The sequence below is a fragment of the Mytilus trossulus genome, chromosome 5 (genome assembly GCF_036588685.1).
Source record: "Mytilus trossulus isolate FHL-02 chromosome 5, PNRI_Mtr1.1.1.hap1, whole genome shotgun sequence".
NCBI classification, from domain to species: Eukaryota; Metazoa; Mollusca; class Bivalvia; order Mytilida; family Mytilidae; genus Mytilus; species Mytilus trossulus.
The window spans coordinates 62,148,156-62,292,334 of NC_086377.1; the positions used below are offsets into that span (position 1 = coordinate 62,148,156).

The 144,179-nt window shown below is 32.3% G+C and overlaps 5 protein-coding genes across 5 annotated transcripts in view; 2 read left to right on the top strand and 3 right to left on the bottom strand.

The window, feature by feature from the left end:
* Positions 1–4,140: 4,140 nt before the first annotated feature.
* On the bottom strand, positions 4,141–42,588 carry LOC134719018 (sodium-coupled monocarboxylate transporter 1-like). The gene is made up of 18 exons (XM_063581928.1): positions 42,478–42,588; positions 34,230–34,501; positions 32,226–32,359; positions 30,966–31,034; positions 30,343–30,394; positions 29,943–30,010; positions 27,632–27,712; positions 26,450–26,523; positions 25,409–25,549; positions 23,485–23,620; positions 21,709–21,794; positions 16,241–16,356; positions 14,372–14,442; positions 12,338–12,424; positions 8,825–9,090; positions 8,280–8,380; positions 7,300–7,424; positions 4,141–5,366 (listed from the first exon to the last, which is right to left on the bottom strand). Exons 2-18 carry the CDS (start codon positions 34,429–34,431, stop codon positions 5,229–5,231), a joined length of 1,947 nt encoding a protein of 648 aa, XP_063437998.1. The 5' UTR covers positions 34,432–34,501; positions 42,478–42,588; the 3' UTR covers positions 4,141–5,228.
* A 7,344-nt stretch (positions 42,589–49,932) lies between these two features.
* LOC134719019 (uncharacterized) lies at positions 49,933–84,395 on the bottom strand. The gene is made up of 11 exons (XM_063581929.1): positions 84,139–84,395; positions 82,518–82,879; positions 81,416–81,631; positions 80,469–80,602; positions 79,141–79,315; positions 77,840–78,486; positions 76,593–77,022; positions 75,435–75,521; positions 71,094–71,135; positions 70,500–70,607; positions 49,933–58,141 (listed from the first exon to the last, which is right to left on the bottom strand). Exons 2-11 carry the CDS (start codon positions 82,864–82,866, stop codon positions 55,770–55,772), a joined length of 4,560 nt encoding a protein of 1,519 aa, XP_063437999.1. The 5' UTR covers positions 82,867–82,879; positions 84,139–84,395; the 3' UTR covers positions 49,933–55,769.
* Positions 84,396–97,266: 12,871 nt separating this feature from the next.
* Positions 97,267–102,750, top strand: LOC134719020 (uncharacterized). The gene is made up of 4 exons (XM_063581931.1): positions 97,267–97,404; positions 99,176–99,337; positions 99,848–100,033; positions 102,222–102,750. The coding sequence occupies exons 1-4, from the start codon at positions 97,293–97,295 to the stop codon at positions 102,509–102,511; spliced, it is 750 nt and encodes a 249-aa protein (XP_063438001.1). The 5' UTR covers positions 97,267–97,292; the 3' UTR covers positions 102,512–102,750.
* A 6,316-nt stretch (positions 102,751–109,066) lies between these two features.
* Positions 109,067–118,815, bottom strand: LOC134718164 (fibrinogen-like protein 1). The gene is made up of 7 exons (XM_063580654.1): positions 118,519–118,815; positions 116,732–116,822; positions 115,927–116,115; positions 115,180–115,301; positions 114,057–114,153; positions 112,770–112,937; positions 109,067–109,323 (listed from the first exon to the last, which is right to left on the bottom strand). The coding sequence occupies exons 1-7, from the start codon at positions 118,711–118,713 to the stop codon at positions 109,067–109,069; spliced, it is 1,119 nt and encodes a 372-aa protein (XP_063436724.1). The 5' UTR covers positions 118,714–118,815.
* A 23,290-nt stretch (positions 118,816–142,105) lies between these two features.
* The window catches only part of LOC134718166 (GTPase IMAP family member 7-like), a 7,214-nt gene continuing 5,140 nt past the window's right edge, over positions 142,106–144,179 (top strand). The window contains exons 1-2 of the mRNA XM_063580655.1: positions 142,106–142,139; positions 144,055–144,135. Of these exons, the coding sequence (XP_063436725.1) occupies positions 142,106–142,139; positions 144,055–144,135 (115 nt within the window). The remainder of the gene's footprint in view (positions 142,140–144,054; positions 144,136–144,179) is intronic.

Here is a 144,179-nt window from a genome sequence, read left to right on the forward strand (position 1 = left end):
TAGATAAGTTTTGCAACAATGGTAATATTAAAAGATTATCCAAAAGAATTCGGATGTTGCATTAATTTATCTCTTTAAAAGTAGTCTGTGATAGAAATATTCATTATGTATTATATTTCACATTTGTCATTCTGTTTATTCGTATGATAAGAATAAAGTTATTATTACTATTATTTTATTTATATGTTTGTTTTCATTTATTTCTATTATATCTTAAATTCAAGGTCCACCTTGGTAGTGATTGCATTGATCTAAGTCAATTCTTTCCCGGTTATAAAACTTATATAACAAAAATACTGAACTTTAAGGAAAATTTAGAATAGAAGATCCCTTATCAAGTGGCGAAATCAAAAGCTCAAATATATCAAACGAATGAAAACAACTGTCATATTCCAGAGTTGGTACGAGCATTTCTTAATGTAGAAAAGGGCTTTAGATTACACAACTTTTTGGAATTATTTGTTTTAAATGGTAGTCAACGTCGTAATTGAGTCGGTGGATTCAATCGCCACAGGGAATCCAAGAAAGTCTTAAACGCAGGTCTGTCATGTTAAATTTAATGCCTGGTACCTTAATTAGCATTGCATCTGGCGTATATATAAAATTTCAATCCCGGTATCTATGGTGAGTTTAATTACAACCATTGGATCGATGCCACTACTTGTGGAGTTTTAATTCCCCGAGGGTATCACCAGCCAAGTAGTAGTCAGCACTTCTGTGTTGACTTGAGTTATTATTGATATGTTAATTATTATAAATTGAATGTTATTAAAACTTTTTTTTTATATATTTTTGAAAAACTACGGACTTTTTTATACCTCAGGAAAAGATTACCTTTAAGTTGGTTGTCTTTGACAAAACGTTAATGAATGTTTGTTCCTCAATGCTCTTCTACTTCGTACGTTATTTGGGCTTCTGAAAATGTTTCGATTCAAACATAACTGAAGAGTTTTTTTCGTGACGTAACGCACGCCTGGCGTAAATATGAAATTTCACTCCTGGTATCGATGATGAGTTTATTTGCAACATCTTTCCTTTATTACTATATTCATTGATAATTTTGGTTAGGATTTACTTTTGTATGGACTCAACCAGGTACATTTTGAATATTATAGGGATCGATACAGCTGCGTACGTTTGAGCTATAAATCCCCAAGGGTATCATCAGCAGAATAAACATTACTTCAGTACTGACATGATTAAAAACAAAACTTTTCTAAAATTATCCGTCTATAAAATTAAGAAATTATGAGAAAATAAGGTTTCGACTCACTCTTGCAAGAGTAATACTATTTCTACACGGAAGAAAATTATATGAGAACGTGTGACGTACTATCGTTAATCCGCTGAATGTACTTCATTATAAATACTTCAGCCCTAAATTATAATTGAAAGGACAGGGACGTCATTTACTGCTTGAAACATTCATGATTGTATCATAATGCTGCAACCTAATCTGTGATACATAAATAAGTGTCTGGCTGTTTCATCTGTCACTATAACGGCAAAAATATGTTTTGGTTGGTTTCTATAGCCAAATATCAAATATAAAATAATACAAAACAAATCCCACCCCTTTCCCCTTATAAGACATACCAAATTACACTCATGACCTAGTTTGTACTTTATTCATTAATATGACGGGTGTCACATATGGAGAAGGATCTAATAATGGCCATTCCTAAGAACCTGAGATCACCCACAGTTTTTGGTGGTGTTATTGTCAAGCTAACTTTTATTTTAATCTTTCAGCGTTGTGCTGTGTGTACTGTTGTTTGTCTTTTTCCGTCTTGGCAATGGTATTTTAAGTTTATTTTCTACTTGCAGCTTTAAATGTTCCTTTGATGTCATATCCTTTCTTTTAACGGCATGGAATGGGTATTTTTTTCTAAAATATCTTCAATGATGCCTCTAATGACCCCATTAAAGACATTCCAATTTCTGCATGTTCAACATAATCTGGGCAAAAATGTTTTAACGCTTAGGTGGCCTGTATTTATTGACAATTAAAATATTGGTAATTTATGAACGCAAATATTATGGTTGCTGTTCAAAGATTGAAGATGATCTATGGCATTAAAAAAAAAATATATCAAGTACTGTGACCTTGGCCGTTGACCAATGTATAAATTAGGTTTCAGTTTGCAGCAAAGTTTGGTCAAAGAGGGGCAAAAGATGACAAAGCAATATTCAAACTGTAAAGTCGAAAATAAGCTGACAACACCATGGTAAATATGGGCCAAAACAATAGCTGGAAATCCAAAATTCTGCCTAAATGCCTTAAAATTCGCGACAAACAAACATAATGGGACTTACAATTATAATGAACATATTGTACATTATTTGTTTTTGGCCTTTTAACTTTTTTTATGTGAGCATTAAATCAATGATAAGTTTTTGTTCATGTGTCTGGCTAACAAAATTATAGAACTGATAGCTTTAATGAGGATTTTTATGCCCCACTTACCATAGTAGAGGGGCATTATGTTTTCTGGTGTGTGCATCCTTTTGATTGTGTATTCGTTCGTTTGTCCGTCTGTTCGTCTGTCCGTCCATCCGTTCATCCGTACGTCCTTTTATCCCACTTCAGGTTAAAGTTTTTGGTCAAGGTAGTTTTTGATGAAGTTGAAGTCCAATCGACTTCAAACTTAGTACATATGTTCCCTATGATATGATCTTTCCAATTGTAATGCAAAATTAGAGTTTTTAACCTAAGTCACAGTCCACTTCACATAGCAAATGATAGTGCGAGTGGGGCATTCGTGTACTGGAGACACACTCTTGTTATATCATATATTGAGGTATCGAGGAAAATAAGAACAAATATCATTTATATAAACAAAATTTTAATCATGAGCTCCCACAATAACAATTCACAATATATTTTATTCAAAACTACATTCATCCTCACAGAATTTTCAATATTCAATGAACACAGAAATGTTTGTTGTTTTAGTTGACATGGCATTAATTTTCCAGAGACGTTTTGAAAAGTAAAATAAAATATTTCATTTCAAACCGACCACACATAAACCCAAATAAAATGTGTTCATCTCAACAACTTGTTATGAGACAGACTTGTTGACAAAAAGATGCACAAATTGATAAACATAATGATTCCTCTCTCATGTCTCTTGCTAGGGCTTTTCCATTTCAAATGAATGTGGGAGGGAAAAAAGAGACTTTCAAAATATCCCTACAACCAATAAACATTTTTTAGATAATGGTGCATAATGGTAATAGAGGCATACTGAAAAAATAGCCATGACTCACATTCAATAATTACACTTTCCACCCTACTCTCTTACATACATTTTATTGGAATAAAGGGAATAAACAAAAACATTGATCAATTACATTCATAGGACATACCTGTGAAGACCAAGGCTTCCAAAACAGTCATATATTCCGGACAATTGTATAATGTCCGGTAAAAGTCCGGCTGGGAAAAGCATGAAACGGTCTTTTATTTTTTAGATATTAAGGCTATTTCGGTCATTTTTACACAATTCACGATCTTTTTGACCTAATATTTTGCCTTTAACAGCCACACATTCCGGTCATAAAAGTGACATGATGATTAATTACTATCAAAACAATCCCTACTTCAATACTTTCTAATTTTAATCAAGGCTAATTAGTGTTGGACAGCTGAAATCGGTGAACCCTGAAGAAATCTACCTGGTGAAGACATTGAAATAGTGTAACAGTTATAAATGATATGCCAGTGTATGAAAGACAATACTTTGGATTAATTATTTTTTGTCAGTAAAATGATTGTGGATTCATGAAAAAAAAAGATTTTCATGGTATTTGATATGGTGGCTTTCAAAAATTATACAAACAATTCTCTCATAATGATATAATAACATTACATGTATGTTTCATTATAATATGTTTGTCTGATTGGGTAACAGCAATCATTCGTAAATAAAAAAATCACTTAATAGTTATCATGATCATAGCGAAAAATGTAATTATAAGTTTTGAATGCTTCTTTTAGTAATTTCATAAGGTTGTCAAAGCATTGACAGTGTGCACATTTTTAGAATGAAGTGCTTCCACATTTCATACACAACGTACTTTGGTCAACACTTTTACAACCCAATAAATTTACAAACAACAGCATTCAATTCTTAATGATAACAAAACAACATAAAAAATAATATCAATATTTCTCAACTATACTTTTAATGTAAACCCTGAATCATCTGAAATATCAATATTTTATCATGATTTCTTGTTATATGCACAATTACAATATATAAATATATAATTTGAAAATATCTTAAAAGAAAAATTGTAGTAACTCCATGCATTTCAGTTAATTGCAACCCTCTTTATTTAGATACAAATAGTGAATCATACATCACAATATTGCTGGGGTATAAGAAGTAGAGAAATGTAGGCAAGAAGTGCAGGATACATGGGAAAAGTTAATGAATGGTCTAGATAAAAACCAAAGAAATAAGTGCACCTCCCCCATCTCATTTTAAGGGTGTTGAAGAAATGATCAGTGCTGTTAATGTTTGGAAGGGAAAAACTAAATATCTTCATAATAATTTTCCTGGCATTTGACAAAATAACATTTTATAACTACTTTAAACAAAACAAAAACAGGGAAAAAAACAGAAAATTTAATAGCTATGATATCATTGTAATAACATATATGTTTACATGTATCAATCATTAAATGACATGACAAAATTTTTATTCTCATGAATATCAGTAAAATGAAAACAGTAAATCCCTAGAACAAAATTGCAAATATAAATTAAAATGTACTTAAAATACTAAATGGCTGATTTAATTTTTAAAGGTATTGATGTTCCCTGCTTTGTGGATAAGTGGGTTAATATTTTACATCCATCAAAACCAGAGAATTCCATATATCTGAGCATGAAATCCTATGACATTAATGATAATGGGGAGCTACTTCTGTAACTTGCTTTCTTTCTAACCAAAATTTATCTAGAAATTACACAAATTACATGAAGCGCAGAAAAAAAGACCTACCATTTCTAACTCAGGATAAAGGTAACTATGAAATATAAATTGTCTCAAATTGAAAGACTGTTACTCAAACCGACATGCATATACAAAATATAACAGTATAAATACAAAAATATCTTCCACAGCACCCACAGATGGCCTCAAAATCAAGAGATCATGATGTACCCTCAAATGGCTTCAAAATCAAGAGATCGTGATCATGATAAACACTGTCGTCACGATTCCATATATTTATGAGACAAGAGTTGTAGTTCCTTAGATTGATGACTGGTGTCCTCACTGTCGACTCGCGTCACACTATTGAAACTTTTAAATGTTGTCTCTGTAATACCACTGTCATTATCAGCTGTATTCTACAAATAGATATGGGGTTAATCTTTATATACTACTGTTCAAATAAAAATATTATTTAAAATTCAACAGCTAGGCAAAAGGTAAAGAAAAGAAGCATTTTCAAAATATGTTTCTGTATACTGTGGATTCATTTATTTTGTGGGTTTCAATTTTTGTGGACTGAGGAAAACTGAGGATATTTAATTTTATAATTTGCCATTCTCTGCCTACACTGCTACTTTTGCATACTAGGTACTATTTCTGCACTTAAAATCTGTAGTCCTGGAAATTTACTTTTGATTTTTAGTACTATTTCTTTACTTTCAAATTATTGTACTAAAAGTTTTGGTACAGAAATAATACCAAAAGCGATCAAAATATTCCATGTTTGAAAATCATAGTTTTTAGATATTTGATATTACTAAGCCTTTAGAAATTCTGTAATTCATTGAAAATTTTAATTCCTGGAAACCACCAAATTTGGTATCCAACAAATAATAATGAATCCACAGTAGTTCATGAAAATAATAGAAGTATTATCTTTTATCTTACCTCCTATACATTTCTAGGAATGTGATTGATTAAAAGCCGTGTATATTTGATATTAGGTTAGTAGGGAGACGGGGCTTATCTCATACATGGTTAGTAGTGGAGTTACATCCCTTTATATTCCATATACGGTAGTAGGGAGGTAGAGCTTATTTCATACACCCTTAGTAGTGGTGTTACGTCCCTTTATAAAAACAAAACGGTACTGAGAAAAAAATCGTAAAGGTTTCAACAGACGAAGAAATTGATGATTAAGATTAAAATAAATTTGTATAACACATTTAACCCTCACAAGTTGTTATTGTTGGTATCTGTTTTTGTAGGATCAATGGAAGTAGTTTCTTAATGCTAACAGTATTGAGGACTTGCTCATTTTTATAGGTCTAAATTTCACACGTTAAGATAGTCGGTAAGATAAATTTGTTACATAGTGTGCTCTCACCTCATATGGAATTTACTGACCCCATATATACCGTATTAGGTCACTAGCACACTATGTAACTAATAATATCTTACAAACAAATCATGTATCTTGATATCTGGATGTTTTTTGTTTTTTGTTTTCTGTATCTATATCATATAGTTATAATACTAAAAATTGTGTTCATTTCATATTTGCATTATTTATTTGTGATTTTCATTTTTGTTGAGATATTTGAAATTAAAATTAACTATTATAAATGGTAACAGTGCTGGATTTAACACTTAATTGAGACTTATAAATGTAATTTTTCAATTTTTATCAAATGGGAAAACTTCAAATTAGTTGAATTGTTCAAGCATTGAGATGAACTTTCAAAGAAAAATAAAATCATAAGCCAAAGATTTAAAATAACTTGTTAGACTGCAACTGCAGAAATTTTGTGTTCTTTTTTATTGCAACTGTTGGACAAACATGTTAGGGGGAGGGTTGGGATCCCACTAACATGTTTAACCCTGCCACATTGTTTATGTATGTGCCTGTCCCAAGTCAGGAGCCTGTAAATTCAGTGGTTGTCATTTGTTTATGTGTTACATATTTGTTTTTCGTTCATTATTTTACATAAATAAGGCCGTTAGTTTTCTCGTTTGAATTGTTTTAAATTGTCTTATGGTGCCTTTTATAGCTGACTATGCGGTATGGGCTTTGCTCATTGTTGAAGGCCATACGGTTACCTATAGTTGTTAATGTCTGTGTCATTTTGGTCTTTTGTGGATAGTTGTCTCATTGGCAATCATACCACATCTTCTTTTTTATATATGAGTTCAATAATTGGTAATTTCGGAAATGCTGTTTGAATTAATGCAAAATTTAAAATGTATTGTTTTTTATGCATCACCTATCAAATTGCAACTTCCGTAATAATAAAATTTCTGATATTTCAGTACACTGATTTGAACACGAAAAGTTTTGATTTTACTCACATCTGTTTCGTAATCTACACCACAGCGTAAGAACTTTAAAACTTTCTTTGGCAGACAAAACCAGAAGAGTCTGTCAAAGATTGGAATCATGAGATCAGGGTTCACATCCTCTGGTTTAGTTGGACCTGAAAGTAGAATATTATGACCATATGTAGTGTCTACAGACAGACAAATAATGTTAGCTCTTTTTTATTTTTTACATATTTTAGCCTATTTCACTGCAAATTACATTCATAATTTTTCTAAGTTTGTTCGTGTTTGAAGAACCATTTGTGGCCGGTTGTGTTTTTCTGTTCTTTGGTCCAGATTATTGTCTCATTGACATATTACCAGTCTTCATTCCCAATTCCATTTCATAAAAGAGAAGATGTTCTCTTGACATTTTGCAACTATCTATATTCTGGTTAAAATTCTACTCACAAACGGAGAAAGACTACTTTTTTTTTAAATTTAGAAATCATATTTTTTCCAAATAATTCAAGAATTCAAACTACCCCTGTATTTGGAATAAAGCATTCAGACATGTGTTTGATCCAGAAAAAAGCAGCTATTTGGGGAAACAAAAGAATGTGATGGAGAACACATATGCCACTGCTCAATCAAAAATGGGACAGAAGGAAAGAATAGTAGACTGACAGAGGGAAGGATGGAAGGTCAAAGGTTACCCTTAAGGTGGTACCCAACACTTCAACTAAAATTAATTTGGCTCATTTAATTTTCTTAAAATTTTGACAAAGTATATATTTTGAGCCTTTGACAAAAATATAAAAATATTAAAAAGTTTGAACCAACCGTTTTATCAGAAAAATTACACTGGTTATATAGCAGTTTGACAAACACTTATTTTGATCATTAAGAAGCTTAATATTCCCTTAACAACACAACATAATTAAAACGTTTAGCTGATTTTACAGAGTTATCTCCCTGAAGTGTTATGTACCACCTTAATGCCACCTTGTGGTGGGGGCATAACAACATACCTGTAATAAAGCTGACTAGAAGCCCAACCACAAAGGTTATTAACATCCCAAATGTTGAATACCAGAGGTAGGATAAACTGTAAAAACTATCTAAACCTGTTCTGAAATGAGGAAAGAAATCCAAAGTTTTAATGAATGAAGGCATAGTTTTGTCAATATGTTTTGTTTATTATTTTGTATGCTTTTTGCTTTTGAATGCCACATTTAAAGTTAGCCCACAAATTTAAATTCTTTATGTTTTTTTCTAATATTTGAGAATTATCTTCTTGAAAGTTGGAAACATTGTCTTACCAAAAATGCTTAATTTTATAAACATTTGTGACTTAGACTATTTGATACCTTAATTTGACCATAAGTAATATAAAAAAGAAAATGTGGTATGATTGCCAATAAGACAACTATCCACAAAAGACCAAAATGACACAAACATTAACAACTATAGGTCACGGTACGGCCTCCAACAACGAGCAAAGCCCACACCACATAGTCAGCTATAAAAGGCCCTGATAAGACAATGTAAAACAATTCAAACGATAAATACTGACTGTTCTGGTATGACACTGTTGGCAGTAGTGGTGACTGGATTTGATATAAACATACTATAGTTTGCCAACAGACCACTAGTATTATACATGTAAGTAGACATCGTTGTCATAGTAACATTTGTTGTTGCTATGGTTACATCATCCATATAAACACTACAGTTATACACAGGTGAAGGAAGGGTTTCCTTGACCCCTACAACTGTATATTTTCCTATACTTATCCACATGGTGGCGACGTAAGCTGTAATGGTCCCAACAATAGCTCCCTTAAAAAAATAAAAAATGTACGTTTAATAATATTTGGTATTTTACTCTTTCAAATTTAACTAAAATTATACAATTTATTTTCAAGTTAAATTAATATCAAGCATAATTCCACCTTATGTGATAATGCTGTATTTTGATTGGATGAGTAACATGGTATTTTTCACCAATTTCTATATATTGAGATTGTCTTTTCTCTGCCGGGGTATTTGCCATTAGGGAATTCCATGTTCCGGGGTATTTGCTAGCAAATACCATGGCAGATGGGAAATACCCTAGCAAATACCATGGCAGATGGGGAATACCATGTCTAAAAATAACTCAATGAATTATTTTTATTCTTATATGACACATTCATGGTCATTCTAAATATATGTTTTCAGATGAAATATTTCGGATAAAAAGCATCATTATTGAATTTGGACCGAATGACGTAAACATTCCGAGAATGACGTCATAAATAAAACTCAACGGAAAGGAATTGTCAACCGGTCACATAAAACTGGTATCCACTTGTATTACACTTCACTGAAACTGATAAACAAAATGAAGTAGTCAGCTGAGAAGCAGCTTATTATCATAAAAAGGGAGATATAAATACAGTCAGTGACTGTACATAAAAAAAAATGATTAGAAATGATTACTAGTATACGGTCAATGCAATTTGACTGCGCATTTAGCACAGCTGCAGTGAATGCACAAATTATACATTCAAGTCGAACTTTCATATGGTACCTGATTATAATAAACTTTCTGAGTTGGAACATTCGGTGGAATTAAACAATTATATCATGCTTACAAGGGGTAACCTCTCAACCGGTATTTTTGGCAAATACCCCTTGTAAGCATGATATATTTGTATAAAATATCATATTTTTTGGTGAAAAGTTTCTATGTTATTTACGTGAAAAAATTAGCGTTGAAATCACAAGTTTCTCAGATCATATAAAACTTCACCAAAAAAAATTCTAGCAGAATTCACATACTGTGAAAGTACTTTAATTCGTGGGTATCAATTTTCGTGGTTTGAGCAATATGTACATGTTCGTGGGTTTTTAAATTCATGGATTTTATTTTTCTGGAAAAAAAAATGAAAAATTAAAGCCTTAAAGCATCGGTCACACCTTACCGAATAGCTCGAACGGACGCCTAACGGATAAAAAAAAAAGTTATCCGTTGACAAAATTTTTATCCGTTGGGAGTCCGTTGGTGTACTAACGGACATGTAACGAATGCCTAACGGACACACAACGGACATTGAACGTACGTGAAACGGATACGTACCGGACAGAACGGACGTCGAACGTACATCCAACAGACGAGTACCGGATAAAACGGACACCTAACGGAAGCGTAACGGATAAAACGGATGAAAAAAATATTCTGAAAATTAAAGGCAATAAACCATCTAAAAATTAAAGGCAATAAACCATGAGAAATTTCAATTGGCATTTGTCCGTTTTCATCCGGTAGGCATCCGTTTTATCCGTTATCCTTCTGTTAATGTCCGTTTCACATCCGTTTTATCCGTTAGGCGTCCCTTGGGCGTCCGGTAGACGTCAGTTGGTGAATTGGTCTACCGGATCTCCAACGGATGCATAATTATTTCCAATATGTACAAGAACTATGATATAAAATGAACACTTAATCATACTAGAATATCAATACCGAAAATCTGACTTTCATTATGAGAATTAAACGATCAAAAGTTGAATAGTTAACAGTCAGGGGACTTACTGAAATAAGTGATTTTTAAATCACTTATTTGAGTAGCAAATTCGAGGTTTTATCACAAATTGGGATTTTGGAGTTTTTTCAAAATTTTAAACACATAGGTTTAAACAATATCTTTTAATTAGTAAAATTAAAAAATATGAACTTTTTGCTTCTTTTAGGTAGCAAGGTTCATGCCTTTAATGCTATCATTTAGCTGAAAATTCCATTTTAGTTGAAAAAAAGCTATAATAATGGCTTTGAATAATGAGCTAATACTTTCTAAAAAGATTTTTCACAGCAGTGGGAGTATTTTTCCTGTGAAGTTCAAGGTTTCATCTTTCAGATTATGTAATAAAATTCTACTGTTCGCAATAAAAATTTCACTGTTCGGGGGTGTTGAAATTAGTGTGGGTTATTAACAGAATGATACTTAAAGAAGTGATTTTTGGGAAGGAAATTGAGGTCTGATACGTAAACAAGTGATTTTTATGTCATTATCCTAGATTCAGTACAAGGTCATCACCTGAAATGACCTGGTCATCCTAGACAACAGAGATGTTGGTTCTGATAAGTTTAGAAAAACATATTTAGTCCCTGGATCATTAGTATTCTATATTTAAAGCTACATTAAATATAGATCACTTCTTCTAGTGATTAATTTGTACTACTTAAACAGGTGATTATTAAAGAAAGACAACTCTAACTTCCAACCTTTATGGAAATAATGTTACTGAATCAGTGATTTAGAAAATCACTTGTTTAAGTAAGTCCCCTGACTGGTTAAGGTTTTTAAAGATTAAATGGGTATAATCATTCATGCAGTTGTCCAACGAAATAAAACAACCATTGTCCAAATCAAGACATGGAAATATACCCATCGGTAGGTTTGACTTCTGATATGATCTAGAGAATATATTGAATAACGCCAAATCTAAGCATACTTTAATAGCAGTCACAGAACTACAACAGCATGCAGGATTATACCCATTTTATCTTTAATAACCTCAACTGTACGACTTTGATCTTTTAATTCTCTTAAAAAATATTTTTGATCGATGAAAGTCAGATTTCGGGTATTAATATGGTAGTATGATAAAGTGTCCATTTAATATCCTCTTAGTTCTCATACATATGGGAAGTTATAATTTCATGCTGGGCTTGATTTTGATAAGAATTATTTGACAATTCAAGAAACGTTGTTTATAGTATTTGATTATGTTACTGTTTTCTTAAGGTGACATGTGTATGGCCTAATTTACACCTTTGATGGTCTTTAATCTGTTGATCTCTTTATCATGGGTCAATTAGTGTTGACTACGGGTCAATGTTTACTTTGCAATTTCCTCAATCCAGACTATTTGTAACCTTTGTTTCTAAATGCTTTAATTTTTCTTTTTTTTTTTAGAAAACTAAAATCCACGAATTTTAAAAACCCAGGAACAAGTAAATATTGCTCAAACCACGAAAAATTGATACCAACGAATTAAAGTAATTTTTTACCAGGTCAGCAATTTTTTAGGCTTTGAATATTACCTTTGAGTTAGCCCAAGGGAAGAAAGCTCCCAACATAATAAGTCCATTCAGAGCGCCACCTGCAGCGCCCATAAAGCTTAAGGAAGCCTGAAAAGAAACAAATTGATGTCCGTATATGGACCAGTTTTCAATTAAGGTGGTACCTAACACTCTCACTAAAATTAATTTGGCTTGTTTAATTTTCATAAAATTTTGACAAAGTATTTACTTTGACCCTTTTACAAAAATATAAAAAATTCAAAAATTTGAACCAAGCGTTTTGTCAGAAAAATTACACTGGTTATATAGCAGTTTGACAAACACTTATTTTGATCATTGAGAAGCTTTATATTGCCTTCACAACGCAACGTAATTAAAACATTTAGCTGATATTACAGAGTTATCTCCCTGTAGTGTTAGGTACCACCTTAATATTAAAAATCAGTGATTCAATTTATTATAAAATGTATTTTGATTAATATGCACACTACAAAAAGATGATTGATTGTTAGTTGATGAATGTCCAGTGGCAAATATTTTATGCATGCTGCTTGGTTGTTTTAAAATTCTCTTTAACCATTTCTAGTTCACGATAAAACTAGGAGGATGTTATTGCCAATAGGATAACTATCCATCAGAGACTAAATAATGTGGGATTAAGCAAACTAAAGGTCACCGTATGGCCTTGATTAATGTGGGTTTAAGCAAACTATAGGTCACCGTATGGCCTTGATTAATGTGGGTTTAAGCAAACTATAGGTCACCATATGGCCTTGATTAATGTGGGTTTAAGCAAACTATAGGTCACCGTATGGCCCTGATTAATGTGGGTTTAAGCAAACTATAGGTCACTGTATGGCCTTGATTAATGTGGGTTTAAGCAAACTATAGGTCACCGTATGGCCGTGATTAATGAGCAATATAAAAGCTTTAAAAATTACTTTATAGCTTGCTGTTTGGTGTTAGCTATAGTGTTAAAGGCCTTACTTTGACTTTTACAAATTGTGACTTGGATGGAGAGTTGTCGTGTTTGCCCTCATACCACATCTTCTTATATATAGTTAACCAGGAACATTTCTACAACCTGATTTATGTCAATGTATTAGTGAGATTTTATTCTTTTGTTTTTGTATCCTGATTCTATTCAAGACAAATTTTTGGTGTGAGATCTAATATTTTTTTTTATCTTAATTGTGTAATATCCTTCCCATGAAAGGTGTTAAATTTGGACTGCCACTGTACAAGAAGGAAATGTTGGATAGAAGTACAGATTTTACCGTTAGTTTTCTCGTTTGAATTGTTTTACATTGCCTTATCCGGGCCTTTTATAGCTGACTATGCGGTATGGGCTTTGCTCATTGTTGAAGGCCGTACGGTGACCTATAGTTGTTAATGTTTGTGTCATTTTGGTCTTTTGTGGATAGTTGTCTCATTGGCAATCATACCACATCTTCTTTTTTATATTAGCCTTGAACAATACATACCCCTTTAAATACAGATTTGTTGAAAAATTATTCAAAAATATGAGCTATAAAAGAGACGTCAGTTCTAGTCTGATAACTAATATAAAGTATAAACAAAGGTGGTTAGAGGTAATTTCCTTATGATTGTAGTTCTCTAGAGCAAGACTCTGATTGGCTTGCTTGCTTTGTTTGTATAAAAACATTTGCTCAAGCATTGTAAATAGAATTAACATTTGCAAACGATATATATATATAGATAGGGATATTTAAACCTGTATATCATGTATATATCATATTTAGATTTTATTGGACATTTATTGGATGTTATCCCAAAAACAATTTTACAATTTACAAACAAAGTAAACAAGCTAAGTCCAACTCTGGGTGCCAGATTTTCTACCAGTGTTGAAGACCTATTGGTGGTCTTCAGCTAATAGGTGGTCTTCAGCTGTTTTCTTTAACTCTTTGGTTGAGGTGTTGTCTCTTTGACACATTCCCTATTTCCATTTTCTACTTTCATCAAAATCTTACCCTACATGCATTAGGAATTTAGGTCTAACTGTATGTCCTTTCAAGTAAACATCACACATACCTGTAATACAGTCCCTTTTAAATTTCTGAACAAAAAAGTCACTAATATTCCTAATACTCCATATATAAGAACTGAAATGACATAAGGTATAAAACAATATTAGAAATAGTAAAAAATTATGTTTGTTTTAAAGGCAAAGCAAATGTTTGTTGGCAAATAGCCAAAGTCAGGAATCTGATGTACAGTAGTTGTCGTTTGTTTATGTAATATATACGTGTTTCTCGTTTCTCGTTTTGTTTATATAGATTAGACCGTTGGTTTTCCCGTTTGAATGGTTTTACACTATTAATTTTGGGGCCCTTTATAGCTTGTTGTTTGGTGTGAGCCAAGGCTCCGTGTTGAAGGCCGTACTTTAACCTGTAATGGTTTACTTTTTAAATTGTTATTTGGATGGAGAGTTGTCTCATTGGCACTCACACCACATCTTCCTATATCTATTTATGAAGAGTTTTACTCATTGTTGACGGCTGTACTGTGACCTTAAGTCTAAAAGACCTTAATTAATGTGTCATTTGGTCTCAAGTGAAGAGTTGTCTCCTTTGAAATCATACCACATCTTCTTATTTTCATAGTCAATGAATAACATTTTTGGGAGAGAAAAAAACAGCCTGATATGCAGATAAATTAATTTGCTGATAATTACTGCTATTTTCTTTTATACATATATATTCTCTTAATTCTATGTCATTTCTATGTTGCTTGTTAAGAATTGTCTCATTGGCAGTAATATCATCTTCTAATGCTTATAAATGATAGCATATCAGAGTTCAAATAATTTCAAACATTCATTTCCCATACCAACATTTTGGTATGTTATTTTGGTATGTTAATTGTGAATTAAATGCTTCCCAATTAGTTGACTTAAATTGGCTACTAAGTTTTTCAAAAGAAGATACTGTAAACCATCTAATTTTTAGCTTGGATTTATTTTCGCGACTTTTTTTAGTGTAAAAATAACACCAATTTAAATCGTTGCAAATATGTAAAACTTGGATGTTTCTGTATTTAACTACATCAAGTTAATTAGAAAATCGCGAAATTAAATTGGCGCAAAATGGACTCGAATTTGCTAAACGCGAAATAAAGTATCCGTGAAAATAAGTTGGTTTACAGTATTTTTGGGGGTACCATTGAATATTATGCTAGGGAAATCCTAATTGATGCCAGTCAAAGAAAATGAATGCAAATTTGACAATAAATCAATTAATGAACATTAATATTCCAATAAAAGGTGTGTCTATTTTTTAATTGTGAAATATAGGTATGAATATATAGAATGTACATTAAAAAATAAACATAAAAATGAATGCTTGAAAGTCATATGAAATGAGTGAGTGGTGAAAAATAATATTTATCCAATTCTTGAACCAATGCATGTATATATCATAAACTTAGTCGTCTGTGAACGATTTTTTCATTTTTACGCAAATATATTGTATAATCGTCGTTTTTTTTCTCTCTGTCTATTATGATTTAACAAATATGGCTGCTCATTAAACATCTTATTTTAATGCCAAAGTTTACCGATTGTCGCCTTATAGCAAACAAATTACAAAAAGCATGGGCATTGAGCACGTGTTTAACATGAATAGTCAGATAATTGTTTATTTTAATAACAGATGCGTATTGCGATCACCGGATGTTTACGAGGAGGGTTACGCTCAGGTCACTATGCATACGGGAAATATGTCGGCGAATTGCTACCTGGAAGCAAGCAATTAAAAATAAATAAACTTCTTCTAAATGTAGACAAAATGAAGAATTTTCCTCATATATGTACATAAGTTGTAAAGTGAAAACTATCCATTTAGTTATAAAAAACATGTGCATATTTTTTTGATTTGAGGTTTCTTATGACTTTGAACATACCTAATAACTTTGTGATTCTCATTCTAACAATTTCTGGTCTGGATGGCTTGATGCATGGCTTTATCATGTCTTCATATGTTACAGCTACCATAGAACTAAGATTGGATGACAACGTGCTGGAATAATTAGAAAACATGATTGTTGTCAATTCTTTGGAATTTAATGTTACTGTTATACAAGTGAGAGGTTTAGCTAGCTATAAAACCAGGTTTAATCTACCATTTTCTACATAAGAAAATGTCTGTGCCAAGTCAGGAATATGACAGTTGTTATCCATTCTTTCATGTGTTTCAGTTTTTGACTTAACCATGCATTTGATTTGGACCTTTCCATTTAGAATTTTCCTTGGAGTTATTTGGCTGGTGGCCTCCATAAGAATTTTCAGTTTGTGACAAATTTTTAATGGGATTGACATGCAGATCTTTTCTATACGGTGGTACCCTACACTTTGAGTAAAACTAATTTAGCTCGGTTAAATTTTATAAAATATTAACAGAATATGTAATCTTACCCTTTGACAAACATATACAAATTTAAAAAAATTGAAACACATAATTTATCTTAAAATTTGTTTGGATATATAGTAGTTTGAGAAATCTTATTTTAGTCATTGTAAAGCTTAAAATTTCTTTAACACAAGAATGTGTTTAAAACATTCACCTGATTTTTACAGAGTTATTTCCCTGTAATTTTTATGTAGCACCATAAGTCAACAATAACATATAACATATTACACTATGTCTAAACCACACCGGCAGAATTTGATCGGACTCGATGGTATCTAACGTCCGGCACAATGACGGAACATCAATAGACAGAAGAAAGATAGGTTTCTCCTTATTTTCTTATTTTTTTAATGATATCGAAGAATATATAAACATATACAACTATTTTCTATTGTGAGATGCAATATTTTCTACAACCGTTCTATATTAACGGAGAAATAAGTCAAAATCCATGTCAAAATGACGAATTGAATGAACCTTGCCTCGAAATTGTTCAATTTCTCTTTAAATTGTTCACATTGTACGGAAAGAAAGGTACGGGAAGATAGATATTGACACGGAGATTGCAAATTTAGTTATTATGAGCATCTCAATAATTGTAACTCTGTGTATGGAACGAAAGAAATGGGTCATGTCAAATAAAAATACACCGGTTTCGTCATTGTTGTTTACTACACAACACCAGGTTTCGTCTATATATATCACCCGGTTTTTTATATTTTTTCAAAACCAACAATTTATGAAAAGCAACGTTAACACGGATCTGAACATTGTCTTTCGAAAGAATTTAATATAATACCCATAAAGTAAACTTGGCGTGTTTACATTTATTTACATAGGTAATTATAGTACTACACATTTTCCTAATGAAAGTGGTATCCGTTATTTCACTGATCTTCAAACTAATTTTAAATGGAATATAAATACTCAATAGCAAACACTGATATCTAATTATTTTTTTAACATTAACATTAAGATATTATTTTTATATAGGTTTTAAGATACATCGCAGTATGTGACCCCCATTTTTTTTACAAAGAAAACCTAATTAACGCTTAAAAACAAAATTTAAAACATCACCTTAAAACATCAGCAGAAGTTAAGATTTATATTACTAAGAAGTGTGTAAAGTTTGATGCTATAATGATTAACCATTTTGAGATATGGCGCGACATGTTAAAAAAAACACACTCCTGTTTTACTTACAAAGTTCTGTAACTCAAAAAGATTTAATTTGATTTTCACTAAAAGGTTTACAAATCGTTTGACCATTTCAAGAAATAACTTTGTTAAGTTTCATGAAAACTAGATAAGCTGTTCTCAAGTTACGGTGCGACATGTTTACGCTGGACAGAAAGATGGACGGATCGCTAGACGGACGGACGGACTGACGGACCGAATGACTAATAGATGAAGGAACGGACGGATGGAAGGACAGATGGACAGACGGGTGTATACAATAATACGTCCTGTCAAAATTGGAATGGGCGTGTAAAAACGCAAAAAAATGAAAAAAAAATTGTAATTAAAGGTCAATAAGTTTTATTAGGATATCGGTCAAGTCGATTTATTTGTATATTTGTCTGCCTTATCATTTTCCTATATAACTTTTATATATATTAGAGAAAAATGTATAGAAATCGATAAAAAGAACTTTATATTTGGCATTTATTATAATAAACATAATCCAACTCACATAATCCGATTTCCCGGGTGTCCCTGTTTTCTCATTTCTTACAATATTTTAATTCGTTATATACTTTATAAGATAAGTGGCGAATTTAGATGACGTATAGGTTGCACGCCCCAACCCCACCTTCGGTTGCCAAAACTATATTGATTCCTGTATTTAACGATTTTGTAAAAAAAAAAAATCAAAATATTGTTCGACTCGCTATGCTCGGCGGTATGTACAAGTTGTTTGAAATACGCCCACTTTGAAATAAACTGAATCCGTCTGTCCGTATATATTGCCAAAATATATTGACCAACGTCAGTGTACGATCATCATAACACAATGGCGACAGTACAGACTCGTTTTTATTTTTAATAATGTTAACAAAATAATTATTATTGAATTTTATCGATGACCTAAAACTATTTTTATACTAATTTGTACATAGCAGTATAGTTACAATTAGTGATAAATAAATTTTATTTTAATGCATGGTAGTTGTAATCCTACATTCTATGTCGATTATGCATGCATATACATTTGTCTTATCATCAACCTTTATCCTTAAGAAGATTTATTTTTAACGATGGTAGAAAAGATTACACACATGGAATGATTAGATTACTAATAAAGGTGTCCATTCTTTTGTGCGAGAAAATCACATATCAGTTGTGTGTTTCGATTTTTAAGACCGTAAACTTTAATTTCAAGTTTAAACATGTTCAACATACCGGGTATTTTCCGATAACTCATATAGAAAACGTATATTTAAAGAGCTTTAATCTCAATATGCTGTTAAAAAAGTTCGGAATGCAAAGTAAAATTAAAATATTTGAGTTCTATAAGAGTAGGAATTTGCTTATTATTTATTTGAATCTGAGACTCATATAAATAATAAGCCGCTGTCCGGTGAACGAACTTGTTTTCGAACGACCCACAAAACTCCTTTTGAACAATGAAATTAAATAATCAATTATAATGTTATGCGATTATGATTTTTTTTATTTGACCAAACCGGGTTATGCATTTTGAAATCTATGACGAAACCGGGTTGTATACATGGACGAAACCGGCCAGTTCCATTTTGACATGACCCATTTCTTTCGTTCCATACACAGAGTTACAATTATTGAGATGCTCATAATAACTAAATTTGCAATCTCCGTGTCAATATCTATCTTCCCGTACCTTTTCGAGGCAAGGTTCACTCAATTCGTCATTTTGACATGCATTTTGACTTATTTCTCCGTTAATATAGAACGGTTGTAGAAAATATTGCATCTCACAATAGAAAATAGTTGTATATGTTTATATATTCTTCGATATCATTAAAACTAGAGGCTCTAAAGAGCCTGTGTCGCTCACCTTGGTCTATGTGCATATTAAACAAAGGACACAAATGGATTCATGACAAAATTGTATTTTGGTGATGGTGATGTGTTTGAAGTTCTTACTTTACTGAACGATTTTGCTTCTTACAATTATATCTATAATGAACTTTGCCCATTAGTAACAGAAGACTATATTTGGTAAAAATTTACATAAATTTACCAAATTAATGAAAATTGTTAAAAATTGACTATAAAGGGCAATAACTCCTTAAGGGGTCAATTGACCATTTAGGTCATGTTGACTTATTTGTAGATCTTACTTTGCTGAACATTATTGCTGTTTACAGTTTATCGCTATCTATAATAGTATTCAAGATAACCAAAAACGGCAAAACTTCTTTAAAAATTACCAATTGGAGGGCAGCAACCCAACAACCAGTTGTCCAATTCATCTGAAAAATTCAGGGCAGATAGATATTGACTTGATTAACAATTTAACTTCTTGTCAGATTTGCTCTAGATGCTTTGGTTTCATAGTTATAAGCCAAAAACTGCATTTTACCCCTATGTTCTATTTTTAGCCGTGGCGGCCATCTTGGTTGAATGGCCAGGTCATCGGACACATTTTTCAAACTAGATACCCCAAAGATGATTGTGGCCTAGTAGTTTCAGTGGAGATTTTGTAAAAGATTACTTAGATTTATGAAAAATGGTTAAAGATTGACTATAAAGGGCAATAACTCCTAAAGGGGTCAACTGACCATTTTGGTCATGTTGACTTATTTGTAGATCTTACTTTGCTGAACATTATTGCTGTTTACAATTTATCTCTATCTATAATAATATTCAAGATAATAACCAAAAACAGCAAAATTTCCTCAAAATTACCAATTCAGGGGCAGCAACCCAACAACCGATTGACCGATTCATCTGAAAATTTCAGGGCAGATAGATCTTGACCTGATAAACATTTTTATCCCATGTCAGATTTCCTCAAAATGCTTTGGTTTTTGAGTTATAAGCCAAAAACTGCATTTTACCCCTATGTTCTATTTTTAGCGGTGGCGGCCATCTTGGTTGGTTGACCAGGTCACGCCACACATTTTTTAAACTAGATACCCCAAAGATGATTGTGGCCAAGTTTGAATTAATTTGGCCCAGTAGTTTCAGAGGAGAAGATTTTTGTAAAAGATTACTTTAATTTACGAAAAATGGTTAAAAATTGACTATAAAGGGCAATAACTCCTAAACGGGTCAACTGACCATTTTGGTCATGTTGACTTATTTGTAGATCTTACTTTGCTGAACATTATTGCTGTTTACAGTTTATCTCTATCTATAATAATATTCAAGATAATAACCAAAAACAGCAAAATTTCCTCAAAATTACCAATTCAGGGGCAGCAACCCAACAACCGATTGACTGATTCATCTGAAAATTTCAGGGCAGATAGATCTTGACCTGATAAACATTTTTACCCCATGTCAGATTTGCTCTAAATGCTTTGGTTTCTGAGTTATAAGCCAAAAACTGCATTTTACCCCTATGTTCTATTTTTAGCCGTGGCGGCCATCTTGGTTGGTTGACCGGGTCACGCCACACATTTTTTAAACTAGATACCCCAATGATGATTGTGGCCAAGTTTGGTTTGATTTGGCCCAGTAGTTTCAGAGGAGAAGATTTTTGTAAAAGTTAACGACGACGGACGACGACGGACGACGACGGACGACGGACGCCGACGACGGACGCCGGACGCAAAGTGATGGGAATAGCTCACTTGGCCCTTCGGGCCAGGTGAGCTAAAAATAAGAAAATAAGGAGAAACCTATCTTTCTTCTGCCTATTGATGTTCCGTCATTGTGCCGGACGTTAGATACCATCGAGTCCGATCAAATTCTGCCGGTGTGGTTTAGACACAGTGTATTAGCTTCTCTCAAATCCATAATTAACCCTACCTTAAAGCACCACAGAATAGACCAGCTATAAATAGACCAGGAATCCCAGGAAATCCCAGCATCTCTGATACAAAATATGGAATGATCTACAACCAAATGAAAAGGTATAACATTGTATTGTAGAAACCTGCTTTAAAGTCACATACAAGAATGTTAATATGCCTTTCCTAAGCCAACAGCCTGTAGTTCAGTTGTTGTTATTTGTTCATGTCTGTCTGTGGTTTTTTTTCATAAATTGTTTTGTTATAACTTAAGTCATTAGTTTTTATAATAGATGTATTTACACTTGTATGCAAATTTGTCCGCCATTACATAAAATCGCACATGGTTCCCTTAAACTTTGACATCATAATTCAAAACATTTGACGTCACAACTAAAAAGTGATTGTTGCTTGTCGTCAAAAGGTTATTCCGAGGTGATATAAGGTCATTCGGCGGCAAAATACAGCTAAAGATCAAAAGTGAAAATACTTTTATTGATTTGTCTTTTTTTTATGTTGAGCTTTTTATATAAAGCCAACACTATGGTTCATGTTTTTTTCATTGTTAATAGTGTACAGTTGCCTATAAATGCTGACATCCACTTCATTAAAACTCCTCATCAGGTTTTTGCTTATATAACTACTTTGCAGATTTACAGTGAATACTTCATTACTAGACCAAATATTTTATGATTCAATGAATAATTTGTAATCTAAGAATGTTGATTTTTCCGACATAGTCGGTATAGTTTCGGTTTGTGCCCTTTGAACTTAAGGACGCTCAACTATGGCAACAGAATATGCATGCTCGAAAATCCTTTCTGTGATTGGACAAAATGCTATCATGGTGGGTGATTTGGTTGTGTTTGAAAAAACGTCTCATTAGTTATATCGTGATGAAAAGCAAGTGAAAAACTATAAATATTTGAACTAGATCTTACAAAGATTCATAATTTTAATAAAACAATTGTTTCTCCAATAGCTCTTTGCGTCCATGACATCTGTTTATTCGGGACAATTATATAATTTTTAATGTAAACTTTGTAGTACATGACTTTTAGAACGCACCTACGCATGTGAGATTTCAGCTGGGTTTTGGTGAATGTAAACAGAAAGATACGAGGACCTTAAGTCATTGTGCTTCTGAAGGTTATCGAAATGATAGTTTTAAACATATACTCAAATTTAAATACGTCGGATATCTTTTTTAAAGATAGTTCTTGTTTATTCTTTGATTATCTTGTTGAAAAAAATAATAAATGGTTATTGTGAAGTCATTATTATTTGTTGAATACCAATTTTTGTGGGATTCATGGGTACAGGAGAATCACTAATTCAAATGTTCAACAAATAACATATTTTTAAAAGGCTTTGTATACAACTACATACCAAATATCATTGACCTACGACTTCAGGTTCACCACAAACTGACCTAATCACAAACTAATACATGTAAAATAAGCAAAAGTTTTGAGGTCAATAGACCATGACTGAGGGGGCGGAGTCAAATTATCTGCATAGAAACAAGATGTGCCAATGCTTATACAACTGCATACCAAACATGATTGACCTACCACTTGCCGTTCACCATTAACTAGACCTAATCACAAACTAATACATTGTTGACTCCGCTGCGGTTGCCGCTGGCACTGGAAACAATATACCTATGTCTCGCTTTTTGACTCTGACAAGGCGAGAAAAAAATTGTAGTTATGTGATTGCTTGGAAACTCATAGTTGTCTCATTGGAAATTATACCACATCCCCTTATTTCTATATTACACTGCAATACCCACCTGATTGGAATTTTTAATATCATTATTGGCAAGAGGATCACAGCCTTTAACTGCGTAGTAGGCAAAGACAGAAACACCCGCTACACATGACATGGTTATCATTATAAATACACCAACAATATTCATCATCACAGCTCTGAAAATTGAAAAAAAAACACATTACAATATTTATTACATCATACCTGTAGCCAGGAGGGGTTCGGGGGGGGTTCTTATCTGTTTGAATTGTGACTGTTAAAGTTGAGTTCGTGAGTCCAATAACCCCCATTTGGAAATTCCTGACTTCCGGCATGAGACTAGTCTACTCTGAAAGGAATGGTAGTTTACCTAATCTAATGATGACTTCATGGTTCAGCTAGCAAGCAAGCAAACCAAAGATATCACTTTTATCTACACACTCATTGAAGTTGGCTGTAAACTATAAATACAATTTGAACAATATTTTATCAAAATCAATCTTTCAAACTTTAAAAGTCAGCATAAATTAGGATGTTTGTTTTCTATTTTGAAATGTATTTTATTTGACGTGTCAGGGTCTTTTATAGCAAATTACATAATTTTGGTTTTGCTTATTTTTGAAGGTTGTGACCTATAGTTCTTTACATCTTGTCTAAACATGTCTAATGGTTTTCTTGTTCAATCAATGGCATGAAATGTTAGTTATTTCAACTTAAATGGATTCAGAATTAAAACATGATAATTGTAAACCAACTTATTTTCGTGAATACTTAATTTCATGTTTAGCAATTTTCAGCTGACTTTGCAGCATTTTTTTTGGTTGTTTACTCATTTTCTGGATGTAATTATATAAGAAAAGACCCAACTGGTATATAATCATGATTATCTTTTTTTCATGTTAATTTTCCTCCTGCAGAAAATAAATCACTCAGGAAAAGGAGTAGGTCCAGTAAGACCCCCTTTTGGCCCAAAAATATAGCAGTTTTACAAAATTGTTAAAATGTAAACATTTAGTTATTTATTGGACAGAAGAATGATTCTGCTTCATAAATATGGGCTGTTTTTTACAATACAATGCATATATATCGTGTACTAGCATCATTAACTCTTGCTAAATTACCGAAATCTTCACAGTTCTAGCATGTTAGTTAAATTTTAGACGGTTTCTGTGTAAAACGAAAGTGACCGCATTCATGTTCATCCTTAATATTGAAATATGAGTTGTATTTGATGACAACACATAACATATATAAAGGTTGAGGATGAACACAGATGCGGCCACTTTCATGTTTGACACAAAATCCATCTGAAAAGTGACATTTTTCTGCATATTTGGTAAGTTTTTCATATTAGAGCTAGAATCGGATCATTTTTAATGACTAACTCAGTTAAAATCTTTCACATGAACTAATTGAATCAAATGAAATAGACACTTAAGTGTTTAAAAAGTGGTCAAAATCTTTCGTCAAATGAACATGAAATTTGAGGCCAGAATCGGTCCTTACCGGACCTACTCCTTTGTTAGTTTACAGTTTTCCTATGAATAATTTGGATGATCTATAGACAAAAATTATTAAACACACAGAAATTTGTGGGAAGGTTAAAAAATGAATGAAACTCAGTGAAGTCTGATAATTATTGAAGAAAATTCATTTATAGTTGGTTTTTCCCCAGGAAATTGAACAAAGCATTACAACATGTTAGTTTTTTCGTACAACTGTAAAATTTTAAAATCATCAAAGAGGGTCTAAAGATACCAGAGGTACAGTCAAACTTGTAGATGGAAAATAAACTGTCAATGCCATTGCTAATAAAGAAAAAGACAAACAGACAATTAATAGTACACAAGACATAACATAGGAACCGAAAACCTCAGCAACAGGAACTACACCAAAAACTGGGGGTGATCTCAGGTGCTCCCTAAGGGTAAGCAGATCAAAGATGCTGTGTTTTCTCGATAACTTACTTCCTGGCTTCATTAAGTGAAGATAAGGCACTAAATCTCTGGATACTTGACTGACTGGCTCCGTATGTTCCAGTCCAGTTAATCATTCCTCCAACTACTAAAGCCCAGAAAGTGTGACGAACTGTAGGATCAGGATCGAAGCTTAAAAGGAAAAAATATGACAAATTAATAAAAACAAATTGAATATAAAGGACTTCATCTTTTGATGTAAGGCTATTTAAATCGATAGACAACTTTCAAGTTCCATGCATTTCCATCAAAAACTTTGTTTTTAGTGAACATCATTCGTGTGGGCATTATTACTTCCGTTCCAAGGTTGAGTGAGTGGTTGGAAAACTATGATGCCATATTGCACAAATTATTCTGCAAATTTAATTCTCAAAATTGACAATCAGCAGGCCCATAGCCAGGAATTTCCAAAGGGGGGTTGGTTTGACTCACAAACTCGACTTTAACAGTCACAATTCGAACAGAACATCGACTTTAACAGTGCTTATTTGTTTTCAAGGGGGGGGTTCGTCCAAACCCCCCGAACTCCCCTGGCTACGGGTATGATCAGTACTGCTGCCCTTAGGGAATTTTGATGAAGTATCTACAGAACAACCATTACTTCTAGATTATCATACAGAATGATGATCACTTAGACGCTTGATGAATGTTAATAGTGCAGGGTAACAGGCGATCTCTGGTAAATGACGTCACCTGGGCACACATACAGAGTTTTTTCCAGTGACGGACAAACTCGAAAGTGGTCTTTTGCTATATTATCATTCAATGGTTTTAAAAAATTATTGCTTTACACAAGGGACTGTAATTATTGAATTTGTGATATTTGTCAAACCATTTCCAGGCTCTTAAAACTTTATACTGAATTTTGTTTTCATTCAAGCATCACTGACAAGTCTTTTGTAGACAAAATTCATTTCTGGCGTACAAAATGTACTTCTGTCAATGCTTTTACACCCCAATTAAAAAAAGTTACAATAAAAATCATTTAATTCTTAATTGCAAGTCAACAGCTGTACGTAACTATGAACTTACTTCCAGAAATCTATTCTGTTCCATTTAGAGTTAATTTCCCATACTCTATCAAACCCTCCAACATCAAGTGTGGCCTAAATTAAAAACAAAAAAAACTTAAAAGATCTTAATCACATTTGATTTTTCAGGGAAAAAACTATACTTGAATATTTTACATTTTTTTTATCAACAATATAGATCTTTACACACTGTGGATTCATTATAAATTCCTTATTATTCATAGCATGTCAATTTTTGTTGATTTTGTGGGTTTAGGTGAACCACAAATATTAGTTTAACATATTTATTTATAGTGGATTGGGAAACAAGTTTTGCAACTTATATTAATCCCTAACCACTTTGCGGGTGTGAGTGCTGCCTTGTAGGGGCATTAGCCTTCTCTTTTTCGAATTCTACAAGGGTTTCTTTAACGTGCAAGAGATATGGCTTTCTTTTTACACGGGTCAGCCATTTATCATCCCCTTCTGACCGACTATCATTGTTTCCTTAAGACCATACTCGCAAATGGTGTCAAGGGAGAGCCGAAAATTGAGTTCCTGAAATTTTCATCCCGAAAGGGAATCGAACCAGGAACCTTTGTGTTAAGAGTCTGATGTACTAATCACTACACCAAAGCTCACAAATATCAATATTAACAAAAGTGTCTATGACTTGAATGCAGACCTAATCAAAACAACAAAATCAAATATCCAGGAAAAAACATTTTTTTCCTCAATCAACGGAAATTTGTACCTATGAAATAAATGAATTCACAGAACTGTAAATTCAGAAATTATTGCATGTTTTTATTATTACGAATTGGCCATTTAAGACATTTTTGTGATCCTGTTTAATTCAAATAAAATAAGAACCATAACTCCTGAATGGTAATTGTCAAAATCGCCATTATTGGACTTGACCTTCATTTAGTTGTCAGTAACAATATATTAAAATTTAAAAAGCCTTGGTTAAACGGTTCATGAGTTAATGCAAGGACAACATTTGATTGGCGAAAACTGACTGCTGTACATCCCCAAATTAATAATCACCATTTTTGTCACAAAAATCTGGTAAAAAATTCAAAATATGAGTTTAAATTATTGTGGTTATCACCATGTCCCATTATTCATTACAATGAAAACATTGCAATAATTTCTGAATTTACAGTGATTAACACAACCTGGCAATATAAAGACAACTTACCCTTATGACAATAGCTAATATGCCAGCTACCATAATCAAAGCTTGAAAGACATCCACCCATATTACAGCTTTAAGTCCACCCTGGAAAAGGAGACAAATATTAACTTCTGTAGATTCATTATATATTTGTATACCGGTAATACTAATTTTTGTGTTTTTGGCACAAAATTAAACTTAAGACAAAACCCTGAATTCATGCCTCCTAGAAAATACCAATTAGATATAGGAAGATGTGGTGTGAGTGCCAATGAGACAACTCTCCATCCAAATAACAATTTAAAAATTAAACCATTATAGGTTAAAGTACGGCCTTCAACACGGAGCCTTGGCTCACACCGAACAACAAGCTATAAAGGGCCCCAAAATTACTAGTGTAAAACCATTCAAACGGGAAAACCAACGGTCTAATCTATATAAACAAAACGAGAAACGAGAAACACGTATATATTACATAAACAAACGACAACTACTGTACATCAGATTCCTGACTTAGGACAGGTGCAAACATTTGCAGCGGGATTAAACGTTTTAATGGGCCCAAACCTTCTCCCTTTTTCTGAAACAATAGCATAACATCACAACATATAAAAACATACGATAAAATATCAATTAGCAGACTTAACTCAATCAAAAAACGTATGATTACACAAAGAACGAATAAATTTGATCTGCGATATCTGAATACAAATGCACAGTTAATTAAATATTAGAGACAAACAGTCATGTTCATCAATCAAAGAATTTTGGCATCTCCAAATGATGGTGGTACCAAACAACTTAACTGAAATTAATTTGGAATTTTCATAAAATTTGGACAAAATATCTGTTTTTTTACCCTATGACAAAAATATAAAAATTTCCCAAAAAATTGAACCACAAGTTTTATAAGACAAATTTCATTGCATATATGGCCTTTGAAAAAATCTAATTTTGATCATTGAGAAGCTTTATAATTCCTTAACAATAGAAAACAAATTAACAAAGTTATGAAAATAAATTGTTGCAAAATCTTTATTTTTTCATACATGGACTTTGAAAAACTCTAATTTTTATCATTGAGAAGCTTTATACTTCCTTAACAATAGAAAACAAATTAACAAAGTTATGAAAATAAATCTTTGCAAAATCTTGATTTTGACACAGTATTTGTCAATTTTTCAGGATTCCATCTGACTTCATTTTATCCTCCCACAAGTTTGTCATTAAAAGGTTTTGCTGATTCTTACAGAGTTATCTCCCTGTTGTTTTATGTACCACATTAAATGAATTTGCATGATCTGGACAGATACTGTACAGCTACAGTCCACTTTATATACACAGATCTATAATTCCGTCCTGAGCTTTGTTGTATCATGAGGGATTTCATAATCTACGGACAAAACTTAAAGGATGCTCAGCCACCCGTGGATCTTACATTTCTATGTAAATTTCATTTGAAGATGTAGAAACTTATTATGAAATATCTGGTCTGAGCTCCCAGCATGAAATTCCCCAAGTTTAGTCCCTGTTAAATCACTCTTAAATGCTAAGTTTTTTATTTGAAATCTTATAAAAAATTATCCAAATTCATAAGTTCATGATTATCAAGTATACCCATTTTCCCCTTCACAATTAAAAGCAAATCTTTTTATGGTGATATTTATTTCTAAAAAACTTAAGTTTTGCATTTTTCATATCAAACTTTTTTTGGCTCAATTTTGAAGATTGTACAGTAACTTATAGCTACTATAGTTGTCTTACTGCAGGCAATATAAAAAAGAAGATGTGGTATGATTGCCAATGAGACAACTATCCACAAAAGACCAAAATGACACAAACATTAACAACTACAGGTCACTGTACGGCCTTCAACAATGAGCAAAGCCCATACCACATAGTCAGCTATAAAAGGCCCTGATAAGACAATGTAAAACAATTCAAACGAGAAAACTCACGGCCTTATATATTCAATGAACGAAAAACAAATATGTAACACATAAACAAACGACAACCACTGAATTACAGGTTCCTGTAAGCATACCACATTTTCTTATTCTCAAAATCATTGATAATTGGGAAAAGTGTTTTTCAGTAAAAAAAAAAAAGGATTAATTCTGATTTATTGTTTGTCATCTCAATGATAGATTTTCTTGCTTGAGCCGCCTCGGCAAAAGTGAGAAAAGCAATCCAATTGAGATGCCCAATGATACCATTAATCTGTTTATCACTATTTTACCTATAACAACATTGTCAATTGTGCTCTCTTAGTTTCTTGCGACACTTTTTTTCAATAATAGTGATAATTTAAACAAGTATTTAAAAACTATCTTACCATAAATGTATAAAATGTACAGATGCAACCAATAATAATAAAAGAGGCCCATTGTGGGAAACCACTCACTGAAAAAAGTGAAAACAAATGTTAATATTTTTGTCATCAAGATTTTATATAGTTAAAAACATAAAAATTACTTCTTAAATTTTATTGGAAAATAAATGAAATAAGGTGACTCACTCAGCTGACCATGTTAGACAGGTGACTGCTGAAATGAGTTAAACTATATAAAGAGAAACTTTAAGAGGGTCTGAAATTGACCATTGGAAGCAGGCGACTGATGAACCAAGATGACTTTTTAGGCAGGTTTGTCTGTTTACTATAAATACACAAAAATGGCAGACCTTCATAAATAATACTTTTATAGCATGCTTTAAAAGGTTTGAAATATAAATACCTGCTTGAAGAGCTGTTGATGGAGCGAAGCTGGCTATCCCTGTGTATATTAACTGAAAACAAATACAGCTGCAGTTGAACAAAAATGTATTATCAATAATATACCGTATAGCAGGTTATTTTGGTGGGTGTAAAATATTTTGCGATTTTCATTGAATAAGGTATACATAACAGTTTGGCAGTGATTATTTTGGTGAATACAAAACTTTTATCAATACCTTTGCATGTACACTGTTAAATTGGCACAATCATTTTTGGTGATTTTGTTCCATCTGCGAAAAATAATCGAAAATTTACACCCCATGAAAATAAACCGCTATACAATAATTGTCAAATCCCAACATTGACCCTGTAATTAGCATAATGAGAGATCAGTTTTTTAGTTTTCAAATTGCCTAATTATTTCCATTTTCTTCTAGAATACTATTGCCTTATAAATTTCCTGTTAAATTCAAAAATGCTTTCTTAAGGTTAACTAGAACAAGAGGCTGCCAGAGCAACAACAAACCGAATTTGTTAACATTTATTTTTCATTCCTGGCATTTTTCAATATGTACTTCTGTCAAGACTTTTGCACCACAATCAATTCACAAAGAGAACCCTTCAACACTTAAGTTAGATTACCATAGAGAGATTGTTGATGATTGTTCCCGTTAATCTGGCCGCCCTGGAATTGTATCTCATTTCTAAATACTGCAAATAAAATAATCTCAAAATTAAATCATTCAGAAATTTAGAAAAATAACTATTATTGAATTCAAGAATTGAATGCTTCTTTTTGTACTTCATCGGGGTGTAAAAGCATTGTTCAAAGTACATTTTGTATGAAGTGATTCATTTTAAAAGTGTGTGCAAAGTCAATGCTTTTACACCCCGAAGAAGTTACAAAAAGAAGCATGCAATGCTTATAATTTCAATTTTAGCTAGGATTATGAAAACACAATTTTCATCAAGTTTTTATTTTACCTGTGTACTTTATTGTTGGAACTCTTGTCATCATGAATAATACATTGTATTGTGTAATGTAATTGATTAAGGAATAACTGGAGATTGCAGTGTAGCCAATCAGAATAATGTATTATAATGAAACATACATGGAATGCATGTAGTCAGGAACTTTTCAAATGGTGGTTACTTCTACTTGCAACAAACAAAATATCTGTGTTTAATTGTAAGGTCTACTATCATGACACAAATTGTACTAAAGATTTGAAAAATTTGTTATTCAATTTCTAAGGATGTGAATTAAGCATTAGATCCAATTTGGGTACTCATCATAACCAAATCATGGATCGTTTGGAGGTCTGTTCAAACCAATTTTTCTATGATTCAATATGATTGAAACTAAATTGGTGGATAATTTAGTAATTAAGGATAGGGGAGGGTTGAGATCTCAAAAAACATGTTCAACCCTGCCACATTTTTGCGCCTGTCCCAAGTCAGGAGCCTCTAGCCTTTGTAAGTCTTGTATGATCTTTAATTTTAGTTTCTAACTAATCATTTTCTAATGTACTGTGTATATATACATTTCAGGTATCAGTCATCCTTTTTATTAAAGATATAAACCTAGGATGATGTTGACTCTCATTTATAACTGATACCAATATTGAAATAATTTTAAAATGTTCTCCAACACTGTAAACGATTTTGTTGTCAAACAGTTGTGTATAATTCAGAGTTTATTATGACATCCATTATCACTGAACAAGTATAGGTATTTGTTTAGGTGCCAGCTGAAGGATGCCTCCGGGTACGGGAGTTTTTTGCTGCATGGAAGACCTACATGAATTGGTGACCTTCTGCTGTTGTCTGATCTATGGTCGGGTTGTTGTCTCTTGGACACATTTCCCATTTCTATTATCAATTTTATCTACAAAATATTACCTGATACATGCTTGTCATCTTAAGAGGGTAAAATAATGGTACAAATAAAATGGTTGCCATGACAACTGCCCACATCTGTCCAAACACATATAAAAAATACTGGGTCCCTTTAGTGTACATTTCTGCAGGTGCACCTGTTCAAAAAAATAGAGTAATTGATAGTTAAATGCATATTCAGGGTGGAAACATGCTAATATAATATGAATAATAACCCAGATTTGTCATGTTGTATGAAAGTTGGATTTTAAGAAGTTATTCTACATATCTCGACCTATATCTTAATTTACATCTAGATCATTACTTGTAAACAATTCGAAAATTGACATGTGAGAAGATAGAAATTGTGTATGAAACTTCATTTTCCTATGAACCAGGCTGCAAATTCAAATTTGAATAGGGGACAGAATTCAAGTATCTTAGACATGTTAGAACGTAAAACTAAAAATATTTTGAAAAAGCTTGACTTTATAGCTGACTATGTGGTATGGGCTTAAATCATTGTTGAAGGTGAACAGTGACATATATTTGTTAATTTCTGTGTCATGTGCTCTCTGGAGAGTTGTCCGATTGACTAATATCCTACCACATATTCATTTTTAAATTGAACCTAAACTAGAGGCTCTAAAGAGCCTGTGTCGCTCACCTTGGTCTATGTGAATATTAAACAAAGGAAGCAGATTGAGTTATTGCCCTTTAAAGTCAATTTTTAACCATTTTTTTGGTTTGATGGCCAGGTCACCGGACACATTTTTTAAACAAGAAACCCCAATGATGATTGTGGCCAAGTTTGGATCAATTTGGCACAGCAGTTTCAGAGAAGAAGATTTTAGTAAAAGATATATAAAATTTACGAAAAATGGTTAAAAATTGACTTTAAAGGGCAATAACTCCTAAAGAGGTCAACTGACCAGTTTGGTCATGTTGACTTATTTGTAAATCTGACCTTGCTGAACATAATTGCTGTTTACAGTTTACCTATATCTATAATAATATTCAATATAATAACCAAAAACAGCAAAATTTCCTTAAAATTACCAATTCAGGGGCCGCAACCCAAAAACAGGTTGTCCAATTCATCTGAAAATTTCAGGGCAGATAGATCTTCACCTGATTAACAATTTTACTCTAAATGCTTTGGTTTTTGAGTTTTAAGCCAAAAACTGCATTTTACCCCTATGTTCTATTTATAGCCATGGCGGTCATCTTGGTTAGTTGGCGGGGTCACCGGACACAATTTTTAAACTAGATACCCCAATGATGATTGTGGCCAAGTTTCAAATAATTTGGCCCAGCAGTTTCAGAGGAGAAGATTTTTCTAAAAGATTACTAAGATTTACGAAAAATGGTTAAAAATTGACTATAAAGGGCAATAACTCCTAAAGTGGTCAACTGATCATTTTGGTCATGTTGACTTATTTGTAGATCTTACTTTGCTGAACATTATTGCTTTTTACAGTTTATCTCTATCTAAAATAATATTCAAGATAATAACCAAAAACAACAAAATTTCCTTAAAATTACCAATTCAGGGGCAGCAACCTAACAACGGAATGTCAGATTCATCTGAAAATTTCAGGGCAGATAGATCTTAACCTGATTAACAATATTACCCCATGTCAGATTTGCCCTAAATGCTTTGGTTTTTGAGTTATAAGCCAAAAACTGCATTTTACCCCTATGTTCTATTTATAGCCATGGCGGCCATCTTGGTTAGTTGGCGGGGTCACCGGACACAATTTTTAAACTAGATACCCCAATGATGATTTTGGCCAAGTTTGGTTTAATTTGGCCTAGTAGTTTCAGAGGAGAAGATTTTTGTAAAAGTTAACGCAGGACGACGACGACAGACGACGACGACGGACGCCGGACGCCAAGTGATGAGAAAAGCTCACTTGGCCCTTTGGGCCAGGTGAGCTAAAAAATTAACAATGAAATATCAATGGATGTTGTTACATGTGTTTGATTCGCTTTACAAATAAACAATTCCATGAATATATAATGTACCTAAAATCAAAATGGCCGACTGGAATGAGACAAGGATTGAGACAGCAACAGGTAGACAACTCATTTCTCTGTTCCCCATTAGGAACTCTTTGGTAGTTTTCTGTTTCCCTCCAGTTAAGGCATGATAAATCCCAATGCATGCTGAAATGACCAGTATGCTGACAAACACTGCCCAGTCAGCTACTGAAAACTGGTGTTCCATGGCAATGCTGGAATATTTTTACACCACTCAGCAGTCACGATAAATCACATGATCTTCCATATTTACTTCCCTACAATGTTTAGAAAGTTTACAAAATTATTTCTCATTATCATGTTTAGTTTTTCATCACTGTAACCAACAAAATCAAAGTTAAATCATATGTATCATGCGTATAATATCATAATTTGTATTAATTATTCTGCTCTTTCTGGGTGTCTTGATTTACAAACAAGAGTGCACACACTGAAATGTCTCGCCTTATTTACTTATCATTGATATTATGTTGATAGTCCTAATAATAAAGCTTTATTATACATTGTTATAACTGTCACATAAACTAAACATAAACCAAGGAAACTAAATATTGACCTTTGAACCATGAAAATGAGGTCAAGGTCAGATGAACCATGTCAGGTAGACATGTACAGCTAACAATTCTTCCATACAACAAATAAAATTGACTTATTGCTTGTAGTTTAAGAAAAACAGACCAAAACACAAAAGCTTAACACTGAGCAATGAACCATAAAAAATGAGGTTAAGGTCAAATAAAACCTGCGCGACTGACATGACTAGATCATGAAATATTTCCATACACCAAATATAGAAGACCTATTGCATATAGTATTAAAAAAAAGGCCAAAACTCAAAAACTTAACTTTGACCACTGAACCATGAAAATGAGGTCAAGGTCATATGCCATCTGCCAGGTAGACCTGTACACCTTACAACCATTCCATACACAAAATATAGAAGACCTATTGCATACAGTATAAGAAAAACAGACCAAAACACAAAAATTTAATTATAACCACTGAACCATGAAAATGAGGTCAAGGTCAGATGACACATGCCAGTTGGACATGTACACCTTACAGTGCTTCCATACACCGAATATACTAGACCTATTGCTTATAGTATCTCAGATATGGACTTGACCATCAAAACTTAACATTGTTCACTGATCTATAAAATGAGGTCGAGGTCAAGTGTGCACTGTCTGACGGGCAAGTGGACCTTACGAGATACGCACATACCAAATATAGTTATCCTATTACTTATAATAAGAGAGAATTTATCATTACAAAAAATCTTAACTTTTTTTTCAAGTAGTCACTGAACCATGAAAATGAGGTCAAGGACATTGGACATGTGACTGACGGAAACTTCGTAACATGAGGCATCCATATACAAAGTATGAAGCATCCAGGTCTCCCACTTTCTAAAATATAAAGCTTTTAAGAAGTGAGCTAACACCGCCGCTGCCGCCGTAGGATCACTTTCCCAATGTCGAGCTTTCTGCGACTTTTTTTTCCAGTTATGTCTTAAAAATAGCTAGGGTAGGTATGTAGGTTTTTATTTTAATTTCAATGTTTTGTTTTACATTGATTCTTTGGGAGTAACATTCTGACTTTAACACAGCTTAAATAAAAATAAAAATATTTAGTGTACATTTTTGTGTAAGTATAGTAACTGGAATCACACATGCATGTACATCTTTTTTATTTGGTCTTATGATTTAGCAAATCTGGGATACAAAGGAAATGTATACTATTCAAAAATTGACTTAAATTTATGAAACCTGATTTAATTCAAACATTTTTTTTCTACTACAGTTATCTTTCACCTGGCTTATTTCCTCTAAACAAGAGTAAAACCACTAGTTTAAAAAAACAGATATTCTCTGAACTAAAGTTTTTGCTTATCATGTTTATTGAAAATGAATAAAAAAGCAGTTTAAGCATTTTATGTATGATTAATAACCCTTTGACAACACTAGGGACATAGATACCTGTATATATGGCCCGTGGCAAACGGCATGTCAATTGTTAGAGATAATAAACAATGAATGTTTTTAAAAAACCACTAAATCTGATGTTCATTAGTTGTCATTTGTTGATGTGGTTCATAATTTAGTGTTTCTCGTTTTTTATATAGATTAGACTGTTGGTTTTTCGGCTTGAATGGTTTTACACTAGTATTTTTTTGTGGCCTTTTATAGCTTGCTGTTCGGTGTGAGACAAGGCTACATGTTGAAGGCCGTACTTTAACCTATAATGGTTTACTTTTAAAAATGGTGACTTGAATGGAGAATTCTCTCATTGGCACTACTACCACTATCATAAACAAGCTTCTGTCCAAGTTTGGTACAAATCCAGGAGTAAATGTAATGTTTCCTGGCAGAAAAACTAAGTCCTTTTACAAGTCAAATATTGAAAAAAGGATTTTGTATTTATTAAATTTACTTCTAGATACTATCTTACAGTACATTTTTCGCGAAAGCCATCCCAAACTCCAAAGTCCGAGTTTTTTCCTGGTGTGACACCAGGAAACGCTGACATCACTCCTTTATTTAAGGTTTAAAAACTTGCTTTGTAATGATTGACATAAATTTGTGTGCATTAAGATTGAGGCTCTAGAAGGTCCTTTTACAATTGATAAACCGGAATCTAAATTATATTCCTTTTCTGAATAAACCAACATCAGCCTTTATATTTACGTTTCTCAGTCAACATAGGACATAAAACCGGACATAGTCAACACTATACATTGTGTATATTAATGGTAGATGAAAACAGGATGCATGTTGTTCAGTTCCTGATGGGCGTTGGTAGAGATCCTCTGTGAAAATTTGTCGATTGGAAAAATTCGATCCACATTTTTTTTAACATATTTCTTTCTTGTAGAACACGATATAATTTAATTTTTATATTCTCTTGTATAAATTGTTGAAATACTTCTTTTTATATTTCGCTGAGGACTTTTAACGAGCAGTAAAATACGGATTGCGCCAATCCAGTTTTATTTTAAATAACTAAAGATCAATAACAGATCATAACAGATAAAAAACATTTTTTCTCCATATAATTAAAAAAGGTTGTTATTATTGTGTTGTGTCTGGGCGGGGAATGTATCTCAGTATTTATGAATATAGGGCTGCCACATTGTATACAAAACTAGTTGTCACTTTACAGTTTCCTTTTTAAATTCAAATACATGTAGTCGGTAAAATTTGTGGTGTAAATACACCCCATATTTAACTCTAAGTACAGACTAACCTCTGCATCTGCAACCGGTTTAAGGGATGGCAGGAACTAGATATATAAATTTTAAATGCATTTTATGTTTTAGAAAATTATAAACTTTTCTAGATTTTGCCTTCCAGTTTTTTTCGTTCCTGTAGAAGGTGCAAAAATTAACCAAGTAGTGAAAACGATTGAGAAGCTCCCCTCATATAATCAATGTTGTGAGTAGTATTGATTTAAATGGACAATGGATGGACAATAGACACCTGTAAATAATAGGTGATTAAAACGGTGTAACTGAGTCACTGCCCTTGCGAAAATGGTGCAGGATATCACAAGATATCCCCAGGATATCTCAGGATAATCTTGAGAAAAATCACAGGGCAATCTTGAGATATCCTGATCCTGAGATAGGGTTAAACATGGGACGGTATTGGAACAAGGATATTCCAGGGATATCCAGAGACAGTCCAGACCATAAATATCCTAGTAGAAAATCCTGTGAAAATCCTGTGCTCAGGATTCCTCAGGTCCTGGTCTCAGGAAATTATCCTGATGTCAGGATTTACAGATTTGCTTGCATTGAGTAAGCCCTGGGATAATCCTGGTATATCCTGTGAATATCCTGACAATGTCCTTAGTTTGTCAGGATTAGATTTGCTTGCATTAAGTTGGTCCTGGTATATCCTGAGAATATCCTGTGAATATCCTTAGAATGTCCTTACTTCAGGACCAATAAATGTCTTGCATGAATTCTATTTATCATGTTTATAAGAAATTACAAAATTTGAGTAAAATCCATTTTTAATGCACATTTTTCTTCTATTGCAAATATTTTCTTAAATTAGTTTGAAACCATATTCCTTATTTTAAACAAGGACAGATCCAGCCATTTCAAAAAGGGGTGTTCCCAACCCTGGATAATAAAAGGGGGTTCAACTATATGTCCCTATTCAAATGTATAGATTGTCCACAAAAAAAAACCAGAATCCTCCCCTGAACACAACTGATAAGGTAGGTGTTTATCCTGGTATCATTTTTAAATGCACATTTTTTTCTATTGCAAATATTTTTTTAAATTATTTTAAATCCATATTTACTTATTCTAATCAAGGACAGATCCAGCCATTTCAAAAAGGGGGGTTCAAAACCCATGATAAAAGGGAATCCAGCTATATGTCCCTATCCAAATGCCTTGATTATCAAAAAAAAATTAGAACCCTCCCCTGATTATGCCACTGATAAGATAGATGTTTGCCTTGGTACACAGGGGCTTGTTTAGTGAGTCGAACAAGGTTTTACTGTCAATGGCGGTCACTATCCTATTTAATGCAAGATATCAACCCCAATTGACTGTTTGAATTATGTTACATGTAGTAAATATCAATTTATTTATTTAAAGCAAGAATTGTAGTTGTATGAAAAATAAGTACAAATGAGTATTTGTATTGGCCATGTTAAATAGCTTATCTCAAAGGCTGTTGAAGTTCAGATTAAAAAAAATGCCTTGTATTTAATGATTATTTAACTATTAAATTAGATTCTAGTACTAATAAGCAAACTTGTTGGTCATATTTAATTGCTTAATGCCCATATTGTTATCTTAATTTACCAATAACAAGAATTTGTCCAAAGTACACGGATGCCCCACTCACGCTATCCTTTTGCATGTTCCATGGACCGTGAAATTGGGTAATAATCTAATTTGGCATTAAAATTAGAAAGATTATACTATAGGGAACATATGTACTAAGTTTCAAGTTGATTGGAATTCAATTTCATCAAAAACTACCTTGACCCTAAACTTTAACCTGAAACTTCCACTTTCAATTTCTATGTTCAGTGGACCGTGAAATTGAAGTAAAAAGTCTTAGAAAGATCATATAATTAGTAACATGTGTACTAAGTTTCAAGTTGATTGGACTTCAGCTTCATCAAAAACTACCTTGATCAAAAACTTTAACCTGAACGAACGGACGCACAGACGGACAAACGAACAGAGCCACAGACCAGAAAACATAATGCCCCTCTACTATCGTAGGTGGGGCATAAAAATGGTACGCCAGTGGAGGATCAAGGAGAGGATTCTGGGGGGGGTTGGAACCCACCCTTTTTTAGCAAGATCAATGCATATGAAAGGGTTTATAGTACATAGTTTGAACCCCACCCCTTTTTTAAAATGGCTGGATCTGCACCTGTACCCACCCAATATTAATTAAAACTAAAGTAACTATGCGTCAGACATGTCAGATATAATAATATAAAAGGATACATGTAAAGTTTCTGCTTCTTTCTGTAATATTTTGCTGTCTCTGTTCTTCCAAGTAGAATCGCTGAATAAATGTAACTGAAATCTCCATGGAATCTGTTTTACTATCAAAACTGGCAGCTCTATTTTGATATTTAATCATTCAATCCCCTAAAAGTATAAAAAACAAATCCACAAAGAATCAATTGTTCTAGATGTTTTAAAGCAATAAAATTCAATTGAAATGTTGTTGCCTGTTTATACACTACATCGGAAGCTGTTGAGGAATCAAATTCATTTCAAAACACTCCCCCTTTTTATCCCCTGAAGATTAAAAAAACTGGCTACTTATTATTTTCACAAAAGAACAATTCAAACAATTCAAAAACTTTAAATTTTAGGTAACTACCAATAATCATATGTGGAAACAATTATTCATTTTGTTTATATAATTAAAAATGAATTTTCAAATATGCTTTCAGACTTTCTATAATGTTGCTTGGCTTAAAGAAACCATAAAAAAAATCATAGTTCCTCAACAAATTATATTTTATAATAATATAACGTTACACATGTCTGTCATGTTAAATTAAATTTGTAATGCACTTATCTGAAATCTTTCTGCCTGGAAATGTCTTTTCCGTGTTTCCATCAGCGTAATCTCCATTTTGGTGACGTATTACCCAAGAGTGCACTTACGCTGACGTTGAGACTGTGACAATCTCGCCCCAGATAATATCGGCCAGAAGTTGATCTGTGCCGTAACGGAAGTATGCAAATAAATCAAGGGTGTCGCAAACAAATATTTATTAATATGCAGTTTTATTAAGTATAATAAAAAAATAATCTTTAGTTCAAACGGCACATGGTGCATGTGAATAAACAAGTGGACTCACTTGGAAGGTATTTTTAGGGCCGAACTGTTCAGTACGATTAAAACCACGAGGTCAAGGTTTGTTTACATTGTACATCCGTTGAGAAACGTCTGGCGTTGGGCCTATCAATCATTGATCTGATATTTTTCTAAGTTATTTATATGCCGGACGACAATTAATAGAAAGGCACATATGTGAACTTCGAGAAAATCAGAATTTACATCTTTAGGGAAAGGAAGAGTAAAAAAACCTTCTTGCAGCAAACCAGTAACGGCAGTGACAGTCCCACACGCAGTGTTACCAGTTTTAAAACAATAAAATATACCACCGGTATTGTAAATAAAACCAAACACTTTGCATATATACGGCAATGACTAAATTACTTTTTCAACACTTCCAAAATAGTTCGGAATGTGATTTATTATTGATGTGTCATTTAAATTATAATCTTAACCTGCTTAGGCTAATCAACCAATGATTACTCTGAAGTAAATTGGCTGTTATGATAGACAAGCTTTGGAGTTTCTCGGACACCCTGCTGTTTTATTGCAAAAATCTATTACTTTGGAATACTGTCCTCGTTATGCTTCCATGAACAGGAAGAATAGCAGTAACTGTGTAAATAAGTTAACTGTCAAAATATGTTTAATATCTTTAATTAACACCAATAATCTTTGCACTATGCCATTAATAACTTGTGTATTTCAAAAATGTTTGACAAAATAGTTTTAGTTTCTTCCCACTAATGACTATTCTCTAACCCTAAGTACACAAATCCTGGCTAAAACACTATTTTCATGTGAATATTTACTTTTTTTTTAAAAACAACAGATAATTTTAATCCCAAAGATTTTCTTTCTTATTTAGTTGAATTTGTGATATAGATTATATTATTTCTTAAGTCTCAATACCAGGAATCATCCAGGACTTTTTTTTTGCATTCAGAAAGAATTTGTAAAGTATCTGAAAGTTGGATGAATGTTGAAGGAAAAGTCCTGACATATCCTGGTCTATATTATATTTATTTTTTAAAGTCTTGAGATATCCTGAGAATTACCCTAGTTTAAAGCTGCTTGAATTGAAAGTCCTGACATTTCCTGAAATTCTCCCATGATTTTTTTCCCTAGAAAAAGGGCTAAATGCTTTACAGGATATTTTCAGGATATCCCAGGATAATCTTGAGATATCCTGATTAAAAAAAATGTCAGGATTTATTTCTGCAAGGGTGGACCGTATCAAATGAAACTCGGTGTTTGTTTATTTTGCTATCTTCTGCAGACTGAAAAAAACTGGACATGGAAATCCAGGTAAGTTTTTAATTTTTTGAAACATAGACTTCATATAACTTTTATATATCTAGTTCCTGCCATGCCTTAAAACTTTCCTGGATGTACCTGTTTGTCTGTACTTATAGTATTTTTTTAGGTGTAAACAGGGCCATATTTTTCAATTCCTTATGATGAACCTTAAAATATCTATGTCAAAGGGTTATTCTTCAATTAATTCATTTTTGCTGAATTACAAGACTTCCTTTTTTGCAGAAACTAAAGCTTTAATTTCATACCCTGTCAAAAAATGTAAAGTTTTCTGATGAAAATAATCATTGCATCATTGTCATTGGCAGTTTGTTACACTTACATGTACAGTACTACCACATGAAAACAAGTCAATGAATGTCAGATTTAAATTACAACGGCAACTATTAAATATAAATTAAATATGTTTTATACTATTTCCAAATTTTAGTATCATATATGTGAACACGTGCAAAACAAAAACAAAGAGGATTATCAGATTATGTAAACACGTGTTTCATAACAATTCATAAATGATAAAGTCAATAAAAACGCTTCTATGGGTCAGGTCACGGATTGACCCTCTGTTTGTATTCACTTACAATTTAAAAATGAAACAAAGACAATCAGCATTGGAATATTTCTTATCATTTCTGAGGTCGACAAATCGACAAGGGTCCCATTTAGAAAGGGGAGAAAGACGTGTAAATGATGTTTTTATCGAAATTGCTCTTGTTGTCTGTATCATCTTCCAATGTAGGAGCACACCTGTATAATATTGATGTTACTATTTTTATCATTAAATATATCAGTGACGGATCCAGGTGGGGGGACCCCTTTTTTTGACGATCAATAATGCATTTGATAGGGAGCATATAGTTGGAACCCTCCCCTTTACTCCGGCTGGGTTGGGACCCCCCTTTCAAAATGGCTGGATCAGTCTATATCTACATTCACTTGAAAAGGGTACTTCGACCCATCACTCAAGTATAGTTTAACTTTTGACGTTCTCCAATATGACAATAAACTTTCTATATTTACAACCAATGGTTCCAAAATTGTGCTAAAAATTTATATACAGGTGCAGGTTAAAAACATTTTCTACCAGTATCGATTGTCTGTGTTGCTAGCCACTACAGAGGAGCTTGGTGAGTTTGGTCTTGAATTCCTCACTGCTCTCGATCTCTAATAGTTCATCTGGTAGTTTATTCCAGTCTCTGATGGTCCTAGGGAAAAAGCTGTATTTGTAGATATCTTTGTTTGGCCTGATTTGTACATATCTTTTAGTGTTCGGTTGATGGAGTCTCGACGTTCTTCTTGGTTTTATAATGTGCGTTGGAATAGGTATAGCAACTCTTTCGTGGATGGTTTTATGAAAGAGTGTTATACGTGCTACTTTTCTTCTTATTTCTAGTGGTGTTAGATTTAATTCTTCTAGAAGAGTTGTTACTGTTACAGGCTCTCTTGAGTAATTGCTTTTGATAAAGCGTGCTGCACGGCGTTGGACCATCTCAATCTGATAAATATGTTTTTGTAGGTGAGGGTCCCATGCGCTGCAAGCGTATTCAAGATACGGTCGGACAAGGGCAAGATATGCTTGTTTTTTAACTTCCTCTGGACATGATCCAACATTTCTTCGTATGAAGCCTAGTGCTTTATTTCCTTTGGTGACAACTTTGTTAACTTGTTTGTCCCATGACATGGTGTTGGTGAGTTCAGCCCCTAGGTATGGGTTTGATGCAACTGATTCCAGGATATGACCATTGATGTTGTAGTTGAAGTTGATGGTTTTCCTTTATTTGGTTATTGTAAGGACATAGCATTTTGAAGGATTGAATATCAATTGTCAAATTTTTGTCCATTTGACCATTTTGTCTAGATCTTCTTGTAGATGTTTGCAGTCATCCTTTGACGAGATTGCTAGGTAGAGTAAGCTATCATCTGCAAACAGGCGATTTTTTTATGTTATGTCATTCCCGATGTCGTTTATGTATAGGAGAAACAGCAATGGTCCTAAAACTGTTCCCTGTGGTACGCCAGATGTTTCTTTAGCAGTACTTGATCTTTCTCCTTCCAGTGTGACTTGTTGTTCTCTTTGTGTCAGCCAGGTGTCTAACCATGCAAGTATGTTTCCATCGATACCATATGATGCTAGTTTCTTCAACAATCGCTGGTGTGGTACTGTGTCGAATGCTTTACTAGTCGCCCCTGTGTATAATGTTATACATTACTCTGATTACCTACGATCCAAAATATGGGCCAGATAACCAAAAGAATCAAGTTTGATATGGAATTCATAAATACAAAAACTTTTTTGTTCGTGGATGGCGTCCAATGTTAATTATGCCAAAAACTTTTGAAATTTTGGAAACTTTTACCGAAATTGACCTTTATTTACAAAAAAAATATATTGAAGGGATCATAGCTTCATACATTTTAAAGGAAGGTGCCAAAAAAGTATATTTTAGTTTTAATAGTACTATCACAAGTATTTCTATTTGAAATTTGTAATTTCATGGTCCGATTTAAATAACAACAAAAATTCAGGGCCAATTTTAACCCTTCTTAAACCTTTCCTTTACTCTCCCAAATTCACATCATAATTTAAACAAAGAGAGAAAAGTATCAACACTATTATGAGAGCGTTTCCAGCGCCATTTGAAAGATCATTATAATTTTGTATTAGCATCAAATCTCAAAAGCTTATTTAGTGTATATGATTTAACCTGGAAGTATTGAATATTATTTTTTATTTATTACATTAATTAAAAAAGTCACGGAAAGATAAAACTTGGATATGTTCAAAGGATTATGTAACTTATATCTTTTCCTGTGTAAAAATCTGATAATGAATCGGGTACACCCTTTTGAATTCATATGTGTAAAATAAGTACAAAACAAGAGCATATGACACATATGACCTCTCTCTATGATAATCCATTATTTCTTTACTTTGAGATTTTCTCTATTTCTTACAGTTATAACAATGTCAGAAATCACGGAAATGTTTGTAAATTCAAGACAGAAAATGATTTTCACATACCTCTTTTACAGCTAATTTCCTAATGCGTATAGAGTAAAACTTTGGCTGACTTGCTTGCTTTGTTTGTATAAAGGTAATTAAGATTGACATTTGCAAACAATATAGACAGGCATTTTTAAACAAGTATATATTATATTTAAATATGATTGAAAGTTATCCCAATTATAATTGTCCATATGCAAACAAAGTTTAGCAAGCTAACCAAAGTCTTACCCTGCATACATTAGGAAAATTTGCTGTAATTTAGTCTAATACTATAATTTAAATATGAATAACTTATGACAGATAATGCAAGTACATGTATAAGAAAATGCAGCTGCATTTCAATTTTGATGACCAGAGTATGTGTTTGTGAATATTGAAACCATCAGATAAAGAACCCTATGAGATGCTATTTATCATCGTCACAAATAATATATGTGGATACTGATATGTCAATAATCTTTTCAAGTCTTCGACTAGCCTTTCCGGACGGTCAAGTTTATTCACTTTAGGTGAAATGCACTCTTTAAATTATATGTAATTGCATTAATTTCTGTGAGGCCCCTCATGGGGTTTTTGATTATGTGATTACTTGGCCGTTTTTTAAATGATTATTTGATTATTAAGCCAAATATTTCATGATTATTTGATTACCTAGGACTGTATTTTTAGTTTATGATTATTTGATTACTAAAGATAAGCAAATATTTAATGATTATGTGATTATATTGGCAAAAAAATGGTGATTATGTGATTACTAGGACCCCCCATGAGGGGCCTCTTCTGTTGAACTATGACGTAAGTTATCAAACAAACTGATAACAATTGCATTCAGATATCGCAGATCAAATTCATTCGTTCATTGTGTATTAAATTATGTTTTTTGATTGAGCTCAGTCTGCCAATTGATATTTTATCGTGTGTTTTTCTATGTTGTGATGTTATGCTATTGTTTCAGAAAAAGGGAGGAGGTTTGGATCCATTAAAACGTTTAATCCCGCTGCAAGTGTTTGCACCTGTCCTAAGTCAGGAATCTGATGTACATGTGCAGTATAGTTGTCGTTTGTTTATGTAATATATACGTGTTTCTCGTTTCTCTTTTTTTTATATATAGATTAGACCGTTGGTTTTCCCCTTTGAATGGTTTTACACTAGTAATTTTTGGGCCCTTTATGTAGCTTGTTATTTGGTGTGAGTCAATACTCCGTGTTGAAGGCCATACATTGACCTATAATGGTTTACTTTTATAAATTGTTATTTGGATGGATAGTTGTCTCATTGGCATTCACACCACATCTTCCTATATCTGTATATGTTGTGATGTTATACTATTGTTTCAGAAAAAAGGAGAAGGTTTGGTACCATTAAAACGTTTAATCCCGCTGAAAATGTTTGCACCTGTCCTAAGTCATGAATCTGATATATAGTTGTCGTTTGTTTATGTAATTTATACGTGTTTCTCTTTTTTCGTTTTTTTTCTTATATAGATTAGACCTTTGGTTTTCCCGTTTGAATGGTTTTACACTAATAATTTGGGGCCCTTTATAGCTTGTTGTTTGGTGTGAGTCAATACTCCGTGTTGAAGGCCGTACATTGACCGCTATGGTTTACTTTTATAAATTGTTATTTGGATGGAGAGTTGTCTCATTGGCATTCACACCACATCTTCCTATATCTATATTGAATCAAACTCTAAGCTCGACACTGAATATGTGCAGCTTTGGAGACGTGAAACGAGGGCTATAAAATTCATGAAAACCAGCTGTGAAACTTTGATAATGATCTATTGTATGGTGCAATAAAGTACATGTATTTCAGATTAATAAGAAAATATTGTACAGACGATGAATACAAATCTTGCTATTGACAGCATTTATTCCAGGAATGTTGAATGGTAATAAAATTGAGAATGGAAATGGGGAATGTGTCAAAGAGACAACAACCCGACAAAAGAAAAAAACAATAGCAGCAGGCCACCAACAGGTCTTCAATGTAGCGATAAATTCCCGCAACCGGAGGCTGTATATATCTGCATTTTTTGCAAAAGTGATGCAGACGCCAAATAAACAAGTGCTATGTGCAGTTCATGTCAGCAGTGGCAGCATCTTTGTTGTGCCAGACAAAAAAAAGCCCCAAAAACAAGGTACTGGTATTATTAGTCTTTTAAAGCAGTTTGAGGTTTTATTTAATGTCACTTTTTTATTTAAAAAAATATTTATTATAAGAATTATTGAAAGAACATCCTTATGTGTCTTATATAATTTTTTAAAAGACATGTTATTTAAGACTTCCTATTAAAGAAAAAAAAATCTAGTACCAGTTTTCATATCTATGCTTTTTGGAGATTTCATATTAAAGTAATAAATGTCAAATTAATACTGCACGATTTGTATAAATGTTTTAAAGAAGACCTAAATGTGCATATTGTTATGCGTTTCTACATTGGCTAGAGGTATAGGGGGAGGGTTGAGATCTCATAAACATATTTAACCCCGCCGCATTTTTGCGCCTGTCCCAAGTCAGGAGCCTCTGGTCTTGTATTATTTTTAACTTTAGTTTCTTGTGTACAATTTGGAGTTTAGTATGGCGTTTATTATCACTGAACTAGTATAAATATTTGTTTCGGGGACAGCTGAAGGACGACTCCGGGTGCGGGAATTCAGTCTTAATTTTATTCTACTATTTGTATAGAAATTTCTTATTTAATTGAATGATTCTATATTTTTTCTATTCTTAATTTGTATACAATGGACTTCTACTTTAATCTTAATTTAGACCGGCAAAATTGGTTAAATTATTTCTTGTTTGGTTTATGTGTTACATATTTGTTTTGCGTTAATTTTTTTTTTTATAAATAAGGCCGTTAGTTTTCTCGTTTGAATTGTTTTACATTGTCATATCGAGGCCTTTTATAACTGACTATGCGGTAAGGGCTTTGCTCATTGTTGAAGGCCGTACGGTGACCTATAATTGTTAATGTCGCTGTCATTTTGGTCTCTTATGGACAGTTGTCTCATTGGCAATCATACCACATCTTCTTTTTTTTTTTTATTAAATAGCAAAACCTTATATAAATCGCTATTTTGTAAAGACATTTTGACGAAGCATAAAATGCCTTTAATAAAATATGATTACTACTTACCTTCTTCAGAAAAATTACCCATCATATTGCAAACCTAGCACATTCTTTCTGTATACAGAATTTTGAAGTGCTATACATAATATTCAAGTGTAAGATCAGGAACCTCTTATTCAATTTTATGTATAGACACGTGCCTAGACATGCATGTTACGGAATGATATTCTAACCAATTTATTTGAAAAAAAACGACCCTGATCTCATTTGTGTGCGTTACCGTAATTAAGTTTTTTTAAATTTAAACAGTTGTTAATTCGTATCTTGATAAAGAGTATATCTAACACTAAAGACAAAACCCTAACTTTGATCACTGAACCATGAAAATGGGGTCAAGGTCAGATGACATCTGCCAGCTACACATGTACACCTTACAATCATTCCATACACCGAATATACTAGGCCTATTGCTTATAGTATCGGAGATATGGAATTCACACCAAAACTGAACCCTTGTTCACTGATCCATGGAATGATGTCGAGGTCAAGTGAAAACTGTCTGATGGGTATGAGGACCTTGCATGATACGCACATACCAAATATAGTTATCCTAGTATACTCATAATAAGAGAGAAATTAACATTACAAAATTTTTAAATTTTTTTCAAGTACTCACTGAACCATGAAAATGAGACCAAGGACAATGGATATGTGACACTAAGAAACTACGTACTAGTAACATAAGGCATCTATATACAAAGTATGAAGTATCAAGCAGGTCTCCCACCTTCTTAAATATTAATGTTTTAAAAAGTTGGCAAACGCCGCCGCCGGATCACTATCACTAAGTCGAGCTTTCTGCAACAAAAGTCGCAGGCTAGACAAAAACTAGTCTAAGCAGGAACTGGGATGATCCCTGGAAGAATAAGCTGCTCCACATGTGGCACGAAGAGGAGAGAGCTATTCAAGACTCATTATAGATTCAAGAGGTAAAACTTTACTTGAATTTGGTTTTAGTAATAAAATTCGTATTTTGAATGAAGGATTCTGTGGCGATACCTCAAGACGCTACACCTGTTAAAAACCTAACGTTTGTAGTGTTGTAGACTATGTACTTGTATGTATCTGAGAGATTAATACATATATGTATTATAACATGACATTTTTCATATCATCCCTAGGTCATGATATCACCCCAATAATCCCGCATCAGGCTTAGACCCCAACAAGTCCCACATGAAACAATCGCTACTGAATAATATACAAACAACAACCAATCAATTATTTTTAAGCACAACTTATACTAGAAAAATCCTATTTTATAGATCTGGATCTCTTGTCCATAGTGGGTGTTCTGACCCTCTGAGCCAAAGGAGTACTTCACCAACTCAACTGCTTAACATTGGTGCCACATGTGGAGCAGGATCTTCTTACCCTTTCTGAGCACATGTGATCACCCCTGTATTTTGGTGGTATACTGGTTGCTCAGTCTTTCAAATTTCCAAGTTGTGTTTTGAATACTCTTGTTTGTCTTGGTCTTTTTCTTTTTTAAGCCATGGTGGTCTAAGTTTAATTAGGACTAATAAGTTTGGATATCCTTTTTGTCTTTATACACCCTTTTAAAGCTGAATGAGTATCTACTACAAGGTAAGCAATCCTATCAAAGAATGAATCTAAACCTACAGGAACCTGTTGCTAAGTGGTTGTTGCTTGTTGATGTGCTTCATAAGTGTTTCTCATTTCTTGTTTTTGAAATAGATTACACCTACACCTTTTTTTCCGTTTGAATGGTTTAACACTAGTTATATTTGGGGCCCTTCATAGCTTTCTGTTGAAGGCTGTACTTTGACCTGTAAATGGTTTACTTTTAACAAATTGTGACTTGGATGAAGAGTTGTCTCACTCGCACTCATACCACATCTTCTAATATCTATCTACATAGAAAAACAATACACAAATATTTCACTCTTTTATTATTTTACTAAGAAGCAAAACAATGGTATCATACTTATAACCTTATTTTAAAGATGTACAGCTATCTTTTTGACTACTTTATCTTTTAAGACAAAACATATTAGAACACATGTAATACTCTTTATCTAAATAAGATAAACATCAACATGCAATCTTAAAATAGTCAGCCATTCATCAAGTCTGAGATTCTCTGAGCTCCCAACAGTTTGAATGGACCAGTGGGACTTTCTATAGTCTGAGATTTCTAAAACTGCCAATACCTATGTATGGACCTTTGGGACTTTATAAAAAATCCAACAATATCTTTAGTCTGAGATTTCCCGAAACTCATATAAACAGCTTTGTATAAACCAGTCAGACTGCAATAGCATAGCCTGTGCTTGGAGAGAGACATGTTTCATATCTACACCGCATGTAAAAATAATGTTGAAAATTTGCAAAAAAATAATGACCCCCCATATCTATTTGGACCATTGTACTGATTTCATTTTGAATTATTGATTGAAAGATGTCTGTTGTTTTAACGCCCCTGGTGGAGGAAGCCCGAATACCCAGAGAAAACCACAACCTTTCATAGGAAAACTGAAAATTTTAGTCAATTAAGATTGGAGTCAAGTGCATCTACATGAGCAGGATTCGAACTCATAACCTTAGTGTAGACTAGCTAGGGATTACAGAAGTAGAACTACTTTAGACTACAATCATTGAAGAAACAAATTCTACAAATTTACCCTGTTGAATGTGTCCATATTACAGAAATGCCCCACTCACACTATTATTTCCTGTGTTCAGTGAACTGTGAAATTTGTATAAAAACTCTAATTTTGCATTAGAATTAAAATGATCATATCATTGGGAACGTGTGTACTAAGTTTCAAGTAAGTTATGATCAACTATTTCTGTTTTTAGTATAGACTTTTTACTTATACAGCTGGACTTTTGGAAACTTCAAAGAATCACAGACAAAATGAATCAAGCTTAAATACAGTTTAAAAAGGTTGACTTTGGCTCACACTGGGTTAAAATATCTATCTACAAATAATTTATATACAAATGTAAAGAGAACACATCTTAAAAAACATTTCTTTCAACACTGATTCTGATGTTATAGCACTGTTCAGATAGAATACCTTCTTTTGATGTGTATAAAATGCATTGATAAATCACATCCCCCCTTTTATTTTTGTCCATTTCACATTTTTTCAAAGTAAATTACTGCATTCAAAATCCTGTTGAAAACAAACATTAAAGCAGGTAGCTTTTCAATATTATATCACAAGAACAATTTAATACTTAACAAACAATTATAATATTTAAACTGAGACAAACCAAAAAGTATGTGTGTTTACTGTGTCCCTACATACCCTAAAGTTTTTTTTTGCCATTTTTGATTAAGCACTGTTAAAGTCACAATCTTGCTCACTTGGACTCAATGTGAAAAAAAATAATTAAAATTTAAAAAAATCCCTACCAGCCTACCTTCCTAACCTGTTTTTCTTTCAGCATGTGACAGTTAACACACATACTTTATTGTGTGGCCTGATAAATTTTCTACCCAAACATTTCTAGGTTCTGAAATTCTGCATCTTAAAATGTATAAAAGTGTAATTTAAATTAATTGAACTTAATTCTGATAAATATTTTACTGTCAGATGCTTATTTTGGTGTGATTAATGAAAGAGTAAAAAAAGAGCTGATGTTCTGCCAAAGTGTGAAAACATTTTTCTGAATTCTTTTTTATTACCTTATTTCTCTTTATTCTGATTATTATACAAAATAAAAATGGACCTGTTTGGAGCAAAAGAGCAAAAGATAAAACAATAAAAGACTTTCATTTACTCACTTCTTATTCCACCAGAATCAGTTTGACAATCTTAAATAATGCCCAAAGAACATAATCAGCTACCTTTATACATCACAATATGAATAATGAAACATTTGAAAAAGTGTGGACACAGACATGTGTGGAATCAAATTCATTTTAAAAACTTTTTTCTATACATGAGCCTACTTTCAGAGACAGAAAAATCACCGTCATAGCGACTTAAAAAAAAATCAAAGCTGTCAAATTCATTCTTCATTTTCTTTCAGCTTTTCCATTCTGCAACATACTACCTTGATATATTTGCTTTTTTAACAATCTTATACAAAATTCATACTAAAGCATCACTACTATATAAATGATTCTACATTATCAATTCCAAAAACAGATTTAAATTAAAACATAGGCTTTGTAAACATTAACAATTCAACACTGCAAAAACAGTTATCACATAACATATATAATAACCTTTAATTATATATTTTAACAATTATCAATTTATGGGTAAGAATTCCAAAGACCTGTGTAGTTTTTCTCCATTACTAGCGTAATGCCCAAGGGTTAAAAACTGTGTTATGCTGCAGTCTACAACCTTTTTTTTTGGTACAGATTTAAGGTTGGTGGACACATAAATGTAATTGAAGGGTACTAGACATTAACTTTTTAACAGATTTTGTCTATGAAAAGAAACTCAGTAAAAATAACGACAGGAAAGTTTAGACTGAAGAACTATTATCTTAAATTTATTGATAAAACAAATGCTTTTAGGAAAGTTTCTAGAAGTGGAGGGTAGTTCAAGGTTTGAAACACATTCATTGAACAATTAAGTGATGAAAGTCTTTCAAACTAAGAGATAAAAAGTTTGCAAAACAGAGATGCTTTAAATTTAATTTACAAATCTAACATTCAAAGAAATAAAGAAAATGATTTTCAAATATACTTAAAAACTTGGAACATATAAGATGTTTATAAAACATATATTATTCCAGCCAACAAAATCTGATGTTAAGAACAGATACTTTTCAGTTATACATTGTACATGTATTTACAAAAATATGCATAAATACAGAAAAAAGTTAAGTTACTATATAACATACCACCTTAGAGTTTTACTAGCACAATCTATTTCATTAACGCCACACAGAAATTTTTGTGTGCCTAATTATATTATTGCAATTTTAAGAAATTTAGAGTTCAAATAATGCTACTAAATCTAAAATGCAAGGTTTTTTTTTAGACATGTATCTTGATGCAATTTTTCACATGTAAAAATATGGCAATAAATTTCTAAATTTAAAGTATGTATAAACCACTAAGCTGCCTAAATGGTACCCAATTTAGAATTAATGAGGCCCCTCATGGGGGGGGGGGGGGTCCTAGTAATCACATAATCACCATTTTTTTGCCAATATAATCACATAATCATTAAATATTTGCTTATCTTTAGTAATCAAATAATCATAAACTAAAAATACAGTCCTAGGTAATCAAATAATCATGAAATATTTGGCTTAATAATCAAATAATCATTAAAAAAACGGCCAAGTAATCACATAATCAAAAACCCCATGAGGGCCCTCATTAATCTCAAAGATTTCTACCAAGTCAGTACAGGGAATTTCATTTAAAAATAATATGATGTGGTATGATTGCCAATGACACAACTCTCCACTCCACAGCATTATGGTAATGTGATGTAATATAGCTTGAATGTGATGGACACTGAATAGTGTTTTCCTTGAAATGAAAGAAAATCTATCATATCTGCTTAATTAAGATTTGACTGGCCTGTTATTAGTTTTATCCTGAGGTTTTCCCCATTCACAACCTACATGTCTAACATCTATGTTTATAATGCCCACATGCTATAGATTCTAAAATGGACAATTACAAAGATTAAGTACCTCATGTAATATGAATGCATTTTCTACAATGCCCTTAACCTAAGAACGTGAAATTACAGTCTAATATGGTCAATGTAAGAGATATGTTCCATTTCAAATAAATGTTTTCTAAGGCCAAAAATAAGTATGTGTGTTTACTGTACCCCTCCCTACCTACCCTAATTTTCATCCCCTCCACTTAAGTTTTTTGGCCACTTTTTATTAAGCACTGCTAAAGTCACAATGCTGCTCCTATAGACTCAATGTAAAAATATAATAAAAAATAAATAAAAAGTCCCTTCCTATTCTGCCTACCCTGTTCCCTTTTATCAGCATGTGACAGTAAACACACATACTTATTTGTTTGCCATAAAATAATGCCAAAAACTGTTTTTCATTGAAATGTATGACATTTTCATAAAAAGTCACAACTGGAAAAGGTATATATGTTCCGTGTCACAACAAACAGATTTTTGAATTTTTCTGCACATATTATGTAAGTCACATCTGACAATTTATTTTCTTTTGGCATACATACTCGATACATGACAAGTTATATGAAATAAATATAATTAACTCAACTTGTATGCATACTTCCTTTTTGGCATAAACTCAGAAAAAAAATCTGCTATAAATAATAATTATTTACATAAAAATACACAAAACATACTCATAACAATAAATTTAACATTTTTTACTTAAAAGATGTGGGGAAAAAAATAAAAAAATAAAAATAGAAATTACAACCAAATATGGTAGTTTTTGTTTTGCTTGACTCAAATTATTTTGAATAACTGATGTTCATTTTATTGATCGTATTAATTACAAAGAAGTCCCAAAAACAAAATGTTTTTTTTTTTGTAATGTCAGTTTTTAGTGATTTTTTTCTCTATCAAGAAGTTTGTAATGGCAGGGGCATAGCTACCTAAGGCTCAACTAGGTAAGTGCCTATACATAAAATTGCCGATTGAAAAAAAATTAAAGCAATTTTCTTTGAGTGTAAGGTTCTTAGATAAGAAAAATGATATCAATCAGCATACGAGAAGAATTTATTGTTTTTAAGTGTAAAAAGATTCGTTCAAAAAAGTTGAAAATCTTTTCCTTTGACCCTCTGTGGACCTTAATCTAAAACTAGTCTGATCTACACTGAGCATATTGTAATAAAAAAAATTCTTCAGACTTTTTATTGTACTACGTTAATTCATGTGTTAATTAATAATGTAAAATTATTCTTAATTCTTCGAACTTTTCTTCATGAATATTACCATGATAAAAACCAGTAAAAATGATATTTTTGTACACAAAATTATGCAACTAAAATGCTCTGCCCTGGACCTGTTGGGAGCCTTAAGCGTCCCCCAAACCCCCTGCCGACTTGTGCCTACAGTTGATTTGATACCTAGCTATGCCCCTGAATGGAATAATGCAATGAAAACTAGTGAAATCAAAAGGGTCTAAATGATGCCCTTAAAACAAATAATTCAATAAAATTGTTAAAAAAATCAACTAATTCAGGAGCAAGATGGTCTAATAATAAAGATATTTAATACCCGTTATATATTAAGCAAATTGTGTATTCCACTTTAAAAATCACACATTAAGTTTTATACAGAAATTCATTCAATGATTATACATACCGTACTAAAATCTACATTTTTTTAAATTGATATATTATATGTCATGTATGAATAATAACAATGATAAAATATGTGAATAATAAACAAACAGCTATGAATATATTATAAATGTAACAAAAACCCTAACCATACATATATAACAATAAACAAAAAATGCATTATTCGTTTAATATATGAATGTAATCTTCTATCTAATAAAAGAAATGTTGAAGGAAAAATACATTTATATCAAGTTATGACTTTGATAGCAGTGCAAGTCACTTCTTTACATCTAAAATCATTTCATATCCGTCTTTTGTATCTTAACGATACCTTTGAAATCTTTGACAACTATTTCAATTATTCTGTGAAATAGTGCTAATATTTTTGTTAAAAATCTTTAAAGTTTTTTGAAATGGTAATTAAACATTTCTTTTCGATGAATTTCAATATTGTCATAAATTATCTCCCTTTAAAATCTATATCAAATTACCTCCCCTAATCTGACAATTCAATCACTTGAGAATTATCAGGAGTAGCCGGCTTGCTGTCTTCCTTTAAGATATAATTAGCAAGGGGCAGAGTAAATCCTAAATTTTTGAGAGAGTCAAGTGAATCAGAGTTGAGTCTAAATGAATCACTCACATCACTTCTTGGAGATTTGCTTCCTCGTCGCCCTCTAGTGGCAGATCGTTTTTTACGATTTGATGACATTTTTTTCACGAAAGTTTCGTCACACCTTTCACATAAAGAATCATTTCCATGCCATTTGCATCTTCTTGCTACCTGTCGCCGTGGTGAGGGCGCCACTGCAGGTTCTATGCTGATATCCTTATCTTCGCTGATATCGCTAGATTTTGACTTGAAACGTTCCCCTCTTCTCTTCGGAATGACGTGAACATCAATTTCCCCATCTTCATCCTCATATTCCCCAGTTCTAACAATAAAATCTGTTGGACTTTGATCCCCACTGGTGCCTTGTTCATTTTTAACTTCCTCTACTTTGGGGGGAACAGCAAGAGTTGGAATTCCATCACCACTGTTCCCTAATGCCATCAAGGTCTCTGTAGCAATTTTAGCTTCTCTTTCTTCCTTAAGCATTTCTTCAATCTTTGACATTTTCTGCTCCTGAAATGATGCAGCAAATGAAGTACTTGGGGTTGCCTTGGCAACAGATCTGGGAGCAGACGATGAAGCAGACCCTGATACTGGTCGAGTTGCTCCTAACTGTGTATGTATTTTCAGATGTTCGTGAAGCTGAGGACGACTATTAAACCCGTCACTACATAGTCCACACCTGTACAAAGTAAAGCCCACATGCTGTCTCATGTGCATGTTCAAATTTGTACATGTTTCAAGACAAACGGGACAAAACTGTGTATCATGAACAGCTTTACGATGCCTAGATAATATCTTATTACAGCGGAACTCCAATTTACATTGATCGCATGTCAATGTCATTTTTCGCTTGTGTGTATTTACATGTATTTTACAAGCATAATCGCTGAAGAATTTTTTCCCACATATATTACATTTAAAATGAAATGCAGCACTAACTTTCTTCTGAGTTTCTACCGAAAAGTCCTTGCTCATTCGGTCACATTTCTGGCAAGGGCAGTCAGCATCTTCTGCATGTTGGTCTAAATGACGCAGCAAAATTCGCATGTCTCCACATTTCATATCACATATTCCACATTGATATGGATACATTTTAGAATGGAGCATGGCATGACGAGCAAAAGTACACGTTTTAGAAAATTCCTTGTTACATTCGGTACACCTATATATTGTTTTCCCGTTTACTTCGTACATTTTAACCGTGACATGAATTGCCTGGTCTGATGAATCATCATGGTCTCCCGTCTCAGCCTGATCAACAGACTTTGCTGATGGAAATAAAAGACCGGGTATAAATGGTTCATCTGAGGGTAAGGGAGACATAACTGGTGTGTTTGATACACTTTTGGCTGGTGTTGAGGGTTTACTTCTTGGTGCCCTGCGTGGACGCACTTTTGTTATTTTTGGCGGGCCTTCATCTTCACCAGATTCTGATGATTCAGGAAGATTATCATAACAGATCCTGTCCTTAGGTACCTCAGGTATCAGACAAGGCATTTCTGGAGAAATGTCAGCTGTCTTTCTACGTCCTCGGCCACGCCCTCTGTTAGAAGATCCCCTACCTCTGCCACGCCCTCTACCTCTTACATTCCCAGACATTCCAGTCACCACAGTAGCAGGAATTCCCGACAGTCCTGGGTCAGATTGTAATGCAGTGGCTTGTGCCAAATTGAACTGCTTTATAGATGGAGAAAGCATAACAGAAAGTTGAGGTGTGGTTGCCTGCTCTTGTTCAAGGCTCTGACTTAAAGCTTTTATCAAATCGTTTAAAGAATATTTAGGTTTAGAAATAGAATCTAAACTCTCTGCCGCACTTAGTGTTGATGTGTTTGACAGCTCGTCTGTTGGAATCTCAGGATTTTTTCTGTGCTGTCTTGGAAGTTCTTGCAAGTAAGACTGTGACACAGTTGAAGATGCTTGATTATAAACATTCATCTGACTTTGATGCTGAGATGTATTAATCATAACATCAATAATAACAGGTGGTTCGTCGTCATCATCATCCCCTTGATTTTCAAATGGTGCCCCCATAATGTCGGAGGAAGTTGAAGAGACATCTGGTACAGTTATTGGTCTTGCCAAGCTGTCGTCTGCTGACAAAGAGGTTGAAGTGGGCATGGCAAAGTTACCCTCTATTTGACCTTGACCGTCCGATTCACCAGGGACAACTAACATGTCCTGATGGAGCTGAAGGAAATGATGAAGTAGATCTGATTTCTTCTCAAAGTTGATCTGGCACCAGAGACATAAATCTGGAAAAGACAAAGGGAGAGAACTGTACAAAATACATTTAAATCAAAGTAAATGAAGACAGAACTAGTGTGTTGGCCGACACTAGATACTGTACACCTATATTTGCTATAGGTAGCAATTTATATCCTGTGGATCCATTTATTTTTGTTGGTATCAATTTTTGTGGATTGAAGAAAATTGTATGTTTGTGGAAACTTGATTATGTGGTTGTGCTTAACACTACAGGCAATCCCAAAGTATATTATTTTATTTTTTTCCCTCTTTGTGGTTCAGTTATAACCTTGAAAACCACAAAAATTGTAAACTAATGAATAATAATGAGACTTTTTCTAATTGAGATTGTGACACAGCAATGACTGCTGTCCACTATTTTGACAATTTTACCTATTATGTCTGTTTTGTTCACGCATTGTTGTGAATATAATGGAAGTTGATGCTACTGTCATACATGTGAGAGGTTAAGTGCTATAAAACCAGGTTCAATTCACCATTTTCTATATTTGAAAATATCTGTACCAAGTCAGGAATATAAAAGTTGTTGTCCATTCGTTTTTGTGTTTTAACATTCGATTAGGGACTTTTTGGGGCTATACATGTTATTGAGGGCCAATTCCTCTCCTAACCTGGGACAGTTCTTCTCCTTCCTCTTCTTCTGGTATACAGTGTCAACTGATCTCTATAGGTTTCAAAGGATTGACATGCTACCACAACTTGTGGTAATATGTTCCATTGGATGATTATTTGCGGAAAAAATGACCATTTGTAACTGTCTTTTGAGGTGGATATTTGTCGAAATTTTTGAGTGTAATTTTCTTGTTCTAGTATCTGATGGTACAAGGACTAGTGATGTAATTGTGATGAGTCCCTGGACAACTTTGTAGAATGTAATAAGTCTGGTTTTGAGGCGGTGGTCTGTGAGTGAGGGCCATTGTAGTTCGTTTAACATGGATGTAACACTACTGGTGTTGTGGTAGTTGTAACATACATAACGGGCCGCACGCCTCTGTGCCATTACAAGCTTGTTTTTAAATATTGGTAAAAATAATGATCCGAAAAAAAACCAAAGGTTTTTCCAACAATATTCATCCATGTCATCATTATCAAATAATAATGACAACTCTATAAATTTAGAACGTCAGAAGCACTAATCGATATTTTGATTTACCAGGAACTCAAATATACAAAGCTTATAGTTGTTTAAAAGAAATACATCAGAACATAATTTGAAAGTGGCATGGCACTTTTAAACTGACACAAATATCCAAACATCCCACAGACATAAACACAAGGCTGCTTAAAGGTCCTAGTTTTAAATCTCTAGAGCATTGAAGGCTCCTTCTGTTTTTAGCCAGTTTTTTAAATTTAAAAGTTGTAGTTCACTAGTATATAGATATTCCCAATAGGTCACAGCACAAAGAATTACTTGAGGTCTCCCTTTGCACATGGAACTTTTCATAAACATATACTGTGCATTCATTATTATTCGTTGGATACCAATTTTCGTCGGTACAGGTGAACTACTAAATCAAATATCCACCAATATGCAAGTTTTTCTGCAATCCACGAAATTGATACCCACGAAAATAAATGAATCCACAGTAAACAAATGTATATATATTGCAGAATCTTCTTTTCGTTGAAGGAGGCTATTACCAGACAGAAACAGAAGACTAAATTGTTGCCCCTACTCCTTTGTTCCACTTCTGATTGCAGCACCAGTTATAAAGTTTTCTTTCTAAAAGTTTACTTCCTCATCTTTGATATTCAGAAGTTTTTTTTATTCTGCTTTTTTCTTCAAAGCCAATAAAAGATGTGTATCGGTAATGTAAAATGTCCAATAAAATGATGCTAAAAAAACAATAGAATGAAAACAAGAATTTGTCCATAGTACATGGATGCCCCACTCACAATGTCATTTTCTATGTTCAGTAGATCATGAAATTGGCATCAAAACTATCATTTGGCATTAATTTTAGAAAGATCATATCATAGAGAATATGTGTACTAGGTTTCAAATTGATCAGACTTCAACTTCATCAAAAACTTCCTCGACCAAAAACTTTAACCTGAAGTGAGACAGAGGGATGAACAAATTAATGAACACAGAAGGAACCAGATGCTCTGCAGGGTGCAGCTTTATACCTCTACAGAGGTCGAACCCAGAGCAGTTAGGCCAAGTATAATGGACACAACATTCAAGCTTGATACAGCTCTGAATTTGGATTGTGATTTAAGAGATAACTGTATTGTATTTGAAGCTTTAAGGACGTCCATCGGTAGTTTTACTGTCGCAAATTTAGTTTACATGGCGACGCGGAGCGGAGACAGGTAAACGGGTATTTGCGACAGTAAAACTACCGATGGACGTTGAAAAGCTTCAAATACAATACAGTTATCTCTATTCTAATGCAAAACAAGTTTATAATTAAATTTATCATTATTTCAGTGTAAAATCTTCATAAAAGAAAATTCCTCGAAAAGTTGTTATCTTTTTTGGTCTCTACACTAGGTGACGTCATAGGTATGCTTCCGGCGTCAAACATAAACGGGCGTTTTCTGGCTTCTGTGCCGCTTCAGAATGTAATAAAATTTGTTAAAAAGAAGATTTTTAGGCGCAACAAGTGAGTTTTTTGTTTATTATTGAAGAAATAACAGCGGATACATTCCGAAATTTAAAAATGTCGGCTTCCTTAGTTACAGACAAGGAGATAGAATTTTACGCTTGCTGTCATCCAATCAGAACAATTGTTACAAATTAATTGCATTAGAATAAATAGTTGACACATCATAAGTTTCCGAAACAGAATGAATAGTGTCTAATGAACTAAAAAAAATTTAATTTACCCATTATGGTCCAATATCCAAAACCTAAATACATGGCCATGGATTGATTCAGCATATCAAAGAATCCCAAGAATTCAAGTTTTGATGAAATCAAACAAAGTTTAACTTTGGACCCTTTTGATCTCAATGTGGGCCAATTTGATAACAGGGCCCAAAAAATTGGACCCTTTTGATCTCAATGTGGACCAATTTGATAACAGGGCCCAAAAATCAAAAATCTAAATACATAGTAAGATTTAGCATACAAAAGAACCCCATATATTCTTTTTTTGTTGAAATCAAACAAAATTAAATTTTGGACCCTTATGATCTTAATTATATAGACCAATTTGAAATCGGGACCAAAAACTCAAAATCTAAAAACACACTTACATTCGGCATATCAAAGAACCCCAATAATTGGATTTTTGATGAAATCAAACAAAGTTTTATTTTGGACCCTTTTGACCTCAATGTAGACAAATTTGAAACAGGGCCCAAAATCAAAAATCTAAATACATGGATAGATTAAGCATATCAAAGAACCCCTTATATTCATTTTTTGTTGAAATCAAACAAAGTTTGGACCAACTTGAAAACTGGGCCCATAATCTAAAATCTAAATACATATGTTTAGATTCAGCATATCAATGAACACCAATATTTCAATTTTTGTTAAAATCAAACTTAGTTTTATTTTGGACCCTTTGGACCTCATGTTGACCAATTTGAAAACGGGACCCAATATTAAAAATCTAAATACAGAGTTAGATTCAGCATATCAAAGAACCCCAATAAGTCATTTTTTTTTTAAATCAAACAAAGTTGAACTTTGGACCCTTTGGACCTCATGTGGGCCATTATATTTCAAAACAGGTACCAAATTCCAAAAGCTTTATACATGGTTAGATTCAGCATATTTAAGAACCCCAAGAATTCAAGAATAAAATTCCATTGAAATTGGTCAAGAAATATGCAATAAATACAAAGTATTAGAAAAGTAGTTTTTGGCCCCTATTAATTCCTACAGTTTGAGCCATAACCCCCAAAATCAATTCTAACCTTCCTACTTGGAATGGAAACTTGTGGTACAATTTCAAAAGATCCATACACTTACACACAAGTTATTGTTTGGAAACTAGAAAAATACTTATTTTGACCCCTTTTTCCTAAACTGTTGGAACCATAACCCCCAAAATCAAACCTTGTTTTTAAATTTCATAGATCCATTCACTTGAACTTAAGTTATTGTCCAAAAACTAAGTGTCTCGGATGACAACGTAATACAAATATATGAACGCAACTTTTTTTTGCAGTCGTATAAAAACATAATGCCCACAAGTGGGGCATAAAAATGAGCAAGTCCTCAAATTAAAATGTATCACCTACCGTCTACAAATGATTGATCAACTTGTTACCGATGTTTGTTTAACGTCCAGTGTTAATATCAAATACATGTACTTCAAACATATTCAGTACATTACAAATCAACATATTAAATATAGGTTCTGCTAGATGTCTTATTTTAAAATTCCACTGGGAAAAGTAGGTATGATGAATAAGGAAGACATTTTTGCTGTGCATCATGCCAACAATAGATCCTGGAGACGCTTTGTGTGCAAGGGTACTCACCTTACTTGATACATTGAAATTTATGAATTTATATATTCCATACAGACCATGATTTTATCAAGGGTTTCATTGCCACACTGAGTATAAACAGATTGCTATACTCCATATACAAATAAGAAGATGTGGTATGATTGCCAATGAGACAACTCTATACACAAGACTAAATGACACAGACATTAACTATAGGTCACCTTCCAGCATTTGACAATGAGTAAAACCCTTAAACACACACTGTGGATTCATCGTGGGTACAAATTTTCGTGGACTGAGGAAATCTTGCATTTTCTTTGATATTTGATTTTGTGTTTTGCCAAAGTCGGCATAGGAGCCTATATAAAATTTATTATTCGTTGAACTTTAAATTCATGGTATCCACATAACCCAAGAAAATTTGTATCCAACGAATAATAATGATTCCACAGTAGTCAACTCCTGGGATTATCTGTGAATGAAATTGAAAGTTCTAGAATGGAAACCCAAATAAAGGCTTACAACAGCTTGTCCTGAAGAATAATCTACATTAAATTTGACAAGCCCTTTTAAAAGATAGGCAGATTTAGAAATTGTGGTATAAATTATAATCTATACAAGATGATAACTGAAACACTTCAGCCCCTTTCTTTCATTTATGTTAACACTCTCGCACTAGGGGCAACAGGATGTTAGAACTGAATTATTCCAGTTACCTGTACCAAGTTGTTTATATTTTATTATACATCTTTGCTGTCAAAGGACATTTTCGTTAAAGACTTAATTTTTTGTCTCTTTGTACACTGGGTAGGCAATAAAATAAACTTCACAATTGTGACAAAGTACATAATATACTGGTTAGGTTTTTATCTGTACACAACTCTTTATTATATTACTATAATGATGTGGTTAAAATGTCTGCATGAAAAACTGACAAATAATAATAAGGGCTGTTCCAAAAAAGATAGAAACAAATATTATATAACACGGCACAAAAAGCCAACATTTAATTACATACATATGCACCAAACTTCCATCGTACATCAATCTGGACATTTTTTACAAAGGGAAATAACTTTCTACATACAAATAGAAGATAGCTTCACAACAATCTAATTAAAATATAGATCATGTGTCTAAGTTAAGGTGGTACCCAACACTTTGACTAAAATTTATTTGGCTCGTTTAATTTTCATAAAATTTTGACAAGTATTTACTTTGAGCCTTTGACAAAAATATAAAAAATTCCAAAAAATTTAACCAACCATTTTATCAGAAAAAATACACTGATTAATATATAGCAGTTTGACAAACACTAATTTTGATCATTGAGAAGCTTAATATTCCCTTAACAACACAATGTAATTAAAACGTTTAGCTGATTTTACAGAGTTATCTCCCTGTAGTGTTAGGTACCACCTTAAGCTTATAAAAAAATTTGAAAACGCTCCATTACATTTTGTTTTTTAAGCTCTCTCTCAAATTCTTTGGTTTCATCTGGTTCATACACACCTTCAATATTTGAAGGCTGAATTTTCATTGACCAATGTTATAATTTCCAGAACAGATTCTTGTAATTGTAACTTAGATACGTGATTTGTATGTTAATAAGATTGCCTTTCCAACAGCATACATAACTTTTAAACAGTACAAATCTTATGTTTAGTTCATTTAAGTAACCATTTTTCAAGCAAAACAGATTTTCTTGCAAATTCTAATTAATTTTACAAAGAGCTATAGAAAATATTGAGGTACTAGAAACTGAAACACAGCCAAAACTTCAGAACTTTATCTGGTGATTTTAAAATTGTTGGTGTTTGAGCCTTTCAAGCAAATTAAGATATATCATGGCTGCCTGTTTTTTTATTTAAGAATTGAATGCTTCTTTTTGTAAATTTATTGGGGTGTAAAAGCGTTGACCGAAGTACATTTTGTATGAAGCCCTGAAGCGCTTCATACTAAAAATGTGCGCATGGTCAACGCTTTTACAACCCTATAAAGTTACAAAAAGAAGCATTCAATACTTATAATTACATTTTTTAGCTATGATTATGAAAACACGAATTTTATAAATTTTGTATATTATTCACCTGTGCACTTTATTGTGGGACCAGGTGCTATCATGAATGAAAAGTTTTATTGAGTGATGCAATTGCTTATGGAAAAACAAGTGATATGCCGTTAGCCAATCAAAATAAAGTATCATAATGAAACATACATCTAATGTAATTATTTGGTAATGAAGACAGAGTATCTGGAGAGAATGACAACTTCAGCAGTCAAATAACGCCCCTTGCTAATGCTGCATTTAAACTCACAACCTTAGCCCTAACAGGCTTATGATTATTGTAGATAAACTACTGAAATTATATCACCAGCGATTGCATCCAAGGAGTTGTACTTAAAAAATCCAAGAATCTCTCTAAATATCTCTCTTCCAAATTTTGTGCTTAGTATAGGGTATACTTAAGGCTTACTTGCGTGGCTTTAAGACTTGAAACACAATCCTTTTTACTACTGGTCTCTCAATAATATATTTAATCAAATGATTAGATTGTTGCTTATTCCATGGCATTCCTCTTGTCAAACTTACAAACAAATATTAATACTCAGACACAGCCAAGTTAGCTTAATTATAAGTATACTTTTATCATAGAGATCAAGAAGAATTTTCCAACTGAAATCAAATACGGTGACTTCATTTTTTTGTGTGTATGTCTATTTCATTGATAAAGGAATAGAATTTTCTTAAATATTTACTTCATCATTCTTCATGGTTTTGTCAAATATTGCATATATGTATAATAAGCACTTAGAAAATTCATAAGTCCTTGAACATTAAAATTCATGGTATATCTATACCCATGAACTGACCTGAAATGTTAACCCCATGAAAAAATAATGAATCCTCATGAATAGCAAACACTTAACATGATATATGATGGAACAGCCCTCAACTATATACACATGCAAAATTACAAGCTAAATTTAATACATATATTTTTATTTTAAACAGTTGCTACTATAAAATCAAAATTATTGCAATTTTTTGAGAATGGACAAAAATGTAAGATATATCATTTGGATTTCAAGTTTGATCTTAAATTCTTATTGTGATACTCATCTATAGTTATATTATTTCTGTGATATTTGTTTTAATAAAAATATCCCAATAATTTATGAATTTACAGTATTCATGGTATACATAACAATTACGGCAACAAGAGGTGTAACAATTTTAAATACAGTACCCATTAGGTAAAGGACAATGCATTGAATTTAAATCAAGTAATCAAAACAATTTAAAAGGTTTAAGTTCTACGTTTTGGCTCAGATTTTAAAAACTACTTTGCCTTGGTTGACGATGTTTTCTCAGGGTAACAATCTGCTCTATCACCCTCTCAGCTATGTGTTATTTTTATAATGATACACTAAAAAGTGAAATCTAACTGGTTTATTGTGAATCAGTGTGAAATGCGGTGATTGCTTGTGATTAAATGGTTGTTTTATTGGTGTTTAACACCTCTTTCAGCTGTTGGCTATACCATAGCTGTCAGTTTTTCCATGTGGATGAGAAAGAACCACCAGCTTTCAAGAATCCGTGTCAATTTTATTGTGGTCAATATAAACCTTGAATATACTGTAAAAGCAGAAATTAAATCCCCATGAAATCTTATAAAGAGACAAAACCACGAAAAAAAAATATGTTTCTACAGTATATGAAATGTATATCATATAACTTGCCATATAATTAATATTTCAAAGGGCCATAACTCTTCAAATTTTCAAAAGCACAGATGTAAGAACTTGACCAAGAAAGTGCTGATAAAAACCTTTGATATAAGTTTCATAAAAAAAAAATGGAAAGAACTTTACATTTCTATGTTTGCCAGTAACACATCACATTGGGGACTAAAAAGACCATGTTAAAGTCTGATATTTATCCTGAATAACATTCAAAAATTTTTAAACTTCATAAACAAGGTCTTTGAAAAATAAAATAAATAGGGATATCAATAAATAAAACAAATAAAGAGCTTTGCCATGAGCACATGATAGGCCCCTAGCTTTTTCAAAGAATAAAGTTCCATAAGAGTGTCATGTGATTGATAGATTGACTGATGTTTGTTTTAAGCCGCCTTTTTTCGCAAAAGACTAAAGGGAGGTAATTCTAATAAATATAAACTAGTCTTTAAAGTTGTGAAAACTGCATGGAAACGTAAAATCTAAAATCTATAAAAATGGAAATGTTGTTAACATCAAAAGATATAGGCATTCACCAATGTTTCATGAAAACTGCTAGAAGTATTTATTTTAACTATTGTTAGAAAACTGGAAATACCTCCTTTTTAAAACGAATAAATCCCAATAAAACGGAAATGTATAAATTTTTTTAAAAATATAAGGGGATCTCGGGTCAATAGATATATAAACAATTCCCCAAGGTGTCATGCAAATTGGTTAAGGATTTTTTTAGTTGAGTTATTGTCCTACATACTGACAACTGATGGACAATATGTATTCCATAATTTATCATGAAAATGGGCGTATACAAATATGACATTATCATAGCAAAAATTCTCCAATTACATGGACAAATGATAGAGAAGGAAATCATTATATATGTATATTATTAATTCGTATATTTTAACAAATTTGATTCGTTTAGAGATGGTCACATGTTAAACTATATTTTCGAAGGTAGAGAGAAAACGGCGTATAGCAAAAAGCATATTGACTGGCAAAAAGCATATCGCACGGTTATTTTTAGAATATCTAAAAACCGATATACTTTGTGACGTCATGTAATTCATGAATTTCAAGAATTTGTTTAACGTTTTATAACACATGATATCTGTCATCGATTATTTGACAAAAAATCTTTAAATACATAAAATGCCAAAAAAAATAGTAAATGAAATGACCGTTGAACTAATATGTTGTTGCTGTCAATGAGACAATGTATTATCTATAAAATTCCAATAATCATAAATGAGGATTTTGATACGAATATGGTCAGAAATTAATAATATAACAAATATAGCCTTTGTTTGAGGTCAATACAGGATATATCGTCCTCAGTCAATATACTTCTTTCAGGTCAATATATCCTTGTATCGACCTCATACAAAGGCTGTATTTGTATAATATCATCAAAACCCATAAAGTAATCTCAAGTTCAACAGCCTTCATCATTTTTTGAAAGCTTAAATGATTATGGTTCATTAGATTACAAAAATGCTTTACATATTAACGATTATAATAATATACAAGTCATCACAAGGTTTCAAAAACCAGAAGAGTTAAAAGTTGTGCATTTTAAATCACTTTTTGGACTTTTTAAGCTGAAGGACAAAAAGAAGTAAATTTTTACACCTATTGGAACAGCTTGTCTACTTGAACATGAACAGACTCATTGTAACAGCTTTTCATTTTAACATTACATGCCCAAGGAAACTCCTTTTTAATTAGGGAATTTCATATCCCATTCATAATGTTGACAGGTGTATGACACAACAAAATTTACAGCAATTACAAGTCCTTTCCCGAACTACATGCTTAATTGAACAGCCTTATGAATATTCATAATTAATAATACATCCCTACATGCTTAATGGAACAGCCTTATGAATATTCATGATTAACAATAATAAGCAAAATATTAGAACATAATTATGTATGAGACGGATGACGCTTTATCCTAGCTTGTGGCATCATGGTGGCATATCTGGCACACATTCTAATACTGTATCTACTCTTGCTATTTTTTCCACAACAACTTTTTCCATCTCCTTTATAATGACTGGTTTAGAAGAAATCACTTCTTTCATTACAATTTGGCGTCCTACTAAACTATTCCTGTTTTGTTTTGCCGCTGAACTGACTCCTGGTAAGGTATTGACTTTTGATGTGGTTGTTTGAACTTTTTGCCTTCTTTCCTTGTGGTCCCCATTTAATTTGTGGTTGATGTCTTTGCAATGTGAACAAGGATTTAAATGCTTATCTTTTGCCCCAGCTGCCTCATCTTCAACACCATACCAGACTAGGCAACTATCTGACTGACAACGTTTGAATGGATAATTGAAAAAAATAATATCTGATCGTCGACGGCAACTTCGCATATATCTTTTCTCAATACCTGAACAAAAAGAATATTTTGTGATCTTATCAAGAACTTCTATGAAACGATCCCTATTTATTCCATCTTTTTCAACATTAAGAATGCTGAACTCTTCAACCGGTTTGAAAACAATGTTCAAGGTAATTTTACCCTGCATTGTCAATGTCAAGGTCAAGGGGTCAAGATCATGACCCATAACACCAAAATATTGTCTATTTCTGATCACCAGACATTTTCTCTTCTTTTCAGTAGTAACTACCTACAAAACAAAAAGAAAACAAAATTCTATAAACATGACCTACATTTAAATAGTAGGTCAAATTACTTCTTCCTTCACAAATACCTTTTTTCTGTACTTTTTATTTTTACTAGTGTTACATTTTTAAAATTTCTGATCAGAAAGCTGGATAAATACAAAATCTAAGAAAAGCCATCACTATTCCTATGGCAAATTAGCAAATATTTCTCAATTAACTTTATTTTACCTTAATTTATGATATAAAATTTTCTAACAATGAAGATTTCAAATTGTTAAAACACTTCATTTGCATAAATTTAAATAAAAAAACAAATTATTAAATGAATTCAAATTATATACATCTTATAAAATCATGTATTACAAATAATTTTGGTAAATTACAAGAAAAAGATTTTTTTAGATGTTTTTTAACGTTTTTTTTCTTCTCTCCAATGACTTAATGTGGTACCAAAACACCTTGACTAAAATTGATTTGGCTCTTTTTATTTTCCTTAAATTTTGACAAAATATATCTTATTCTTAAGCAATCTAAATAAATACCTTCCAAGCAAGAACCTTGTACTGTGGTGATTTCAAAATGCCTATTGCTTCTATAATAATCTTCTTTTTCCGATTTTCTTCCCCGGACTGCAACATACAATGTCCAGTGTTCATGCTTGGTGAATACTCGAGTGCAGCATTTTGGACGAAGGCACATTGGGTCCAAACAGACTTCTTAGAAGGAGGCATGGGGCCGAGGACTTGGAACAGGTCCGACTTTCCGGCCTCTTCCATTTTGCCGTTGAGATAGTTCCACAGGAACATGTTGCACTGTGTTTGAACCGTGCGTCTGCTGTAATTGTCTGATACTGGAAAATATCCAAACGCAGTAGCACATGTAGACACGACCACAAAGTGTTCAAAATTATCACGTTAAAACACAATCGTATATATCAAAAATATACGTAAACATATCATGCAGTATTTCAGATATATTTTCATAATTACAATATTATTATTATTTTCAGACTCATTTTTTTAACAACACGTAATCTTGAGGGTTTTATGTTTAGAAAATTAATAACAGATTACAAATATACACCAGGCTCCATTTAAAATTCACCCTGTACTTATTTTTACTAAGTTTCTTTATCATTACACTAAAACTGTACATGTATACTATATATATATATATATATACAGACATATTTATAGAGAAGTTTGTTTTTACGTACAGCTTTACCAAAATTTCTTCAGTTAAAATTTTATATATTACAAAATACAAAGTAATCGGTCTGATTTGAGGGCTTAAATATTAAAATAGATGGGAGAGCAAAGAATGAGACTTCCAAAATAACACCAATCACACCACACCCGGTAAAAAAAACAACAAACATTGATTAACTTTTCATACTTCAAAAGGACATTCAACAATTAATAAACCAACAACTGTATTTACAAAATTAAATAACTTTCGACCCTACCCTGGCCTCCCAGATGCCTTTTGATAGTAAACCCCTACAAAGGTTTTTTGTACATAGCTGTTTGACAAAATTGTGCTGTTAAGACTTACAATGTTGTGATTCTTCCGTCATCCGTTGAGCAGATGGATCTTTTTCCATCTTCGAAAGTTCTATTGTTAGCTGTCGGTCCAAAATATCTGGACGCAGTTCTGGAGTACCTGTAATTAATCAGAATCAAATAACTATTTTTCTAATCATTTACAAATTGTGTAGACATTATATATTTGCTTTTTATGATATGTTACCTGATTGAGAATAAATTTGGTTAAAGGTGCGTTGCATTAATTAGCAAAGATTTTGAAATTATTACTGGAAAAAAGAAGACTTTTTGGGGTTTCAAACTTTCACACAGAATGTATATTGAATAATTCTTTTTACATTATTGGTACTGAGTTATGATCAACTCTGTTGGATAGTGGTCTCATTGGCAATCATACTGCATCCTCTTTTTGATATGTATTCTTCCTCAGACATATAAATTCTGACACAGGCTGTACAGTCTTTGTTCATACTCCAAATGCAAAGTTCTTAGTAGAGCAGCAAAACTTATTTTTGTCTTTTGTCCTGAAACCAAGACCTGCACTGGTGCTTATCAGGAAAGTTTTAACTGGTTGGGAGCAACAAAGCTATACTTGATTACTTACAGACAGGAGACGGGCTGGATCCTATACTGACAACATCTGCTTCTGTGAAAAGAATATTTTTCAAATTAAAAAAACTGTCAAGCATTTGTTTTCTTTATTTGTTGAAAAATGTTGTGCCAAAAATGTACAGGCCAAACAAGTAGATATGTGTTTACAGTCAAGTGTTTCCCTGTTTACATATCAGTAGAGAACTGTGTGTATATTCTGTTTCTTGTTCGTATATTGTATTGTACGTTCATTATTACTGAGCTAGTGTATGTTTGTTTGTGGGCCAGCTGAGGGACGCCCCGTGCATAGGAGTTTCTTGTTATGTTGAAGACCTGTTGGTGACCTTCTGCTGTTATTTTTTTCTATGGTCGGGTTGTAGTCTCATTAAAACATTACCCATTTCCATTCTCAATTTTACATACTGTGAAAGTATTTTAATTTGTGGGTTGAGGAATATTTACATGTTTGTGGGTTTTTAAATTCATGGATTTTAGATTTCTAAAAATAAAACAATTGAAAAATTTAAAAAGCCTTTTAAGAAACAAAGGTTACAAAAAGTCTGGATTGAGGAAATTGCAAATTAAACATTGACCAGTGTAAATAGTAGTTATAACACTAATTAATCCATGATGAAGTGATAAACAGATAAAGACCATCAAAAATGTTAATTAATGAATGACAATAATTTATTTTGATTTTATTGAACCATAAAACTAATTTTTGACTCTTCACATTGAATGATTCGCGAAGTGGATTATGTAAAATGTGAAGAGTCAAAAATTAGTTTTATGGTTCAATAAAATCAAAATAAATTATTGCCATTCATTATAAATAAATTTCTATCAAAAATAAGGCTCCAAGAACTTTTTATATTATTTATCTTGACAATAACAACATACACACATGTTGGCGTATGAATACAGAATGCCAGAGTGGGCGTGTCGCCATCAAAATTGATAACATTGAAAATAAAACTAATAATTTTAACCAATCAGTTGACAGTAAATACACCAAATTTATTTATTAAGCCATACGGCAGATTTTACAATAAGAAGGAATTATTGTTTTTTTGTATCCATCAAAAAAGCAATTGCTGAAACTGTGAAACAGACTGTGTAATGGAGTAATGCATTATGTTATTGAATAAAATGTGTCTTTCTGAGTAAATAAAAATAAAAGTTACTCTGTGCTTGTGTTTTTTGTTAGAATTAGAGGGTTTTCAATTTCAAAATATTGGACATGGAATAGACATCATGACCTACTTTACTGACATCCAGCTTATTTGGAGTGGAATTTTGAAGTATTATTTATAAGTTGAGCCTTATCACATGGACTTATATTTTAACTAGAGGCTCCAAAGAGCCTGTGTCGCTCACCTTGGTCTATGTGAATATCAAACAAAGGAAGCAGATGGATTCATGACAAAATTGTGTTTTGGTGATGGTGATGTGTTTGTAAATCTTACTTTACTAAACAGTCTTTCTGCTTACATTTATCTCTATCTATAATGAACTTGGCCCAGTAGTTTCAGTGGAAAATGTTAATAAAAATTTACAAATTTTATGAAAATTGTTAAAAATTGACTATAAAGGACAATAACTCCTTAGGGGGTCAATTGACCATTTCGGTCATGTTGACTTATTTGTAAATCTTACTTTGCTGAACATAATTGCTGTTTACAGTTTATCTGTATCTATAATAATATTCAACATAATAACCAAAAACAGCAAAATTTCCCTAAAATTACCAATTCAGGGGCAGCAACCCAACAATGGGTTGTCAGATTCATCTGAAAATTAAAGGGCAGATAGATCTTGATCTGATAAACAGTTTTACCACCTGTCAGATTTGCTCTAAATGCTTTGGTTTTTGAGGTATAAGCCAAAAACTGCCTTTTACCCCTATGTTCTATTTTAGCTGTGGCGGCCATCTTGATTTGATGGTCGGGTCACCGGACACATTTTTAAAACAAGATACCCCAAAGATGATTGTTGTCAAGTTTGGATTAATTTGGCCTAGTAGTTTCAGAGAAGAAGATTTTTGTAAAAGATAACTAAGATTTACGAAAAATGGTTAAAAATTGCCCTATAAAGGGCAATAACTCCTAAAGGGGTCAACTGACCATTTCGGTCATGTTGACTTATTTGTAAATCCTTCTTTGCTTAACATTATTGTTGTTTACAGTTTATCTCTATCTATAATAATATTCAAGATAATAACCAAAAACAGCAAAATTTCCACAAATTTATCAATCCAGGGGCAGCAACCCAACAACAGGTTGATTGATTCATCTGAAAATTTCAGGGCAGATAGATCTTGACCTGATAAACATTTTTACCCCTGTCAGATTTCCTCTAAATGCTTTGGTTTTTGAGTTATAAGCCAAAAACTGCATTTTACCCCTATGTTCTATTTTTAGCCGTGGCGGCCATCTTGGTTGGTTGACAGGGTCACGCCACACATTTTTTAAACTAGATACCCCAATGATGAATGTGGCCAAGTTTGGTTCAATTTGGCTAAGTAGTTTCAGAGGAGAAGATTTTTGTAAAAGATAACTAAGATTTATGAAAAATGGTTAAAAATTGACTATAAAGGGCAATAACTCCTAAAGGGGTCAACTGACCATTTCGGTCATGTTGACTTATTTGTAAATCCTACTTTGCTAAACATTATTGCTGTTTACTGTTTATCTCTATCTATAATAATACTCAAGATAATAACCAAAAACAGCAAAATTTCCCTAAAATCACCAATTCAGGGGCAGCAACCCAACAATGGGTTGACTGATTTATCTGAAAATTTCAGGCCAGATAGATCTTGACCTGATCAACAATTTAACCCCTGTCAGATTTCCTCTTAATGCTTTGGTTTTTGAGTTATAAGCCAAAAACTGCATTTTACCCCTATGTTCTATTTTTAGCCGTGGCGGCCATCTTGGTTGGTTGACCGGGTCACGCCACACATTTTTTAAACTAGATACCCCAATGATGATTGTGGCCAAGTTTGGTTCAATTTGGCCCAGTAGTTTCAGAGGAGAAGATTTTTGTAAAAGTTAACAACGACGACGGACGACGACGGACGCCGGACGCAAAGTGATGGGAAAAGCTCACTTGGCCCTTCGGGCCAGGTGAGCTAATAAAAAGTCTTCTTTTGTGTTTTAATCATAACTTTAAGGCAGATTTTTATTGGTAAAGGCTAAAAAAGGTAATTTAATAATATTGTTGCTAACGTCACGTCTTTTCCGTCCATTGTGGTATGTCACGATCGCAATTTTCTTGTTGGTTCTCAGACAGGCAATTGTAGTTATTTTTATCCCGGGTTTTATAAATAATTGAAAATAGCAATCATATTAAATTTGGATGACGTAAGGGGGTCAAAGGACTTGAGGAATCAATATCATTGGCTGTTTTATTTTTTGCGAACGTTACTACTTGAGGTTTCCGTCCAAATCAGTGTCACGTGAGCAACATATATTTAGATCTGTAACTCTCCTGTATAGGAGTTACGATATCGCCCTTTGCAGGATTAGATTCAGAGTCAGTTCCTTCACATGATGGGGTAGCAAAGAAGGTTAGTTGTATGTAATATCGTTACAAGAGGACCTTAAATGTATTCCGTCCATCAAAAAGACGTTCGCAACAAAACGTAATGTCATGATAGTAGATGTTGCTAATGTTACTATTACGAATTGGTTTCATGTGTATTCATTTGATATAAAGTACACCTGCAAATGACATTCTGTATATTTAGAAATTCTAAACCAGACTGTACAATTTTATTACTTCAGGCATATATTAAACATCACTGTGTGCATACATTTGAACTTTTAAAGATGTTGTTGCTCATGTTACATGTCCAAATGTCGCTAACGTTACTTATTTTTGTCTCCGTCACGTTAGCAACAAGAAAGTAGGAGACAGAACACAATACTGTAAAATCTGCCATACACATGTCACCTAAAGAAATGCTATAAACGTGTCTTGAATTGTCAAATAATTCTTATCAAAATCAAGCCCAGCATGAAATTATAGTTTCCCATATGTACGAGAACTAAGAGGATATAAAATGAACACCGGTAATCATGCATGGGGTAGTAGTTCTGTGACTGCTATTAAAGTGTTCTTAGATTTTGGGTTGTTCAATATATTCTCTAGATCATAGCAGTAGTCAAACCTACAGATGGAGATCTTTCCATGTCTTGATTTGGACAATGGTTGTTTTATTTCATTGGACACTTAAATTCATGGATAAAGTCACCTACGAAAACCATGAACATTGGTACCCCACGAATAAAAGTGACTTCTATACGTTCATTTTAAAAATTAATATTTCATATTCTTACACAAAGCATACCTCTACTATTTTTTAGATGTGTTGATGTACTAGGAATAGCTAACGTACTCTTATTGGCATTCAAATCTATTGTCCTCTCACTTATGGCTGAAAAACAAATTTGTTTAGATTATCAACTTATAATCATTTTTTTTTTACTTATCAATAACAATTTTTAATAATTAATAATTCATTAGAGTAAACAAGAGTGCACATCATTCAGTATATGGTTACATGTTTTTGTTAAAATGTCTTTTTGATCGAGTTTAGCCATTAAAATTTATATTTTATAGTGTCTTTTTATGTTGTAATGTTACACTACTGTGTCAGGGTAGGATGAAGGTTGGCGCTAGTTAAAATCTTTAAACCTGCAGCATTTTTATGCATCTGTTCTGTTGTTCAGTGGCTGCTGTGTGTTGTAAGCCAAAGCTTTATGGTGAAGGCCCTACTTTGACATGTAATTGTTATCTTATATACATTGTGACTTGAATGGAGAGTTGTCTCATTGAATTCAATTGGTACTCATACCTAAAAAAAATTGCATCTTAAATTCTAAGAACATTTTTATGTCAATTGTACAAAATCTGAATCATTATCAAATGCTTGCACACCATCTTATTACCTTACTTTGCGTAAAACTGCCTGGATCTGACAACTCTTTAGTTTTTTTTTTTCCGGTTATTTAAAATCAGAAGTTAGTTTTCTATGACATATTTTCTGTTCTGTTGTTTGACTTTCAATCTTCTAATTTTTTTTGCAATGTTATATTTTCAACATATGAACTCTATTGCCTCTATTCAGAGTGCATTTGTTTCTCAAGATTTTAATTGGGGTATATTATAGCAAACCCAGAGGATTCGGAAAGTCTTCTCAACAGAAAGCAGAACTTAGCTATGCCAGATCCTTGTCAGTGACATGTGGATACAGGATCTATATTTCAATTACCGTGGATTCATTATTTATCGTGGAGTATCAATTTAAGTAGAAATTGGTGGGTGTAAATGAATAAATTATTAAAATATTTTCAATGTCTAGTACCAATTTTCTACAGGCTTCAAAAGACCTTAACGAAACCATGTAATCTAGTATTATAAACAAAAAATTAAATTTTTCCTCAATCCACAAATACCAATACCCACAAAAATAAAAGAGTCCAGTGTACACTGTATAAAATCAAACCTGTCATTAGTTTTGGTGGTCCAGTTACAAAGTCAAGACTAGAGCTACTAGCTGTTGACATGACAACTATATCACTTGTCCTGACTGGCTGCAGATGAGTGCTTGGTAACGTCAAGTTAGGATTTGGTTTTACGAGAATATGATCCAGACGAGGGCGTGGTGTTGAGGTTGGTCCTGGCATCAGGGACTGGACAGGCATTCTTACACCTGGACTCTGATTGGTCATGGATGAACCGCTCACCATCAGACGAGAGACTAACTTGCTACGAATACCCTGTGGGTCCTGAGCAAGACCAGGACCCAGTGTTGTGGTGCTGACTGGTTGCTGAATAGGACTAGAGATACCAGTCACTACAGAGGGTGATGATGGCTGGGTACTTGGTATAGACATTCTCAGTGCTGCTGCAATGCTGGTTATGTTCTTATTCAACTACAAAGATTAAGCATGATCATGTGACTCAAATAGATAAGAATAGGAGAAGCAAAAATTAAACAATATATTTACTATCCAATAAAAGATATTTGTTTCATGAAATTAAGTGAAATAACCTTACATAAATAAGGCTGTTAGTTTTCTTGTTTGAAATGTTTTACATTGTTATTTCAGGGCCTTTCATAGCTGCCTAAGCGCAGCGGTATGGACTTTGCTCATTGTTGAAGGTCGTACAGTGACCTATAGTTGTAAATTTCTGTGTCATTTTGATCTCTTGTGGACAGAACTTCATTTCATTTGCAATCATACCACATCTTCTTTTTTATATTCATCAGCAATCTTCAAGCCGGCCAGCCCAGGCTTGTATAATTGCTCTAGAGCTTGTCAAAATTTGGTCTTCATGTCATAAATAGAACTAAATAAAATGTTGGTATATTGAGTTTTGGGGTCTTTGGTCTCAAAGTTTATCATATAAGGAACAGTGACATTATTTTACAATTAAAATCCTGAAAATCACATCCTCTTGAAAGGTAAATAAAAAGTTTTAGTCATTTAATACTTCTTGCAAAGTTAAACATATGTTAATAACATGAATAATGCTTTATTCCAAAAGCAAGTACAGCTTATAGGATATACATTCAATTTTTGACAAATTAATTTTACATGCACCATATTTCATAAAAAGACATATATATAAGATAGAGTATGTTGTAACACAAAAAATTAAGCAGAATTCAACACTTTTTATAAAAAATGGCAGCGAAATTTTTTGAATACAGAAAATATAGGGAGAACAAATTTAATTATTACATACCTGAGGAACTGGTGGTAGACTTTCTGATACAAGAGGAGGAGCTACCATTCTCACTTGCTGAACTTCTGTTTGAATGACAGTCCTAGGTACAGATCGCTCTGTCATCTTCTGCTGTGCCTGACTGATTTGTTCTAGGACTGGTATAGGGATAGACCCTGTACTGGCACTCATCTGCTTGGCAAGGTGAAGGGCTGCCGCTGGGTTGCTAGCAAAAAGATTTCCCAGGTTGATCAAGTTGGGAACACCTTGCTGTGCCTGCTGCACCTGTTGTGCTTGTTTCTGCAACTCTTGCTGCAACAGTTGCACTGGGATCGTCACTTTCTCTTCTGTCGTCGTTTCTTTCTGAAGTGAGGCTGCCACAGACATTGGTACTGTCATAAAATGTTCTCCGCATTTTATTGTCGAGGTGATTGTTTGAGCCTGTGGGATGGCCATAATGCTCTGACCCTGACCTGGAAGACCCATAACCATTTTGGAAGAAGGGATTATGATTTCCGATCTCCCAGTCGGTGTGGTTGGAGCAGATGGAGAATCTGTCTTCCGGAGTTGAACCAGGGTTAACTTCCCTGTCTTCTGGTCCACTGCTGTGACATAGGGTATTCCAGACGTCGGATCAATAGCTGTTATATAGGGCATTTTCTGTACACCTGAAAAATAAATCTCTTAAATATATTTTGGTTTGACAGGGGGAATTTCAGTTTTTGCCTCAAAGAGAAATTGAAATATCAGATGTCTTTTTCACATCAGGGGTTATGGCAAACATGCATATTCTTTTTTAAGGCCTGAGATATAATTCTGAATTAAAATTGTGACTGAACTCATAAACAGCAACTGCCCAAATTTATTTGTATTTTAAGTAAGTACATGTATATTTGATTATATGTCATTGTATGTTGGACAAGATTATATTACTTTATGCAAAATGCACATGCTTGGGTAGTATGCTTATGACTCGAGAACCTACAAGGCACTACAACAAAACCAGAAAGACTACTTAATTTACTACCTGCTTTCCCCCTATAGAAGAGCAAGAAACAGAATAACATATTTTTGGTCTAGTTTTTTTGTTTGAAATTATAGTTCATAAATTTTGACTTGGTCCCAATCTTTCATTAACATATTTCAGCCTATCTAAATCTGATTGAAAGTTTTACATTTTTCTTATTTATTTTTAATTGTTCTGGTTGGATTTATAATTAATAGGTTTTGACATGGTCAGGAATTTTCACTCCAAGTATTTCTGTCAATCCAATCGGATTTAATATTTTGCTATAACTGTTACTCCATGTTTTGGTGCCCACCTGATAACGTATCACTGCCTGGGGTTGAAGCTGGTGATGGCCTCCCACTGCAGATAACTACTGTTGCTTCTGTTTCTACTGGTATATCATCTCTACTGTCTTTCTTAGCTCTCTTACTTCTGGTCTGGGTTGTTCCCCCTGTCGAACCTCTCTTTTGTGGAGTCTTTGACATGTCCTGTTAGATTGTAAATCTTAATAAATCATTACAGTACTTGTGTTTCATTTAATACTTAAGTTTGAATTATTCACAGTTTCAGAATTTTATTCATTCATTTTGAACAATTAATTTACATCTTAATTTCTCTTACTGTTCATTGCTGTTGATTAAGTTCAAGCATTAATAACCAATAGGGTTTATAAATATACATGTATTCACCCTCAACCACAGGCCCTCTACATTGTCACTGAAAATTTCTCTATAATCTCTGCAGTAATTTCATGTTTTAAGGTTAAAATATACTAAATTTCTACAAGTTTGTTGCAAAACAAAATGAACTAAACTAGTACTTCTATATATGGAAGGTTGTGATGCCTTTTGTGTGTTGCCTAAGTATGCATTACTGCAGATGGATTAAATAATTTCTTTTGATACAAATTTTCATTGAATTTAGAAAACAGAAAAAAAACTTTTTTGTGGATAATACATTTAGAGGTTTGCCAACCTTTCCTCAGCTGTTCTTACTGATGAAATGTGAAATATACATGATATATGGCAGAATATGTATAATGATAAACCCATCTTATGTCATATTTGAACTATATTGGATAGAAATCCACCTTAAATGCAAATACATTTGTTAACCTATTTAGGGACGACATCAAAAGTTCAATGAAGGATAAAAAACTTAATTCACATAGTTTTTTCAATAACCCCCCTACCCCCCTCTTTACTTAATTTGGGGAAAATTTATTGACCCATATGGATATATGTAAAAATCAATGTCGGATAACCAAATCTTGCAACAGTTCAACCCCCACCCCAAACTATTTGAATTAAGTTTTTTATCTTACATTGATCATTTGATGTCGTCCCTTAACATTGCAATGTATCTGTTAAAGTAACTGGTTGAAAATTGAGGTAAAATGAATCCTACAAAAACAGACAAAACAAAATTCATCTTTTGTCTTGAGTTTAATTTGAATGTTTCAAAATCAATCAAAGTCTTAAACACATACATTTAAGTGTGCACTTGCATAAGTTTGATTTCTATCTGATACAGCTTTATTTCTGTGTCATTTTGGTATCTTGTGATGAGTTGGTCTCATTGGTAATCATACCACATCTTCTTTTTTATTATTAATTATAAAATAATAATAGGTCTCATTACTGTTTGTTGTTGGGTTTTTAGCTCTATCGCTTTCAGTAATGTCTGAATACCACCATCCACTCCTGACGATCCTTCTCTTTCTGGTGAGCTTGGTGCTGTGGATACTGTTGGTGTAGAGGATCCTGAATGAGATTCTGAAATATCATACAACACACTTTAACAGTCAAGGCTACTACTTGTACAAAATTATTTTTATTCAGTTGAGAGGAAAAATTTAATCTACTTATATAAATAATAAGTAAATTTGTTATGTTCATATTTTCCAATACTTTAAAGGATTGAATTATCTCCCCTTAATTTGGTAAGAAAATTCACTAGCACAGTAACTGTTTTTTTACAACCCTTAAAATTCTTAAGTTTTTGGATTTAAAAATATGCCTTCAACTTTTTTGCTCATAAGTTTTTATAGAGTTTAATGTAACAATTCAATACTTCAGCAAAGAAACTAATTGTGCAAAGATCTTCAGGAATTTCAAAAGGCTTTAAAACATTGCCCCTTGACATGTTGGAGGCTTGTAAATGAGCATTTTTGTGTGCAGAACATTTTTTTTGCACACATTATTGACTCTTACATATTGTGTACAAAATGTATAAGTAGAAGATAAATTTGTATTTCCTGGATGACACATATTACTACCAGTTGCAGATAAACAAAATATCAAAATACAAGTCCCTCTTAATGTTCTTGTCAGCCTGCCCTGTCTTACTGATATAAAATGTATAGTAAGAAATTAAAGAAAATAACTTCCTGACCTAAGAAAGATGCATTGATTAGACATATGGCAGTTATAATTGTGTATTTGTTTGATATTATAAATTATTTTTTTTTTTTTTATATTTTTCCTATTACAAATAATAAGTTTGTAATTCAATGTAATTTTAGTGTTTTTTTATTTGCATTTAATAAATGTGAGAAATATAAATAACTTTCAAAACATTAACCGTACCGTCAAGTTTGATACCGGCCATGAGACTGTATTTCCGCTTAATTTCCATCTTCTCTTTCATTGTGGGTTCTGGCGAGTCAAGAAACTTATAAACTTTAAATGCATTATCTCCCTTTCTAACACCAAGTTCTTTTAATTCCATCACATCAGGAAGACTGTTTAGAGCACAACGAAAGTTGGCCTTCCAACGCTTGTGGTTACCCTCATGATGGCGCCCTGAAAAATATGGAAGACTTATAATACAAAATGGTCAGATTTAAAAATTGTGTTTGCATTTGATGGCGAACTTTTAAAATATTGATTGCTTGAAACTAAAATTATGTTAGTTTCTAATTTGAGTATTTTCTTATACATGTAGCTAACTATAGTTTAAAAAGTATTGTTTATGTTCTTTTCGATACTTTGAGGTTAACACATGGCGTTCAATCAATATTTTCTTAAAAAGATTTCATTGATCAGATTGTTTGTGATAAACATTTTATGAATGCTCAGGACAATACTAGATTTTCATTGTTAGTGACATTGTTGTTGGCTACCTAATGTCCAGTCGAAAATATTTCAATGCTGTTCAGGTCATTTTTTTCCAAATTAAATCTTATTTTCATGTAGGCCTGGTTTTTATTCAATATAGACACAAGATTTTCTATTCTTGACAATTGAATGTTTACAATGTTTGTTTATTTTTCATAAAATTGAGCTTCAAGCTTGTGGATACATGTTTATGGTGAAGTCCGTTGAATGTTTATGTTTATTTTTACTTTGACCTCATGTGCATTGTAGCACAATGAGGATTAAGTAATACACTGTATATAGGATCACCTGATTTAGTATTAAAAGATTATCATCTGTCATCTGTCATTATCCCTTGGATAAATGTGACATAAATAAATGACGAACATAAGTGATCCAAATTACACCGGTTCAATCCACCATTCTCTACATTTGAAAATGCCTGTACTAAGTAAGGAATATGACAGTCTTTAATGTCCATTCATTTCTGATGTGCTGTTTTTTCATTTGATTTTGCAATGTGATAAGGGACTTTCCGATTTAATTTTCATCGGAGTTCAGTATTTGTCGTGATTTTACTTTTTATACAAACCTGTATGAAAAGCCCAACGTTCAAACAAATCAGAATCTCGGTTACGATTGAAACAATTGTGCGCTGCGTGTTTCCAAGAAATTCTGAAAATATTCTCTCTCTTGTTCTGCCAGCTTAATCCAGGTAGGATATTCTTGTCTAACAGGTCAATCAGCCAAGGACGCATCTTCTGCCGTTCAACAGGACGCACAGGGCGCTGTCCCTCGACTGAATATGTTTCAGACGGAGTGTCATCTTCTTCATCTTCGAGTTCGTCTTCTTCTGATTTTATAAAAACTGTTTCACAGATGATTTCCTCTGTTTCTACACCAAGGTCAGGTTCCTCACATACCTCTTGGTCCGAGGACATTGCTCAATGAACCCTGAAATATAAGTCATTAGTAGAATATACTTGAACCCTGAAATAAAAGTTATTAGGCCAAAAAAAAAAAATGTCTGTTTCCTGTTTCCCAACCAACCCTAACTCAAGCCCCCAACCCTAGATCTTTTTATTCAAATCTGGAAAAAAATGGTTTCAGGTCTGGAAAAAATCGTTTCTGGTCCGATCCCAATCCGTATCTTACTATGCCTAAACTTTATTTATGTTGGCAGCAGGAAACAGACACACATATTTTTTTTTTGGGCCTTAGTGGGATGTATTTGATAAGGCAAAAAAAAAAAAAACAGGAGTTTCCGCTAACCCTTCATACCCTACTTTTAGTGTCAACCTGAACACTTTATATGCCATTTTGGAACATGCAGTCAAAGTCAGACTGATTATCTAGCAATAACAAGTAAAAAAAATGTTAGTAAAATAAATATTGCCTACCTGGTTGCCTACCTACCCTATTTCTTTCCAACATGTTAGTGGAAACACTTGTATTATTTTTTTGGTTGCCTTACATTTGTATTTGGCTAAATCAAAAATCCTGATCATTAATATTTTTTTCGATTACTTTTTCATAAAATTATTTTAAACAAAAACTAATTTAAATAATATACTAAATTGTTAATTCAATTTTTATATTTTATTTAATTGTTGTAATTCTTCTCACTTTTGACAAAGTGAATGGTAAATTATTTATAAAAGTATTTTTTTATATATGAAACTATTTCCCTAAGATTGCCCCTTTAGCCTCGTTCTGAAATACGTCCTACTTTCATTATACAACTTGACAAACAACTACGACAAATCATGTTTTCATCATAGTTTACTATCTTTAAATATGACATATTGCTTTCTACGTAATAGCATGGCATCTTAAGCAGTAAATATAAATACATAACACTTCCACAGTCTTAAATTAGAATTCCAGACGAGTATCGATGGTCGCCATGTTGGATCACAAAAGAAAGTAGATTTCGAAAGTAAAAAAATATTCTACTTTCATCTTTGATTTTAAGAAAATTACCTGCATCTGCATCATTAAAAATATTGTTTTTCACTTAGTTTTCTTAAATTGCACTATACCTACGGTCAAAATTTGGTTAAAAATGTTGAGTAAGGTATATGACGCGGTAACAAAAAAATGCAAAGGGCGCCATGCCTTCTTTCACTTTGGTTGACAATTTTTGAACTAAGTTCGTGTCTTATTCTCTTTGCATTTTGTGCATCAATTATGTCTATGTGTATTAAACTTACATTTTGTAATCAAATATTTATATTTCCACCAAATTTCGACGTAAATAGCTGTTTTCTCGTTCAGACAGGCAGTTGCTGGTCAACATGAAACTACATAGGTGGCGCTTTACTAATTAGCATACAGTAACTTTTGTTTTTCCAACGTCTTCCATTGGTTAAAATGAAATGAAAGAATCTTCGCTGCAAACTATTTATTTTCATAAGTATGCACAAATATTATCAAATTCCAAATGAACTATAATTTCTTTTACATGTTTTTAAGGGTTTTCTAGTCCAAAAACAAGTTATTTCAAGGTCATTTGAGGCAGACAAAATATCAGGTCGATTATGGGGCTCTAAGAAGGTTGTTTGTTGTGTCCTGTAATGAACAGGACACGACAGGACGAAGAGATGTAGTATTTATAAGACAACAACCATTCAGTCTTTTTTTCATTTTTCAGGCCCGTAGCCAGGAATTTCCAAGAAGGGTTCGTTGGACTCACAAACTCGACTTTAACAGTCACAATTCGAACAGAACATTGACTTTAACAGTGCTTAATTGTTTTCAAGGGGGATGTTTAAAAAAATATGTTAGTTTATTCCGAGACTATTATACTCACACAGGATCACAAAGTCCCAGGTTTAGTTTCCGATGATAATTTTTTAATTTTAATGATTATGAAAAATTGTGGAATGTTAATTGGGGGGAGGGGGGGGTCTGAATTTGGTATCTTTCTTTAATAACTATAAATTGTTCAGGAAGTTTAAGACATTAAAAAAAAATCTTATGGAAAAAGGATGAAAGGCTTGGTTTAAAATTAAAAAAAAAACAGTCTCTTTTTAGATAATTCCTGCAGTGTGCTTGAAAAATTATTTGATACTTTAATTGTTCCAACTCTTTATGCATTGTTATGGAAGTGAAGTTTGGGGTGTAAGCCAAGTGTTCAAAAATTCAGATCCATTTGAACATTTACATATTAAATTTATTAAAGAAATTTTAGGAGTACAGCGCAAAACAACAAATGTAGCCTGTTTAACTGAGACAAATAGAACCCCTTTGTACTTTCAGCTATAAAATTTCTAAACCACATTGTAATCTCTCGGGCCTAACACTTTAGTCCATAAAATATATAATAATGTAGAGAAAACAAGTAAATGGGTTAACATTGTAAAAGACTGGATAAATAAATTAGGTTTTGGTCATCTCACTTTTGATACTATTAATTTAAAATATCACATAAATGGGCGTTTTTCAATAAAATCGTAAGTTTCAGACCTAAAAAAAATGGAAAATCAACTGGTCTAAAATTTAATTTCAAGAGTTATTTTGAATACCTCTATTATAGACCTATTTTATCACAAAAATTGCAATCTTAGATATTCTTTAAAATGATATTATTTTCATAATTTGTGTACTGTTTCGTAGGAGACTTTTGTCCCCTACGAAACTTCTTCTAAACACACATAGTTTTTGCAATCTTAAATGTTTCCTAAGACATTCCATTTTGTTTACTTTAACATTTAACTACTAGAAAAATCTCATTTTTTCTCACGGAATTGCCTTTGGAAACCCATTTTTATCGATAAAGATTAGACAGTACTTCACATATGAAGGTACAACTCATGTTACGTAGTGGACATTTTGATGCGTTTCGTAGTGGACAAAACCGTTTCATAGTGGACAAAAAGTTTCGTAGTTGACATCAACCCTATTATATGTTAATAAAGCATAATAAAAATTACATGAAACTTATCCTTGTCATTTTTTTTGCACGAATTTAATTGAAAAAAGATTAAAAAAAGACTGCATGGTAGTGGAAGTGTCCACTACGAAACGTTTTTCTCCCATACTTGTTTCGTAGGGGACCGTTTCGTAGGGGATGTATTCGCATGTTTTATTTTTTTCCCCACAATCCCTATATATTGCAATAGTATCAAGACTGATTGTATTCATCAAAGCATTTATCAAGCTGTACACTGATATTTTTTTCCTAATTTTAAAACCAGAACTGAATGAGATTTGAACCGTTTCGTAGTGGACATGTACAAAAATACGGTATCATGGGTATCACTCTGGTCCATTTGATGTGCTCAATTTTTCTTAACAACAATTTAATTGCCGTTATAAAAGCATTACTTCTTATGTAAGACCCTAATGTTTATATCTCTTGCAAACAAAAATTACATTGATTTTATAAAAACTGTTTATTGGCAAATTTTAATGACTTCGTTTAATTCGTAGTGGACATTTTGTGAGGGACATACCTTCTGAAATTAAAAATCCTTTATTGAAAGCTGTTTAATTATTAAAATATGTTGGCTCTGAACATACTTTGAAAGTAAAAATAACATTTATTTCTTATTTTTTTACGATATTTTAGAGTATGAATGTTGAAACAGGCGGTCTAGGGACATGCCATTTTGGACCATTCAGGAGTCAATATCTTATCAATCTCTCTGAAAATAAACTGGCGTCTTTGCTTAAAAATGTTAAATCTAATTCAATGTACTGACTGCACAAAAAATTACTAACAAAGATCAAACACATTTTTTTAAAGTGGCTGGGACAAGAAAATACGTTTTTATTGAAAAACGCCCAATTATATTTTATACTATCCAACAAGGAATCTATGACCAGGCTTATCAAATTATGACTTGTTCTATCAATAAATGTGAAAAATTAAATTTCTTTTGTCATACTAAAAGAATTAGAAAAGGCCCCCATATATCCATATTTGTAAATTCAAAACTGACCGATCAGTTTTCAGTAAATTTAAACTGAGTGCCCATTCCCTAGCAATTGAAAGAGGGCGTTATACCAACATTGAAAGAAGAAAACGCATTTGCTTATCCTGTAACAGACAAGAAATTGAGGATGAATACCATTTCTTTTCAATCTGTCCATGCTATACATCATTGAGGGATACCTATGACACGGATTATGATCTTCTCATATATGTTATGATGGTATGTTATCCCTGCGCGCCAGATCTCGGTCGCCTCCGCTGTAAATTTACCGCTTAGGAAATAATGCCCGACTTTTCATCTGCGGGTTATGTTCTCACGTGTATTGTCAGTTAATTAATATTAAAAAAAAAAGGAATATGTTGTGGTATATACGTATATATGATTGCCAATGAGACAACCGAGTTATAGTCGGTTTAAGAGCTCACCAGAGCTCATGTTTTCTCTGTTATTATGTATATATATGCCGACTCGAAATAAAATTTACTTACTTACTCCCTTACAACTTTCCACAATTAAGAGACCAAAATGACACAGGAATTAACAAATTTGATCGGTTTGTTGTCTCTTAGACACATGCATTCCCCATTTCCATGTTCAATTGTGTTATTGTAACTTATCAGAATGATTAACCAACAGCAGACTGTCGTTCGCCCTTATGGTCTAATTCTATCTGCCTGGGAAAATATATTATCGCATTCTTATGGCATGAGATATATCTCATAGACAGCCAGTATTTTAAAATGTGTATTTATTCTTCAACAAGAGAAAATAAGATTTACAATTCAAATATTTATTCAAGTATTTATTTTTATATAAACTCTGAACAATAAGTTTGTGACAAATAATATAAACAGTGATAAACATACACAAAATACATTTAACAAACTAAACCATAAAAACATAAAAATAAATAAATTTAATTTTCTTGCCAGGACATAAAATCTTGCATATGTTTATCTACTTTAAAGTTGTCTCTTAGTTTAGCATTTTTTCTACAGTATAAAGTAAAATGAGCTTCATCCTCCATTGTTGTACAGGATGTGCATAGTCTTTTTTCTCAGGATAGGTATTTTTAAATGTCTTCCTTTTTTTTTTATCATTAAACAAATGTTAAATTATGGTCGCTAATTCTCATTTTTGTTATGTTACTTCTCTTCAAAAGATTTACAGTTTAAATAATTTTGTATACTTCTAAATTTTGCTTTAAACTATAACATGTATCAATACAATTTACTTTCTGATCTATTTTTTGTCCAAATATGTTTGTGTAGAAATTTAAGAATTGATGTTTAAGGGTTTTTTTTAACAACTTTGAGAAACTTTTTCTTTTGTTTCCCTCAAGAATGGATACGTCCATGTTTACCTCTTTCAAAATATTTTTAACATATGTAAACAAGGTATAGCAACCTGAATTATGAAAACTTTTAGAAAGTAAAAAGGATTCGTATAATAATTGATTAATTTCATATACTATATAAGTAAAGTATACCTTGAGTTTTTATAAGCATCTCTAGTGGATATCTTCCTAGCTCTGTTCTCACAGCTATGTTTGATGAAGATTTTCTTGTTCCGAGCTATACTTGCAGAAAGACTAATGTAATTTTTTTAAACATGATTTATTAGTAAAATTAAAGGGGTCTATATTTGTTTTCTGTTCTAAATTTTGAAACATAAGTATCTATATAAGTAATTCTGAATTATAAGTGGCTATTGGTTTAACTTTAGAGTCAAAAAGACTGCAAGCTACTTTAACTGGCAGAGTGTCGTTTCTTTATGTTTAGAAGCAAATATATCAATGATGACCATGATGCAAAAAAAATAAAAATAGATACAATAGGCAGGGGCGGATCCAGGATTTTGAAGGGGGGGGGGGCGAAGTTTATAGCTGTCGCCGAGTGGAGCGAGGGGAAAAAAATTTGGGACCTTTTTTGGCTAAAAAAAACATAAAATAAGCGAATATGCACTTTTAAAACGATTCCTGTCATGGTGCATGCATATTTGTAGTTCCTGAAAACTGTGTAAGGGTTGGAAATTTTCGATGCTGTATTCTACTATTAATTGTCTATCCTAAAACGATAGTACGGATTTAAAGCTATATTTACTGATAAATTTTCAATACGACGAAAATGAGTTAAAAAAAAGACAAACAAGCAATATTTATCCAAATGTTTGGTTGATATGTTACACCCAAGAAAATTAAGGGAAGTGAGGGTTTCCAAATCAACCAAAGGCTACGATTTATGAATGACGGTAGAAAATGTAGACATACAGGCTAATTCCAACAGGCATGTTACAGTCTGGTCTTGAAAAACGTATTCAATATATTAGTTCGGCGAAATAGACACTATTTTCCAATAGACACCATTTTCCGGTCAGACATGCAAACCCCGGCCACATAAAAAAAATACGCCCGTTTTTATTCATCATGTTCATTTAATGCTTTATAATTCTGTTGGATTTTCATTTCTAATAGCAAAAACATGGACAAGATTATTGTTTTGATCCAGATACGGCCAGAATTTTTGCCGTTTAATGCCAAAATCAGAGTCATTTTATATCTCTCAAATATCTCAGACTACCCTCCTCAAATCAAACGGTTCGTACTTTAGACTTTAAATCTATCTAGAGCTTAAATACTGACTGGGGATCATAATGATAATTCAGCTGTTATTTTAAAAGGGGATGCCTTTCATGGCGTTACGGGTTAAACATGTTTTCGTAGGTAAATAATATTGCCGAGGAACTTTTTTTCATGAGAGTGTACTTATATAGAGTATAATACTGTTTGATGGAATAATTAATGAAATAGAACTTAAGTCAAAACGTTCTTGCTCAATCCTGTGTCACCTTGAAGGTGACCGTGTTAAGATTGTCATGCTCATGTGACAGTAATTTAAATTTCAAAATGACTGAGTGACGTTATTTCGACGCACTGGTCAACTACACCATAGTGTATCGCATGACTTTCACAGTTTAATAGTATACACCAGCGAAAAATATCTTTATAAGTAAAGAACTGTCACATAAAAGCAAAGTACACGGGAAATGACAAAGTTCACGTCGTCTCGTCTGATTAATCATTTTACAAAAAAAAAGAAAAAGAAAAAAAGTCCAAGCAAAGGGAGGGCGTACGCCCTCTCCGCCCATTCTGGATCCGCCACTGCTAGGTAGGATGTGTATTTTAAATAAAGGGTTTTAAAATTGGACTGTTACTGGAAATTGAAATTGTTTGTTTGTTGGATAGTGACACCGAAGAGATAATGCAACTAATACCAAGTATAATTTAATGTACAGAGAGCGTGACACTCTCTCTACACGAGCCACGCATCGGATCAGACTTAGTTGGGATCCCGCTAACATGTTTAACCCCGCCACATTATTTATGTATGTGCCTGTCCCAAGTCAGGAGCCTGTAATTCAGTGGTTATCGTTTGTTTATGTGTAACACATTTGTTTTTCGTTCATTTTTGTCGAGCCTTCGACTTAAGTCGAAAAAGCGAGACTAAGCGATCCTACATTCCGTCGACGTCGGCGTCGTCGGCGGCGTCAACAAATATTCACTCTGTGGTTAAAGTTTTTGAAAATTTAATGACTTTCTTAAACTATACTGGATTTCTACCAAACTTGGACAGAAGCTTGTTTATGATCATAAGATAGTATCCAGAAGTAAATTTTGAAAAATAAAATTCCATTTTTTCTGTTTTTTACTTATAAATGGACTTAGTTTTTCTGCGGGGAAACATTACATTCACTCTGTGGTTAAATTTTTTAAAATTTTAATAACTTTCTTCAACTATCCTGGGTTTGTACCAAACTTGGACAGAAGCTTGTTTATGATCATAAGATAGTATCCAGAAGTAAATTTTGTAAAAAAAATAATTAATTTTTTCCGTAATATACTTTTAAATGGACTTAGGTTTTCTGCCAGGTAACAACACATTCACTCTGTGGTTAAATTTTTTAAAAATTTAATGACTTTTTTTATACTATTTTAAATTTGTACCAAACTTGGACAGAAGCTTGTTTATGATCAAAAGCTAGTATCTAGAGAAGAAATTTTGTTAATATTTGGTATCTGTGTATCTGTATTTTACTTATAAATGGTTTTTCTTCCAGTTAACATTACATACAGTCTGCAGTTTTAAAACATTTATTCGATTCATAAACTATCTTGAAATTTTTACCAAACTTGGACAGAAGCTTCTACAATGAAAAGATAGTATCAAGAGGAATATTTTTATTGGTTGTTTCCCTCATTTTTGTTGAGCCTAGGAGTTACAGCAAAAGTAGGCGAGACACTTCCGCGGAACCCTTACAAATGTTTTACATAAATGAGGCCGTTCGTTTTCTCGTTTGAATTGTTTTACATTGTCTTATCGGGGCCTTTTATAGCTGACTGTGCGGTATGGGCTTTGCTCATTGTTGAAGGCGGTACGGTGACCTATAGTTGTTAATGTTTGTGTCATTTTGGTCTTTTGTGGATAGTTGTCTCATTGGCAATCATACCACATCTTCTTTTTTATATTATATATTCTGACATAAAGATTCTACGTATTTACATGTTTATATACCCCCTCACAGCAGAAACGGACGAATATGTCACGTTTATAGCTAGAGTCACAGTTTACTACCAGTCTGAAGAAGACCAAAATGATAATATTTTTAACCCCAATCACCCTTGAGAGTATTGCAAAGCAGAACAGAAACGAAAAACTTATTTAGTAATGATTTTATTTTGGCGATGCAGTTACTGCATCTTCTGAATGGTAAAAAGTTTTTTGTCTATCAGCTCATAAACATATTTTTGTCATGTAACCGTAAACAACGCGACAACAACCCGACAGTATAGCAGACAACAGCCGAAGGCCATCAATGGGTCTTCAATGTAGCGAGAAACTCCCGCACCCGTAGGTGTCCTTCAGCCGGCCCCTTAAAAATATGTATACTAGTACAGTGATAATGGACATCATACTAAACTCCGAATCATACACAAGAAACTAAAATTAAAAATCATACAAGATTAAAAAAGGTCAGAGGCTGACTTTTAGCTCTAAGCGGCTTTGAAACATGTCAGTAACTTCAAGTACTCTCAATGTGTACTATTTTATTAGATGTCTTTTTATGTGTATCCATCTGATCGATGAGTTAAGTCTTTTAATTTCAACTGATTCTTATAGTCAGGTTAGAGGAATAGTTTAAATTCTGCTTGCATGTTTAACCACGCCACATTCTGTACATATGTTCCTGTCCCAAGTCAGGAGCCTGTTATTCAGTGGTTGCCGTTTGTTGCTGTGATACATACTAGTATTTGTTTTTTTAATCATCTTTTTGTACAAAATTTAGGCCGTTAGTTTTCTCGTTTAAATTGTTTTACATTTTTGCCATTTCGGGGCCTTTTATAGCCGACTATGCTGTATGGGCTTTGCTCATAGTTGAAGGCCACACGGTTACCTATAATTGTAATTTTCTGTGTCATTTGGTCCCTTGTAAAGAGTTGTGTCATTGGCAATCACACCACATTTTCTTTTAACACTATCAACTACGTATATAAACTGAACAGTTAATTCCTATTTTCGCAACGCAAATAGATAAGGATAAGGAAAAGTTCTATGAGTTTTACAGATCAAATTTTATTATAGTATACCATTAATTTTAGGATTATACGCAAGCCTTTCGCAATATTATGCTCAGTGGTAGCGTGTTCGCCTCGGGGTTCGAACCCCGATCCGGGCTAAACTTGGACATTAAAATTGTAATTTGCTGCATCTCCGCTAAGTACGCAACATAAGGGAGTAAGAGCAAAAGCTGGTCAGCTCATGGTCAAAATAATGTGTACGGGAAGGGTGATACGAATTTCTGTGGACTACAATCATGGGTATATATCGGCGCCGGATCAGCGTGTCAAAATACATTATTTTTACACCTCTTGCGACAACGCAAAAAATATGCTCATCAAAATCACAAACAAAGGAGTAGGTCCGGTAAGGACCGATTTTGGCCTCAAATTTCAGGTTCATCTGACAAAAGATTTTGACCTCTTTTTAAACACTTTTAAAGTGTCTATTTCTTTGAATCAATTAGTTAATGTGAAAGATTTTAACTGATTTAGTCATTAAAAACGATCCATTTCTAGCTCAAATATAAAATATCTACCAAATATGTCGCAAACTGTCACTTTTTAGATGGTTTTTGTCAAAAAAGAAAGCGGCCGCATCCATGTTCATCCTAAACCTTTATATATGTTATTTATTATCATAGAATACAACTCACATTTCGATATTAAGGATGAACACGAATGCGGCCACTTTGTTTTACACGAAAACCGTCTAAAATTTAACTAAAATGATAGAATTGTGAAGATTTCAGTAAATTAGCATGACGTAATGGTGCTAGTACCCGATATATGTGCCTTGTATTGTCAAGAACAGCCCATATGTATATAGCAGAAGCATTCTACTGTTCAATGAATAACTTAAAGTTTACGTTTTAACAATTTTGTAAAACTGTTATATTTTGGGACCAAGAAGGGGTCTTACTGGACCTACTCCTTTTTACCTTCCTGAAACACAAAATACATGCATTTAACTGTAACACATCTAGCGGATGCCAGTCTTTTAAAGACTTTTCCAACTTGACAGGTCAGTCTGTATACTCAGAGTAGTATTTGGGGTGAAAATAGAGTTAATTTTGTCCAATTGTTTTGATGAACCTTAAAGTTACTGCATGGGGATTAGGGTGTACATTTTGCTATCATTGTTTCTTTGCTTTGGGATAGTCGGAGTACCTTTATCCGATGATGATCGTACACATTCCGTCAACGATTTGTACTTGTCAAACAAGAAACAACTTGATCTATTTGACAGTATGGTGGCGTCTGTTCTTAATTATGCTTTGGAAATATGGCATTTCAAGTTGAGATTATTCACAATTGATTCTGTCGATATATTTTAAAAGTTGGCAAAACTGTGCCCAATCGTTTTTTATATGGAATATTGGGATATGTTCTTGTGTATGTTATGAGAAAATTTAAAATTATAGTTAAATACTGGTTGAATATTTGAACTAACAAAACGCCAATTGTTTATGATGTTTACAAATTGTAAGTTACTTGAAGATGCCAATAATGGTAAATTAACTGGCTTCTAATCTACGTGACTTATTATTTGATAGTGGTCTAAATTGTATATGGTATCAACAACCAGAAAACATATTATTGAATATATTGATGTCATTAAGAATAGAATTAAAGATCAGTGCATACAAAGCTGGTTAGCATCTGTATAAATTAAGGAGCGAACATTTAGTATTTATAAGAATATAAAGTTAGATTATAGGTTTGAATAGATATAGGAAGATGTGGTGTGAGTGCCAATGAGACAACTCTCCATCAAAATAACAATTTATAAAAGCAATCCATTATAGGTCAATGTACGGCTTTCAACACGGAGCCTTGGCTCACACCGAAATTTAGTTAGATGACTGTTATAATTCACAATTTATAACTAAATTGCGTAGTGGTACACTAAAGTTGAACATTGAAACAGGCTGGTAGACAGACATGGCTAGAGAATGACGTTTATGCAAATTTTGTGATATGCAGTGTGTTGAAAACGAGTACCACTTTTTATTAGTATGTCCTGCCTATAGATCAATTAGACCTAAATATATGTCAAAAAAAATTATGTTTCTTGGCCAAACATTACTCAATTATAGTATTTATTTAGATTAACGTCGATTTTACATATTTCAAAAAAAAATGTGAAATTGCATAAAATCTGCGTGGTCAATCAGAGCACATATATTGTTAATTGATGTCATTTGTTTTCTTATCATGTTTTTTTAAGCTCACCTGGCCCGAAGGGTCAAGTGAGCTTTTCTCATCACTTTGCGTCCGTCGTCCGTCGTTGTCGTCGTCCGTCGTCGTCGTCGTCCTTCGTCGCCCGTCTTCGTCTTCGTCGTCCGTCATCGTCCTTCGTCGTCGTCGTCCTTCGTCGCCCGTCTTCGTCTTCGTCGTCCGTCATCGTCCTTCGTCGTCCGTCGTCGTTAACTTTTACAAAAAATTTCTCCTCTGAAACTACTGGGCCAAATTAAACCAAACTTGGCCACAATCATCATTTGGGTTTCTAGTTTTAAAAATGTGTCCTGTGATCGGGCCAACCAACCAAGATGGCCGCAATGGCTAACAATAGAACATAGGGGTAAAATGTAGATTTAAGCTGATATCTCTAAAAAGTGTTTATCAGTCAAAAATCTATCTGCTATATGAAATTTTCAGATGAATCGGAGAACCCGTTGTTGGGTTGCTGCCCCCAAATTGGCAGTTTTATGGAAATTTTGCCGTTTTTGGTTATTATCTTGAATATCATTGAAGATAGAGGTAAACTGTGAACAGCAATACTGTTCATCAAAGGGTGATATAAACAGTTTCGTATAAACAAACTAGGGGTTATTCCCCGACTAAAAATAACCATGGAGGGAAACCCCTGTTCATTTACTTTATTGGTGAAAAAGTATCATGTTTTTTGTATTTGATTGTAAAAATTAGTTAATTAGCTTTCGATTAAAACAGGTTTAATGATTGAAATAATTTTAAAAATTATATTAAATATACATGTTTTGAGGGGTGACAACACTGTAAACAGCCTGTTTTTGTGGCAGTGAAAATTGAAAACTTATTCACAGCCACTGTAGCTCTTTTCGGAGCAGGTAACCGTACCCTGAAACAAGATTTTTTTAAAAGGCCAGGTAAAAACCTTTAAATTTCATACAGTTTTGATTATGTAAAATGTGCATGGATCATGTCTTCATGGGTGTGCACATGACCTGGTTTCATTTTTTTATGTTCAAATTAGGCCTTTTTCCCCTCATGTTCATTGTATGGGACTTTTTTAATATATAAAAAGTACACAATATTTTTATTTTATTATAAACTAGATTCCAGTGATACCTAGTTTTATACAAGTAACTTTATTAATCAGTCCACCACTAAGGATCACTTGTGCATGGTCCCTCACAATATGACGTCATAGAAAAAACTGTTGATTGCACCCAAAGTAAGATCTACAAATAAGTCAACATGATCAACATGGTCAATCGACCCCTTAAGGAGTTATTGTCCTTTATAGTTAATTTTTAACAATTCTTTGTAAATTTTTGAAAACTTTTACAAAAATCTTCTCTGAAACGCCTGAGGCAAATTTAACCAAACTTGTCCACAATCTATCATTAGGGCATGTAGTTTAAAAATGTGTCCGTTGACCCGGCCAGCCAACCAAGATGACTGCAATGGCTAAAAATAGAATAAAGGGGTAAAATATAGATTTTGGCTTATAACTCTGAAACCAAAGCATTTAGAGCAAATTTGAAATGGGGTTAAATTGTTTATTAAGTGAAGATCTATCTGCCCTGAAATTTTCAGATGAATCTGACAACCGGTTGTTGGGTTGCTACCCCTTATTTGGTAATTTATGGAAATATTGCCGTTTTTGGTTATTATCTTGAATATTATTATAGATAGAAATAAACTGTAGGCAGCAATAATGTTCAGCAAAGTAATATCTACAAATAAGTTAAATGACCAAAATGGTCAGTTGACCCCTTCAGGAGTAATTGCCCTTTATAGTCTATTTTACCAATTTTTCCTAACTTTTTGTAATATTTTACAAAAATCTTCTCCTCTGAAACTAACAAGACAAAATGTAACCAAACTTGTCCACAAACATCATAAGAGGATCTAGTTTTAAAAATGTGTCCGATGACCCTGCCCGCGAACCAAGATGCCAGACATGGCTAAAAATAGTACATAAGGTAAAATGCAGTTTTTGGTTTCTATCTCTGAAACTGAAGCAGCAAATCTGACTGGTGGCAAAAATGTTCATCAGATTTAGATATATCTGCCCTGAAATTTTCAGACAAATCCGACAACCAGTTGTTAGGTTGCCGCCCCTGAATTAGTAATTTTATGGAAATTTTGCAGCTATTATCTTAGATATTATTATAGTATCTAATGATTTCTTATACTATAAATTATGATTTGAACCTTATTTTACATGATTTCCAAAGCATCAGTAAATACAGGTGAGCGACACAGGCTCTTTAGAGCCTCTAGTTTATATGTATAATTGACTCTGCTGTGTATCAGTCATGTTGTAAATATGTTTTCGTTGCTATAGCATATAATGTGTGCTTTTTGCAATAAAGAATTCATTCATTCATTCATACAAAGTGTATATATGGTTAATAACAGTATTTAAACAGTTGAACTTTTAATTATCTTCTACACGCATAAGATTTAAATACATCAGAGATATTCACCGTCATACCTGACTAGTAGTGAATTTCATATGAATTATTCCGCTTTGTTCTTTGTTGTTCCTAAACGTTTTCCATAACAACGTGTGGACTAATTGAAGAAACCGCTAAAATTCATGGGTTACTTATCAGTATTTTTCAATGCTATTATTGTAGTGCTGATGGCTATGTACGTGTACGAAAATGAAAGCAGACATGGTGAAATTTCCTCCAGGCTTGTTCTTCTAGGTAATTAGAAGCTTAACAGTTCAAAGAACAAATACCGCTGAAATCATTTTTTTTTTTACAAAAGTCGTTTGAGATAAGGTAATATCGTCTTTTTATTATGCTTTTTTTTTTTTTTGTAAAATTGTAACACGGTGATGAGTGATGTACCCATATTTTAACTATTTTATTTATTATGTCTGTTTAGTTCACGCATTGTTGTAAATAGAACGGAATTTGAGGATACTATTGTACAAAGTGAGAGATGCAGCGATATAAACCAGGTTCAATTCACCATTTTCTAAATTTGATTATGCTTGTACCAAGACAGGAATACGACAGTTGTCCATTCGTTTTTGATGTGTTCTGTCATTTGATTTTGCCATGTGATTAGGGATTTTCCGATTTTATTTACCTCGGAGTTCAGTATTTTGGTGGCTGTACTTTTTTCTATATTCTTCTATATTTATAACGTTATGTGTAAAGGGGATCATACTAACTCAATTAGTCTGACATTTTTTTTTTTTTTTGCTATAACGTATATGGGTTGGGCATATATGTAACTGTTTGTTGACCCCACTGATGTCTTTAAATTATTTGTATATATCGCTGGAATATTGTCTTCTTGGTGTGAACACTTCATCTTCAAAACATCATAATAGTTTGTCATCTATCTAGATGCACGTATGCCCGTTGTTTCTTAAAGTCTAATGATATTAAATAATCCATCCTTGTATATAAGATTACATTGTTGAAACCATTAGAAGAATTTTGACCTACAGTTCATGCTCGGGTAACCCTAATCTAATGTACGAATTCAGCTTAATTTATCATTAACTCTGACATGTCAATACTATCTCTTTTTATTTACTTTACTGTTTGCCTTTGTCCTCGTGCTATTATTCTTTATTTGGTCGAATGTTTATGTATACATTTTATGCATTCATCAATCTGGTATTTGACCTTGAGCGTTCCTGCGTGCAGGCATAATGTAGTTTGATTCGGACTCTTGAGGCTTTTACAGGGTTATTTCTTTTTGGATGTGAAGCCTTTTGTTGGCTTTTATTCGTGTGTGTCTCTGTCCTATATTTTGAGTCTTATGTAGACGAAACGCGCGTCTGGCGTATAAAATTATATTTCTGGTACCTTTGAAAACTATTTTTCTCCCATTTATTTTTATTGTAGTCCTGTCATGTAATGATGTCATTTTAATGTTATCATTAGCATTGTCATTAAAGCGGGAGGTTTGGAATGCCACAAAACCAGGTTCAAATAACAATTTTTTTTCTTAAACTGCCCTGTACAAAAGTTCGTTTCTGTGTGTGTTACATTTTAATGTTTTGTTTCTGTTGTGTGGTAGTTGTGTGGTAGTTCTCTTATATTTGATGCGTTTCCCTCAGTTTAAGTTGGTAACCCGGATTTGTTTTTTCTCTATCGATTTATGAATGTGGAATAGCTGACCTAATTTTGCCAATATAACGAAACTGTAAACATGTGTCATACAAGAGATAAATTTGGCTTGTTTTAAAACCAGGTTATCCCACTACTTGATTTGCACTTGTTTCATTGGTTGATAATGTTTAATTTCGTCAGTTTTTGTTGAATCCTTCTTTTGAATTTACCTTGGAGTTCGGTAATTTATTGATACTTTTTTGTATTACGGTTTACTCCTGGCTGTCCAAAAGAACTCAACGTAAAGTTGTTGTTTTCGTTCTCAAAATTACAGACAAAGTAGCAAATTGTTTTGTTCATTTTCTTCACACTGTTATCTTATCTACTTTTTTTAACACCGCAGGTCGAAAACTATTAGATTTAAAAGAGGAACTTGGTAAAGTACAACAAGAACAGAACGCTGTGTCAAATGAAATTGAAGACATGGATCAGTTATTATTAAGAAAAGCAGAGATAGAGAAATTGACTGAAATAGAAAATCAACTACTCAAAACACATGAAAAAGGTTTGAAGTTATATTAGATATATAACTCATTGTTTGTGAAAACTTGAAATCAAGCGACTTAGAAAAGTTTGGATAGACTAGAGTCTAGCTTTCTTATTTTCTTCTGAAATAAAAAATAATCAAAGTTTAAATATTTTTTGGCTTTACATCCAATTGTGAATATTGTAATATATTTAGGTAAACTGTGATAAGAATATTAAAAAATGGGTTTAACAGAAGAAATCATTACTGACATTTTTCAGCCCATGTGTTTTTGTACACCTAATCATTGAATTTTTCTATTATATAAACGGAATTGCATGCTTAATATCACAGTATACTAAGGATGTTCCAAACATTCATAAAAGATTGTAAAAGTTTTGCCAAACAAATGACCTTGAGTAAGTGGTATAACAGAATGATGCATCGGAGATATTAAAAGAAAAAAAACCCATTAAACTAAAAGAAAGTTTTAATTTTTTAAATCATTTTTGTTAACGTATAACGGGTAGTTTATTGTTGTCTGTCTAGGCCTTGAAGGGGAAAAGAAACTATCAACTTTAGAAGAAAAACTTGATCGATTGAAACTAGATAGTAAAGAAGAAAAGAAAGCAATAGAAGTTACAATTAATTACACGGAGAAATTATTAGCAACTAAAGCAGGGCTAGAAAAATTGACTGATAGAATAGAAAAACATCTCAAAGCACAGGAAAAAGGTTTGAAGCTATTATATAATAATGTCACAAATATTGAAGCATACTTTCATGGAGATATAATCAAATGTTGTTCTATTCACTGAAATTTAGAGTTTGTTGAAATCACAAAATTGTTTTGTTTTTCCTTTTCATTTCTAGCCATTACGTTGTCAGTTTATTTTCGGCGTATGAGTTTGAATCTCCCTTTACTATCCTCCGCTTCTCTTTTGATAAGGTCTGGGATTTTGGCTCCTCTAACAAATACTCCACAAATTGATGTTGCAACGGTACTATTCATTTCTAAATTTGACCCTAGAGCATTTTCTTTAAACAAAATTAGTCCGGTTGTCAAGCCTGTAACCAATATGTCTGCCAACGCTAAACATAGCACATACGGGGTCAAATGCAAGTATTATCTATTCACTTGTAAAAGGTTATAGATGTGAAATCAGACAGGGGTAGAGGTGTTCAGAATGTCGAGATCTCTCTTCTTTTCTTCCAAAAAAAAAATTTCTTTGCTTTATTTACAAGTCCTTTAGAATTATGATATACATTGGTATTGGGTTTGACAAGTATTCCAATAAGTCAATCTTTGAACAAAAATATATCTTGCAAAAGTTAATTAATCTTTTTTTTTTAATTGTAAAAGAATTAGATTTTGCTTCTTCATACTGTCCTTTAATAATGCATTGTTTTCCGCTATTCTTGCATTATACAACTTGAATAAGAAATTTTCGCCAAACATTTCAAATACAAAGCAGGCATATATTTTCTTCTTGTTCTTATGAAAGTTTGTATTTATGCAAGACTTTTGAACACAAAACTTTTAGAAGATCTTCCATTTTTTCTGAATCCAAATAGGCTGCTGCTGATAGACAAAGGCAACAGTAGTATACCGATGTTCAAAGGCAATAAATCAATTGAGCGAAAGCAAATCCGGTTAACAAACTGGTACCTTTGATAACTAATGATACTGGAAATTTAAAGAAAACAATGGTGGGTTGAACCTGGTTTTGTGGCTAACCAAACATCGCGCTTTATGGAAATGTTAAATATAACGATAAAATGACAACATTACATGAAAGGAATATACTAGTAATACACATGAATGCAAGAACACTCAGGACAGAGAAATACATGAATAAATAATATGATAGTAAATGTCGACATGTTAACCATAAGATAACAACTAATACCTAAAATAGATAGAATTTTCTATCAATCTGTGATTCAATACAATATCACACATCATTGGGAGAACAGCATGTCTTTTAACTATTGTGGCTGATTGTTTTGCTGACAATTGTTGTTAATAAAGTGGAGTTTTTATGCGAATGTCCTACAAGTGAGAGTGTTACCCAGCTATACTACCAGGTTTAATCCACAATTTTCTACACAAGAAAATGCTTGTAACAAGTGAGGAATATGATAGTTGTTTTCGGTTCATAAGATGCGCTTGAGCCTTCGATTTTGCCATTTTATAAAGGACTTTCCGTTTCAAATTTCCCTTTAAGTCCTGTAATTTTGATATTTTACCTTTTTCAGATATATTTCTATATAAATATTCAGAAACGTTATTTATACAGTAAAGTTGAATGAACATTTCAATATTGATAGCCAATTAGACAACTTTTTACAAGAGACAAAATGACACAGAAATTATCAGCTATAGGTCACTGTCGGCCTTTAACAATGAGCAAAGTTTATATCGCATAGTAACCTATAACAGTCCCTGGAACCACAAATGTAAAACACATGAAACAATTCAAACGAGAAAACTAACGGCCTAATTAATGTAACACAAACAATGAACGAAAACAAATATGTAACAGAGCAACAAACGAAAACCACCGAAATATACAGGTTCCTGTTTCGGACAGGCACATACATACAGAATGTGGCGCGGCTATACATGTTAGCAGGACATTAGGATAACAGTACAACATTAGAATGAACTATAGGAATCAGTTGAAAAAGGCCTAACTCATCAGATGGATACTAATAAAAATACATATAAAAAAAACACAGAATGCACGTGGCCGGATTCTTGTTCATCTCAACAACAATGATACACTAAGTACATACTGGTATCTGAGAGTACTCAATGTTACTTAATTATAGTATATATTTAATGTTATGTATTTGTTTGTGCTCTTTTGATTATTAACTCTAGCTATTCTATATATTGTTTTTTTTGTGTTTGTTACAGCTGTCAACAAAATAATTATATGCGAAAGAAATTCGGCCTTTATCTCATGCAATTCGCAAATAAGTATAGCGGAAGCTATATATGGACGTCAAACAGATACAAGTATTTGTCCAACTTTGGTAAAAACCAGCAACTGTAGGTCACCTGCGTCAGATGGTAAGGTAAAAAGTCAGTGCAATGGGAAAAGTCTATGTGAACTGACTGCAAATAATCACCAATTTGGTGATCCCTGTCCTGGAGTAGTCAAGTATCTGGAGGTCAAATATACGTGCACAAAGCTGGAACATTAACTTTTTGTTTGCCTTTGAGATTTACCTATTTTTTTGTTCTTTCAATATGCGTATTCGAGTCTTTGCTATTAGGGTTTTATAGATTATTTATCCCCCCAAAATAGGTACGTATTTCCTTAGATAAAATGTTCTTATACTTTGACAAAAATAAGTACTTAAAATGCTTTTTCCCCCTGAAAAATATGATAATAAATGTGGGTCACAGGGCTATTTTTCAAGCTACCATTCGTGCAAAACTACGTAAATTGGCATAGTTTGTTCATGAAAACACATTTTTTTGTGTGAATAAAATGAAATCTATAACATATAACTTTAAAATAAAATATGAGAAGACAGGTTTTATTATATGCTTTAAGAAAATAAAAAGAAAAAAGGATGTCTCCGAACTTGTTTTTGTGAGGTCCAGGTTGAGATGAATCTTAATAGAAACGAAATGACGCTCCTTAAATAGTAATAAAGAAAGAGTTCGATGAAAAAAAGTATAGTTTCTGATTGGATTACGAGGCCTACAGCAATAATAACTCAGTTCTTTCGCATTATGTGGTATCATGTACGCGAAGTGATCATGTGTCATGCATTGATGCTCTTTATTGCTTCTATTTTCACCCCACAAGCCAAGCAGACAGCATAGTGCAATACCATTTACAACAATATTCGAAATGCACTAATTTTACAAATTTTACAGAAAACATGGACTTAAAGTGCATATAACACGAATTGTCCCACATTCTTCACAGTAACGGCGATCAATTTGCATTCTAGGTCTTTATTTAGTTGCACTTTTGGTAATGCATTTTGAAGGACCGATGCAGCATTACATATATTTAATTTTTTTATCACTTGCATATTATGATCCGAACTAACAAGTCTTTTCACAAAGGTGTTTTCGCGATTCACAGTGAATTGACTGCTTTAAATGGGTGTATTATCATGTGTCACTTAAAACCTTCCAAAGATCTTTTAGAGTACATACAATCTAACTCTCTTTTATCTTGCAATAGTACTTGAACATATTACTTTTCTACACTTTACACAAGTATTCCACATTCCAAACTAAAAGACAAATTGAAAGAGTTGGCATTGCTTTGTTTCTTAAAAAAGAATGGTCAACGTACATGTAGATACAGGTATCATGTCTTAGGGAGGGATACATCCTACTTTGTAAATGATCACTCTGATTCAAACAAAAAGTTCTGTGAAACTAATATTATCAAGGTGCTTGCTTTCTGGATTGACAACATATTTGTTACGTTCAGAGGACGTGTTTTTCAACCGACTGTAAGCATTACAATGAGAACCAATTGTGTCCCTCCTCTTGCCGACTTGTTTTTATTATTATGAGGCTGACTTCATACAGGAACTTCTTAGTAAAAAGAAAAGAAGTTAGCAATATTCTTTAACTGTACTTTCCGCTATATAGATGATGTTCTCTCATTAAATAATTCAAAATTTGATGAGTATGTGGAACGCATCTATCCCATCGAATTAGAGATAAAGGATACTACAGATACAATTAAGTCAGTCTCATATCTTGACTTTCATTTCGGAGCCTTTTAAAGGTGACTTTGCGGTATGGGCTTTGCTCATTGTTGAAGGCCGTACGGTAACCTATAGTTGTTAATTTCTGTGTTATTTTGGTCTCCTGTGGACGGTTGTCTCATTGACAATCACACCACATCTTCTTTTTTATATTTACATCTATAAATTGACAAAGGGGTTCGGTTGAAAACAAAAATTTACGACAAAAGAGTTTCAGCTTTCCATTATGAACTTTCCATTTCTAAGTAGCAACATTCCAGCAGCACCTGCATACGGAGTATATATCTCCCAATTGATACGATATTTCCTTGCTTGTATTTCCTATCATGATTTTCTTGATAGAGGGTGGCTGCTTACAAGGAAGCCATTAAACCAAGAATTCGAAATGTTGAAGTTGATATCATCCCTTCGTTAATTTTATTCCCGCTTACAGTTTATATTCCCTGAGCCGAAGGTGATTTTTTAACGTTAAGAAAATGTTTTCAATAAAGACTTTTGATTTCATGTTTTCTGTTTGTAATTGTGTATGGCTTTGTTTTTTACAAAACATATAACGAAAACCACAACCTGTTATGTTCCGCATACGTGAAAATTTTGTTATTTGCTATGAAAAATATTCATTATAAAACACTTTAAATCATTAAATTTAAGTATTTTAAGTGAAAACTACGTGATTTTTTTTTTTTATTATTAAAAATGTATTATTGATGGATGCATGTCATTGTCTTTCCTCTGACATTCTTTAACGTTCTGTATATCTTTTGAATACGTCACATACAAATGTATTAACATATGTTATGTTGACGATTTTGAGGTTCCAATTGGGGATAACAACGTCGTATATACCCTGACAGTTTTCTGGACTTATACTGAAATCTTTGTGTTGGTATCTAATCACACTCGACACAATTGTAAACCGGTCAATTGTAACCCATTATATATTGTTTTATACATGCTATTGTATATATATAGTTATGATGATGTCAGTATATTTTCGACTTTAGATGTCCCTCTGTTATATTTCGCATCTCTTTTATGAGGGGGGTCGGATGGGTCATGATCCCGAGATCCCGGGCTTAATAACATGAAATCCCGAGGTCCCGAATTTAGAAAAAACACCAGATCCCGACCTCCCGAAAAAGGTTTGCCACCCTTTTTATCGCCTTATTAAAAGCGCTGTGGAATTTCTGATGACGTGGGTAATAATAAATAAAAAAAATAGAACTATACCTTAATTGATTTTTCATTTATTAATTTGTAAATTGATACAAAATTTTCCAGAACAAACAAAAAAAGAATAACATAAAACTTTACTTCAATTGATTTTCTATTAATTGATTCAAACTAATTGGTTCATTCTAATTACTTACATTTTACCAAGTAAATTATTTACAGGAAATATGAAACCAGAATCATCAAAATCTATGAAAACACAAAACGGTTTGATAATAAATCATGTCATACTAGTCAAATAGTTTCATCTGGGAATACTAGACATTTAGATCTAATTTCAAGCAACAGTGCTTTTTTTTTTAGATACAATCAAATTTCCGTTGCACTTGAAACACATTTTCTGCACAAAAAACACTTTATTCATCATATTATCGATGATCTACGCAGTTTCGTCACTTTTACAACTTATTTTGTTATTTAACGGTTTTCCCTATATCCGTTCTTTTCTGGTATATTGTACGAATTCCTTTTTTCAAAAGATATCTTTATGTATGTATATTTGTACACTTTTTGTTTATGAATGATTGATATTTTTGTAATCAAATCCAACACCTGTAATCCTTATAATTCACTGAAAAAGGGTTAGCTAATCGAGTTGTCTACATTATCATGATTATCTGTAGTGATCAATTACTACAATCTCGGTACAGTGCTAGTTTGCGTTCCGGATATTTCATTTTACTCAATATTAGTCAATATTAATGTAGAGTTGTATGCAGATGGAAGCTCGGACTGCAGGAGAATTTGCTATAATAGTCTATCAACACTGCGATTGTTAGTGTTATCTCAACTCACGGCAAGATGGTATCTAATCCGAACCTTAATTGATGTGTAACTTCTATTTTATAACTTAGCCCGAAGGTTGGTGGTTTTCTACGGAAACTCTGGCCGCCACTTAAAAGTGGCGTTAAAACACAAAAAATCAATCAATCATAACTAAGCCATACATAGAATCATTCTTTTTTTAAACTCTATTTTTATGGTTAAACCTTAATGCACTTAATATATCGCATAGCATCAAGTACAATAAGGTAGTTTGCGTTTACAAAAAAAACCCAAAACAAACCCCAATAAACACGGTTTGAAACGTAACATACACATTGGATATATATAGTGGAAATTGATTTATATAGGGTAAATGAATATTGTATGGAAACTTGTTATTTACTAAAAAAATATTATTGCAATATACTTTAAACATTAATAGTTGTCTTAACAATCTAATAAAAAGTAAAATCACCAAAAGATATCGCAAACCGAAGAGAGCTTAAAACAGAAAGTTCCTAATCAAATGACAAAATCAAAAGCTCAAACACATCAAACGAATTGATAGTACATATTCTCTGTAAAACAGGTATTTTATTCTTAAATTATACAAAGTTAAATTTCAATTGTGTAGAATGTTATCTCAATAAAATTAACGGTACCAATTTTCTTGCACCAGATGCGCATTTCGACAATACATGTCTCTTCAGTGATGCTCGTGGCCAAAATATTTGAAATTCAAAGCTTATATAAAAGATGAAGAGCTATAATCCAAAAGGTCCAAAAAGTATAGCCAAATCCGTGTAAGGAATCAGAGCTTTGCATGGGGGAGATACATTCCTTAATTTATAGTAATTTCTAATATTTTGTAACAGCAAATTTTTAATAACACAAAAAATCCGTATTTTCATGCCAGTACCGAAGTACTGGCTACTGGGCTGGTGATACCCTACATTTAAGAGATGTTATCGTCAAGGAGAATGAGCCTCTCCTGAAAACATGAAGAAAATGATGACCAATCTGATATTCTCGGGTGACTCCGCTACTCTCAATCTATCTGTTAGATAAAGGTACGGAATATGCCGAGTTGTGACGAATGACTAAGACCTCAATCGGCAAACCTCGGGTGACTCCGCTACTCTCAATCTATCCGTTAGATAAAGGTACGGAATATGCCGAGTTGTGACGAATGTCATATTCCAGACTTGGTACAGACTTTTAATAGATATAGGAAGATGTGGTATGAGTGCCAATCAGAAAATTCTCCATCCAAGTAATGATTTATAAAAGTAAACGCTTATAGGTCAAGGTACGGCCTTGGCTCAAACTGAACAACAAGCTATAAAGAGCCCCAAATATAATAGTGAAAAACCATTCAAACGGGAAAACCAGCGTCCTTTAAGTATTCATTTCAAAACAGAAATAAAATGCCGTGATTTTTTAGATATAAATGTTTAATTGTAAACGTAATATAAAAATACATGTTCGAAGAGAAGAAAACACAATACGTAATCCTCGAAGTAATAATTTAATTGTTTGTGGTATAATTGAATTTGGAAAGCACATTGTAAACGAAATAATATAGAAAAGAAATGAATCTAATTTAAAATCAAATATAAGAATAACGTTTACAATAAAAGTGACACACACACAAATATAATCGACTGACTATATACACATAAGTTTAAAAATATTTCGCTAGACAGAATAATTACTTTTTTGGGATAGGTTTACATTTTTACAAACTTCTTTTACATTTAGAATTGATACTTTAACACTGGACATGACTGCTACTTCCCTGCGTATCGCAAATAATAAAAACTAATGTTATTCAAATCATTATTTGTCTCGCCCAAGTCTAGATTGTATAAAAGAGAAAGAAGGGGAGGCAGACTAAAATTTATTATCAAGTTAAACATTTTAAGCTCAGTAGGAAATAAAGATGACAGGTAGACTGACATGGAAAACACTATATTACTAGGCTATTGCTGTAGATGCAAACACATGAAGAATAATTCGTTATGGAAAGACATAGCCATGATAATATTTCAACACTTTCTTCAAACAGAAATTTATGTTATAAAAAGTACCGAAATAGGATTACGGACAAATTGAAATGTGGTTTTCTTGAACGATAGCCATAACCCGTCCAACTACTCATGATAAAATTACAATAAGTTAAAAAAAGGAGGGTTTAGACAAGAAGCTAATAAATGCAGTGTTAATAAAAAAAATATTTAAGGATTTAAACCATTAGTTAAAGAAAGAATAAAATGGTACTGAAGATTATCTTTCTAACTATCATTACAATTAGTTCTTGTGGCATTCCTGAAAGATAGAGGCAAGTGGTATCAAATGGATATTCAAGCTAATGAGTTTAAAGCGAACTGACAGCCATGGATTTAAAAAGAAAAAGACAAACAGATAGATAAACAAGAATACACAAATCACAATATTGAATATTTAACAGCACAAATAAGAAAACTGGAGATGATCGCAGGTACTCCGACGTGGTTAGCAAATAAATCTTACACTAGCAATAGACTACTATAGTCTTGAATAAACAATTATATATAATGAAAACAAAAATTACGGTAAAAGTACTGTAAATTATTTAAAATATAGACATACTGCTCACCGGTATACACTCAGGCACTTATTAATCAAAAATACTATAGAACATATATATTTGTGTATTCAAATGTAATTCGTTTATAACGATAATTTTCATTGGACGTTGACAAATATTTTGAAGGGGTAAAAATCAGTCCGTAACAAATAAAGGCATCATTTTTAATCCTGATATTTTTAGGTATGTAATTTCTCACAAAAAAAGCCACATTTTGAGCATCAATTTTTTTGGGGTCTATTGTATTTTAAGCTGGGCCTTCGTAAAACTTGAGTTTACTGTCGTAAGTATCCTTTTACCTTGGTAAACTTATTTTGCGAAAGGAAAATCTACGTTTTACGAAGACCAAGCTTAAAATATAATACAGTTATCTCTAAATTCTGTCTAGTTCAATCTGTCCTCCTGATTTCCATGATACTGGAACTTAGGGTTCCGCGAAATGTTTTCCACTGTATTCCAAATGGAAATTTTAAGGTTTTACCGTACTCTCCGTTTAGATGTGACATATAACAGGCATTGAACCACCAAGCTCCTTTGTATTTCTCTGCGCAGTTAGCTGTATAATTTTTATCGTTATCTCTGTCGTAAGTAGTAAATTTCATTCCATTATTGATGTAATTTGGCGTACCATTGGAAATACTGTCTCCTGGAACAATAAACATATTGTTATATAGATTTTGCAGTTTTGAAATCGTATAAATAATGTCAGAGGTCAAGTCATAATATAACTTTTAATGGTTATGATAGGGTATCATCAATAGGCATTGCACTAACCAAGAACTGTTAGTATATATTTCAGTCAAGATAATGCACATAATCAAAACTGCTAAACAATTCTAAAATATTCAATTAATTACAAACAATTTAATAGAAGAATATAGAATGGAAACGGATTATGTGAAAACGTCGCGAGAAAAATCCACATCCGAAGATAAGCTTCAGCTTGCTTGTATGTTTAAATTCTAGTATACAGCTTGTGTTTCCGGAGTTATTGTCAATACATAATTTTATTATATTTTGGTGATGATCATCACGAAGCGTTTTCTTGGTATAGTTTGTCTTTTTATTTTGCCATTATTTTCAGTTGTTCCATTATTTTTTTGAATGCCTACATACATTTTCTGATTTTGTTAATGTTAAGTTACTTATAGTAATGGAACTTCAATTGATATACATGTACTGCTTTTGTTCGTTGTTACTAAAAATGACATAAAAGAGTTTGATCACATATATTTGTAATCTGACTTTTAAAATTATTTATGGGAATATTTTTCATAATGAAATAATGAGGTGTGGTATATAGGGTAGAATAATCAAAACTTGGAACAGATTCGAAATCATTAATACATGTATGAGCATGCAATTAATTCCATTATTTACGAACAATCTATTAGCAGGAACCTGATGCTCAGTAATTGTCGTTTGTTGATGTTGTTCATAAGTGTTTCTCGTTTCTCTTTTTTTTTTTATTATAAAGATTAACCATTTTCCCCGTGTTGAATGGCTTTACATTAGTAACTTTAGGGGTCCTTCATAGATTGCTGTTCGGTGTGAGCTAAGGCTCCGTGTTGAAGATTGTACGTTGACCTATAATTGTATTCTTTTACAAAACGTGACTTGGATGGCGAGTTGTCTCGTTGGTTCTCATACCACATCTTCTCATTTCGAAGTCTACCAAGGGTACTGTAAGTAGAATATCCTGTTAAGGTGGCTCGGGCCTATTCGAAGTTTCTGTCAGAAATGTCGTATTTTTTGTTATTTTAATCTTTATAGAGAGTAAATCAAATTGGTTGAAAAAAATAGGGGGTCCCGGACCATTTAAGCCAAAAAAACTACTTTTAAAGAGATATGTGAAAGGGACCGTTTTTTAATGAAAGGATAGGGAAAATAGAGGTATTCAGATATTTTTATCAGAATATTTCAAAAACGTTCTATGACACTTGGTCCAAAACTGTAATATAAAAAGGCTAAAATATTGCTTCAAAGAATGAGCAAATAAAACACATAGGTCACCGATAAAGGAAAACAAATATTTTGCTTTAAACCCAAAATTTTGTTGGGAAAATGGTGAAATTGGGTGAAATGTCATTTAAAGTCTTATTTTATATATGATATAAATAGATTTATTATGGTTGTTTTTAGGATTAAATATTCTTTAAAATGTTTAATATGAGTATCATTCGTTTTATTCGTTACTGTATTAAGAAAGAATCTGGTAATTTTTGCCATGGTTTACTCAATTTATACATTGTATAATTGTTTTCGCGCACTCATATTTAAAAACAATGACCTTTCCCCCTGTACTTCAACTTGGTGTCCTACAAAAATAGTAACTTGCTGACCAAGTGCGGAAGCGATGGTGGGTTATGCATATATAGCGGGAGATGCACATATATGCAGGTTGATGCAAAAGGGAAGCAAAAGATACCAAAGGGCTATTCATACTCATATGTCAAAAATAAACTAACAATGCTATAAAAAAACACAATACGACGAAAAGACAACCAACAGTTTACAAAACAATACATGCAAACTATAGACTGAACAACACGAAACACAAACATGAACGGTGCATTTGAAGGGTGAATGGATCCTGCTACACATTTGTTACCTGTCGTGTTTTCTAGTAGGTACAAGTCCGGTGATAAATCAGGTTACATTGGAAGAAAAGAGGACATGATTAGGAAATCGACAATTGAACGCTCATGTCGGACGGAATAAGCATCTCCTGCTATCTACTTTAGTATGTTTCCAAACATATCTCAATTAAGGAAATAAACTGGTACATTTACAGATCAGAAGTATTTGAAGACCTAAATAGTTATCAAAGGTACAAGGATTATAATTAGGTGCCGTATACGGTGCAGGAAATACTTACCCTTCCGGAGCACCTGATTTAACTCCCGGTTTTTAGTGGAGTTCGTGTTGTTTCTTAATTATTATTTATAACTGTTGATGTAAATGTCCTTTGGTTTTGTGAGTCTTTGTTTACTCCTTGGTTTTGATTGTTATTGTCTTAATACGCCAGACGTGAGTTTCGTCTACATAACACTCATCAGTGACACTCATATTAAAATACTTATGAAGCCAAACAAGTACAAAGTTGAAGGGCATTCCAAAACTGAACTTCCCAAAACATATCGCTACTAATATACTACCACATATATATCGTTACGGTCATATTTATGACATGGTTCTATTTGATTGTTGCATCTGTAACAGTAGAAGTGGACTAGTAGAGTTAGTTGTGAAGTTTTCATTCTAAGCGGTGTCAAAACTTGATCAATTTGGAAAAAGGACATACACATCTGTGGGTTAATGTTTATTTTTTCATTTTAGAGTTATGATTGATATTGTTCGGACAGTTTATATTTAATTAAGAAAAACCAAAAAAATATGGGTTATACACTCATGACACAAAATTAGAACATTCACAGCAAAAAAACACACAATAAGAAAAGGAACAACACAATTTTTACTGTTCTCATTCTTAAAGTCACAGTGAGGCCTTCAACACAGGGCAAACAAAAACCAACTCACATCTCAATACAAGTTGTACATATGAGGATTTTTGTTTATTGTTATACCCGAAAAAGATATCTAGAATCTGCTTAAATTTTGGTGAATTACCTTTTATGGGTTATTGAAGTCTTATATGAAAACAAAAATGGGTGTTATTGGACAAAATATTTTACCCTGTGTCATAGTTAAATTTACCAAGGAGTGCAAACATTTAATAAAAATTCTAAATCTGACCTTAGTACATCCATTATATGTCATTATATAACAGCCCTCAATAACTCAATCAATGAACTCACTTAATCACGTTCACCATATATTTATTACCGTAAATCATCTAATATTCGCGAGCTATTTATTTTCGCGACGTTCGCCAGAAGAAAAATAAGGCGAATATAGATAGTCGCGAAAAATTGGTCACACTTTGATCTTACACCAGGAAATATACAGAGATAGGCGAAAACGAATTGCCTATTAGTCGGTTAGAAAGGAGTAAATTTTAATTATAAAGATCCACAAAAATAAGTTGGTTGCAGTTTTAGTTCCTTCAGTTAAAATATATCTGAAATTTACCTGCATCACCGCCTCTGAAGTTTGTCACCTGGAATTTGTAACCAGTTGTTGCATTACCAATAATGAATCCATTGTAATTCGCTTTCTTCCATTCTTGTTTTTGATTTTTCATTCGGACTCGAAGTAGGTATTTTCCGGATAAAGTAAGTTGGCTGATCAGTCTGTTCCCTAAAATTTTAAAAACTTGGCAAAATAATATGGCATGAAAAAGGTTGAAAAAGGTGTTGTCATAGAAAGTTTGATTCGTTCTTTGAAGACTGATAACATATGTCATTTAAGATACTGGAAAGCTTTGAAAACGAAGGGCTTATGGAAGTTGTGCAAAATATGAATTAATTCATATCTGTCTTTTGATAAAAAAAAAATGGTGTGTGCATTTTACATTCTATGAACAGGTTACAGAAAATCATCAATGACAATTCATGCAAGGGGCGATAATTACCGGGGTTGGGACCCGGAACTGTTCATCAACTTTGTGTTTACATAGTAAATATAGTGTTAATGCAAAAGCAGTAAGCAATAACAACAATTTTAAGGTCAGCATGCAAAATATGAACAGTTGTGTGTGCAGCTAGTCGCTGTTAGTGGTGTTGTACATGTTGTAATAGATATTCGCAAATCAGCACAATTATCTATCCTTACTCAATGGCAATAAAACTTTGAATTGAATTGAATTCAATAAAAAGTCTCCACTTGTACAATCAATTACCAGGAATTTATAACATCCTTCCAAGTTCAGGCAATAATATCTTCAAAACCAATATTGCCTAACTTTCCTAAAAAGAATGTTGTTTCAACCTTTTGAACTCCCAAAAATGTTTTCCATGTATCATTGTTTGTCTTTTTTGTCTTTTTTAGTCATGGCGTTGTCAGTTTATTTCGACTTATAAGTTTGAAATTCGCTATGGTATCTTTCACTTTTCTTCTGTAAAAAATGTTTTTCAGACACCAGACGTTATATGCTTTTAAAAATTAAAAAATACCAAGATGTTTTAGAAATAAGGCATTTTTTCAAATTAATCATTCATAAAGAATTTTGAATTCATTTGTTTTCGTCGGATACTAGTTTTCGTTGATTTCGTAGTAACAAGGGAACCACGAATTTAACTGTTCAACGAATTATTAATTTTGAATAGAAACGTACGCAGACTTTGCCAAAATCACGAAATGAAATATCCACGAATATACAAATTTTTCTCAATCTACGAAAATTGGTGCCCACGAAAATAGATCAATCCACAAATTGTGACTAAAATGAGAATATATATAGATATAAAGTTGTGTTACCTAGCCAGAACTCAGTACTTAAATCTCCAAAACCCTCCTCATACTCCGTCCAGTTTCTGTAAAAATTGACTGATCCATCTGTCCGTCGCTGAATTACCTGTAATATGTATATTATTCTGCATTGACAAGAAATTCATGAAATTTTTAAACCGTTAATTCATATATGAGTAAAATTGGTTAACATGAATTTGTTAGCTAGTGTCTCTTTGATAAAATAATATTATGTATATAAAATGTTGTGAACCATAGACTAATACAAATTTGAAATGAGTATATTGTCTGAAAACAAAATTATATAGAACAACTTTAGCTTGTCAGTTTTATTTCAAGTCAAGAAGCACTGCCTATTAAAATCTACCACAAACATATTGTTCTTAACATATAAAACTTTATTTTTGAAGTTTTACAGTTTCTTATTAACCAATGATTTTTTTTAAACACATCTTTTAGCGACTACTTTATTTATTAATCATTTGCATCATATAAATAAGCCATTGAAAATAAAAGAACATAAAAATTAACATAACTCATGAGAATCTGAAAGAACGTACTTTAAAAAAGAGTAGTGTTTTATTCAAACTTTAAAGTAATAAAAATAATTCTAACACGAAATTAATGTAGATTTATAATTTCCACAAAATGTTAACGAGTAGAGTAAACGCGTTTTTTTTCATAGTGCACGTACAGGTAAAGATGTAAAATCTGTAGTAAACACTCGTTAACTACTGACTAAACTGACAACGAGTAAGCATTAAACATTTCTATTTTGACCACGTTAACATAATCATAGTAAACGTGTGTTTACTAGTAAACGCGAATTATACTTAAGAATTGAAATAAGTACACGCGGCGTTGACGCACATTTCCTTATGTTATGCTTGGTCTGCACCCAACTGTTTATTAAATTATTATCTTTTGTTATTTTCAATGGGGTCTTTTTGTGATCTTCAGGTCTAATAGACTATTACATTGAATGTGGACAGTATTTTGTCATGTGAAAAATGCATAAAAGCACCGAAACAGGATAGGTTTTAAATATATGGGAACCTATACGAAAAACTGTGTTGGTTAGAATAGTATTATTACAACTACTAAATTGTTTTTTTGTTTTTAAATTACATACGTTCCACCATGAGGTCCGGTTGTCACAATAGATATTGAAACCAGTTGAACTTCCAGAATAAATTTTGTAAGTTCCAGAATCACAATGACGTGGTAAGTCGCTACAGTCACGTGGTTTGTATGCTGTAAGATGCATAGATAGATGAATATTATTTTATAAGACTATTTTACAATGTTGACTGTTGTACCCTATTTTCGACATTTTGACCTTTAATGTCTGTTTGCTTTGTTCATGCATCGTTGTCAATATAATGCGCCTGTCATGCAAGTACGAAGTTTCGCTAGCTATTAAAACCAAGTCTAATCTACCAAGTTCTACATATAAACATGCCTGTATCAATTGAGGAATGTGACAGTTGTTATTTATTTGTTTGATGTGTTTGAACTTTATTTCCCCATTTTCCTAGGGACTTTTCGTTTAGAAATTTCCTTTGCGATCGTTTTATTTTGTTGTTTTATTTTTTTATACAACGGACAAAAAACTAAATTGTGAACAGCAAATATTAAACACTTACACGACAACAAAACATGTATGGTATGATCATATATAAAAAAAAATATGGTATTTATGCCATTGAAGCAGCCTCCAACCAAAGATCTAAGAAAAAAGATGTATACATTCAAATACTAATCAGAAATTAGCAAAATCCATACTTACTTCCATTGCCATTGTTATAACTAAAACAGGCTTACGTTCCCAAGTACAAAAAGTGGTGTGGGGTATACTTCAATGAGCCATCATACTTACGTTTTTCCACGCAGCAAAATAATTTCTTCCACTTTTTAGATTTTTTGTCACAAATAACAAACGGTTTTCCAACCAGCTCATAGGAATTGTTTAGGCATTTATACTGGTTGCCTGCTTCCAAATTAGCATAGACCCCAAACGTTTCAGTGGAAACAGCAAACGGTGTTTCAGGTGGTTCATCTTTACAGTCTGTAATATATAGATGTAGTAAGTATTAACAAATAAAATAACCGCATCATAGGAACTGTGATTGAAATTTTGTATTTGCACCAGACGCGCGGTTCGTCTATTCTGTAGTGATGCTTAAATTTAAAAAAGCTAAAACGGCCAAACGAAGTACGAAATAAAAAAAAAAGATAAAATGTTTCCGACAGGAACGTCAAATTTGAACAATAACTTCATTTATTTTATCTCGATGGAAAATGGAAAGTGAAAATAAAGCCAAATTTCTATCATTGAGTTGTTATAGATACTGGTTTGGTGTAGTAAGTATCACTCCGTTAAAAAAAGGTTAATTGGTACATTCTATGAATCAAAACGTATTCTTTCGAACTGTCAATCCTGACAAGTTTTTATAAATGGGTTTCTATTTCTTTTTTTTCTAATTTAGAACTAACTTTTTAAATACAGCTTATTCGAATATAAAAACAAGATGTGGTTTGATAGCCAATGAGACAACTCTCCACAAGAGACCAAATGACACAGAAGTTTACACATACAGGTCATCGTACGGCCTTCAACAATTAGGAAAGCCAATACCGCATAGTCAGACAGCTCATTTGATGCTTATTTGAATTGTACTCACATGCATGTTCACACGACGTCACTTCATTTGTCTTAATAATACACTTCTTCCCTTTGCCACAATTATGAGCTGCACATTTTCCTGCAATAGCCTGCAATACATAAATCAGATAAGCTGCACATAATTATTATTTAAATAGCGAAATAAGGAATACTTGAGATAATGATACTCCGATCACCACGACATTCTTGCAGTGTTTTTTGCAATGCGAAATGAAATGGTCATACATGAGAATATTGAGAAGAAAAAAAAACAACACATAAGAATAAAAATTAAAATGTGGATAATTATCTAATTGGCATGGATATCATAGCTCCTTTTCTAATTTAGTCACATGACTTATTTAATGAATGCCAAAAACGTTAAAACATTTTTACTAGTTTGATCATTGAAATTAAAATCAATACAAAAGAAATCTTTATTTATGTCACAAGTTTGATTTTACTTATATTACAATGAAGAATTATAATGTTGAAAGATATCATTAATTTGTACATCCATTGTTTTTGGATATATATTAAAAATACTCATAAAAACTAAGAACATAGTTTTGTAATAATTTTTTTTCATATCATATTTGTCACTCTTTCCTCCCTTTCACTTGCTCACTCTCTATGCAATTCCGTATTAAAAAAGAAAATTTGAAAATTAGTTGAAAAAGTAATCAGTCAGCAGATACCGCTCCAAAAAAGTTTTGAAAGAAAGATTAGAAACATTGCGCTTTCATGTCTTCCTACATACTATATATTTTACAAAATTTTGAATAATCAAATCAATTTTTTTATCAATACGAATTTACCAACCTTTTAAAAATTTCCCAGGGGAAAAAATGTCGTCAATTCAACGATATTGTTTTAAATCATTATGAAATAAACAATTATTTAATATACAATTGAAATCGATTTCAATTTCAACAAAATTAACTATGCAGCAGCGTTTATAAAGTATTTTGAACTATGTGTTATGAAAATGTCTCGATCCAACTTATTTTACCTACAAGATAGGCGAAAAATATAAAAAGGACATTTCAACTTGTAAGTCGAAAACAAACGGTAGATACCATTAGAAAACAACCAGAAAAAAGTAAAACCACAAAAATACTGAACTTAGAGGAAAATCAATTCGGAAAGTCCATAATCACATGGCAAAATTAAACAACAAAACGCATAAAAAATGAATGGAGAATAACTGTCATATTCCTGACTTGGTACAGGCATTTTTTTAAATGTAGAAAACAATTTAAAGATAGTCAATACACAAACACTAACCCCACGTAAAACTTGTGTGATCTCAGATGCCCCGGAAAGGTAAGCAGAACCTGCACAACATGTCACATCCGTATTCGTCATGTTACCTATACGATTATTAGCCCGGAATTAAGTCAAATTTGGCCGGTCATGTCCAAAAAACAGACGTTATGGTATTGAAATAAAAGTTCAGGAGTCGTAGAATCAGGCAAGATTATTTAATGCATGGACTTTTGTTATATTTTATGTATATTATTTTCAAATGCAGACGAAGTTTCAATCATGAAAATAATGACTCTGATGTGTGCAAAGACATGAAAATACTAAGGAGTAAAATCGTAAATTATAGAAATGTCAGGTATAAAGGTATCGAAACTCAACCAAGACTTTTAGATCTATCATAGGACTAATCATCACGAACCCTGTCAGAACGCAAATTGACCCTAGGTGCTCTAAAAAATCTAACAATGTGGGTTTACCCGATTATTTCATGCTAAAATTGGTAAGAAAATTTACTTTTATAAGGCAAAATAACAATACCTTCGGCCAGGTCGATATATCGCTGTAAACTGATCCCGATTCGTCCTGGATAGCTTCGCCTTCGGGCCTTTCACCTAGTGCGTCACAAAGTTTCCAATTTTTTCTATAGTTAATAGCCTTGCATTGTGATGTCAATAAGCACTCTTTTGCACATTCCATTAGACTTTTGTTTCGAATTCGTCGCAGAATGTTCATGTGTTGACTTTTACCATGTTTTAATTGACCAATTTTTAATTCATTAGTTGAACGTTGGCAATCTTCATCGTCAGCGTCACAATATTCTTGAAGTGAACAGTCACATTTCAGGATAACGTGTTTAAAAAAAAGAAGAATAAGAATTTTAGTATTTTGTATTCATAAATAGTCTGAACTTGCTCGAATCAGATTAAATTATGTGATGCTCTGCTTATACAATTAATTTATATAGGATCGTTGTATAAATTGTCCATAGTTAATCGATAGAATGATTGGCTAATTAGTATCGGGTACAACAACTGCATGTTATTTTAGCAACTGCATACTTTTGTATTACTAATATGTCGTAATTTAAATGGTATTACAGTGAAACCTGGCTAAACCGAATCCTGCATAAACTGGAAATCTGTATAAACCAACCATGTTCTTAAGCAAAGGTCATATCAAATTGTATGCGTTGTGAACCTGATTAAACCGAAAATCAGCCAAAACCGAACCAAATCGTAAGACTCGAAGAGGTTCGGTTTAAACAGGTTTCCCTGTATTATATGACAATTTGATACAACAATCTTTGACTGAAAAAAAGTTATTAATTGTTACTCAAAAAGAAGAAAACCATACCTTTTAAAGGGCTTGCTCGGAACTCACTTTTGAGATTCAGGAAGTTTACTGGTCTAAAAAACTGGTGAACTGGACTGCAAAAAGATTGTTTGATATAGATAAAACAATAGGTCACTTTAATTTACTTAAGGAATGACTGTAATATTTTTTCTGTCTATGGAGAAATAACATAAAAAATGTGGTGCACACTGACTAACCCGCTTAGCGGATTATTTTAAAGTGTGCACCACATTTTTTTGTTGTTACGAATAGACAGAAAAAATATAACAGTAATTTCTTAAAATTTAACTAAATACCATTTTAAACCAAAGTAAACCATGAAAAAACGTTGATGACTTCAGGGTGACATGACAAAATTATGTCTATGAGCTGATAAACATAACAACGTCAGTCAATGAGAAGAAGCGTTACATGCAAAATTAAATTATTGTTATATAATTCTATAAGTATGAATTTTGTTTTGTCTATGAGAAGATTTGTAAAATTCAGGCCCCAAATTAGTATTTTATTAAGATGGTTAGTAAGTGTGTACTAATGGAACTTTTTGGGATACCGACCGTCTGTTGAAATATCAAACAACAAAACTAAAACATATGTTGTCGTCAAAAACATCAATCATCACACTTTAAGATTTTATGTTCTAAAACATGCGATTTTATAGGTCATTCCAATATTTGTAGTTATAAGTAAAACAATGTATTCGATCTTCGAAATATTACAGTCATTCCTTGATTGTTATCCATTCGATTGATGTGTTTGAACTTTTGATTTTGCCATTTGATTTGGGACTTTCCTCTTTGAATTTTCCTCGGAGTTCAGTATTTTTTTTTTTTTCCATGAGAACAAGTTTGATGATGGTGTATATAGGAGAAAATCAGAAAGGAGTAGGTTTAGTAAGTAAGACCCCTTTTTGGCCCCAAAATAAAGCAATTTTACAAAATTGTTAAAATGTATACTTTTAGTTATTTATTGGACAGTAGAATGCTTCTGCTACATAAATATGGGCTGTTTTTGAAAATACAATGGACATATATCGGGTACTAGCATCATTAAGTCATGCTACATTACTGAAATCTTCACAATTTTAGCATTTTAGTACAATTTTAGACGGTTTCCGTCTTAAATGAAAGTGGCTGCATTCGTGTTCATTCTTAATATTGAAATGTAAGTTGTATTAGATGATAATACATAACATATATAAGGTTGAGGATGAACACGAATGCGGCCACTTTCATTTTTGACAAAAAAACAACTGAAAAGTGTCATTGTTGGGCATATTTGATAGATTTTTCATATATAAGCTAGAATCGGATAATTTTTAATGAGTAAATCAGTCAAAATATTTATATATACTTATTTAATCAACTGAAATAGACACTTAAGTGTTTAAAAAGTGTCTAAAATCTTTCGTTAGATGAACTTGAAATTTGAGGCCGAAATTGGCACTTTCCGGACCTACTCCTTTGTCTATAGAATTCGCCGTTTCAGAATCTAATGCATCCTGGGTAATATTTTCAAAAGTATACACCAAAACGTCGTGATTAATTACAAATATCGTAAACAATGGAAATTCAACCAATGACGTGACGTTATTTTCATTTTGGGGAACGAACAATGAAAAACCAATAGTTCTTTAGATTCTGAAACAGCAAATTCCTCATCTTATTGACAACCCGGTTGAATAAAAGTCATCATAAAATTTCTAAATGTAACTGTTTAAATAATGCGTGTAGTACTAAAGAAAGATAATCAGTTGAAGTGTAGGTATCCAAAGACGAGAATATAGAAGACGTGGTATGATTGCCAATGAGACAACTCTCCACAAAGACCAAATGTCATCGCAATTAACAACTATAGGTCACCGTTCGACCTTCAAAAATGAGCAACGCCCATATCGCGTGGTCATGGATCATAAGAAAAGTGTTAACAAAAAACAAGCTTCCAGGTTTATTTCAAACCCGGCAGTGCATAAACCATGACAAAATTAAACGTAATATCCGTGTCTCGGGTTGGTACGGATGAGATATTGAAAAAGTCATATGTTATTCTATATATAGCCATTGTTTTATATATACAATAACGTTGTCACTTATATTTTTCAACTTATGAGTTAAGATCTCTGGCTTCTCTTTTATCGCTGCATTCAAAGCTTTGTAGAAATTCTGATGACGTAAGTTATAATTATAAAAAAAAAGTAACAATTTTTGTTTAACTTTAATTGATTTTTATTCTATTATTTGTATATTGATTCCAAATTATCTAGAAAACTGAACCATAACAACCATGAAACATTTAAAAGCGTTATATACATTTTTGAATGAGTAATTAGTTCAAACTAATTACTTAAATTTACAAAGTCAATTATTTATAGAAAACATGAAACCGGATTCATAAAATATAAGAAACAAAACATTTGGCTGATAAATCATGTCAAAATAGTGAATAGTCAAAAATACTAGCATCTGGGAATACTAGAGTTTTAGATTTAATTTCAAGCTACATGTACACTGCTTTTTCAGAACAAAATCAAATTTCATTTTAAACAAATTATCTGCACCAAAACGTTTTATTGATGTTATTAACGATGATCTATAAAAAGAGTAGATGTGGTATGATTGTCGACGAGACAATGCTGTTCTAGCCCTTTCAAATGGAAAAAGGAAGGATTTTTCAGCTTGCAATGAATTCCACTCTAACCGGCGCTATTAGTATGTCGTATTAAACTTGCAGCGAAAAGATAATATTTGCTCCGTGTTGGAGGCCTTTGTGGCTTTGAGATGAAGAACAATATACAAGTGAGGTTAAGCGCTAAAAAAACAAGGTTCAATCCCCCATTTTCTACATTTAAAAATGCCTGTGCCAAGTCAGGAATATTACAGTTGTTGTTCATTCGTTTCATGTGTTTTATTATTTAAAGTCATAAGAAACGAGTGACCGGTGAAAAATAATGTTCTTCCAATTCCTAAACCAATGCATACAAACATCATAAACTTAGTCTTCTGTGCATGAATTTATCATTTTATTCGTGTGAATTTCGTATAATCGTCAATTTTTTTCAATCGGTCAGTGTTGTTGTGAAAATATGGCAGGTAATTAAAGTTCGTGTTTTGAAGCCGAAGTTAAACGATTGTCACTTGTTTGTCAACAATCGACAACAAATCAACAAAAAAGCATGGAAATTTAGCACGTGTTTAACATGTAAATTCAGATAATAGTTTATTTTAAGGACATCCATGCGTATTGCGATCACCGGAATTTTACGAGATGGGTCACACTGAGGTCACTGAGCATACGGAAAATATGTCTGGGAAATTGCTTATTGGAAGGAACCAAATAAAATAAAGTAAACTTCTTCTAAATATGAATAAATCAAAGAATTTTCTACAGAAAAAAGTATATGTACATAAGTTTTAAAATGAAAACTATCCATTGAGTTATAAAAAAAACATATGCATTATTTTTTTTAATTAGAGGTTTCTTATGACTTTAATTGTGCCATACAATTAGGGACTTTCCGTTTTGATTTTTCCTCGGAATTCAGTATTTTTGTAATTTTACCTTTTTTATATGAAAACACAGTGCTCTTGCTTTTGATATTTTTTTCTTTATCTGTACTGATTTGTGTGTATATTTGATGCATTCCCTTTTATTCAGAGAAAATTATTAATCCAAATACACAAATCAAATCATTTCTCCTGCGTTTATTATTAATATGCAAAATACAAATTATATATTGGATAACAAGAATACGCTATGACATTATTTCAGGACTATTTCTGTATTGGCTTTATTATTAGTCCGAGCTTTGCTGTATATTGGCCTGGTCTATTCAGCTGGCCATGGACCAATAACAACTATCATTAAAATTATGTCCCGCGATAAATATGACAGATAGAGGCGAGAAACATCAAAGGGTCATTCAAACTTAGTCGGAAACAAACTGACAACATCATTTTGATTTGCCATTTAATAAGGAACTTACCGTTTTTAATTTTCCTCAGAGTTCAACATTTTTGTAATTGTAGTTTTTGAATTTCAGATTTGTTTACTTACAGAAAAGAAATGTAATTAAGACAACAGTGTCAAGGAAATAGAGCATCTCTTGAGAATATGAGAATTATAAAGAAAGAATAAACTATAAAACACATAAAAGGAATAATTTATCCTTCATTTATCATTAAATTAGCATAAACATGCCAAATACAAATGATTCTTTGGATAACACGTATTAGCAATGACATGGTACGAAAAACTACCGTATAGCGGGTTATTTTCGCGGGTGTAAAATTTCGCGATTTTCATTGAACAAGGTATACGGAATATTTTGGCGGTTATTATTTTGAAAACGGATTAAAAACTTTAGTTCATACCTTTGTTAGTACACCTTTCATTTGGCGGAATTTATTTTGGCGATTTTGTTCTATCCGCGAAAATAAGCGAAAATTTGCACCCCGCGAAAATAACCCGCTATACGGTATCTTTCTAACTATTATTACAATATGTTCCTGTGGTATATATGAAAGATAGAGGCGAAATATATTAAAAGGACATTCAGAGTAAGTCCAAAAACAAACTGACAACACCATGAATAAAAAAGTAAAAAACAAACAGACAAAAATAGTATCCAAATCACAACATAGTAAACTAAACACCACCAAAAAATGGGATCTCAGGTACTCCGGAAAGGTTAGCAGATATGTCTTACACTTTCAGTATTCTAAATTTTCGCTTCATTTAATAAAAAAAATAGTATCAAAATCATAGTAAACTAAACACCACCAAAAAATGGGATCTCAGGTACTCCGGAAAAGTTAGCAGATATGTCTTACACTTTTAGTATTCTACATTTTCTCTTCATTTAATAAAAAAAAACAATGAGAGACGGTAAATTACAGTAAATGATTAAAATTATAGACATAATGAAAACTGGTATACACTCACTAATTTTATAAAATTAACAATGGTATAATACATATATTTGTGTGTGTTTGTCTGATTGATTCAACCAGTCCTCCTGCATGATTTCTATGACACGTAAAGACATATTCCGAGAAATGTTGTCAACTGTATTCCAAATACTCTTCATTTAAATGTGACACATGAGTTTGTCAAATTCATTATCAGCCAGTCCTCTTGATTTCCAAACCTAGGGTTCCAGAAACTGTTTCCCATTGTATTCTGAATAGATATTCTAACTTTTGATCGTACTCGAAAGTATTAAACCTCATTCCATTGTTGATTAAGTTTCGCCCACCACTGGAAATACTGTCCCCTGAAGAATAGATTTATTATTATAAAAGAGGCCGAAACATTCAATCTCATAGATCAAATATAAACTGACAACTTCATGACTTAAAAGAAAAAGACAAACAGACAAATGTTTGCACCTGTCCTAAGTCAGGAATCTGATGTACAGTAGTTGTCGTTTGTGTATGTAATATATACGTGTTTCTCGTTTCTCGTTTTGTTTATATAGATTAGACCGTTGGTTTTCCCGTTTGAATGGTTTTACACTAGTAATTTTGGGGCCCTTTATAGCTTGTTGTTCGGTGTGAACCAAGGCTCCGTGTTGAAGGCCGTACTTTAACCTATAATGGTTTAATTTTTAAATTGTTATTTGGATGGAGAGTTGTCTCATTGGCACTCACACCACATCTTCCTATATCTAAATATCAGTTCACAAGACACTACATAGAAATCATAAGAGTAGCAACACGAACCCCACTAAAAACTGCGATGTTTTCAGGATATAAAGATATTCTATCCAAGCCATAAAGCTTATTTAAAGTAAGTGTTGTTATAAAGTTCGATAACTTAACTGTTAGTCTTTGTACGTAGCATTGCCCAAATGAGTTGGTTGTTGCTTTTTGGTAGTGTTTATTATATTGACATATCCGTTTTGTAATGCATAATGCTGAATGATATCTTTAATTGTCATGTGTTTAAAAAAGGTAAATGAAGAATCAGTCGATAAAAGACTTTTTAGTATGTATTATCTGAATTTATTGGTGTTAAAAGTCACCAAATGCCTTTGGATTAGACCAACATAGCAACCCTTTTGGTGTATCTCCCAACCTTTTTTAAGACAACAACAGACAATCAATCAATTTCTCTCTTTTATAGAACGAACCATATTGATTTTCACTTCGTGTCATTTGAAAATGGTATTAAAACATACCTGCTGCATAATTTTCCGTTTGGACGTAGTCTTCTGATTCAAGTATGTACCTGTTTGTGGCACCGCCTACACAGAATGTATTGTACCTCGCTATTTTCCATTTCCCTTCCCTATTTTTCGTTCTGACATAGAGTTCATATGATCCAGATGAAGTAAGTTGGTCTTATAAGTTAAAAAAATGAAATTGAAAAGGATAAAATCGTGGCACTAGTATATAAAACTGTATATCTTTGTTATTTCCCTTTTCTTTTCAACAACAATTCACAGATGTACGTCAAGCAAGTAAACATAAAACAATTTAGAAAAGAAGGACATTAAATATTATTTTGATAATTATTTACACCAGTGGGTCAATGCCACTGGTGATGAACGTTACGTTCCCGACGGTATAACCAGCCTAGTAGTCAGCACTTCGGTGTTGACATGAATATCAATTATATGGTCTTTTAACATAAAACTTTGAATTTTTCTGAAAAATGATTTTCTTATCTCAGAAACTGATTACTTGAACCGTATTTTGCACAACTTTTTGGAATGTTAGGTCCTTAATGCTCTTCAACTTTGTACTTGTTTGGCTTCAATACTATTTTGATCTGAGCTTCACTGATGAGTCTTATGTAGACGAAACGCGCGTCTGGCGTATTAAATTATAATCAAGGCTTTGATGAATATCAAGACTGCTTCAGACTGGTCGAGTAATATTTCAGTGCAAATCAGTACAGTTGAGTATGGTTAAGACTTGGTTCGAAAATGTCGAGTAATATTGATTTGTATGTATACTTTGACCTACTCCACAGAAGTTTGACCCATATTTTGTAGTATTTACTCGTTTTTTGCTATTCTATCAACCTTATTCAGACCCTAAAACTTACTTATTTCTCCTTGCAAAAATTTAATAGATTTTCTGATGACGTACGGATTTATTTCTAAAAATAACAAAAGATCACAGAAGGTAATAAACACTGTTAGTTTTATGTTTTATTTAAAGTTTATTGAATAAATGCACAGTTATACCCCAATGGGGTTGAAGGCACATATAAATGAACACAATACATCATACAAAAATAACAACAAAAGAACAAACATTATATACATTAAGTATCTATCATGCAGTTGTTGAGTCCACTCTCCTCAGTGACCATGACTTTTTAACAAATGGAGCCGTATACTGTATAATTGACGGACACGAAAGACATAAAACCAATTTATCCACATTATCCATATTATCTATATCAGAATAGGTATTTCTAACTTTCTGTAAAAATTCAAGTCTTAAATCTTTATTTTTAATACATGTAAATAAAAAATGTTCTTCATCATCTATTTTATTTAGACAACAATGTTGACATAAACGTTCTTCCCTTTTTATATTTTTGTATCTACCCCTTTCAATTTCCAAAATATGGTCACTTACCCTTAATTTAGTAATTTTTTTCCTTATTTCAAAGTTATTCTCTTTAAGTAAATAAGGCTCAGTTTCATATTTCTTTTTGATTTTACTATAGATAAATAATTTATTATTTTCTGTTAAAGAATTTAATTTTTTAAAGAACAGCTTTTTATAGTTTTCTTGCATAATATCTTTCATGTGTTTATTCATTTTATATTTTTCTTTTATGAAGTCAATATTTTGTATATCAGATATATTTAAATTATTTTCATGAATTATATTTTTTACAAAAGTATACCAAGAATAGGTTCCTGATTCATCCAACAGTTTAGTTGTGCAGTATGCATCATATAACAACGGATTAATTTCTGTGTTAGATACTCTTGCCATATATTTTAGTGCTTGAACCTTTACATATACATCTATTGGATATTGTCCTAACTCTGCCCTTGATGCAATGTTAACTGCTTTTTTACTTAAACCTAGAATTATTTTGCAAAATTTTAAATTCACCTTTTCAATAAAGCTATTATCAATTGACGTAAGTAAATCAAAATCTTTATCATTATTTACTGCTCTACTCTGAGACCTTAGTACTTTTTCATAGTAGTCCATATACCAAATTTCTGAGTTGTACATTAAAATTGGTTTTATTAAAGATTCAAATAGTTTTTTATGTATATTTATAGGTATATTTTCTATATTATTCATATATTCAAACAAACTGAATAGAACTTTTGTGCCTTTTTTTGATAGTTCCATATGTGATGTATGGAATTTACCAGAAGCCTCTATAATATTACCTAGATATTTATATTTTAATACTTTTTCTAATTTATAACCATCCAAAGTAAACTCTGCTTTAGTGTATGGTATGTTTTTTTGTTGAAATACTATCACTTTAGTTTTATTTATGTTAATTGACAACTGCCATTTTTTACAATAGTTGCTTAATTTCTCTAATGACTTCTGTAAACCCTCTGCACTTTCAGACAATAAAAGTAAATCATCGGCAAACATAAGACAGCTTAATGACATGTTTTTAAGATTAACTGGTTTACAGTCACTATCAAAAATTTCAGGAGGTCATTTATATAAATATTAAAAAGATTAGGACTGAGGCTGTCACCCTGTTTCAAGCCTCTATCTATAAATACTGAATCAGATATGTTTTCTTTATATTTTACTGAAGCTTCAGTGCATTCATACATATTTTTTAACACTTTATATAATTTAGGTCTAATATTATCAGTCTTGATCAATTTATATAGAAGGCCTAGTCTCCAAACTGAGTCAAATGCCTTCTTCAAATCTACAAAACATCCAAATAATTTTTGGTGTTTATTATTTATATATTTATTAATAACTGTTTTTAAAATAAACAAACTATCTGAAGTTCTATTATTCTTTCGGAATCCAAACTGTGATGGATTCATGTTATCTTCAAAAATTATTATCAACCTGACAGAATTAAATATCTTACTTAAACAATTCATTAGGGAAATACCCCTATAATTAGCTGGATCGAGTAAGTCTCCCTGTTTAAAAATAGGTATTATATATGATTTATTCCACTCATCTGGATAAATTGAACTATCTAATATTAGATTAAAGCATTTTGCTAATGAAGTTAGCATTACCTGGCTACTGTGTTTTATTATTTCATAACAAATTAAGTCTGGGCCACAGAGATCTAAAAGTTCTCTCCCTTGAGAGTTCAATATCTTATCTTGTGACCTTCTTGTCATGTCATAATCTGACTTATAATTATCTGGTAATAAATGTGATAAATTATCATTATTGTCATCATGGAGAACAAAGTCAGCGTGAGTAGATACTCTGGAGTTAAAATCCCCTGTAATTAAAATCTTTCCCTTCCCTGCTAATTTACTTATTTCTGACTCAAGGTTCTGATACTCATTATTATAATGTGGAGAATTAAGTGGTGGTATGTATATGCCACAAAGATATAAATCTTCATCTAAGCCAAAAAAGGTTTTATCCAGCTTCAGCCACATTCTATTTGCAGACTGTGATATATTTTTCATGTGTATAACACCATTTTTTATTTCCTTTTTAATATATACTATAATACCTCCACTATATCTCCTTGCTTTCTTTTTTCTGCCTCTTGACTTTGAAAACAGTCAAAAGTAGGAATATCTATATCAGATAGGTCCCCTTTCCATGTTTTGAGTAAAAAATTTATATCATATTTTATATTTTCTAAAAATGTTTCATCTCTGTGCTTGTGCCCAAGTCCATTTATTGATTTGTATATAGTCCATCAGCTGGTAGGGCAAAAATTCAATTCTGTGTTACACCCCAGGGTACCGCAATTTTTTTGTATAAATTTAAAGAGTAATATCTGAAGAATATTTTAAGAGGTGTTAGACTTTTGAAAAAGTGTCCAAAAGGGGTTAAAAGGGGACTTATTTAAGGGTATATCAAAAATTTGGTTTTGCACATACTTACAGAAAAATGTAAAATAACCAAGTATTCAGTACTATTCTTTTTATTAAATGGAACACATCATATCTTATTAATACGCAGGCTTTTTTTTAATCAATTTTTAAATCGTAGAGAACCAAGAAAAAAAGGGGGAGGATAATTTCCAAAAGTCATGATGTTGAATGAAAAGAAGCATACGCACCAATTTTCTTGATAAAATGGTGTATTTCTTTACATTGAAACATAGTGCATACAGTAACTAAAGGCTGTTGAAAGAAATTTAAAGGTAAGAAACAAAAACATAGAATTAACAACAAACACAAACATAAGTGACCAGAAATGCCCGATTCTGTCACAAATTTATACATCACATTCATGAAATAACTCGCATATTAAAACACACAAAACTGCAGGGTTTCCAGATTTCTATTTTTAAGAAAAATATTTAACAACCGAATCACCACATTTTAAGATCACACAGAAGGTCAATCCATAAAATCATCATCAATTTGGTCACTTGCATCTTTCGAATTATCTTTATCATCATTTACATCATCTTCGTCGTCATCATTAGCAATATCAACGATTTGATAATCCTTATATCTTCAAGCTTCCGAGCTATCTGTTCAGGATAAACCTTGTTGAACACATGAACATCTTTTGTTTGCACAACCAGCTTTACATGAACAACACATCAGAATTATCAAAGCATTGAACGCTGGTGGTTGGTCTAGGCAATTGATACTGATCAAAGCGTTTTTAAAAATCCAACCATAGTTGTTTGGGTACAAACAGACAAGTGTTGTGTTTGAGAGCAGATTTCAAAATCTTCGTCTAAACGTTGGCTTGTTAAATGTGCCTAAACATTGCATCTTTTACATTTCAAAACATTCTGATCGTTATTCATCAATATTTTTAATTTCGTAGCCATATATAGAACACAAAAACCTTTCGAGTGTTTTGACAAATCTTCGCCAACCTCTTCAAAGTTTTCACAAAGATAGAAAACTCCACATAACGAGTCAAAAAGCCAAATGCTTTGCTTTGTTTTCTTTACCAGACAAAACACTTACTGAATCACAACCTGTATTGACGTGAAAACCTGGCAGTTTCTACAATCATTCTCACCAATTTCGCACACATTGATTGCACATTTAATAATCTGAATTTGGAAGATGTATCTGTTAGACTAACAATGTTAAAATTGATATGCACCTGTGAAAATAGTAAGCCGATACTTCCACATCAGTATCAGAAGGTTTTTGTACAATAGAGTCGTAGCCTTTGTCAGCTACATGTTTTTGCATTAAGAAAATTTTGTTATCGACTTCTTCCTGTTTGATTATAAGCTAAAACCTTTCTACTCTATTTATTTTTCAACATTTTGTAGCACATACTTCCATGTGATACAAATAAATCAACTATTCAATTGTAAATCTATAGGATTGCTTTTTCTTTTCCAAACTAAAGAATTCAACAAGAGCAACTTTGTTTCCCCCCTCTAACAAACATTTCTTCCATTCCCAAGAACACGATTGTGATGGTTTAGAACTTATCGTAATGATTTGCCCTTCCAATGACCTGTCGTTCTAATTTCTTTATGAATATTGTGGGATACTAATCAGTGACAAAATCAATGCATGGCCTCTTTTCGAAACTAAAAGGATGTTTTTTTTTAAATAATAATAGCCAAATCGAAAAAAGTGTTTTTTTTTCATCCTAGTAATGGATTGAATAACTTCCATGATATCAAATATACACATGCTTTCCTAAGAATTATACTATTCTAAAATACCACCCAGGACAGATTTTAATTTTTCATTACATGTGTACCATCAAAGTTTGAAAGAGACATTTGTTGTCTGCTCTACGGTCGGGTTGATGTCGCTTTGTCACATTCCCCAATTCTTTTCTCAATTTTATTGAAAGAGGACCTATTTAAAACTTGAGAACCTATCGCATAACCAACTATCTTGTCTGGGCTATGACAAACAGGCGACATTTTTATCCCCTCTGCTCTCAATGTTTTGTTGTTCTTATCAGCCATTAACTGCTTGCCTTTTATTTCCGTTTTTTTTAAATGTACAAGCAATGATTTCCTTTTGAGTGTTTTGAAGATATCGGTTGACTTTTGTTGAATAAGCCGTTCCGTAATGAAAATTTCTGAAGCAAATTTTCCCTTTTTTATACGCGTTTAGAAAGTAGCACATTAATTCCGAAGAAGCAACAGAACCCGAGAACAAGCCATATAACTGCTCGATTGTTTTAAATGGATTTGGCCAGCTTTGCAGTGTCTGAAACATTTTCAAAACATCAGTTTCGTCTGGCTTCATTCGAGTTTTTTCTGAGTTCTTTTTGGGCGGATGTTTCAGGGTTAATCATTCCTACCAAATCTCGACATTTTTAGGATATTGAAGCTCCTTCATGTGCATTTAGGAACCAACGTTTATCAGAATCATTTTTTAAACTGAAACCAACAAAACCGTTTTTTGTATCTCTATAAGAAACATAAGACAGTAAAAAGTATTGCCAAATCCCACAACTGACTATTTGACGTTCGTTCAAAGCGATGATGGTCGATCTTAACATCTTAAGTCAATCACTACATAGCTAAAACACAAAATGTTATCAAGCACACCTTTATTGAGTTCGATAGAGTGCACCTTTTCTGAACGCAAAAATCATCTTAATTTGTATTTATTTCATAAATATTTCGTTACACATTCATTCTATAAAATAATTTGTCTCACAAAAACATCATAAATCGACAATTAAATGTTTGTTTTCAGTTGCAATTTGATAATGCTTATGCGTGAATACATTGTACATGTTGTATACTGAATCAAAGACGGTCATTTGATGAATTCCGGTATTCCGCGAGCATTTGGACGTACGTATATATTTTATTACTTAATTCATATTTTAGACGATATATAAACACTGCAAATAATTTAAACATTGCATAATGTTTAATTCTCAAGTTTAATTAACTAAAACTGGTAATTGTATAACGAATTTCTTTATGATAGGAGAAAATATGCCTTATTTGAACTAAAAAATCGGATTGTTTGTAATGTTAAAAAATCATTTTTTTTAAAACAAAATATCTTCCGAGTTACACTTAATATGATAGTTTTGTATCTGTTTCAGTTGTTTAAACCTATACTTTATTTTTTTTAAATCGCTTTTTATTAAAATTTTTAATTAACAATTACTTAGTCGTGATTTCTAAATGAGGGGTCCATTAAAAGGGACGTTTTTAAACCCCTTTTGGACACTTTTTCTTTAGTCTAACACCTTGTATTTTATCAATAAGATAATGAAGTTGAATTCTATCGAAAAAAAATTGCGGTACCCTGGGGTGTAACACAAACTCCTTAACTAGCGTGCTTTTGAGAATTAACTGATGGACTAATATTGATTCAGTCTCTGCATGAAAATCCGAGCAAAAGTACGAAATAATCATTTAAACATTTAAAAGCGTTATCTTACTTGTTCGATGAATAATACAGTTAGTCCTCATTGACAACGTACATTTTACATATTCAATAATTCATAGAAAACGTTTAACTGATTTCAAAGAGCAAAACTACATGCTATTAAATCATTTCAGTTTATTCATATGATGACACATGGGAATACTATGTATCTAGATTTGATTTCTAGCAACAGCGCTGTGTGAGTTCCACTTGCATTTTTAAATAGATTGTCTGTACCAAAACGCTTTTTTTGTGTTATTTACATCAGATGCTCTGTTTCAGGAGTTTTTAAACGTTATTTAATTAAAAAAACGGCTGTTTCCTCAATTAAAGGTTGTTTAGTTTGCACAGAATTCCACCCGAACTGGTGTTGTTAGACCGTCTTGAACTTGAAATGAGAGGAAAGTCTATGCTTCGTATTTAAAGCCTTACTGTACCTTTGAATTGCAAAACAATGTTAAAAGCGTTGCCCTTTTAATTTTGATGGTTTTTATAGAGCATATATTGATTTTTGTGTCATGAATGGATGCACAATGTTCTTTCCTTTTTTGCATATTGTACGGATTCCAATTCTAATTTTCAAATCATATCAATATAGTTTTACTCTTCTATAATGTAATATATATATATATCCAAAGGTATAAACAATGTGACTTTGCCTGCTTTCAATTTATAGTTTATGTGCGTATAAAATATTTTGTAAGTAAAAACATCTCCTCGTAGCCTTTTAAGCACCGGATATTTTTTATTAATGAGGCTTAGGTGATCGAGTTGTCCTCATTATCTAAAGTGATTGATTACTAGTCTTTTAACACCGAGATTGTATACTCGTGGCGAGATGGTATCTATTTTAGTCCTTATTGAGAATTACTTTACCTTTTCTTTAAAAAGGTACTTCAGCACCAACTACCAAAATATGTCACTATGATATAACCAAGATATAATCGTAATAATGGTACAGTTGTTGATATCCTGTCTTTATTAAAAAAATATCTGAAGATTAAATAAATTATTTCATCAGCGCTTCGAATATATTGAATGACTGTAATCTATTTTGAATATTTAAATATAACAATATTTCAAAAAAAAAATCCAGACAAGAAATAAAATAAAATAAAGACACAATAAGCCTTTTTTCTAGAATACGAAGAAAAAAACCCACACACTGGAAATAGATCTTTTAATATTGTTCTTATTGGTATTAAAATGTATTTTGTTATCAGTAAATTTAAAGCATCATGAATAATATTATCATATTCATACACACATTCACGGATCTACAATTTGTCGATACCTGTATCATGGCATTGCACAAGGTCATGTTTTCCCAGACTGTTTATGGCTTCCTTACAATTAATCAATTGAATGTTGGTAGTCTACTGATTGATAAGTCAATCTAACATGAATGATGTTTTTAATTAGTTGCTAGCTGCCTTTTATTGCTGTCAGTAAAAAAGGGGCGAAATATATCGGATGGACAGTCAAACTCATAGATCGAGAATAAACTGACAACGCCATTGCGAAAAATAAACAAAAGACAAACAGACAAATACTTCTACACATGACACAACTTGTTAGTAGCAGTAACTGCAAGTACTCTTAGATCTTAACTTAGTGTCCTCTAATGTATAGATGTAAAGGTATTCAACTATTTCCTCTCTCTGCTTTTGTTTGATGTATGTCTATTTGAATCCATCTGATGAGTTAAGCCTGTATAACTAATCTCTATAGTTTGTTTTATTGTGTACTGTTTTATCACTGTTCTGGGTTAGGCGAGGGTAAGCGCCTTCAATCTTGATGAACAATGTCACATTATGTATGTGCCTGTCTCAGGTCCGGAGCCTGTAATTAATGGTTATCATTTGTTGCAGCGTTACAGATTTGTTCTTCGCTCATTATTTTAAACATTAATAAGGTTGTCAGTATCATCGTTTAAATTGACACAGTTTTTGTTTTTTCCCAGTGGTTTTGAACAGTATAGACATGTGCCCTAATTTATGATAGTTTACCATTATACGGGTTTGTTTAGCTGAATAATTGTTCTCCATTTAATGTTACTTATGCAACCTCTGTACAAATTAAACGTTTATCTAGCTTTAAACAAGGTGTGATCTTTTATTTTTACATAACAAGTAAGAAATATGACAGTTGTTTTCCTTTTTTTTTTTTTATATATGTTTGAGCTTTTGAATTTGGACTTTCCTTTTTGCATTTTGCTTGGAGTTACATGTAGGTTTATCTGTTATTTTTGTTTAGCTCTTCAACTGTCTCTAATTTTATTTGTTCTAAGCTTTTACATATTTGCATTTGAGCGTCCCTGATGAAGGTTTATCCAGAAAAAACGCTGCAAACTCATGAAATCTATGACCTGTTTAATATAATTTGTAGAAAATACGTGATAGATTCGTATCATATAGAAAATGATGCCAAGATAACTTATTTGATTATACATTTAACGCATGCGTATATATATATATATTGGTTCAATAATAGTAATCAAATGTACCAGAATTATAATTTAGTACGCCATACGTGCGTTTCGTCTACATAAGACTCATCAGTGACGCCCATATCAAAATATTTATAATGCCAAACAAGTACAACGTTAAAGAGCATTGAGGATCCAAAATTCCAAATAGTTGTGGCCAAAAACGGCCAAGGTAATCTATGCCTGGGATAAGACAATCCTTAGTTTCAATAATTTCAATAACATTTGAAAAACAACAAAAAAATATTTTCTTTTCCTTTGAAGATATTATTCATAAAATAATAAATTCTGAAATGACTTATGATTTATTGGCATCTTGATGAGTTATTTGATCATATCACATGTATAAGTACAAGTAGTAATCTTAATTTAAACACAACGGTCTAAATTCATAAATGTTCCCCTTCATACCTTTCTTTGTTCTCGAACTTGATGTACTCGATATTAAATATTTTAAGTGCAAAAGGTGTTCCTTTAAAACAAAAATAAGACAGTTCTCTCAACTGTCAAAGTAATAAAAACTGACCTTGGAACATTTGTAAACCAACCGTAATTTGGATCTATTGTTTAATTAAATATGTCAAAGATCTACTGTTTTGACTCTATACAAAGATCTAATCCAAATATTCGTGATCAATCTGAAATTCAGTCATTACCACAGATCACTGCCTATTAACTTCTTGATATTTTTCATTGGACGATATAACTATCTTAAGACGTTTTCTAGCTAACTTATCAATGTTCATTAAAGGAAACTTTGTACATTCTGTTGAAGGAACGATATACCTATTTCAACACATGTCATAATAGAAACAGGTATGTTATGAAGTAATGTTTAACCCCAACACATCCTGTTGATTCTAGCTACATTCAGCAGACTGTACTGGAACAGTTGATGCTAGATGTTTTCTGTCATTTTAATTTCTATTTTTTAAGCACACTGTTTAACACAATCCCCGGCGCAGAGCTCACATCCGCTCCGTACTTACTTCGTATCACTACACTTAATATGATAATGTATTTTGAAAGGAAACGAGCGCTGTACGGAGATTGCTGTTAACATTGTTTTTTCATAACTTACTTACGATATAGTGTTTGCTCTAATTATTTTTCAAGGCCGCTCGTTCACTTTTATGTGTTGACATACTCATCATTTGGTTCCTGGTGCAATTTGATATGTAAAAGGGCTTTAAAAAATTGAAAAGAACACGTTTAATTATTTCTTGCGTCCGAAGCGCTTTTCTTGATTAACCTTCATCAGGAACGCTCACAGCCAAACATTTGAAATCCGAAGTTGTATAAGTACCGAAACCGTTGAGGAGTTAAATGTCAAAAATACCTAAAATAAATAGTCAAATTCATTTTAAGCCAACTTTGCCTGAGGGAGTTGAAACCTTAGTTTCTTAATAATTTATAAATTTATAAACGGACAATTTTAGTAAAGTTTATTAAATCATGTCAGTACAGAAATACTGATTACTGAGCTGTTATCATTAGTGCAGCAATTAATAGTAATAATATAATGAGGTCAAGGTATATAAGTTTTATGTAGAACTCAATATGACGTAGTTAACAAGATAACCTGTTAGCCTGTAAATTTTACGCTTCATTGTATAATTCAATGTAATTAACTTTAACTATAGATACCGCATAATGAATTGTATAATGTGGTAGACATTTAATATCTTAAACATGTTAAAGATTATTTTAAAATTATAAAAAAAATGTTGACACAATAGTTGACAATGATTACATTTCGACGTCGCATATGATTCCTTTATAATAACTAATTATTTCACAAAAACATATTTTTATTTATTAATAAATCATTGTTTTATTTGTATAGTAAAATCATCCACGAAGCCATGACAAACTTATAATAATTTTAACAGTAATAGGAATACAACGAATGCGGTTTGATATTTTAGAGACGATGTGGTATGGTTGCCATTGAAACAACTCTACGCAAGAGACCAAACTAACACATCAATTAACAATTACAGGTCGCCGTACGGCCTACAACAATGAGCAAAGTCCATACCGCAAAGTCACCTATAAAAGACCCCGAATTGACAACGGTCATGAGTACGTATTAAGTCATGTTTCATTGTAAAATATTTAATCAATTTTCTTTTAATTTATACATAGCTAATCAATATCCTCTTTTTGTTATATTTATCATACAACCACTGAGGACATGAGTTTTTATTTCAGAATATGTCACTTTCCCCGAAAAAGATCTGTAAATCATGCGGAAATCTAAGTCAAATTCTAGACAATTGTACACACTGTGGTGAAAAGTTTTCTGACGGAGGTATGATTGTGATGATAGCCTTCGTTAAATAAATGTATTTAAAAGGAGGGACGAAAGATACCAGAGGGACAGTCAAACTGATAAATCGAAAATAAACTGACAACGCCATGGCTAAAAATGAAAAAGACAAACAGACAAACAATAGTTCACATGACACAACATAGAAAACTAAAGAATAAGCAACACGAACCCCACCAAAAACTAGGGGTGATCTCAGGTGCTCTGGAAGGGTGAAAGTGCATACTTTATAAATATTCGGGATAATGTTGATAATAGTTATCAAAAGTACCAGGATTATAATTTAGTACACCAGACGCGCGTTTCGTCTACATAAGACTCATCAGTGACGCTCAAATCGAAATATTTATAAAGCCAAACAAGTACAAAGTTGAAGAGCATTGGGGATTCAAAATTCCGAACAGTTGTGCCAAATACGGCTAAGGTAATCTATACCTGGAATAAGAAAATCCTTACTTTTTCGAAAATTTCTAAGTTTGGTAAACAGGAAATTTATAAAAATGACCACATTATTGATATTCATGTCGACACCGAAATGTTGACTACATGGATAAAATCGATCTCAGTTCGAACATCATGTTTTAATTACATTATAACAATCTTCATGTAATTAAAAAAAGTGTTGCAAAAGATAAATCAGCGATACTAAGGGTAGATTCTAACTGATCACTGGAAAACAATCTACCAACGCCATGACAAAAAAACAAACAAAAACAAAGTGTAAAAAACACAGCATCAACAACTTAAGACTGAACAGCACACAACCCTATGATACCCGGGGTAATATCAGATGCTCGGGACAATAGTCAAATGCAATCAGTTCGCATATACACGAAATATACAATCAATGATGTTCCTATAGTTTCGTTGTTAATCTACGTCCTGTGTTCGAAAACTTGTTTTAATTATGCTTTAATGATATATGCTGAGATATAATCAGTGAGTGAAGCTCACAGAAAATCTGATGAGTTTTGAGGTTTCATTCGTATTTCTTACATTTGTAGCAGAGAGAAAAAAGAAAATTGAATCGCCACCTGAGTTACCTGTTTGTTCAGAAAAATCTACGACTGAAGATTACAAAATGAAGCGTTCAGTCTCTCTTTATAGTACAGCGCCTGGAAAGCCGAAAGCAGGAACAACCAAGCACGATGGTAATATTAGTTATCTTGGTGTAATCAGGGGTGTACAGAATTTTACACCGTTGTTGAAAATTCATGGGTGTATGAAATTTCAACAACCCTTATAACACCAAGATAACGAATTTATTTCTTATGAACATTTCCACTTACTCATTACCAGGATGTAAAATTGAAAAATTGTAATGAAAAATTTCAAGTGTAACATTTTTTTCAACTGCTATGTTGCTGTGCATTGTCAAATCTTTTTTTTCTTTATTTTTGGGAAAATTTAGAAATTTTTTGTGTTGTTTAGAATTTGTAAAGGGGAAATATTTTTTTTTTTTTTCAAATTCTGTCTTTACTTTTAGAAAAAAATTTTCACATGTTTTTATTATTTTTTTATTAATTTATTTTGGCAAAATTTTATTTATCCCTGAGTGAACAAGGGTGGGATGTTTTTTACACGGGTATTTAACCAATCAGATTGCAGTTTTTTTGCTGAATAAGAAACAACACAAATTAACAACATTCAACCAAAAGAACAATCCCTTTTTCGAAATTTTCACATTTGTTTTAGCAATAAGTTATTTTTCAATTCATGTTATTTATAAATAAAAAAATTTATTGCTCAAGAAATCGTAAAATATCATAACATCATTGTAACATTTCTAAACTGGAAGATACACATTTCGACAATAAATGTGTCTTTCATTTATAATTATGTTAAATAACAATATCAATATACTGATTTGAAGAGCTGTTATATTAATGAACAAAATGAGATTTAAAATCATAATTGAACACGGAACAGAAATAAGGAATCATTATATTCCTGCCTTATCTGGAAATCAATTAATGAAACTTATGACGGCTAATAATAATAATAAAAAAAGAAAAAAATATCAATTAGAAGATGTATTGAATCAGTTGAAGTAATACAATTTTAGGGAACTACACTAGAGGAGCATTTCAACACTTTCATCTTCGAAAGTTTTGTTTTGTAAACTGTTTTATGAGTTGGGGTAATAAAATCAGATTTACGCAGAAACATTGTTAACGTGAATGTAAAATTTGAGCAATTGATAAATGCTGATGTACAGAATAGTCTAATGAAGGTGTAAACCATTAAAACAAAGGAAATAATTTCGATTCAAATATTATGCATCTAGAGATTGTTAGAATAACCTTCACCATGAAAGCTCAAAGCCGAATATTTGAAGGTCAAGGATATATAATAAATGAAACAGTCGAAGAGCTTTAAAACTGAACAAATATTATTTGTCTAATATCAGATTGTTTAACTAATAGCTGTTTTTTTATGAATTAATGTAAGTACATGTTATATATAAAAATATGAAAAAAATGTTTGTTAAGCATATGCTAACCCTATCATATGTGTTTGTTATTCAAATTGATTTAAATTCAAACAATATTTCAACATTTTCCTAAGCACAAGCAATAATTTGATGTCTCTTTAATAGTTTTGTGTTCGTTTTTCTGTCGAGAATAATGTAAACTTATGTGCATTTGTGTGGTTTCCCTTTTTAGAAATATTAACAGTTTTTTATAAACTTTTCCAGATATCGACAACAGCAATCAGGCATCGAATCGCAGTTCCAATTACCTCAACGTAGAATTGAAAGGTATTATTTGAATAAAAAACAGCAAGAATACAGGACTATATAACATGAAATTCTTTATACAAAAAAATGCATTTTTTTTTTATAAACGGAGATCAAGCCACCATTCTTTGTCATATATCATTATAAATTTATATGGTTGGTTTACCAATTGTTTAATACAGCGTATATAGTTCGTACACCAAAAAATATAAACCAAAAGATAGAAAAGGAATATTCAAAACTATAAGTCGAAAAATAAAGGCAACAGTAGTATACCGCTGTTCAAAACTCATAAATCGATGGAAAAAAACCCAAATCGGGGTAACAAACTAAAACTGAGGGAAACGCATTAAATATAAGAGGATACCAACGACACAACATTAAAATGTATCACACACAGTATCTAAAAGATACTAACAATGCCATGATATAAAAAGAAAATGACGACTGGAAGGGAAACCTATCCTGCTACACTAGTGGCACCTGTCGTGTTGCTTTAATATTTACAAACCCGATAACGAGTCTCATCCAAGGAAAAGAGGACTTTAATTGAAACTCATCTTTACACTCAGAACTCAATACTTATAGTACTATTTGCACGAATTTTTGACAGAAGGATTTTTGTTTGTTTGTAGATAATTATGTTGAAGCAATTCGCGATTTTGACAAAATGAGACCTGGGGATTTAACAATTCGGACTGGAGACATAATAACCCTTGTAAGGGAACACGATGATGGTTACATGGAAGGGAGACTTGGAACAGAAGAAGGTCTTTTTCCTGCTTCATACGTAAAGGCTTATAATGAACAAGGTAAAAAATACATGCTGTCAAAGGTATATATCATGAATATAACGTGTGTTTCTTTCAAGATTGAGAAAAGGACGTATATTGAAATTACTTCATGTGAAAAAAGTAGTACTGCTGATTTCTCCTACCCATCATTGGACATTATTGCAACGTATAAATGCAAGACTTTAGTAGCATAGGTAATGGGTTTTTTTTCCCGTTTAGACTGCAAACACTGAAAAACAAACAGTACGTACACTTCTTATTGCGATGATGACATACATATCTTTGCTCATATCTGAACATTGATTTGGATGATCTGTTTAAATTTATGAGATCTGGACTTCAATATTCTAAATTCCATTGCCACTTATTTCGAATATTGATTTAAAAAAAAACTAGTACAAGAATCTGAATAAATGCTCAAAATGTCGTCGAGTTCGACGGATTTTTAACCAAAAAAAAAACCAACAACATCAAGGACACTGTTGACTGCTTTGTCAGTTGATTAAGACATAGAGAACATTTTGATATTGTTTTTCGTGCTTTATATTCGTGATATTTGAAGATTTTTGTAATATGAAACAAAGTACTTATGACTGACTTAAGACAAGAGACAAAATGACATAGAAATTGTAATAAACCATAATAGAAAGGTTTGATCGTCTTTGCAGGTAGCCTCAGCTCCGGTCAAACAACACATGACAAATCTGAGTACTTCAACGTCGATTTGAAAGGTATAAATCTTATTCACATTTAAAAATCTTTGACATTGAAAAAAGGAAATACCTTTTTTTTTGCATTTACATAGTTGTTTGTTTTCAAAGTGATTGATATTATAACACAATGTTTACTGTTGTATGCCTTTTGTGACATTTTTACCTATCATATCTGTTTATTTCGTTCACACATTGTTTTCAATATAATGGAGTTGAATGTGACTGTTATACAAGTGAATGGTTTGGCTAGTTATAAAACCACGTTTAATCTACCTTTTCTAAATATGGAAATACCTGTAGTACGTCAGGAATACGAAAGGTTTTTCATTCGTTTGATATATTTTTGATTATAATTTTACTATTTGATATGTGACTTTTGAATTTTTCTTGGAGTTCGGTATTATTGTTATTTTACTTTCTAACATGATAATGATAATTTACATTATGACAATACAGTTTTCAAATTGACTTAGGACTTATACAGTTAAACGTAATATCTTTTCAAAAAATCGGAATCATTTCGATTATTTACAGCTTAAACATAAATTTAATGGTTTGGTGCACCGTGCTGTTCGTCTTTCAGTTTTAGTTAGTTTTCTTTGGGAAAGGTGTCAAATTATTTTGAATCAAAATGTCTTCTTGATTTCATTTCGTACTCAGAAAGTGGCATACAGATCTAAAAAAAAACACAATCTATATAGTAACAAACGTCAAAGAGTCAAACTTACTAATAAGGAAACTATATGCCTAAATTCTAAACTAATTGTTCTTAATATTATATTTCAAAAACATCTATTTTTAACCAGTTCAATATCTACGATTGAAGACAAGAAACACCAGAATCATCACAATTGTTCACATTACCTGTGTCATTACAAAAGTTATCAAAGGTAGCAGGATTATAATTTAATACGACGACGTGCGTTTTTTCATCATAAGACTCATCAGTGACGTTCAGATCAAAATAGTTATAAACCCAAACAAGTACAAAAGTGAAGAGCATCGAGGACCCAAAATTTCAAAAAAAGTGGTGCCAAATACAGCTAAGGTAATCTATTCCTGGGATTAGAAAATCCTTAGTTTTTTCGAAGTTAAAACCTTGTTTCCTGCCTTCCATAACATTTTGACAATGATAAGTACATTATGTATATGTAAAAAGTCGTAAATAAAAAAATATTGATTATTTGCAATTGTAATAATGTACAGTAAATAAGTCATATGGGTGTATAGCCAGATTAACTTAATATATCTTTATAATTAAGTATGACGTCCCTTTTTACTGAACTAGTTCACATTTCTAAATATTTTGGGCCAGTTGAGGATCAACTGCGGGAGCGGGATTTCTTGCTGATTTGAAAACCCATTGGTTGCCTTCGGCTGTTAACTGCCATCTAACTTGGTGGGTTGTTGTATCTTTGACATAACCCCCATTTCCATTCTCAACTTTCTTAGAAAAGACTTGCGATAAATAAATACTGTGAAATTCAAAACAAAAATATACAAATTAATTATTAAGAAATAATTCATGGCACCCGTAGAATTGTTTTCATTTAACCATTGGTTGGGCATTTATAATCGATTATTTTACCCTACACGCTATTTCGATTCTAATTGAACAAATTCGGTAATTTTGTTAAGCCCTGTTCCGTTTTATCATTTGTTTATAATATAAGTAATATTATATAATTCAATGATTGTTTTTTTCAATCGCATTTTTCACTTATATATTTTCTTCCAATGTATTTTTTTTCGTTCTGAAGCGTACAAGAAGCTTAAAAACGCCCGGTATTTTCATTTGCGTTTTTTTGTTTACAGACACATACTTGTGACGTCACCTTGTTGCCATGCCCAGACAATAATATCATTTTGCGGAATTTTCGTTCTATGAAATTTTACCATGCAAAAATGAACTGAAATGGACTGATTTGTTTATTTTGCTGTAGAATATAAATAAATATATTGTATCTTAATGGCCTGTGTAAACTGGGAGTTTTGATGTCGGAAATTGAGAATATCTGGCTGTATAAATAAGTAGGTCGTAACGCCGTTTTTGTGTATTAATGCGTTTGCGCTAAAGGTAGATAGATTGTAATTATACTGGTTGACGATAATAGGTCGTCATATTAGAATAATTATTACCTATGCATAATTTTAGAAAGTGCACCAGTTGTTCCAGTTATACCACCAAGAAAACTCAATCGTAATTTAAGTTTCCCGACTGCAGAACTTGATCAAGGTATCTAACATATTATAAATTAATACGCACGTTTAGGGTGGTAC

Coding starts and splice junctions, on each gene's coding strand:
- LOC134719018 (XM_063581928.1), bottom strand. CDS start 34,431: ATGGAACACCAGTTTTCAGTAGCTGACTGGGCAGTGTTTGTCAGCATA. Junction 25,550..26,449: donor AACAGAATAGATTTCTGGAA/GTAAGTTCATAG, acceptor TTTCCTTTTAAG/CTTCGATCCTGATCCTACAG. Junction 8,381..8,824: donor AACAGTGTCATACCAGAACA/GTCAGTATTTAT, acceptor TCCTCATTTCAG/AACAGGTTTAGATAGTTTTT.
- LOC134719019 (XM_063581929.1), bottom strand. CDS start 82,866: ATGTCCTCGGACCAAGAGGTATGTGAGGAACCTGACCTTGGTGTAGAA. Junction 75,522..76,592: donor ACCACCAAAACTAATGACAG/GTTTGATTTTAT, acceptor TTTGTTTTTCAG/CCATAAGTGAGAGGACAATA. Junction 70,608..71,093: donor ATCCAGCCCGTCTCCTGTCT/GTAAGTAATCAA, acceptor GATTAATTACAG/GTACTCCAGAACTGCGTCCA.
- LOC134719020 (XM_063581931.1), top strand. CDS start 97,293: ATGGGTTACTTATCAGTATTTTTCAATGCTATTATTGTAGTGCTGATG. Junction 97,405..99,175: donor CTCCAGGCTTGTTCTTCTAG/GTAATTAGAAGC, acceptor TTAACACCGCAG/GTCGAAAACTATTAGATTTA. Junction 99,338..99,847: donor ACTCAAAACACATGAAAAAG/GTTTGAAGTTAT, acceptor TTGTCTGTCTAG/GCCTTGAAGGGGAAAAGAAA.
- LOC134718164 (XM_063580654.1), bottom strand. CDS start 118,713: ATGAACATTCTGCGACGAATTCGAAACAAAAGTCTAATGGAATGTGCA. Junction 116,823..118,518: donor ATATATCGACCTGGCCGAAG/GTATTGTTATTT, acceptor TATGTATTGCAG/GCTATTGCAGGAAAATGTGC. Junction 114,154..115,179: donor ACCGGACCTCATGGTGGAAC/GTATGTAATTTA, acceptor TACATATTACAG/GTAATTCAGCGACGGACAGA.